The sequence below is a fragment of the Vipera berus genome (genome assembly GCF_964194415.1).
Source record: "Vipera berus genome assembly, chromosome: 1".
Taxonomy (NCBI): Eukaryota; Metazoa; Chordata; class Lepidosauria; order Squamata; family Viperidae; genus Vipera; species Vipera berus.
The window spans coordinates 5253434-5395530 of record NC_138202.1 but is presented as its reverse complement, the minus strand read 5'-3'; the positions used below and the strand labels follow the sequence as shown (position 1 = coordinate 5395530).

Here is a 142097-nt window from a genome sequence, read left to right as displayed (position 1 = left end):
GCATCATAGTTCAAAGGCCTCCATTCTTTGGCGCTCAGCCTTTCTTATGGTCCAACTTTCACAGCCATACATTGCAACTGGGAAGACCATAGCCTTGTTTAGAAACTAAATATTCTGTCCCTCTATTTTTCTTGGTTATTACAATCCAGTAACTTCCTACAAATGCCACCGTCATAATCTATGCCAAACCCCACTCCAACCCTGTGGATTCCCCCTGCACAAAATCTATTTATTTATTTAGTCAATTTCACAAGAAGCTCATCTCCAGGCAGTTAAAATACTTAGCAAAAGAACTTTTGGGTCTCAATTGCAGTTATAAGTAGAAGGCTACCTGTATATCTTGCTTCCAACTATTATTATTATTATATTATTATTATATTTGCGCGCGCGCGCGCACACACACACACACAGAGACGGAGAGAGAGAGAGAGAGAGATGTAGATAGATACCGTGTTTCCCCATAAGTAAGGCCTAAACCAACAACAAGCCATAGCTTGATTTTTAGAGGTGGGCCTGATATAAACCCTACCTCAAAAATCAGGCCTAGTTTTGGGGTTAGGCACGGACCTAAAAATCAAGCTAGGGCGGAAGTGAGGTGTGTGGAGCTGCCCCACCCACCCCGCCCCTGCTTCCCTTGCAGCCAGGCCTCTCCTCACCGGCCCATTTCTTCTTCTGAGGTCTCTTCTGCAGCCAGGCCTACATTTCTCAGTCACGGGCCTTTCCGGGAGGCCTCTGCAGCTGAGACCCGAGCTATGGATTGAATCCATAGCTCGGTACTCAGCTGCAGAAGCCTTCCGGAAAGGCCTGACTGCAAAATCCAGGCCCAAGTGCAGCTGCAGAACTTCAGTCCCAGAAGAAGTGGACCGACTGGGTAGGGTTGTCGGTGCCGGAGGTGCGGTAAGGCCTACCCTGAAAATAAGACTTGGTGCCTCTTTTGGAGGCAAAAAAAAGACCCAGTCTTATTTTGGGGAAAATACAGTAGATAAAAATACAGTAATATATAGAGGGGGGGCACAATGACTCAGCGGTGGAAGATGCTGAGCTTGTCAGCTGGAGACCGTAACCCTAACCTGACAGCCCAGGTTTGAGCCCAAGCTCTGTGCAAAGGGATGAGCTCCCATTCCTTGCTCCAGCTCCTGCCTCCGACCTAGCAGTTCAAAAGTATGCAAATGCGAGTAGATCAATAGGTACCACTTCAGTGGGAAGGTAACAGCGTTCCATGTGCCTTTGACGTATAGTCATGCTGGCCACATGACCACGGAAATTCTCTTCGGACAACACTGGATCCCTCGGACCTTTTTTTTAAAAAATACATATATATGCGTATAAATAAATGTTTAAAAAACAGGAGCATGACGATTCTGGAGCTCGTTACAGGTAGTTCTCGACTTACGAACACAACTGAGACCAAAATTTCCCTTGCTGAGTCAGACAGTTGTGAAGTGAGCCTGGCCCCATTTTACAACCTCTCTCGGCCACCAGTCTTAAGTGAATCGCCACGTTGTTAAGTGAGTCACACGGCTGTTCAGCCAATCTGGCTCTCCCACAGACTTGGCATGTCGGACGGTCGCAAAAGGGGGAATCACGTGACCCCCCCCCCCCGGGATGCTGCAACCGTCATCAATACAGACCAGTGGCCGAGCATGTGAATTTTCGTCACAGGGATGCTGGAGCGGTCGCAAGTGTGGAAAAACGGTCGCAGGTCAATTTTTCAGTGCCGCTGTAACTTTGAACAGTCACTAAAGGAACGATTGTAAATCGAGGACTACCTGTATATATTAAAAGTAGGGACACAACAACTCGGGGGCTCGTTCTACACATGGACAGAAGTCACGCGTTACTTTCCAAAGAAAAGAGGGCTAAAATTCAATCTAGAGCTTATACAGCAGGAGTCTTCAAACTTGGTCCTATTATGACTTGTGGACTTCAACTCCCAGAATCCCTGAGCCAGGCACGCCAGCTGAGGAATTCTGGAAGTTGAAGTCCACAAGCAAGGGTCTTCAAACTTGGCCCTTTTATGACTTGTGGACTTCAACTCCCAGAATTCCTCAGCCAGGCATGCTAGCTGAGGAATTCTGGGAGTTGAAGTTCACAAGCAGGGGTCTTCAAACTTGGCCTTTATGACTTGTGGACTTCAGCTCCCAGAATTCCTCAGCCAGGCACGCTAGCTGAGGAATTCTGGGAGTTGAAGTCCACAAGTCATAAAAGGGCCATACAGCCTACAGGAAGAATTGTCGCCTCATCCCCGTGTGGGAGAATGAACTCCGATGGATTTATCAAAGGTGTGGGAAATAATTTAGTGGAGAAGGAACTGTGAGCTCAAAAGTCTAGCGCCTATCCCGAAGAGAGGCCACCAACTTAGACAAGCGTGATACTCTGGATTTGCAGGAGATTAAACCAGATTAAGCCACTCCCCAATCTGGCTACTTTCCTGAATGCTTCCAGGGTTTTGGCATGAATGAAATTTAATTTTTGTTTCGATGCTAAGAACACTCCATACTTTTGGGATTTCCCGATGCACATCTGCTTCTCCCGCCGCGCAACCTTGCATTTGTCTTCACATAAGCCCATTTTAAGCTTCTAAGGAAAACCTCACCCCTTCTTTTGCCACCTCAGCTCTGCGAGGCTCCGACATTTAGCCACCTGCCTCCTTTCCCAAGACTAACCTACTTGGGAATCGTCTCAAAAGTTAACGTCTTCATATCATCTTTGGTGGACATGCCCTAAAGCCAAAAGATTTTGGTCAAGAATACATATATGGCTAGAGAAAATGATTAAAAAAACATAATAGAATTACTAAACGGAGGAAGAGTTAATAAAAAAAAAATCCAGATTGTGCAGAAATGGACAGACTGACATGGAAAATGAAAGAGAAAGAAGATTCAGAATACTTTTAGAACGTGGGATATTTTTTTTTATCAATGGTTAGAAAAAACGAGGTAGAGAGAAAGGAACTTAATATGTATTAGTAAGTTAAATATTGGAACCCAGATAATATGCTGCTGATAAAATATTAAGGACTTGTGATTATAAAAAATTAACACCCAGACCCACAGAGGGTGGAGCTGTAGCGACTGAATGGAACTGAGCATTTACTGGCTGGATGCCCTTCCTGTTGCCTACACAGAGTTTGCAGCAAATATTTTCCCTTTGTTTCCCTGTTAGAGAAACATTTTTTTAAATTCCATTTATATCCCGCCCTTCTCCGAAGACTCAGGGCGGCTTACAAGCTTAGCAGTTTGTCGCTGCCTAGGATCGAACCCTCGACCTCTCAAGTGTGAGGCAAGTAGTGTGAGGCCAGTGCACCGCTTGGTGGGCTGCAACCAATACAGTGTCTAAATCAGGCATGTCCAACCCACAACCGCACGAGGCCCCGGACAGCTAGTAACGCGGCCCCTCAGGATAGTAAAAAAATATGACAAAAATAAAGGAAGTTTGTTAATTACATCCATTAACTGTATTCTATATTTTATATGCGGCCCAAGACAATTCCACTTCACTCATTGTGCCCCAGGCAAGCCAAAAGGTTGGAAGACCCTATGGTTGTTATTTTTATCCCACCTTGATAATTATTTTTAGAAATAAGCCAAGTTGGCAAGCGTAGCTGATACTCCATCCCATTTTCCCCATAACATCAACCCTGTCAGGTGGGTTGAGCTGAGAATGACTGGCCCAAAGTTACCCAGCCAGCTTTCATGCCTAAGGTGAGACTAGAACTCACCGTCTCCTGGTGATTGGCCCAAAGTCCCCCACCTGCCTTTCATGCTTAAGGCAGGACTAGAACTCACTCTCACCTGGTGATTGGCCCAAAGTTACCCAGCCAACTTTCATGCCTAAGGCGGGACTAGAACTCACCCTCACCTGGTGATTGGCTCAAAGTTACCCAGCCAGCTTTCATGCCTAAGGCGGGACTAGAACTCACCCTCACCTGGTGATTGGCTCAAAGTTACCCAGCCAGCTTTCATGCCTAAGGCGGGACTAGAACTCACCCTCTCCTACTGATTGGCTCAAAGTTACCCAGCCCGCTTTCATGCCTAAGGCGGGACTAGAACTCACCGTCTCCTACTGATTGGCTCAAAGTTACCCAGCCAGCTTTCATGCCTAAGGCGGGACTAGAACTCACCGTCTCCTGGCGATTGGCAATTAGTAACCCTACTGGCTTTCATGCCTAAAGCAGGACTAGAATACTCTGTCTCCTGGTTTAGTTCAAAGTCACCCAGACAGCATTCATGCCTAAAGTAAGACTAGAATTCACAGTCTCCTGGTGACTGGCGAAAAGTCACCCAGCTGGCTTTCATGCCTAAGATGGGACTAGAACTCTCCGTCCTTTGGTGCTTGGCCCAGTGTCACCCCAGCCAACTTTCATGTCTAAAGTGAGACTAGAACTCTCCGTCTCCTGGTCAAAGTCACCCCAGCCCTTTTCATGTCTAAAGTGGGACTAGAACTCTCCGTCTCCTGGTTTTGATGCCTTGACGACCAGACCAAACTGGCTCTCCAAGGCTTTAACTCTTGAGCTCCGGATTAGCTGTGCAAAGAACCAAAAGGCCCATTAGGTACTGCGGAAAGAATTCAGAGACAACCACTCCGAGGAATTTAAAACAAGAAAGCGGAAGGTTGCACTCAGGTTAGTGGGTCAAAAGTCCTCCCCAGGATGGACGCGTGTTTGGAAAATCCTGCTTGCAGTTTGTGTAAAGGAAGAGAAAGCAGCAAACAAACAGACTTTGGCCTCGCCACGTGGACATGCCGGACGAGAGGCAGCAGAGTTTACTCCAGCCCAAGAATGCCGATTTAAGGGACAAAGGCACCATCCTTCCGCCTGCCTTATTTCAGACGGCCATCAAACAAGCCGGATTTGGACTGCGAAACTGCAATCCAAGAAGAGGAAGGAGAGAGGGGCCCCCTCCCCACAACTCCTGGAGAAAGTTTCCCCCCCCCAAAAAAAGGAAAGAATTCCTGTGTGCCGAGAAAGGGAGAGCGCGCACGGTCTCGCACCCAGGCCTCTGGTTTAATTTGGAAACGCTGTCTGAAGCTTTGGCCCTGCCGTCGACGGTTGCTCCCTTGGATGATTTGGGAATGTTATTTCGCGAGGGGGTGGGCTCCTAGGCTCTGAAAAGGATTAGGACAGTTGAAAGAGAAAGATTTTTCGAAAGAAAAGAAAAAAAAGAATGAGGAGGAGGGAGAAAGGGAGAGAAGAGAGAGAGAATGAGAGAGAGGGAAAGAGAACGGGAGTGAGAATGAAAGAGAGGAAAGAGAGAGAGAGAGAGAGAGAGAGAGAGAGAGAGAGAGGAGAGAGAGAGAGAGAATGTGAGAAAGAGAGGAAGAAAGAGAGAGATATTGAAAATGAGAGAAGGAGAATGACGGACAGACAGACAAAAATGAGGGAGCGCGAGGGAGAAAGAAAAAGAAAGAATGAATGAAAGAAAGAAAGAAAGAATGAAAGAAAGAAAGAATGGAGGGAGAATGAGAGAAAGAAAATGAGAATGAAAAGAGGAGGAAGAGAATGAAAGAGAAAAAGAAAGAGAAAGAGTGAGAGAGGGAGAATAAGAGAATGAAAGAGAGAGAGAACGAAATAATGAGAGAAAGGGAGAATGAGGGAAAAGGAGAGAAAGAGAAAAAGAGGAGACAGAGAATGAAAGAGAGCGAGCTTTCATGAAACAACCAATGAGTAAGTGTTTAAAGTAAATTTACAATATTAAATATAACCGATCTGACAACTGCTGTGAAGAATATTGGAAGCCATCTCTTTTAGATCATTCTCTCTCTCTCTTTTTTTTGTCCTTTGTTCACTTTTCTTTCCTATCAGCTTTGCCTGCAATTTCTATCTTTTTTCGTTCCCCCCCCCCCCGTTTCTAATTCAGGGGGAAAAACAGAGAAAGCAAAAGATAGAAATAACACTTGGTTTGTCTTAGTGCTCTTAAAACTCCAAATAAAAATTACATGCAACAAGAAAATAAAAACCACTGTACCGTTTTAGAAAAACCTGCACAATATTTATTTATTTATTTTAATTCCATTTATATCCCGCCCTTCTCTGAAGACTCAGGGCGGCTTACAAGCTTAGCAGTAGCCTTCATTCTATGTATATGCCTGCTTATTAGGGTTTTCACACACACACACCCAAGCGGCATTATTACAAAGTCAGCTTAATTGCCCCCAACAATCTGGGTCCTCATTTTACCTACCTCGGAAGGACGGAAGGCTGAGTCAACCTTGAGCCTGGCGGGACTCGAACCTGCACTAATGGTAAGCCCATTTTTATTTATTAAACCTATTCAATGATTGATTGCTGGGGTCTTCTCACAGTTCTCATACACACACACACACACACACACACACACACAGAGAGAGAGAGAGAGAGAGAGAGAGAGAGAGAGAGAGAGAGAGAGAGAGAGAGAGAGAGAGAGAGAGAGAGAGAGAGAGAGAGAATAACCCCTAGAGCAGGGGTCTTCAAACTTGGCCCTTTTATGACTTGTGGACTTCAACTCCCAGAATTCCTCAGCCCGGCACGCTGGCTGAGGAATTCTGGGAGTTGAAGTCCACAAGTCATAAAAGGGCCACGTTTGAAGACCCCTGCCCTAGAGCCACAATAAAAATTGATAAGAAAAGCAGTTAAGCAGATAACGAAATCCCTGTACTAAGCGGCGTGGTGTTTCTTAAAACAGGTTCAAAAGCCAGAGACAGGATACAACCCAGCAGGGAGCAGATTTTTCAGAAAACCAGGAGCAACGCTAATCATGAGGAATTAATCCGGCGGCCACATTGGGGAGCCCCTTCAGACAACTTCAAGGAAAAGGAGAGTTTAAGGAAAGATAGAGAGAGGGGGGGGGAAATCTCTAAAGTCATGCAGATTTAAATTGGGCTGGACTTCCAAGTTATCCTTCGGGATTTGTCCTTCAGCTGGTGCCAAGCATGTAGTTCCAGTAGAAAAGAGCCCGTTTGGTTAAGGCACCAGGCTACACACTGGGAGATTGTGAGTTCTAGTACCACTACGAAAGCCAGCTGGGTGACCGTGGGCCAATCACCAGGAGATGGTGAGTTCTAGTCCCGCCTTAGGCATGAAAGCCAGCTGGATGACCTTGGGCCAATCACCAGGAACCTGGGAATTCTAGTTCTGCTTTAGGCCTAAAAGTTGGCTGAGAGATCTTGGCCCAATCACCAGGAGACGGTGAGTTCTAGTCCCGCCTTAGGCATGAAAGCCAGCTGGATGACCTTGGGCCAATCACCAGGAACCTGGGAATTCTAGTTCTGCTTTAGGCCTAAAAGTTGGCTGAGAGATCTTGGGCCAATCACCAGGAGACGGTGAGTTCTAGTCCGGCCTTAGGCATGAAAGCCAGCTGGATGACCTTGGGCCAATCACCAAGAGACTGGGAATTCTAGTTCTGCTTTAGGCCTAAAAGTTGGCTGAGAGATCTTGGGCCAATCACCAGCAGACGGTGAGTTTTAGTCCCGCCTTAGGCATGAAAGCCAGCTGGATGACCTTGGGCCAATCGCCAGGAGACTGGGAATTCTAGTCCCGCTTTAGGCATAAAAAGCCGGTTGGGTGACTTGGGGCCAATCACCAGGAGACGGTGAGTTCTAGTCCCTCCTTAGGCATGAAAACTTGCTGAGCGACGTTGGGTCAGTCCCTTTCTCTCAACCCAACCCACAGGGTTGTTGTATTTGGGGAAAATAGGCAGTAGGGAAGCGTGTCGGCTAAGTTGGCCGCCTAACGTTATTTGTAAAAAGGCCTCACACACACACAAACACACACAAAATAAAAATCAACGTGTAAGATGCCCCTCCTTTTTGAACTTTTCCAGAGCCCAGCTTAACTGCTGAACTCGGTGCCAACCAAGGTCTGGGCACAAGAACGCAATTACTACACTGGAGGAATCAACTATGGAGGTCACCGCGCTGCGAACAGAGGCACAGATCAACACCCGTCTGGCACCCGACAGCGTGTTGTCGTCTCCGGTGGAAACCTTCGCCCGCTGCTGAATAATTGAAGACTTATTGATTTGGACATGAAACGGAGCCACCTCACCGAAGGTGTTTCCCCACAAATGCAGGAGGAAATGAATTCAGAAGAGACAAGACAGGAACAGGGGGGGAAAAAAAAAGGCCGGGGCAGACTGGCTTCAGTTCAGCCCCGAGCAGCTTATATACAGCAGATCCTCAGCTTACGACCAGTTGGGAACAGAATTCCCGCGGCTAAGCCAGGCAGCGTCCAAGCGAGCCCAGCCCGATTTGACGACCGTTTTTGCCACACGTATTCAGCGAATCGCTGCCGACGTTAAGCGAGCGACATGGCCGTTAAGGGAATCTGGCTCCCCACCCCACCCCTTTGCCCCCTTTGACTCTGCTCGTCGGAAGCCGACCGAGAAGGCCGCAAGCGAGAATCATGCCACCCTGGGATGCTGCAACCGTCTTAAACACGGGCCAGTTGCCAAGGGCCTGAATTTTGATCGCCTGATCCTGGGGATGCTGCAAGGGTGGTTAAGTGTGAGAATCGGTTGCGAGTCCCTTTCTTCACTGCCGTTGTAGCTTTGAATGGTCGTTAGACAAATGGTTGTAAGATGAGGACTACCTGGAGGAGGAGGAGGAGGAGGTGGAGGAGGAAGGGGACTGTGGGGTCCTGGGTGCTCTGTGAGCTTGTTTTCTTGCAGACGTTTCATGACCCAACTAGGGAACATCATCGTTGCTAGCAGGGAGTGGGGTTTGTGGAGAGGAGGAGGAGGAGGAGGAGGAGGAGGAGGAGGAGGAGGAGACGACGATGACAATTCTCTGGAACACTTTTCAGCACCTCCTACTTGGGGGTGCAAATATATGCAAGCAATTGTGTAAAGAACCGAGAAACACCTTCATTTTGCCTTTTGGCGGTGATATTCCTAGAAATTAGGAATAACGACTCATATTATACACTGCATGCACTTTGGCACAGTCCAGTCTCTTGCAGAGTAAGATTTGTCCTGTTGTCCTCCCCTATCCGTCACTTTGGCATAATTTGGACACAGGATGGAGGCAGGAGAGAGAGTAAAACGAAAGGTTTGGGGAAACAGCACTCAAAAATCCCGAGATGGCCTTAGAAAATGCTGCCATTGTGGCTACAGGGGAGGTGGGTTTACAAAATACTGCAGTTCAGTATATCAGACTTGTAGCAGTGAGCCCCGAGTTCAAATCCAACTTAGCTGCAGAGAATCTCAACCTACCGTTGGTAGTCTGCAAAACAGGAGACACGATCCAACATTTTATTCTGCCTTCGCAAAGATTTGGCATTATTTATGCCAGTGTCCTAATGATTCATTTTTTAGAGTGTTGTTATACCGTATAGTCAATAATTCAGCAAGTTTATGATGGGTAAACTTCCAAGTCCCAGAATCCCCCAGCCAGCATCTGTGGACTTCAACTCCCAGAATTCCCCAGACACTAACTATGGACCTCAACTCCCAGAATCCCCCAGCCAACATTTGCGGACTTCAACTGCCAGAATTCTCCTCTCAGCATCTGTGGACTTCAACTCCCAGAATTCTGAGAATTGAAGTCCACCCATCTTAAAAGTTGCCGAAGTTGAGCAACACTTTGAGGAAGTTGAGATATTTGCAGAAATGAACTTGCAAAGATGGCTAAAACTGTTTACTTGCCGAAAAGGGCTTCTGAGGAGAACGGCAGAAAGAAAAGAGTTTACAAGTTGAGTGTCTGGAACGAGGACTACACACCCCACGATGCTCGTCCATAAGCCCCACGTCTGGAGGGACGGCTCACCTACTGCCTAATTTTTCTCTGGAAAGCGGTGTTCTGTACCAGCCTGCTACCGGCCCTGCAGAAAAGGCAGGGACAACCCCTTTACAAACGGCAAGAGGCTGGAATTACGCCTGCCAAATTTATAGCTACAAAAACAAACAAGACACGAACCAAGAAACAGGAGCTTTAAGAAACACGAACTATCCAAGTGGTTGCCTTCAGCAAACCAGCCCTCCCCACACATTCCCCTTATATAGAGTTCAGGGCGTGGCTTCTCTCTGCCTCCTTCCGAGAAGCCCCATTGCCTTCCTCTGTTTACTCCTAATTGACTGCCTCCTGCGTCGGGCGTCCTTGAACAGGGCCAGCTGTGGGTCATCTTCATCCACGCTGTCAGGCTCACACAGCTGGGTCTCCGTGGTGACCAAGTGGGAGGGGCCTGGCTGAGGGCTCTCATCAGCAAGTTCTTCAACCCCCTCAGCAAGGTCTTCAACACCCCCCTCCTCCTCCTCCTCCTCCTCTGAGTCGTCCGACCCAACTGCCGAACCCACAGGCTGACCCTGAATCACAACAAGCGGAAGTTCATGGCTCTGGCAATGGCCAGGCGGGATTCTCCTATTTGCAGGCGGCACACGTGTCTATGTGCAGGACACCAACAAGAGGAGGGGCGGGAATATTTCTAGATATTGATGGAAATGAATGTATTTTGCTTCTAAATAGCCCTCTCTCCCTTTCCCTCTCCCCCCTCACCTTCATTCCCTCCCTCTCCTCCCCTCTCTCCTCTCCCTTACTCCTCTCCTCCTCTCTCCTCCTCTTCCCCTCTTCCTCTTCTTCTCCCTCACCTTCTTTCCCTCCCCCCCTCTCCTTCTCCCCTTTCCCTCTCCCCCCTCCCCCTCATTCCCTCTCTCCTCTCCCTCTCTCCTACTCCTCTCCTCTCTCTCCTTCTTTCCCTCTTCCTCCTCCTCTCCCTCTCCTTCTCCCTCTCACCTTCTTTCCCTCTCCCTCTTTCCCCCCCTCTCTACTCCTCTCTCTCCTTCTCCCCCCTCCCCTTCTTTCCCTCTCCCTCTCCCCCTTCATCTCTCCCCCTTCACCGCCCTGAGTCCTTCGGGAGAAGGGCGGTATACAAATTAAATTATTAAATTAAAAATCTCTCCCCACTCCCTCTCCTTTTCCCCTCTCCTTCTTTACCCCGCTCTCCTCCTCTCCTCTCTCCCCCTCCCCTTCTCCCCTTTCCCTCTCCCCCTCCCCTTCATTCCCTCTCTCCTCTCCCTCTCTCCTACTCCTCTCCTCTCTCTCCCCTTCTTTCCCTCTTCCTCCTCCTCTCCTCCCTCTCACCTTCTTTCCCTCTCCCTCTCTCCCTCTCCCCTCTCTCTCCTTCTCCCCCCTCCCCTTCTTTCCCTCTCCCTCTCCCCACTCCCTCTCCTTTTCCCCTCCCCTTCTTTACCCCGCTCTCCTCCTCTCCCCTCTCCCCCTCCCCTTCTCCCCTTTCCCTCCCCCCTCCCCTTCATTCCCTCTCTCCTCTCCCTCTCTCCTACTCCTCTCCTCTCTCTCCCCTTCTTTCCCTCTTCCTCCTCCTCTCCTCCCTCTCACCTTCTTTCCCTCCCTCTCCCCCTCTCCCCTCTCTCCTTCTCCCCCCCTCCCTTCTTTCCCTCTCCCTCTCCCCACTCCCTCTCCTTTTCCCCTCTCCTTCTTTACCCCGCTCTCCTCCTCTCCTCTCTCCCCCTTCTCTCTCTCTCCCCCCCCCGCCCCTCCCAATTTTCAATGTAGAAATAATTATAGCACTCTTCCTCGCAGGGCTGACAAAAGGATTACTGAGGTGTCTTGCCGGGAAGCCTCAAAGACTTCGCAGCACGTGATTAAAAACAAGCTTGCATTTCACGGGCCCTTTCAGACAAAATGGTAGGCTTGGCATCTTTGGGAGACCAGAATCAGCAAATGGTGCTTTAAGCGTGCTCAGGAACGGCAGGGTGCGAAGAGGAGGAGGAGGAGGAGGAGGAAGGGAAGGCGTCCATTGAGGGCCCATTTGCAACTGAGCGTGTAGCGGGCGCACTCACAAAATGGCTGCCACGGGAGACTTACCTATTCAAAAAATAGCCTCGCCGTCTCAAAATGTTTATTGGTTAGAAAGTGAATTACACACCTTCCTTGGCATTTTTTCCTACCCATCCAGAAGGAACTTCCCACAGCCCGAATTTATTGCTACAAATAAACGGCATAAAGACAGATGCGGGACATCACCCCAACTTCCGATTATGGCCTCCATAATTCTTCCCCAAAATAACGAAGGGCTACATTTAGGATCCAGATGAGAGTAGACTTTTGGTCTACTGTTAAGGCACCAGGCTAGAAAGCGGGGGACCACGAGTTCAAGTTCCGCTTTAAGCAGGAAAGCCAGCTGGGTGACTTTGGGGCCAAACTCAAGGAGAGGGTGAGTTCTAGTCCCGTCTTAAGCACGAGAGAGGACTGGGTGACTGTGCCAATCACCAGGAGAGAGTGAATTCTAGTTCCATCTTAGGTATCAGTTGGGTGACTTTGGGCCAATCACCAGGAGATGGTGAGTTCTAGTCTCGCCTTAGGCATGAAAGGCGGCTGGGTGAGTTTGGGCCAATCACCAGGAGAGGGCGAGTTCTAGTCCTGCTTTAGGCATGAAAGCTGGCTGGGTGACTTTGGGCCAATCACCAGGGGACGGTGAGTTCTAGTCCCGCCTTAGGCATGAAAATCAGCTGGGTGACTTTGGGCCAATCACCAGGAGACAGTGAGTTCTAGTCCTGCCTTAGGCATGAAAGCCAGCTGGGTGACTTTGGGCCAATCACCAGGAGACGGTGAGTTCTAGTCCCGCCTTAGTCATGAAAGCCAGCTGGATGACTATGGGCCAATCACCAGGAGACAGTAAGTTCTAGTCCTGCCTTAGTCATGAAAGCTGGCCGGGTGACTTTGGGCCAAACTCCAGGAGATGGTGAGTTCTAGTCCCGTCTTAGTCATGAAAGCTGGCCGGGTGACTCACCAGGGGATGGCGAGTTCTAGTCCTGCCTTAGGCATGAAAGCCAGCTAGGTGACTATGGGCCAATTGCCAGGAGACGAAGAGTTCTAGGGAAATGTTAGGAATGCAAACCAGCTGGGTAACTTTGAGTCAATCCTTCTCTCTCAGCCAACCCTGCCCCAAAGTTCGTGGTAGTTGTGGTGAAAATAACAGGAAGAAAGAGTATTGAGACTTTTCAGACCCAACTAAATTAGGGATGTTTGCCTTCTTGAGTCATTTGTCAAAATAATAAAGTTGGGATATAAACAAATAAATTCATCCCAACAGAACTTTGGCACGTTGCTAATACCGCCCCAATTCTTAGAAAACTTGTCTCAGTGGAGCCATTTAGAGTTCACCGCTTAGGCTTGGAAACACCATTTCACAAAAGTGCTTGTGAGTTTCCCCCACCCACCCACCTCACTTTTGCTCGATCCAATGCCTGGAGAGGGTCCCAAATAATAATTCAGCTGCTTTGCAAAAGGAACCATGCCTAGCTCGCTCTCTCCTGCCCAAACAACCCCTTGTAAAGCTTTACACAGCACGGTGGAAAAATTTGAATTCTCACTGCCAGGTAAACTGTTTGTGTCACAAATTGCCAGCATTCCCCAACAGGAAACAGGTGTATTTACAAACCTGTTTGAAAGCTGGACTGATGTAACTCAGGATATTTGGGGGAAGGAGTGGGGTTCAAGACACTTTTCACCAAGCCTAACTTTCACCACATCCCCTCTTGGGATGCTACACAAAGACCACTGCGTGCACGCACACACACACACACCCAGAGAGGAAAAAAAAAAGCTTCCCAAATTGTTCCTCCCTGTTCCTGCAGACCAAACTACCGTAACATCTTTTTGCAAAACAAGAGCTTTGGATCCTGGCGGCCCATCCCGAGACCAGATTTTCTCTCTTCCACCCCCCACCTCCCCCAATCCCATCCCAGCAAACCACGGTTTGGAAAAGTCACCGCACAGGAGGGCAGACTAGAGTTTGGGGAATTTTTCAGGAAGAAAGAGCCGAACATCTGGAAGCAAAAAAAAAAAAAAACAAAACAAAACTCAGCCGCCTCATCTGGAAATCTGCAATTTGGGTTTTGCTCACCTGGCTGGCTTTGTAGAACTGCTTCTTCAACCCTGCCACAGACATGACGACGAGGAAGAGGATGGTCCTCGGGTGTTTGCCGAATCCGGGGTCTGCCGAGGAAGCTGGACCCCACTTTGGGGCAAGACGATGGTGGGCTGGTGGTGGGGGGCACAGCAGCTTTGGGATCAGAGGGGGGCAGAAAAAGGGGGGCGGGAGGATCCCAGCTCTGGCACGAAGGGGTCAGCAGCCAGGCAGGGGTGGGTGGGTGGGTGTCAGGCAGATCCTGGCCACCCAGCAGAGATGCTCTAGCCTTGGGGAGTCTATAGGGTGGCTCCCCCAAAAGAGGCTGGGGGTCTGGATCAGAGCAGCCCAGAAGCACCCCACAGAGCAGAGCAGCCCCTTCCCCAGTCAATCAAGGACCCCAGCTCTCTCCCAGCTCAAGGGCAAAACAGCCCCCCCCAAAAAACACACACACACACACACACCCAATTTAACAGCCAAAAACCAGCGTCCAATTCATGGAGAAGCTTCGAGTGGGGGCTCTGCCAAAGGCGGAGGAGAGAGACTGCCTGCCTGCGAGGGCTGCTTTAAAGAAGCCGAGAAAGGCAGCCACTGCCCCCCCCACCCCCAAATCAAACTGGCTGGCGGTTTTGCAACGGCTCAAGAGACTAGTCCTCAACGAGGCCAAAGGGAGAGCAGAGTCGTCCGGCGGGCGGAGGAGCCGGCTTCAAAGTGATGTTTTGAGCAGGGAGGGTGGGAGCTGTCCCTTTCTCCCTTTCCCCGGGTAGGGCAGCCGAAGAGAGGGAACGAGAAAGAGAAGCAGAAGGAGGAGAGCAGACGGGGCGGAGGGAGGAGGGAGGGAGGGCGGAGGGACACACAAAGTAGCCCCCGGAGTAGACGGACCAACGGGCAGGGGAAAAAAGGGAAGGAGGGAGACGAACGACGCCCTTCGGCTCCCGCGGAGCTCCGAGCTCAGCCCCGCTCGCCCTCCGCGCCCCTCGGGACGTTACACGGCCCGATTGCCCATTTCCGTCCCCTCTCTGCGCCTGCGCAAAGGCGCTCTTCTTTTCCCTCGGCGGAGGGATTCCATTTAAAAAGGCCAGAGAGGGAGGAGGGGGGGGAGTAAAAAAAAAAAGAGGATCCGGTTCCACGCTTTCCACCATAGATAAATAAAAGGTAGAGCGTTCGCGTATATATATATATATATATATATATGTATATATTCCCGTCCTTTCGCGAGAGGCAGAGAGAGCGTCAAGGAAAGCGCCAGAGCGCCCCCTCGCGCTTTTAACCCGCGACGCACACGTGGGGCGGTACTGTTGTATTTGCAGTCCGCCCAGCCACGTGTTTCGGTACAGAATAAACAGAATAACCCAGTTGGAAGGGACCTCAGAGGTCGTCTAGTCCAACCCCCTGCTCAAGCAGGAAACCCCTATGCTATGCCCTCAAAGGCCTCGACTTACAATAGTTCATTTAGTGAACGTTCAAAGTTACAACGGCAGTGGGGGGGGGAAAGTAACTTACGACCATTTTTCACACTTACCACCTTTTTAGTGGGCCTACGATCATGTGATCAAAATTCAGATGCTTGGCAACTAGTTCATATTTATTTATTTATTTATTTATTTATTTATTTATTTATTTATTTATTTATTTATTTGGATTTATATACCACCCCTCTCCCGAAGGACTCGGGGCAGTGTACAGGGCAATTAAAACACTATATAAAAAGGTAAAGGTTCCCCCACACATGCGTGCTAGTCGTTTCTGACTCTAGAGGCCGGTGCTCATCTCCGTTTCAAAGCCGAAGAGCCAGCGCTTGTCCGAGGACGTCTCCGTGGTCATGTGGCTGGCATGACTAGATGCCAAAGGCGCACGGAACGCTGTTACCTTCCCACCGGAGTGGTCCCTATTTTTCTACTTGCATTTTTTTTACGTGCTTTCGAACTGCTAGGTGGGCAGAAGCTGGGACGAGTAACAGGCGCTCACTCTGCTACGCGGCACTCGGGATTCGACCCGCCAAACTGCCGACCTTCCGATCGAAAAGCTCAGAGTCCTAACCCACTGAGCCACCGCGTCCCTTCTAAACACTATATACAAACACATATATACAACACACTATATACATATATATAAACACTATATACAATACATAATATACAAAAATTAAAATAAATTAAACCAAGTAGCCCTAAACAATAAAACACGTTCTAAAATGTAAAATTTAAAATATAAAATCCCAGTCCCTCAGTCCAGGCCGGCAAGTTCAAATAGCCAAGTCTTCAGGTCGCGGCGGAAAGAGCGAAGGTCGGGAGCCATCCGGAGCTCAACAGGGAGCTGATTCCAAAGGGCAGGCGCGCCCACAGAGAATGCTCTCCCCCTGGGGGCTGCCTGTCGACATTCCCTGACCGACGGCACCCTGAGGAGGCCCTCTCTGTGGGAGCGCACAGGACGATGGGAAGTTAACGCCGGCAAAAGGTACTCCCGTAAATAACCCAGACCCATGCTCGTTGCTGTGTCCTGAGGTCACGCGATTCCCCATTGGCGACCTTTTGGCAAGCAAGCAAAATCCAATGGGAAAGCCAGATTCACTTAACAGCCGCGTTACTAACTTAACAACGGCAGTGATTCACTTAACAACTGCGGCAAGAAAGGTCGTAAAATGGGACAAAGCTCGCTTAACTGTATCGCTTAGCCATGGAAATACTGGGTTCGACTGTAACCATAAATCAAGGACTACTGTATGTGACACTTAAGAGAACGTGTTTATGAGATATTTGTATGTGTGCGTGGGTGTGCGTGCACCTTCAAGTCAGTGCTGAGTTCTGGGGACTGCCTAGAGTCCCAGGGGTGTCAAACTCGCAACGTCATGTGACGTATCGCGACTTTTTTCCCCATTGCCAGCAATGGGATGGGCACAGTTTTACTAAGATGCATCCAGCCCTCTGGCCGGCAGTTTGTCACCCCTGGCCTAGCCCAAGGCTAGGCAGCCTTGGCTCTTTTATGGCTCGTGGACTTCAATTCCCAGAATTCCTCAGCCAGCCACGCTGAGGGGACAGGGAGAGGTTTCCAAGCTGAGCCATGCCAGCTTAGGAATTCTGGGAGTTGAAGTCCACGAGTCCTAAAAGAGCCAAGGTTGCCTACCCCTGGTCTAGGTTGGCAGAAGAAGCCTTCATTCTGCCATGGATAGACAGTGGCTGATGATGATGACGAAAAGTAATCTTATCTTTACTATGTCAATGTCGGCACGACTTCTACAAAGCGGCAGTCAACTTAAGAAGCCGATTTTGACAGGAAAAGACAGCGATTTTATGGGTGATTTATCTTAGATTTTTATTTGACTTTCACCAAATCCAGGCCATAAAAGACCGCCCTCAGCTCATGACATCACCTGCCTCCTTCGGGGTTGCCCAGCCACATTAATTTAAAAAATTGCAAATACATAAACTAAACCCATTAGTGAGTACCTTATTATCATAAGGTGTACATGTGTTAAAGCAAGGAGCATTGGACAAAAATCCACACTTGGTTAGAAAAAATGTTAGAGAAACACATAGATCAGGAGTTAGCAACCTCGGCTCTGTTATGACTCATGGACTTCAACTCCCAGAATTCCTGAGCCAGCTGGCTCAGGAATTCTGGGAGTTGAAGTCCAGGTATAATGCCAGAAAAACCTGTTAAGCAAAGTACAATATTTGATTCTACCTGTGATAACAGCGGCAAGAATTATATTTGCACAATATTGGAAGAATGAAGAAATACCACCAGAAGAAGAAATAATCAAAAAATTATTAGACTGTGCGGAAATGGACAGACTTACTTTAAAGTTGAAAGAAAAAGAAGAAACAGAATATTTTCAACCTTGGGACCTGTTTTATCAATGGTGAGAGAAAAGATTTAGGGGGTTAGGGATTTAATTTGTATTAGTGAATAAGATACTCAGACAACGCGTTTTTGTTGAATAGTTATTATTGAACTCTGTTTAAAAAAAATAATAAAAAACCTTTTTTAAAAAAAAATTAAACCCCTTAGTGAGACTTATTTCTCCCTAGAGTCCACTTACCCTGACTCCCTCCATAGAGCCTTTAAAACAGGGGTCTTCAAACTCGGCCCTTTTATGACTCATGGACTTCAACTCCCAGAATTCCTCAGCCAGCATGCCTGGCTGAGGAATTCTGGGAGTTGAAGTCCATGAGTCATAAAAGGGCCAAGTTTGAAGACCCCTGCTTTAAAACCTGGTTTATTCACACCCTGGTTTAGAATAAGTGGCTAGACTCCTTGGGTTTTGTTTTTTTAAATAGCAGCCCGAGTTTCCATGAATGGACTTCAACTCCCAGAATTCCTCAGCCACATGGCTGGCTGAGGAATTCTGGGACCTGAAGTCCACAGCTCTTAAAGTTTGAAGAAAAATTTCTCCGCTTCTCCAATAGGCACATAAAGGATCCACGTGCAGACCATTCATTTCATCGGGAAATGAACCGCGGAGATTCCACTTTCCGCCTTCACTTTAGAAACTTTGCATTCCGGCCAATCAGGAGCACTCGTCTCTGCGCTGGCCAATAGGAAGGCAGCGGATTGGACCAATCAGCACCGCCACTGGTTTGCCCTTTCAAGTTTCAGGCTGCGGATATTGTTATTGGTACGTTGTTTGTAGTTACGTTAAAGGGGAGTTAAAGCACATTATGAATTTGGTTAATTGTATATTATGCATAATTTTTATTTAGCATATGATTATTGTAACTATAATCCTGTATTTAGCTCTGGGAAGTGGGTGGGTTTGGGGTGGGAGGGATTTGGGGATATATTGTAAAATTTTGTTTTTGTAAAACTCTTTAATAAAAAAAAAATTGGTGACTAGGATAGCCCACCTCCTGGTTTAAATTTTGTTTGGCACTGTTTCCCTTGGGACTTCTTTCAATGAAACAATGGCCGAAAAACGTTGCTAAAGCTAAGATAAAAATAAATAGGTCTTATTCTTTTTTAAAAAAAAGTTTCAGGCTGCGGACTGAGCCATAGAGGTAAAGTTAAAAAAAAAAAAAGAAGGAAGGATGGACAGTCTTTGGCGCCGGAGTTAAAGCGGCAGATTGATAAAATGGGGCAAACCTCACCTAACGACCGTCTTGCTTAGCAACGTCAATTTGGGGCTCAGTGGTGGTTGTAGGTCAAGGATTACGTGTACAGGATCAGAAAGGGAGAGAAAATTCCACAATGCCTACGTTTTCTCTCATAAGGTAACCTTTATTGTTATTTATAAGATAAAATAATCTCTATTGTCATTTTTTTTTAACCGGGGATTGTTTACTTGGGGGCTGCCCCAAAGAAGAGGCAGTCAAGCTATTCTCCAAAGCACCCGAAGGCAGGAGAAGAAGCAACGGATGGAAACTTAACTTAAGAGAGAAGCAACCTAGAACTAAGGAGGAACTTCCTGATTGTTAGAACATTTTTTTTTATTGAAAAGTTTTACAATACATTTTATCTTTAACAATCCCTCCCCCCTCCCTCTTCCTTGCCCTCCCTAACCCTCTCCCCCTTCCCCCCTCCCCGACTTCCCAGAGCTAAATACAAGCTATAAAAGCAAAAAACAATCATAAACAACCATATGCTAACAACAATGAACTATTAAGTCTATCGCACTCTAGCTCATATGAAATGACTACAAGCAATACTAATATCACATTTAAAAAAAAGAAAAAAAAACTTATTCAAATGCTAAGTGAAACTTTTTAGTCCCATGTTTGTTCTGGATATAATCAATCCACTTTTTCCACTCCATAATGTAACGTTCTTGCGAATGATCTTTCAAGTAAGCCGAAATCTTTGCCATTTCGGCCAGGTCAGAAACTTTTAGAGTCCATTCTTCTATAGTCGGGAGTTCCTCCTTCTTCCAATATTGACCTATTAAAAGTCTTGCTGCTGTAATTAAATTCAACATCAACTTGGTGTCCACAACAGTAGTATCTGTAATTATGCCCAATAAGAACAATTGCGGACAAAACTTTATCTGATTAAGCAGTGGAACAACCTGCCTCCAGAAGTTGTGAATGCTCCAACACTGGAAGTTTTTAAGAAGAGACTGGACAGCCACTTGTCTGAAATGGTATAGGGTTTCCTGCCTGAGCAGGGGGTTGGACTAGATGACCTCCAAGGTCCCTTCCAACTTTATTATTATTAGTACTGTGGGCACACTGGCACACATTAAAAATGAAATTGTTACCTGCTCTCAAAAATGTGCTCATACATAACACACATGTTAACAGGCTATATACAACATGTGTATATATCTACACCCTTATATATAAATACATATAAATATTAATCACTGTCCATCTTGAATAGACAGCAGAAAGAGGAAGCTTGTCACTTCACAAAGTAATACTATGAGAACTATCAAAAGGGAGAAACTTTCCAAAGAGTCTCAAAAGATGTTGAGTGCAGAGAAGAGGAACAAAAATGATTAAGGGAACACATAAACATATAAAGCACAGTTGCTGGAATTGGGCATGTCTAGTTTAATGAAGGACAAGGGGGGACATGATAACAATGCTCCAATATTTGAGGGGATGCCCCAAAGAAGAGGGAGTCAAGCTATTCTCCAAAGCACCTCAAGGCAGGACAAGAAGCAACGGATGGAAATTAGTCAAGGAGAGAAGCAACCCAGAACTAAGGAGAAATTTCTTCACAGAACAATTAACCAGTGGAACAACCTGCCTCCAGAACAGAATAGAGCTGGAAGGGACCTTGGAGGTCTTCTAGTCCAGCCCCTCCCTTAAGCAGGAGAACCTATACCATCTCCAAAAAGTGACTGTCTAGCCTCTTCTTGGAAGTTGTGAATGCTCCAGCATTAAGAAGAGATTGGACAACTATTTGTCTGAAATGATATAGGGCCTCTTGCTTAAGCAGGGGGTTGTGCTAGAAGACCTTAAAGGTCTGTTCCAACTCTGTTAGTCTGTTAAATGAAACGTGCCTCCAACTTTCATGGATAACAACAACAACAACGATAATAATAATAAAGTTGGAAGGGATCTTGGAGGTCATCTAGTCCAACCCCCTGCTCAGGCAGGAAACCCTATACCATTTCAGACAAATGGCTGGCCAGTCTCTTCTTAAAATCTTCCAGTGTTGGATCATTCACCGCTTCTGGAGGCAGGTCGTTCCACTGGTTAATTGGAGAAAAATTTCTCCTTAGTTTTAGGTTGCTTCTCTCCTTGGTTAGTTTCCATCCGTTGCTTCTTGTCCTGCCTTCAGGCGCTTTGGAGAATAGCTTGACTCCCTCTTCTTTGGGGCAGCCCCTGAGATATTGGAAGACTGCTATCCTGTCACCCCTTCTCAGGTAGGAAACCCTATACCAGGGGTAGGCAACCTCGGCTCTTTTATGACTTATGGACTTCAACTCCCAGAATTCCTGAGTCAGCATAGCTAACTCAAGAATTCTGGGAGTTGAAGTCCATGAGTCATAAAAGAGCCGAGGTTGCCTACCCCTGCCCTATACCATTCAGGCAAATGGCTGTCCAGTCTCTTCTTAAAAACTTCCAGTGTTGGAGCATTCACCACTTCTGGAGGCTGGTAGTTCCACTGGTTAATTGTTCTAACTGTCAGGAAGTTTCTCCTTAGTTCTAGGTTGCTTCTCTCCTTGACTAGTTTCCATCCATAATAATAATAATAATAATAATAATAATAATAATGATGATGAAGAAGAAGAAGAAGAAGAAGAAGAAGAAGAAGAAGAAGAAGAAGAAGAAGAAGAAGAAGAAGTTGGAAGGGACCTTGGAGGTCATCTAGTCCAACCCATTGCTCAGGCAGGAAACCCTATACCATTACAGGCAAATGGCTGTCCAGTCTCTTCTTAAAGACTTCCAGTGTTGGAGCATTCACCACCTCTGGAGGCAGGTCGTTCCACTGGTTAATTGTCTCCCCTCCCCCCCCCCACTTTCCCAAGTCTTGGGATGCAGCCCCTTTTTCTGGAAATTTGGAAAGATCAAAGCCACCCAGCAGCGGGCGGGCGCCCGGCTGCAGACGAGAGAAAGCGCTCTCTTTGATCCCCCCTCCCTCCCTCCTTCATTCCCCTCTCCAGACCCCGAAGTAGACACGCGTCGCTTTTTTTTTCTCTCTCTCTCAGGGGTCTTCCAACTTGGCCCTTTGATGACTTGTGGACTTCAACTCCCAGAATTCCTCAGCCAGGCACGCTGGCTGAGGAACTCTGGGAGTTGAAGTCCACAAGTCATCAAAGCGCCAAGTTTGAAGACCCCCTGCTCTACAGCCTCCCGGGAGAGGCGGAGCCAGGCGGAGCGTTCGGGCCTGGTTCTCGCGAGACCTCTGAGCCGCCGCTTCCCGCTCCCTCCGCGCGCCTCCCTCCCTCGCGCCCAGCCGGCAGGGTCACGTGGGCGCGGCGTCCCGCCCTATCAGGGCGCCGGAGCGCGAAGGTCGGCCGAACTCCCGCCAAATACGAGCGAGCCGACGGGCGGTTGGGCGCAGGGCGAGCCGGACGGGGCCGGCCGCGGCGAGGCTTCGCTGTCCCCGGGGATGTGACGGGAAGCGTCGGCTTCCCGCCGCCCGGCCGCTCTTCTCCTCGGGCAGGTGAGGGGCTAGAGCGAGCCGCGGGAGGGGGGGCGGGGGGGAAGGAAGAAAAAGGAAAGGAGGGGGGGGGTCTCTCAGCGGGTACTGAGGGGAAACGGAGGCAGGGAGGGGAGAGTTCTGTGAGGGGAAACTGAGGCAGGGAGGGCAGGGGTCCGAGGGGGAAACTGAGGCAGGGAGGGGAGGGGCCTGTGAGGGGAAACAGGAAGGGAGAAGAGGGGTCTCTAAAGGGAAACTGAGGCAGGGAGGGCAGGAGTCTGAAGGGGAAACTGAGGCAGGGAGGGGAGGGGTCTGTGAGGGGAAACAGGAAGGGAGAAGAGGGGTCTCTAAAGGGAAACTGAGGCAGGGAGGGCAGGAGTCTGAAGGGGAAACTGAGGCAGGGAGGGGAGGGGTCTGTGAGGGGAAACAGGCAGGGAGGGGAGGGGTCTCTAAAGGGAAACAGGCAAGGAGGGCAGGGGTCTCGGGGAAACTGAGGCAGGGAGGGGAGGGGCCTGTGAGGGGAAACAGGAAGGGAGAAGAGGGGTCTCTAAAGGGAAACTGAGGCAGGGAGGGCAGGAGTCTGAAGGGGAAACTGAGGCAGGGAGGGGAGGGGTCTGTGAGGGGAAACAGGCAGGGAGGGGAGGGGTCTCTAAAGGGAAACAGGCAAGGAGGGCAGGGGTCTCGGGGAAACTGAGGCAGGGAGGGGAGGGGTCTGTGAGGGGAAACTGAGGCAGGAAGGGCAGGGGTCTGAGGGGGAAACAGGCAGGGAGAAGAGGGGTCTCTAAAGGGAACTGAGGCAGGAGGGAGGGGATTCTGGGGGAAACTGAGGCAGGGTGGAGAGGGGTCTCTGGGGGAAACAGGCAGGGAGGGGAGGGGTCTGTGAGTGGAAACTGAGGCAGGGAGGGGAGGGGTCTGTGAGGGGAAACAGGCAGGGAGGGGAGGGGTCTCTAAACAGGCAAGGAGGGCAGGGGTCTTGGGGAAACTGAGGCAGGGAGGAGAGGGGTCTCTGGGGGAAACAGGGAGGGGAGGGGTCTGTGAGTGGAAACTGAGGCAGGAAGGGCAGGGGTCTGAGGGGGAAACAGGCAGGGAGAAGAGGGGTCTCTAAAGGGAACTGAGGCAGGAGGGAGGGGTTTCTGGGGGAAACTGAGGCAGGGAGGGGAGGGGTCTCTGAGGCAACTGAGACAGGAGGGAGGGGGTCTCTAAAGGGAAACTGAGGCAGGAGGGAGGGGTCTCTGAGGTGGTAGGGAGAGGGGGGGTTCTGTAAGGCAGGAGGGAGGCAGGGAGGGAAGGGCTCTTGAAGCAAAACTGAGGCAAGCAGGAGGGTCTCTGAGGGGAAACTGAGGCAGGGAGGAGGAGTTGCTGAGGGGAAATGAAGCACGGTGGGCAGGGACCTCTGAAGGGAAACAAGAAGTAGTAGGGGTCTCTGAGGGGAAACTGAGGCAGGCAGGGGCCGCAAAGAGGGCAGAAGGGCCTTGGATCGGAGGCCTCATCAGCTTTGGGGGGGGAGGGCTTCACCTGAAGGCTCGAGACTGGGGTTCGAGGCATTGTGTGAACCCTGGGCAGGGCTTAAATCCTGGGACAGGTTAAAAGTATTGGGGGAAACCCCTCTTGCACATCAGGGGAGAAGTCACAGAGCTGGGGGCACTGAGCAAAGGAAGCGAGGATTGGCCCAGGGAGGAGAATAGTAGCCAAATTGGATGCTGGGGGGCGGGGTGGGGGTTTCACATTGAAATGCTGCACCCCGGGGGTTCCTTCAACGCTTTCAATCATGGCTTGCAAATTTAAACTAAATCCAACCAAGGTACAGTACTTGATAGGTGAATCAGAAACAGAAACTGTTAATGTGTTTGTGTGTGTGTGTGTGTGTGTAGTGTGTAGTTTAATGATAAGGGGGACTTGGCATGGGGTGGCTAGAACTGAGTGATCACAAGAAGGAATGGGTGAAGGCCGACGGCCGTTGTTAATCTGAGGTGAACAATATTACATTTGTTCTGAATATCTACAGAAATTTCATTATTATCTGCCTTTGCTAGGCAACTATGGAGTGTCGAAATAAAACTGGAGTTCCAGCCCGGAAGCTAATCCAAGGTAACTTGTTTTTCTCTGCAAATATGTAATCTGCTTTTTCAACCTTTTATGTTTTTCTTATTACTTGGATTTGTAATGCTGTTTGTATTCAATTCTGTGTTTCCTACCTTTATCCTTTCACAGACTTGCAGAAACTAGAATGCAAAGGCCCAAAGGGAAGGGCGGTTCTTTTATGCTATTAACTTTGTTGAATGGTGTGGCGGATATTAATTCATCTTGGGTTTGTTGAACTGCGGTCCTGAACAGTGCTGATCTAGTCAGCGACTTGAGAATAGTCCCCATTAGTGCATCTGCAGCCAGGAGCCTGGGTCTCCTTTAAAACTGCAGTTTTGAAGAGCATATAGGAGTTGTGGTCAGGGGGGCATTTGCCCAGGTTCGCCTGGTGCGCCAGTTGTGCCCCTATCTGGACCGAGATGCTCTACGTACGGTCACTCATGCGCTCGTTATAGATTACTGCAATGCTCTCTACATGGGGCTGCCCTTGAAGACCACCCGGAGGCTCCAGCTGGTGCAGAATGTGGCCGCGCGGGTAGTGATGGGAGCATCCCGATACTCCCATATTACACCCCTCCTGCGTGAGCTGCATTGGTTACCGGTTGCCCTCCGGATGAGATTTAAGGTGCTGGTACTTACCTTTAAAGCCCTACATGGCTTAGGCCCGGGATATTTGCAGGACCGTCTGCTGCCAGGAACGACTTCCCATCGCCCGGTGCGCTCACACAGGGAGGGCCTCCTCAGGGTGCCGTCGGCTAGACAATGTCGGCTGGCGACCCCCAGAGGGAGGGCCTTCTCTGTGGGAGCGCCAGCCCTATGGGACCAACTCCCCCTTGAGCTCTGGATGGCCCCGGATTTCCGGTCCTTTCGTCGCGGCCTTAAAACATTTCTTTTCCATCAGGCTGACCTGGACTGACAATAGAGTTTTTTTTAAAAAAAAGTTTTTAATATTTTATCACTGGGGCTTGTTAGTTTAATCTTTTTGTTAACATTTGTATTGTGTTTTATTGTTGTTAGCCGCCCTGAGTCCTTCGGGAGATAGGGCGACATATAAGTCCCAATAATAAATAAATAAATACTGGTAGTCCTCAGCTTACAATCAAAATTGAGCCCAAAAATTTCTGTTGCTAAGTGAGACCGTTAAGTGAATTTTGCCCCATTTTATGACCTTTCTTGCCACAGTTATTAAGTGAACCATTGCAGTTGTTAAGTGACTCTGGCTTCCTCATTGACTTTTCTTGTCAGAAGGTTGCAAAAGGAGATCACGTGGCCCCGGGACACTGCGACTGCCATAAATACATGCCAGTTTCCAAGTGTGTAAATTTTGATCGTGTGACTATGTTGATGCTGCAACGGTTCCAAGTCTGAAAAATGGCCATAAATTAGTGCCGCTAGAACTTTGGTCACTAAACAAATGGTTGTAAGTCAAGGACTATGTAGTTGCTTGAGCTGTGGGATGGGTGATGATAGCTCACTGTAAGAATCTAAGGACTCATATTAACAGGTCAAACATTACATTATGTCATAATTTATGTAAGTATGTGGAATAACTAGAGTAGGTTGGGTTCATTCCTGTCACTAAGCAGTATTAAATCATGGTTTAATAATGCCTGTGTCCTAGTTCATATAACAGTCAAAAGGAAGCAATTATATGGCTTAATGTTATGCCTGAATTCAGCTATATTAGTTGCCTCAGGTACTGGAGAAAATGTGGATACAGAACTACCAAACTCATGGCTGGTATTGATACTTTTATGTTTTTGAATTTGTCAAAATTCCCATTTGGAGCTAAATTAACAGCATTCTCTGTGTCTTATAGTAATAAATTTAATTGTCAATTATGTTTGGATACATTTGCATGGCTATTAATAGATTCCTGGGTGGCTTACAAAGCCAAAGGCCAAAATACAATTTAAACATTCAATACTATTACCTTCTAAATGAAGACAGAATCAAACAGTTGTTCCAGAATGAGAAACTACAGTAAATAGAATCTAGGCTTGGTTTAAATTTAAATTATGTTCTAAAAGGCTCCGGTGATTTGAAAGATACACGTGCTCTCAGAAAGCACTTCTTTTGTCTCCAATTTTCCATGTTTCAAACCAAAAGCCTTTCTCATCCAGTGTTTTCCCCCCGCATTGTTCGGGCAGATGCTGTGGGAAGCCCAGTGTGATACTCTCCCACTTGTGTTCCCTAGTTAACTCCTACTAAGAAGCTTTAATGATAATGTGCATCTGTCATCCTTTAACATTCTTCAACCTCTTTGTTTTTCCTGAATTCGTCTCATTCCCCCTTCAGAGTTATCCAGTTGCCATTGCTCCATTTGATAGAAGTGAATTCCATGGTTTAATTATACCTCATTTTTTTTAAAGTACCTGTTCAGACTCTTTAATTACTTCGAATGACTCTAGTTTCTAATATTTTAAGAGAAAAAAGGTTGCCCACATTTGAACCGTGGGCCCCTTAGCCTTACACTATAAAAATTTGTCAGACATTTTCCTCATATTCAAATTTAGTTATCCGTAGTCTGTGGTCCAGGGTCCACTGATGGGCTGTGAGAATACATCCATAAATATCGGTTGCCAGGCTGACAAAGAATCTGGGGACTGTACTCTTAACAGCTACTGCAAGCTTCTCTATCGTTAGTGAATAAATCTATCTCCCTGATGGATTGCAGGTAGAAAGAAATCAGAAACTTTTGTCAGGCCCCACAAACCAAGAACAAGACATGGGGTTATATGTGTATATATATATATATATATATATATATATATATATATATATATATATATATATATATATATATATATATATATATATATATGTTATAAGGTAAATGACCTTCGCTCATTCCGCCGGGACCTGAAGACTTGGCTCTTTGAGCTTTCTGGCCTGGACTGAGAGTATTAATTGGGGTTTTAATTGGATTTTAATTGGGGTTTTATATTTATTCAAGGTTTAAATGTAATCATTTTAACTGTTCTTATTTTTTGTAATTGTTGTATTGTTATTTTAAAAACCTTGTGAACTGCCCTGAGTCCTACGGGAGAAGGGCGGTATATAAGTCTAATAAAGATAAAGATAAAGATCTGTGAACTGTTAGGGAGGGTCCGTCTTTGCCCCCTTCCTAACAGACTTTCCAAGCTTTGCTGCCCTCTGGAAAGCCACCCTTCCCTCTGTGACTCCAGGCCACATTTCACTACGTATACACACTGCCACAGTATACATGAAACTAGATTGTTTTAAATGGGAGACGGTTCTGTGGCTAGAATTCTTGCCATCCCGTCTTTTCTCAATAAAACTTGCTAATGAGAAACCCTGTTTAGAATTCTGCTTGGAAGAAGCTTGACAATTTAAGTAGCCCCGGATATGGGTGTCAAGCAACTAAAATATTATTTGTCTAGGTGGGAACACAAAAGATCTCCAGGGATTTGGCCACAATGTCAATTTATGGTCTTGAAAAATAAAATGTTTAATTTGAAACTTTGCGTGAAGCTTGGATGTCAGTTGAGAACGACGTATGTGTAATATCTGCAGGCTTTCTGTTGCCGATTTTTAGCTTGTGTGATAATCCTCCAAAGCAGGGGTAGGCAACCTTGGCTCTTTTTATGATTCGTGGACTTCAACTCCCAGAATTCCTGAGCCAGCCATGTTGCCTACCCCTGCTCTAAAGCTTTTGATGACATTGGCGATAGTCCGTCTAAAGAAAAAGGTTCTGAATCTGTCTTAACACCATTTAGTTGCCTTATTTTGATAGTAGTCTCTTTATCGAACATTTGTACAAGAGTGATAAATGTTGACAGATTCCATTCATGATCCCCAGTGTGGCATTTTCCTTTTTAAGGAGCTTGTAGCTTTTAGTGAGCATTTTTTTCCCCACTACAAGATTCCTTTCTTGGTCAGATGTCAAGGGACTGTCCTGTGCCAGAAAGGTATATATTTTGAAGTAAGAATTATTAACCTCATTACTTTTTTATTCAGTCGTTTTGTATAACTCAAGGTGGCAAATACAGCAATAGCACTTAGACTTACATCCCGCTTCACAGTACTTTACAGAGTCAACGTATTGGCCCCAGCAATCTGGGTCCTCATTTTACTGACCTTGGGAGGATGGGAGGCTGAGTCAACCTTGAGCCCGTGAGGATCGAACTACTGGCAGTGAGCAGAGTTAGCCTGCAATGCTGCTTTCTAACCACTGCATCACCACAGCTCATGAACATACCTAATACCTTATTTCCCCGAGAACAACCACTCTTTGAGGTGAGTTGGGCTGAGAGAGAGAGAGAGAGACTGGCTCAAAATCAGCTTTCATGCCCAAGGAATCAAGTTCTCTAACCCATATAGGAAATAGTGTGATGCTGGTTGTTTAATTTTCCATTTTTATAAAGGTGATGGACCTTACACACAAGTAACTTGAGGTAGGAAATAAAAATAATTGCAAACCACCCCATGGACTGAGCGGATAAAATAACGGATGCTGCTGCTGATCGCAGTTCTTTTAAAATGATTTGCATGTTGGTTTGTTTTAAACCGGTTTTATCGGATCGTTGCTTTTATCTGTTGTGAGCTGCTTAGACGTGATGGGCAGCCATACAAATTACATAACGATAATATTCATTTTATTGATCATTATTCCAGCTCGACTGCCCTTCAAGCGCTTGAATCCCATACCAAAGGAGAAACACGACACAAACCCCGAAGTGAAGAAAGCCAGGAGCGTGCAGCACGTCCTCCATCAAAACACATCCCACCCTGCCTCACCGCATCTGTTATCGGACAATGTGGAAAACAGTTGCGAGGAAGCGTCGGAGTCACACGTTCCACAACTGGTCAATGGCAAGGGTCCTCTGGATAACTTTGTGCAGAAAAGCAAAAAGAAGGATGCAAGTCAGTCTCCGCTCTTAATAGACTTGACAGACGACCCACCTGACAGACCGAATGAGAACACGGGCGCCATCCATTCCAACATCAGAGTAGCATCTTTGGGGGAAACCCCGAAGGAGGAAGAAGGCCAGGCCGGTTCCCCAAATTCCTCTTGTGACACCCAGCTAGATCCTTGTTTAGAAACTTGCTTAGATGTAACAGATAAGGAACTTCCAAGTGCGGGGTCAGCCGGGATTGAAACCAACATTCCCAAGGAGGATAAACCTCAGAATGTCATATTTGAACGGAAAATGCCGGTCGTGGTTCTGGAGGACATCTTGGCCACGAGATCTCCTCAAGCTGCAGCTTTGGAACGGAGCGCACCTTCCGAAAACGAAACCATGGAGTCTTGTCCCGAAGAGGACACGCCTTGTACAAATTCCTCCTCGAGTTCTCTCTCTCTCACCAGCTCTCCCGAGTCTCCGGTTACCAAGGAGCACGACGTTACTCCAATAGCTGCTTCAACACCGCTTTGGAAGGTTGGTATCCGCTTCAGGAAAGCCACACCATGGTAAATATAACGGAGTCCTTTTAGTGACCGCTCAGAGTTACAACAGCAGTGAAAAAAGGGATCTATGATGGTTTTTCACACCAGCATTGCAGCATCAGTCACGGGATCAAATTTTAGAGGCTTGGCCACAGGCTCACATTTGTGATGGTTGCAGCGTCCTGGGGTCATGTGATCCCCTTTTGTGACATATATATATATATATATATATATATATATATATATATATATATATATATATATATATATATATATATATATATATATATATATATATATATATATATATATATATATATATGGATCTTTGGTTATTTGGGTTTTTCCCCGCGTAGAACTAAAGGTGTAGGGGCGACGTTTCGACGGAATCCCATCCGTCATCAGATCAGGTTGGTGGCTTCTGCTTCCTTCTTCTGGGAGAAGCATGTGGCTGTTTGTTCCTCTTTTTTAAACTGCCAGAGGGGGTGTGTTCTGTGGGTGGAGGTGTGCTCTGATTGGGTGGGGGATTAAGTGTGTTCTGATTGGGTGGGAGTGTGTTTTGAATGGTGGGTGTGTTCTGATTGGGTGGGGGTGTGTTTTGAGTGGATGGGCTGGTCTCAGCTGCCAGCCTTAGACCTGAGCTGGTGAGTTGTGTGTGTGTGTGTGTGTGTATGTATTTAGATTACTCTTACCAGTCATAATTTTCCCAAAGTTAATTGCCTTTAAATATCCAAACTTTTCATTCACTTACACCATCCCAATATTTTTACATTTCATATAAAAAATACTATACTACTTGTGTTCTGTACCAGCCTGCTACCAGCCCTGCAACAAAAGCAGGGACGACCCCTTTACAAACGGCAAGAGGCTGGAATAACGTCTGCCACATTTATTACTACAAAAACAAACAAGACACGAACCAAGATACAGGAGCTTTGAAACACTATCCGAGCGGTTGCTTTCAGCAAACCAGCCCTCCCCACACATTCCCTTTATAAAGAGTTCAGGGCGTGGCTTCTCTCTCCCTCCTTCCGAGAAGCCCCAATGCCTTCCTCTGTTTACTCCTAATTGACTGCCTCCTGCGTCGGGCGTCCTTGAACAGGGCCAGCTGTGGGTCATCTTCATCCACACTGTCAGGCTCATACAGCTGGGTCTCCATGGTGACCAAGTGGGAGGGGCCTGCCTGAGGGCAATCATCAGCAAGATCTTCAAACCCCTCAGCAAGGTCTTCAACACCCCCCTCCTCCTCTGAGTCGCCCGACCCAACTGTCGAACCCACAGGCTGACCCTGAATCACGACAACTTGTATATTTTATCCCACTCACTGTAGGGCTCTTTTATGTCCATAATTTATCTATTCTTTAAACCATATTCAAACCGGTGTTTAATCATATAGTACTCCATCTGGTAAGTCGCATTAAATCTCTTGAATCTAACTCTAATTCTCTTCTTTTGCCAAGTAGCTTTCTGAGTCAGTGTGTTCAGCTTGCCAGGGGATTCTTCCTATATTTTTGTAAATGATGTTGGGAATTGGAAAGACAAGTTAAGTAGGATGTCCGTTTTTTGTCTCCCAATCTCTAATGATTCTCCTGGCTGCTCTACAATCCATTTTGTTAGATCTGCTTTCTTATAATAATAAGTTGGAAGGGACCTTGGAGGTCATCTAGTCCAACCCCCTGCTCAGGCAGGAAACCCTATACCATTTCAGACAAACTGGCTGTCCAGTCTCTTCTTAAAAACTTCCAGTGTTGGAGCATTCAACACTTCTGGAGGCAAGGAGTTCCACTGGTTAATTGTTCTAACTATCAGGAAGTTTCTCCTTAGTTCTAGGTTGCTTCTCTCCTTGACTATCTTCAAGTTTGTTTGGAAGCCCTGTAAAATAAAATTATCTTTTCCATTTCCATTGTTGTAGCAAAATAAAATTATCTTTTCCATTTCCATTGTTGTAGCAAAATCTTGTAAGTTTTCTTTCTCTTCTGAAAAAAACTCTTGCATGGAGAGAAGCCTGCTAAGATACTATGGGATATGATGATGCTTTTTTTTTAACTTGGAAATTGATTTTGGCTTCTTGCTAAGTGTGATAAGATCTTTTATGAAAGGGTTTCAACAGTTCTACAAGAAAGCACCCTTTTAAAAACTGGAAAACATTTTCTGGATATTTCTGTGGGAAAAATAACACAGAATGGAAATGTTTTCACAGTTAACACATAGGATTAGAAAACGTATCAAATCTGAGCCCTTCCGTAGAATAATAATTTATTAAATTTATATGCTGCCTGACTCCCAGCAACGAAAACGGCTCTGAGCTGGCCTCGACCTGTTGCAAGGATTGGATTTGATCTGGAGAATGAGCATGGATTTTATGGCGCAAGAAGGAATACGGTTTGAGTGACATCTTGAAAATCTGCAGTGGAGGCAGTGCACTGTATTAAGAAAGTGTTTGCGTGGGCACTCGCCTTCCAGTCAGCGTTGACTCTGCCTGGATAAGTCTCTGCCCTTTTTTTTTCCCCCAAAATTTCAGAAGTGGTTGCCGTTGCTTCCTTCCTAGGGCTGAAAGTGACTGATCCAAGGCCACCCGCCTGGATTCCTGCCCAGGACAGGACTAGAACTCATGATCTCCTAGTTTCTAGCCTGTTGTTTTAACTACTAAACTAAATCAACTGTCGATATGGCATTAGTGTTCATAAAAGAAAAATTAACACAGCAAGTGTGCCCCGTTGAGCACAAAGCCTCAAAAACTTCCGTTTCCGCACGGTTACTAGTGGGACAATATTGGAAGAAGGATAGTTTGCCTACTATAGAAGAATGGGTACTTAAGGTATCGAATCTTGCAGAAATGTCTAAGATTTCTGCTTTTTTGAAGGATCACTCGCAAGAAAGATATATTTCAGTTTGGAGGAGATGGATAGATTATATTCAGAATAAGTATGGGACTAAAAAGTTCCATTTAGCTTATGAGTAGATTTTAGATTGTTATTAATTTTAGTATTAGTATTGATTATATTTTTGTTTAAGTTATTATTATGTTTTTAATAATTTGAATGTATGTTAAAGGGGAGTTTTATTTTTTATTTATTTATTTATTTTTATTTTAATCCCATTTATATCCCGCCCTTCTCCGAAGACTCAGGGCGGCTTACAATTTAAGCACAAACCAATGTGCTTAGCAATAGTTAAAGCACATAGTTAAAGCACATTATGAATTTGATTAATTTTATAATGGATTATCTTAGTTAGAATATGATTATTATATCTATAACCCTGTATTCAGCTCTGGGAAGTGGGGGGGAAGGGGGGTGGTTTTGGGGATATGTATTGTAAAAATTTTTTTTTTGTAAAACTCTTTAATAAAAAAAAAACTTCCGTTTCCCTGGAGTAAACCACAGGAAGTTTCCATAGAACTAGCTGTTCCACAGAACAGATAGGCATGATAGGGAAGGAAACAGCCCCAAGTGAACAGGTTGTGGTGTGGAATTTCCTTTTAATCCCAGAGATTATGGCAATTAAATACTATTTATAGATAACTTTCTAGGGGAATGATGCGACTCGGTACTTTTTTTAAAAAAAAAATATTTCAGGAAACAATTCGGAAATTCCTTTGTAGGAATGTCTGAGCTACCAGCCAAAAATTACTAGGTGAGGAATAAGAGGATTGTGTGCTACAATACAGCCTGATAGGTTTGGGTTTTAGGGTTTGTTTTTCTCTAGAAAGTTCTATAGCAGGGGTGTCAAACTGCCCGCCCGCGGGCCAGATGCATCATAGAAAAACTGCGCCCACCCCGTTGCCAGCAATGGAAAAAAAAAAGTCAACGATACGTCGCGACACGTCATGTGACGTTGCAAGTTTGACACCCCTGGTCTATAGAGAACGTAGTGCTAAGTCAACAGATGTACACTCTTCGTTTACAACCACAATTCAGCCCCCAAATCCTGTTGCTAAGCAAGGCAGTTGTTAGTGAGTTGTGCCTCATTTTAAAACAAAGATGATCAGTGGGCTGGAGGGTAAAACATACAAGGAACGGTTGCTGGAATTGGGCATGTCTAGTCTAATGAAGAGAAGGACGAGGGGGGACATGATAGCAGTGTTCTAATATCTCAGGGGCTGCCCCAAAGAAGAGGCAGTCAAGCTATTCTCTAAAGCGCCTGAAGGCAGGACAAGAAGTAATGGATGGAAACTAGTCAAGGAGAGAAGCAACCTAGAACTAAGCAGAAATTTCCTGACAGTGAGGACAATTAACCAATGGAACAACCTGCCTCCAGAAGCGGTGAATGCTCCAATACTGGAGGTTTTTAAGAAGAGACTGGACAGCCATTTGTCTGAAATGGTGTAGGGTTTCCTGCCTGAGCAGGGGGTTGGACTAGATGACCTCCAAGGTCATTTCCAACTACTACTACTACTACTACTATTATTATTATTATTATTATTATTATTATTATTATTATTATTATTATTATTATTATTATTATTATTTTATCTTTTTTGCGACAGTTAAGTGAATCATGCACTCATTAAGCAAGTCGCTTCCCCCATTGACTTTGCTTGTTGGAAGCCAGCTGGAACGTTACAAATGGTGATCACGTGACCCCGAACAGGGCAGCCGTCATAAATACGTGCCAGTTGCCAAGCATCCGAATTCTAATCATGACCATGGAGATGCTGCCACACTGGAAAAATACGAAAAACGGTCCTGTCCTTTTTTTTCACCGCTGTTATGATTTGAATGGTCGCTAAATGAATGGTTGCAAGTCAAGGGCTATGGGCATCAGAAAAGCCCAAACTCCAGTTGCTAAATGTCTTCCTGTACAATGTGAAATGAAATTTACACAAAAGGCATCTACTGCTAACTAGTAGACACCTGTGGCTATGTTCTGCTACGCTAAAACCATACTTTTTGCTCCTTAAAACCTTCCCCTTTATAGCAGAAACACTCAAAAGGCTTGAAAATTACATTCCTAACTCCATAAGCAGACAGGCAGCTGGATCCACTGAATATGAGCCAAGGGTTAGAGATGCTGTCATAGTGTATTGCACAAATTGGTATGTTGCATTTCAACTTCTCCAAAGTGGTCCTGTATTGCAGTGTGTGTGTGTGTGTGTGTGTGTGTGTGTGTGTGTGTGTGTATTAAAAAACTGCTCTGTTTTGTTTTGTCTCTGAATTGCCTGCGTAATGTGGCATATTGCCTGTTGTGTACGTGTGTGGGTTTTGTTTCAAGATACCTATTATATTATGAAGCTCTCCAGCTCATACTTAAAGCGTCCTGTATTGGTTTCTGGGAAATAGTTTACTCGCAGGCCTTTGGGATTTGTTTGTTGCTGTTCCTTCGTTTGAAACAAAGACCTGAACTGTTCTGTTGGCCAAAACGTAGTTAACTGGCAAGTCTTGTTTTCTTGATTTCAAATAAGAATGGGAAAGTCTTGGAGGGAGAAGCCGTGGTGCCAGGACAGTTTGCACTTGTGCCAATCCTAAGTTGGTTTACTGCCTTTTTTGTTCTTGTTCTTCAACAACTCATGGGTCCAGGGCTGGAATTAACAAGCTTCATGGAAAGAATTGGGGAAGATTCTTACCAGGGTATAAATTCAGATCAAGTTGTGTTGGGTTAGTTCTTTGCTGCAATCCGAAATATAGCTTTTCTCCTGGCCCCGTTTAAAGTTAAAAGGTTTAAAGTTAAACGGGTATGTTTTCTCATTCCATACAACTAGAATTGGGAGGTGGGGCTATTTTTTTCATTTGAAAGATTTTTATTTTATTTTTATTTTAATTCCATTTATATCCCGCCCTTCTCCGAAGACTCAGGGCGGCTTACAAGCTTAGCAGTAGCCTTCATTCTATGTATATGCCTGCTTATTAGGGCTTTCACACACACACCCCAAGCGGCATTATTACAAAGTCAGCTTAATTGCCCCCAACAATCTGGGTCCTCAAGCATTGCAGAACATAATCTCTATTCATCACCCTCCAAAACATTTCGATTTCAAACCCAATTCAGATAAGTGTGTTTAGTTTGCCTATTTGCCGTGATGATAAAACGGAACTTGTATCTTATTTATATAGATTTTTGCGTTCACTTTACAGCATGGTGACTCGGCTGATGGTTGTTATAAAAATGGTTGTAAGTTGTGAGTCCGGTCACTTGGTGCCTCGACTTACGACCCCAATGACTTAAAACCAAAATTCGAGGCTCCGTTGTGGTCATAAGTAGGTGCTAAGTAAGAATTGTGGGAGATGTAGTGCCAGCCCAACTCTGATCGCTTTTAGGTTTTCTTATCCACGTTGTAGGGCTGGAATTCATTGCAGACTTAATCATAATCATAATAGTGAAGTTGGAAGGGACCTTGGAGGTCATCTAGTCCAACCCCCTGCTCAGGCAGGAAAGCTTACACCATTTCAGACAAATGGGTGTCCAGTCTCTTCTTAAGAACTTCCAGTGTTGGAGCATTCACAGCTTCTGGAAGCAGGTTGTTCCGCTGTTTAATTGTCCTCACTGTCAGGAAGTTTCTCCTTAGTTCTAGGTTGCTTCTGTCCTCGATGAGTTTCCATCCGTTGCTCTTGTCCTGCCTTTTGACACTTCATGTGTCAGAGTTGCTTTTCTAATATATCTTACCTAAAATTCAGCTTTTTTTGTATTATGATTTCTGAAAATAGCTAGAAAACAATGACTCTAACCTCAGCTGACTCTGTGCTTCCCCTGTTTCCTTAAAGAACAGATGAGGAAATCAGATCCCTTGCATTACGCCGTAATCTATCTGTCCGTCTTTTAACATGCCAAAAGTGACTCTTTGGTCTAACTCAGGGATGGCGAACCTTTTAGAGACCGAGTGCCAAGACTGCAACCCAAACCCACTTATGTCTCGTTGGGTGCCAGGTGGGCGTGGCCTATTGGGCGGGTGTGGCTGCAATGGTAACGGCAGACTGGATGGGACTAAAAAGTTCAGTCAATCAGTTCCAACTTTGCAAGATGAAAAGTTGAAATTGACTGATTGAACTTTTTTTTTTTTTGCACACGGCAGCGGAGGCCTAAAGCGAAAAAGTTCTATAAAACCCAGCTGAAGGCCTAGGACTGGGGCGTGCCCACAGAGGGGGCACCTCTGCGTGCTACCTGTGGCACGCGTACCATAGGTTCGCCACCACGGGTCTAACTCATGCTAAGCCAGAATTCCCTTAACTAAAGTTTGTTGAATTATGCTGTAAGTTACGGCTTGCAGAAAGGCAGGTGTCAAGCAATAACATTCTATGTAATTATGATTTGTGCTCTGTATAAATCCTAGTCTCGGTTTTGATTGCTTAAAGAAGTGCTGGTGGCATAACTTGCTCCATCCTTGCTATTTCAGGCTTCTCCAAAAGTGCATCGAAGTTCGGAGGAGAAGGAGAAACTCAAGCTACAAAGGGTGAGATGACTCCGCTGACTAACTGAATTCGCTTGATGACAACTGAAAGTGTTCAGGCCTTAGAAAGCGATGTGGAAGGCAGCATTAAGTGGTTTTAATGACAATCTCTTTTTGATCATCACTGAAGCAGCCTGAGGGGGGGGGGTGCTTTGTTTTTTGTTTTTTTGTAAAGCTTTCACGAAAGCCCACTAAAATTTGAGCTACTTTAATGATCAGTCACCATCCTGAAGAAGAATGATCTCTGGTTGCTAAGAGATGATGACACATAACCAGTTACTTTGGCACTCTGGCTGTCCAAGCCCAGAAGCCCGAGAAATATCTGCTTTAATCAGTAACAGACATTTTCTATTTATTTGAGGTCTGAAGTGCTTGTCCCACCCCATTTTTCAGGCACGCACCTCCCTAATTGTAAATATTGTCCACCGCAACAGCTCGGCAGAGCTACCTGCAGGCAGAAAAAGCCCTAGTTTCTTATCTATGCCAACATCTCCAGCCAGGCCAGAAAAGATCTAAATTCCGTGGAAGACGATCTTAAATCAGATGGAATGTGGCCTGACTTAAAAGGCCTTTTCCATCATCTCATATCTTCCAGGTATTCATGGATAAAATACTTGGCAATATCCAGAGATATTGGGACATCACCTGTTTTAGTCTGTTTGGGGGGTTGGCTGTTCTAGTGTTTGGATGCTGTAACTACCAATCAAAGCAAGACACCTGCTAAACCAGGGGTAGGCAAGCTTGGCTCTTGGATGACTGGTGGACTTCAACTCCCAGAATTCCTGAGCCAGCCACGCTGAGGGGAAACGGAGAGGTCTCCATGCTGGCTCAGGAATTCTGGGAGTTGAAGTCCACGAGTCATAAAGGAGCCAAGGTTGCCTACCCCTGGCCTAAGCTGCTTTATGACTCGTGGACTTCAACTCCCAGAATTCCTGAGCCAGCCACGCCGAGGGGAAAGGGAGAGGTTTCCAAGCTGAGCCATGCCTGGCTGAGGAATTCTGGGAGATGAAGTCCAGGAGTCATCAAAGAGCCAAGCTTGCCTACCCCTGTCCTAATCTGACTGCTTTGTGTAAAGAAAAGACCGTTGTTTCTATTTGAAACCATTGATGGGCCTCTTGCTAGAAATGGAAAGAAATGAAGATTTAATTTTGGGATTTGATGGCCTGCACTGTTTATGATTATAGAGACACTGCATTGTTGGTTTTAGAGTAAGAGGTCAATGTATTTTACATCCGTCTCTGTACCGAAGAAAGTGTGTATGTGTGTGGGGGGGTATTTATTTCCTTTTCCTTTTTTCTTCTTTTGCACTCCTGGTTTTGCGTGCTTTTTAACCTCTGTTTTGCTTTTTGGTATCTTATCTCTTGCCAAAACTTGAGGATACTACAGAAACAATTATTTGGGGAGTGAGGGTGGGGTTGGAAGGACAAGCTGGAATGAACTTCAGAGTGAAAACTTCCTCCTATGAGAGTGATGGGGTTAAGAATATCTTTAGTGTTACACCAGGAATCAAAATCTGTAACCCCTTTTAAGTTACTTAATTATTTCTTTGTTTCAATGTTAACAAAGTGGCAAGTGTTGGTCTGAGTCTTCCCTACCTTCCAGCTACAGTAGCCATGTTACTTCCCACAGCTGTAAAAACAGGGAGAATTTTTCAAAAAATAGCAAACCAGGAAAAGATTTGAGGGTGGCAACTATGCCAATGCTTCTTTCAAGATCCCCCAGTGTCAATAGAATTTCATTTGAAATTTGAAGGGCAGGTACTTTTAAAAAGAGGACAGAAGGAATAGGTGAGTTTGTGTGAGTTTAAACCTTTCCATTGAGTTACGGTATAGGCCAGGGGTAGGCAACCTTGGCTCTTTTATGACTCATGGACTTCAACTCCCAGAATTCCTGAGCCAGCATGGCTCAGCTTGAAAACCTCTCCCTTTCTTAAGCCAATCCAGCTTCCTCCGTCGTCTTGGCGTATTGGAAGGCGGCTGGGAAGGCCGCAAATGGTGATCACGTGATCCCCGGGATCTTGCAGTTGTTACAAACGGATCCCGGTTGCCAAGTACCCAGGTTTGGATGATGTAACCGTGGCTGTCAGTCCGAGGACTGGCGATAAGTCACATTTTTCAGTGCAGTCGCAACACTGAACGGTCGCTACACAGATGGTTGTAAATTGAGGACTACCTGTGACCCGTCAACACATATTGCACTGCTTGACCGCGGGGAACGTGACAGTGTCAAGAATTCCTCCTAAAGACACTTCTGGGGTTTCTCTCTCTCTTTTTTTTTAAAGGACCAAGAACGCGCCGAAAAACTTCAGAAACTGCAAGCTGAACAGGAGGAGAAGAGACAGCTGAAAAAGGAAGCCAAGGCTGCCAAAGAACGTGCCCGCGAGGAGGCGAAGAGGAAGAAAGAAGAAGAGAAGGAGCTGAAGGATAAAGAAAGGAGAGAGAAAAAGGAGAAAGACGAAAAGGAGAAAGCTGAAAAACAACGGGCGAAAGAGGAAAAACGGAAAGAGAGACAGGAAGCTCTGGAGTAAGTAAATGATCACGTGGGATGGCCAATCAACACAGCTTTCCCTTGCTCTGATATGCTCTGGGGGTTTCGCTAGCTGGACTTGGCTGCTCTTTTCTCTTGATGGGATCGTATTCTACTGATTGGCTGCTTTGCTTTAATGCTGCTCAGAGTACCATTGACGAGGATCCTTCCTTCCTTCCTTCCTTCCCTCCCTCCCTCCCTCCCTTCTTCCTTCCTTCCTTCCTTCCTTCCCTCCCTCCCTCCCTCCCTTCCTTCCCTCCCTCCCTCCCTTCCTTCCTTCCCTCCCTCCCTCCTTCCCTCCTTCCTTCCCTCCCTCCCTCCCTCCCTCCTTCCCTTCCTTCCTTCCTTCCCTCCCTCCCTCCCTCCCTCCCTTCTTCCTTCCTTCCCTCCCTCCTTCCTCCCCCCTCCCTCCCTCCCTCCCTTCCTTCCTTCCTTCCCTCCTTCCCTCCCTTCCTTCCTTCCTTCTTTCCTTCCTTCCTTCCTTCCCTCCCTCCCTCCCTTCTTCCTTCCTTCTTTCCTTCCTTCCTTCCTTCCTTCCTTCCTTCCCTCCCTCCCTCCCTTCTTCCTTCCTTCCCTCCCTCCTTCCTTCCTTCCCTCCCTCCCTCCCTCCCTCCCTTCCTTCCCTCCCTCCCTCCTTCCCTCCCTCCCTTCCTTCCTTCCTTCCCTCCCTCCCTCCTTCCCTCCCTCCCTCCCTCCCTTCCTTCCTTCCTTCCCTCCCTCCCTCCCTCCCTTCTTCCTTCCCTCCCTCCCTCCTTCCTTCCCTCCCTCCCTCCCTCCCTCCTTCCCTCCCTCCCTCCCTCCCTCCCTCCCTCCCTCCCTCCCTTCCTTCCTTCCTTCCTTCCTTCCTTCCTTCCTTCCTTCCTTCCCCAAGGTGTGAGGTCTGATCTGTGCTCCACTGCCATTTGCTATCCAGTCGTGATGGATATTTCCAAGGCTGCCTTTCGGATCTCTTGATCGTACGATGGATTTGAATTAGAAATTCAGATGGAAGCTTTTCGCACAAAAAGTGCCTTTTAAACAAAGGATCTGCGAAATGTTCCTGGACTGGAACACCCTTACCCCGTGTTTTGGGGTGTGGAGGAGACTAACTGAGTCATGTTTGAATGCTCCCGATGCTGGGGCGTGTTTTTTTTTTTGTCGTTTTTGTTTTTTGTAAACCCCGGATTATATTTTCCTAAACCTGGGCTTTATTTTGAAGGGCAAAATTAGAAGAGAAAAGAAAAAAAGAAGAAGAAAAACGCTTAAAAGAGGAAGAGAAGGTAAAAATAGCAGCACTTTTTTGTTGTTGTTCTGTTTCAGCTAGAACGCAGAGCTCGAACAGACGTGTTTCTGACCTCACACAATGTTTGCCTTCTCTGTGTTAGAGGAGGCTTTGTTTGCAATGATGTTCTTCATCTCATGGATTGTAACCTATAATCTTGTCAATTTTCTGATTCTAGCGTCTCAAAGCAGAAAAGGCTGAAATCACCCGGTTCTTTCAAAAACCAAAAACCCAACCTGCTCCAAAAGTAAGTCTTCTAATTATTTTTGTATACCATTGAGGTGTTTAAAACTATTAGTGTTTTTCCTGGCTGGTTGTTGTTAGCTGCGAAGTCGTGTCCGACCCATCGCAACCCCACGGACAACGTTCCTCCAGGCCTTCCTGTCCTCTACCATCTTCTGGAGTCCATTGAGGCTCACGCCTCCTGCTTCAGTGACTCCATCCAGCCACCTCATTCTCTGTCGTCCCCTTCTTCTCTTGCCCTCAACCTTTCCCAGCATTAGGCTCTTCTCCAGTGAGTCCTTCCTTCTCATTAGGTGGCCAAAGTATTTGAGTTTTAGCTTCAGGATCTGGCCTTCTAAGGAGCAGTCGGGGTTGATCTCCTCTAGGACTGACCGGTTTGATCGCCTTGCAGCCCAAGGGACTCGCAGGAGTCTTCTCCAGCACCAGAGTTCAAAGGCCTCCATTCTTTGGCGCTCAGCCTTTCTTACGGTCCAGCTTTCACTGCCACACATTGCAACTGGGAAGACCACAGCCTTGACTATACGCACTTTTGTTGACAGGGTGATGTCTCTGCTTTTTAGTGTGCTGTCTAGATTTGCCATGGCTTTCCTCCCCAGGAGCAAGCGTCTTTTAATTTCTTGGCTGCAGTCCCCATCCTGGCTAACACCATAAAATACCTGAACTAGAAGGTCCCCACACTCCGAATGTTGTATAATAGCCTATTAGCATCTATACTTAATTTAATTATATAACAATCTATAATTCATTTAATTATATAACAATATTTAATTAATTTAATTAATATAATAAATAATTTAATTAAACACATTTTCTTAAAAAAAGTCCTCGACCTAGGACCATAATTGAGCCCAAAATTTCCATTGCTAAACAAGACAGTTGTTAAGTGAGTTTTGCCCCATTTTATGATCTTTCTTGCCACAGTTATTATAATGAATCACTGCAGTTGTTAAATTAGTAACATGGTGGTTAAGTGAATCTGGCTTCCCCACTGACTTTGCTCGTCAGAAGGTTGCAAAATGTGGTCAGATGACCCTGGGACATTGCGACCATCATAAATAGGAACCAGCTGACAAACACCTCCATCCATAAACACGGGGATGTGGCAACGGCCGTAAGGGTGAAAAATGGTCATGCGTCAGTTTTTTCAATGTGTTTGTCAAGGTTCCGATCGATGAGACCAAATGAATCAGAACTCCGAGGCAGGAAAGTTCCTCAAAGAACATGTTTATTGGGTACTTAATATCGGCACGAACAAAAGTGAAACCAGATCTAAACATCCCCCCCCCCCAAAGAATCAAAGTAAATACAATGTAACAATTCCCACCCCTTGACTCATGCTGTCCAATAGCACAATTTGGGGGGCTTTCTGACTAAGTAATCCTCTTTCTCCCCTCCGGTATGGGAATGATCTTTTGTTCCCACAAGATTTGCTCAATGTTGTATACAAAATACAAATACAAAATACATAAATGGCTGCAGCCAGGTTCGTTTTAGAGTTGACAAGCGTTATAACTTTGAACGGTCACTAAACAAATGGTTGCAAGTCGAGGACTACCTGTAAGCATCATGTAACTATCGTCCACAACTACTCCCTTCGCAGACACCAGGGGAGGTAGTTTGTCTCATTCAGACGAGATACTACGAAACCTCCCATTACGCTGACAGAGTCCATGTTGCCTGCTACCACCACAAACCACAAGCCCTAACTCCTCTGGCTCTAGGTCACACTCTCACTGGGTTTCTCCTCTCTCTGGGCCCATTACCTGTCGGAACATGCACAGTCTTATTGTGCGAGATAACCCAGGAGTAAACACAGTAAACAGTGGTCTATAGTAAATGGTGATTTGTCTTACACTATCTACAATATCATACACCAGGAACAGTATACATACACGTGCTAATACAGCAGGATCCAACAGACCACAGTTACAGCAGGAAATGGAAGAGAGAGAACACAGCAGCAGAGCCTTCCCTTTTGTAAAAAGGCTCTTAAAGGGATGCAGACCCTGCTGGGTCATTCCCATTATTACCTCTTAAATTACATAAGCTGGTTAGCTGTTAAATCAGTATGAACATTTCGTTACCAGGCTAGGTAACATCTTTAGCGGAGTTTGGAGGGTGTCAGTGTCGGTGTTGTTCCGTTTACAAGGGCTTCAGGTGTGGGTGTGTAGCATATATTTTTTGGAAGTGTGTGGTTTTTCTGGGCTTCAAAGATGAAACTTCCATCCCAGGTTACGAACAGCGTGATAAAGTTGGCCTCTTGTTTTCAGACTCTTGCGGGCTGGTGTGGAAAGTTTGCTCCCTTTGAGATCAAGGAGAACATGGTCCTCGCTCCGCTTTGCCGGGTGCCCTTCGATCAGGACCTCTCCGACCGAATAGACCGGTCCGTGCAAGAGCAGAGCTGTGACACTTCTTTCTTGGAAGAACTGAAGAGTCGGGATCCTAGGAAATCGGAGCCCACCCTTGTCTGCAGCCCCGATGCTGACGGGATTAACAGGTGAGTTAACCTTCCTGGAATGGAGGTCTGTCCTGGAACAGACGTGGCTTTAGCGAAACACTTTGGATAAAAATAACGGTTCAGGAACAAAAGGGCAATAGCCATAGCACTTAGACTTACCGTATATATACCACTTGACAGTGCTTTACAGCCCTCTCTAAGCAGAGTCAGCCTCTTCCCCCCCCAAACAATCTGGGTCCTCATTTTACCGACCTCAGAAGGATGGAAGGCTGAGTCAACCTTGAGCCGGTCATCATCAAACTGCTGGCAGTGGGCAGAGTCAGCCTTCAATGCTGCATTCTAGCCACTGCGTCTCTGTGGGCCACCAGATAAGCACTCCTGGGATTTAAGGAGGGTGAGGTCTCCATCACTTCCTCCTCAAAGGGACTCCATGCCAGCCACTCTCTTAACTCCACTCCCCGACTTCAGTTGCTGATTCCACCACAGGCCGTGATGCTTAGGGTGGAAAGGCAAGCCAGGAGACCTGCCGCCTTCTTCCATTGGAGCATCACGGCTTCTCTAACCTGGCACAAATGAATAGCAATAGCACTTAGACTTATATACCGCTTCACAGTGCTTTACAGCCCTCTCTAAGCAGAGTCAGCCTCTTCCCCCCCCCCCAAACAATCTGGGTCCTCATTTTACCGACCCCAGAAGGATGGAAGGCTGAGTCAACCTTGAGCCGGTCAGGATCGAACTGCTGGCAATCAGCAGAGTAGCCTGCAATACTGCACTCTAACCACTGTGCCACCACGGCTGCTGTTCCTATAGGGCAGGGGTAGGCAACCTCGGCTCTTTTATGACTCATGGAATTCTGGGAGTTGAAGGCCATGAGTCATAAAAGAGCCAAGGTTGCCTACCCCTGCTATAGGGATTTATAACCCAGAGTAGGAATAAATGGGCAACTTTCTGAATCAACACAGTGGGGGAAAGGTGCCTTCTCAAGGCTCTATCTTGGCCCTGTTCGTAATTTATCTTGACTTAAATGTGGGCTACTTGAAAGTGAGGTTGATTTGTGAAAAACCAGATGTGTTTGTAAAAAAAAGCTCCAGATTGGTCCAGTGGCTTACAAGGGTGGTTTAAGTAATAAGCGTACACACAGAGAGGGACGCCCTATTTTTGTGTGTTTTTATATACACGTTAAAAGGGACGTGGTGGCTCAGTGGGTTAGGACGCTGAGCTTGTCGATCAGAAGGTCGGCAGTTTGGCGGGTCGAATCCCGAGTGCCGCGTAACAGAGTAAGCACCTGTTACTCGTCCCAGCTTCTGCCAACCTAGCAGTTCGAAAGCACGTAAAAATGCAAGTAGAAAAATAGGGACCACTTCGGTGGGAAGGTAACAGCGTTCCGTGCGCCTTTGGCATCCAGTCATGCCATCCACATGACCACGGAGACGTCCTCGGACAAGCGCCGGCTCTTCGGCTTTGAAACAGAGATGAGCACCGGCCCCTAGAGTCGGAAACGACTAGCACACATGTGCGGGGGAACCTTTACCTTTACTTTATATACACGGTGACATATCTGTCTGTAATTAATAAGGCAAGAAAACCTGGGGTCACAATGGACAGCTGTTGGGATTGGCAACAGGAAGACCTATTCCTAAAGCTCCTATCAGTCCCTGATAGTGACTGGGTGACTAACCAATTATCAAGGTAGTCCTCAACTTGCAACCATCCGTTTAGTGACCAAAGTTACAACAGCACTGAAAGAAGTGACTTACGGCCCTTTTCCAAACTCACCATCGTGGCGGCATCCCCACGGTCACGTGATCAGAATTCAGACTCTCGACCGCTGGCTCATATTTACAACAGGTTTCCGTGTCCTGGGGTCACGTGATTCCCCTTTGGCGACTTTCTGACAAGCAAACTGAATAGGGAAGCCAGATTCACTGAACAACCTTCTTAGTAAATGAACAACTGCAGCGATTCACTTAACAGCTGTGGCGAGAAAAAAAGCGCAAAATGGGCCGAAACCCGCACAAAAACTGTCTTATCAACAGAAATTTTGGGCTCAATTGTCATAAGTCAAGCACTGTCTGTGTTTAGAACAAGTTACCTCATAGCTAAAAGAAAATGTGAGTTTCAGTTCCTGAATGAAAGGTTGGGATGTAAATAAGCCTTGTTCGTGTCCCTGGCTGGGCTCACACTGAGACCTGATGCCGATTGTTCTGTTCCAGCCTATGACTGGACCTGTTTGTGTGTCAGGGACAACCCCTTTTTCCTTTTTACAGTCAATGGGTTGGAAAAACCCAACCCAAATTTATTTACAGTTCAAACAAAAAAGCAACAGAATATTTCCTTCCATGAATGAATCAAAATATCAAACAAGAGTCAACAAACAAGAGTTAAACAGAAGTATCAAGAACAGACCAGGATTCCCTTAGAACGTCTCCGAACGGTTGCCTTCAGTAACCAGCCCCGCCCACACCATCCCCTTTTATTCTTAGTCCCAAGGCGTGGCTTCTCACTGCCTTCTCCTCCTCTCACTGAGTTGCCTCATTGATTTGCTCTGCTCTGCTGGATTGTTTTCTGCTTCTAGCGTCTCTGAACAGAGTCAGCTGTGACTCCTCTGAGTCCGACACCACCACCTGACACAGCTGAGCCTCGTGAGGAACACAACTGGAGGGGCAACTGCGAGTCCTGCAGTGCATCAGAGCCTCCCTCCCACACCAAAGGCTCTCCAACCCCCCCCCCTCCTCCTCAGATTCATTGGACTCAGCTGCTGGGAGCACAGGCTGACACTGAATCACAACACCGATCTGATATATAGAATGAGGGTGTTATAGGCTCCTTCAGCGATCCCCTCAAATCAAACTCCCCAAATTCATACCCACTGAGGCTTCCTGAGTCACGTGTGTGGTGATGGGGGGGTCACCCAACACCAGTGGAATTGCACTCACCTGAAGTTGAGGCGCATTGCATACATATCGCCCTGGTGCGAGGACCCATGTTTCCCTTGCTCAGCTTGTCTATAAGCTCCAGCTTGTCTTGGCTACAGGTGAACTGCTGTGTACCGTCAGAGGAAAAACTCATTAAACCACAAGCGCATGGCTTCTGGGAGTCTAACATTAGCTAAATCAGTTCCTTGTTCTTTCTTCTGACTGTATCTTTCCAGATTACCATCATAACATGTGTCGTTGTGAAACCTACATCATAGACTAGAATAGAACAGAGCTGGAAGGGACCTTGGAGGTCTTCTAGTCCAGCCCCCTGCTCAGGCAGGAAACCCTATACCACTTCAGACAAATGGTTGTCCAGTCTCTTCTTAAAAACTTCCAGTGTTGGAGCATTCACCACTTCTGGTGGCAAGGAGTTCCACTGTTTAATTGTTCTGACTCTCACCCTACACCATCTCAGACAGGTGATTGTCTAGTCTCTTAAAGATCTCCAGTGATGGGGCCCCCACAATTTCTGGTGGCAAGCTGTTCCACTTGTCAATTGAAGTTTCTCCTTAATTCCAGATTGCTTCTCTCCTTGATTAGCTTCTATCCGTCGTTTCTCGTCCTGCCCTCTGGCGCTTTGGAGAATAATTTGACCCCCTCTTCCTTGGGGCAGCCCCTCAGATACTGGAACACGGCTATCATGTCTCCCCTATTTCTTCTTTTCTTTAGACATGCCAGTTCCTTAATTCCCTTAACGTTCAAGTTTCATATTTTAAATACATAAAGAAATACGCAAGTTCGCAAAAGCACACTGTTGTGCAAAAGGCCACAGCTTTTGGTCACCTATATTTCTACAGTAGCCATAAGGCCTGAACTTGATCAACACAATTATTGGTGGAGCAGTGGGCTAAGGCCTCCTTAAGTAACACCAGCTGCCTGCAATTAGTGCAGGTTCGCATCCCACCAGGCTCAAGGTTGACTCAGCCTTCCATCCTTCCCAGGTAGGTAAAATGAGGACCCAGATTGTTGGGGGCAATAAGCTGACTTTGTAATAATGCCGCTTGGGGTGTGTGTGAAAGCCCTAATAAGCAGGCATATACATAGAATGAAGGCTACTGCTAAGCTTGTAAGCCGCCCTGAGTCTTCGGAGAAGGGCGGGATATAAATGGAATTAAAAATAAAAAATAAATAAATTCTCCAAGGGGGGGCTTCAGCAGATATAAACGGATATTAATAAAAATTGTCTTTCTCGACAGTGCTCGCAACTTCCCTGCTGTAAGATGGTGTGCTTTGTGATGCACATTAATCCTTAAGTCATCCTGCCCAGATGTTTTCACTGCAGGGGGCCTGACATTTCTGTGCGTCCAGTACAGAAAGCTTTAGTTCTCTTCCCCTCTGACTGGTCCCCCTCCGCTTCCCCATTTCTCTTTGATCTGGAGTGCTTTATTTATTTATTTATTTTTATTTTTATTTTTATCCCATTTATATCCCGCCCTTCTCCGAAGACTCAGGGCGGCTTACAATTTAAGCACAAATCAATGTGCTTAGCAATAGCCTTCATTCTATGTATATGCCTGCTTTATTAGGGCTTTCGCCCCCCCCCCCAGCGGCATTATTACAAAGTCAGCTTAATTGCCCCCAACAATCTGGGTCCTCATTTTACCTACCTCGGAAGGATGGAAGGCTGAGTCAACCTTGAGCCTGGTGGGACGCGAACCTGCACTAATTGCAGGCAGCTGGTGTTACTTAAGGAGGCATTAGCCCACTGCTCCACCAAGGCTTTGCAGGACACAGTTTTCCTTAACTTCCGCTCTCTTTTTTTTTTTAATCTGTGACCTCCGCCATTTCAATTTTAATCGAAGCCTCTCTACAGAAATGGACAAAAGTCATTCTCTTGTTAGTCAAGCATTATTATCACATTGTGTTTCCCTGAAAAAATATAAGACCGGGCCTTATATTAATTTTTGCTCCAAAAATACACATTAGGGCTTATTTTCCATTAGGGCTTATATTTGGGGAAATACGGTCCTAAATGCGTCCGTCTGGCTGGCGATCTTAACTGGGGCTTATTTTGGGGGCGGGGTTAATATTACGAGCGTCCTGGGGGAAAAAAATCACGCTGGGGTTTATTTTCCGGCTGGGTCTTATTTTCAGGGAAATACGGTAGTGCTAATTATGAGCTTCGTTTTAATGGAGCGCATGGGCGACTTTCAGCTCCATCCAAGACTGAGCAGGCTGTTTTTTCGGTTCAACAGCGATGTCGTCATTGTGGGCAGCAGCCAGGCAGAAGATGTGCCTGAAAGGAAGAAATTTGGAAGAATGAAACTACTGCAGTTCTGTGAGAATCATCGGCCTGCCTACTGGGGCACGTGGAACAGGAGGTCTTTCTCAATAAGACCTAGAAACCCTTGGGCCAAAGATACGGTAAGCTCAGAACATTGTTGTTGTTAGCTGCGAAGTCGTGTCCGACCCATCGTGACCCCATGGACCACGTTCCTCCAGGCCTTCCTGTCCTCTACCATCTGCTGGAGTCCATTTAAGCTCACGCCTACTGCTTCGGTGACTCCATCCAGCCACCTCCTTCTCTGTCGTCCCCTTCTTCTCTTGCCCTCCACCTTTCCCAGTGTTAGGCTCTTCTCCAGTGAGTCCTTCCTTCTCATTAGGTGGCCAAAGGATTTGAGGTTCAGCTTCAGGATCTGGCCTTCTAAGGAGCAGTCAGGGTGGATCTCCTCTAGGACTGACCGGTTTGATCGCCTTGCAGTCCAAGGAACTCACAGGAGTCTTCTCCAGCACCAGAGCTCAAAGGCCTCCATTCTTTGGCACTCAGCCTTTCTTATGGTCCAACTTTCACTGCCATACATTGCAACTGGGAAGACCATAGCCTTGACTAGACGCACTTTTGTTGGCAGGGTGACATCTCTGGTTTTTAGTGTGCTGTCTAGGTTTGCTATGGCTTTCCTCCCCAGGAGCAAGCGTCTTTTAATTTCTTGGCTACAGTCCCCATCTGTGGTGATCTCAGAACATTACATCCCCTTATTTCAGGGGTCTTCAAACTTGGCCCTTTTATGACTGGTGGACTTCAACTCCCAGAATTCCTCAGCCAGCATGGCTCAGCTTGGAAACCTCTCCCTTTCCCCTCAGCATGGCTGGCTCAGGAATTCTGGGAGTTGAAGTCCACGAGTCACAAAAGAGCCAAGCTTGCCTACCCCTGCTGTACATTCTTCAAACAGGTTAAAAGGACGCTGGGGCCAAGGGGGTATCAATGGAAGGAGGGTAAATCTTATGTGGAAAGCGTCCCGTGCTGGCTGGGGAATTCTGGGAGTTGAAGTGCACAAGTCTTAAAGTTGCTAAGTTTGGAGAACCCTGGTCTGGAGATCTTGTCCTAAGCCGCAGATTGAATGACAATAAACAGAGTCAGAAGGGACTTGGGAGGCCTTCTAGTCCACCCCCCCAGCCCCACCCCTGCTCAAGGTAGGAAACCCTATACCAGGGGTCAGCAACCTGAAACAGTGCAAGAGCCAGTCGGAACCGGTTCCCTCACAAATAGATCTTGAGAAAGATCTATTGGCAGAAGATATAAAGCTCCACTAAACAAACTACCAAGGATTTTTTTTAATTTTAACCCCATTTATATCCCGCCCTTCTCCGAAGACTCAGGGTGGCTTACAAACTAAGCACAAATCAAATGTGCTTAGCAATAGCCTTCATTCTATGTATATGCCTGCTTATTAGGGCTTCCCCCCCCCCCAAGCGGCATTTTACAAAGTCAGCTTATTTCCCCCAACAATCTGGGTCCTCATTTTACCTACCTGGGAAGGATGGAAGGCTGAGTCAAGATGCGAACCTGCACTAATTTCAGGCAGCTGGGGTTACTTAAGGAGGCATTAGCCCACTGCTCCACCAAGGCTCCTCAATGTGGGCATGCGCATACATGCGCGCATGCGCAGAACAGGGTTTGACTGAGGAGTGGAGCCAAGGTGAGATATGCACCTACCCTGAATATTTGAATTGATTGGTTGAACTTTTTTAGTCCCGCTTTTTTGACTGCACATGGCAGAAGACCGGGAGCCGCAGGAGACGGCTGAAAGAGCCGCATGAGGCTCCGGAGCCGCGGGTTGCAGACCTGTGCCCTATACCATTTCATTCAAACAGTTCTCCAGTGTCTTCTTAAAAGCCTCCAATAATGGAGCCACCACAACTTCTGGAGGCAAGTCGTTCCACTGGTTAATTGTCCTCACTGTCAGGAAATTCCTCCTTAGTTCCAGGTTGATTCTCTCCTTGATTAGTTTCCATCTGTTGCTTCTTCTCCTGCCTTCAGGGGCTTTGGAGAATAGGTGGACCCCCCAGATATTGGGATTCACTGGCTTCTAGGATCCTTTTCAGCTCTTCCGTGTTTCTACCTTTTCAGTCAATGTCTCTCTCCCCACCCACTTTGTCCAGCCCTTGGAGGGCTCTTGCTGAGCTTCCACTGCCTTGCTTCTCCCCCTGCAGAAGCTCCTGGACTATGAAGTGGAGAGCGATGAAGAGTGGGAGGAGGAGGAGCCGGGCGAGTCCCTCTCTCACAGCGAAGGGGTGAGTCTAAGCCTTTCCTCTAACCCAGAAAAGCGCCTCCTTCAAAGAGGAGAAAACCGCCCTACGTTGTGACTGACACGGTGAAGAACACAGAAATGGGTCCTCCGCAGCTCCCCTGTCCTGATGCTCTGGAAGAGGGGGGGCAATTAGCCTCCCCAAGGGGCCGCGTGAGAAGGGGACTGTTGTGGGGGGTGTCAGGGAGACAGGCGGTTAGATAGATGGATGGATAGATAGACCTAGATGATGGATGGATAGATGGATGATAAAAGATAGATAGATAGATAGATAGATAGATAGATAGATAGATAGATGATAGATAGATAGATAGATAGATAGATAGATAGATAGATAGATAGATAGATAGATAGATAGATAGATAGATAGATAGATAATGGATGGATGGATGGATGGATGATAGATAGACCTAGATGATGGATGGATAGACAGATGATAAAAGGTAGGTAGGTAGATAGATAGATAGATAGATAGATAGATAGAGAGAGAGAGAGAGAGAGAGAGAGAGAGAGAGAGAGAGAGAGATAATGGGTGGATGGATGGATGGATGATAGATAGACCTAGATGATGGATGGATAGATGGATAGACGGATGATAAAAGATAGGTAGGTAGGTAGGTAGATAGATAGATAGATAGATAGATAGATAGATAGATAGATAGATAGATAGATAGATAATGGATGGATGGATGGATGGATGATAGATAGACCTAGATGATGGGTGGATAGACAGATGATAAAAGGTAGGTAGGTAGGTAGATATTTATTTATTTATTTTAATCCCATTTATATCCCGCCCTTCTCCGAAGACTCAGGGCGGCTACATTCTAAGCACAAATCAGATAGATAGATAGATAGATAGATAGATAGATAGATAGATAGATAGATTATAGATTTAGATTTTATTAGATTTATATACCGCCCTTTCCCGAAGGACTCAGGGCGGTTTACAGGGCATTTTAAAATCATATCAATATAAAATACAAAGTTAAAAGAGAATTAAAAGATTAAATTATCCCTGAAAATAAAACCCCAGTTAAAATTCTCAGCCTGGGTCAGAGAGCTCAAAGAGCCAAGCCTTCCTGTCCCAGCGGAATGAGCGTAGGTCAGGGGCATAGATAGATAGATAGATAGATAGATAGATAGATAGATAGATAGATAGATAGATAGATAGATAGATAGATAGATAATGGATGGATGGATCGGTGATAGATAGATAGACCTAGATGATGGATGGATAGATGATAGATAGACCTAGATGATGGATGGATAGATGGATAGACGGATGATAAAAGATAGATAGATAGATAGATAGATAGATAGATAGATAGATAGATAGATAGATAGATAGATAGAAAATAGGTAATAGATAGATGATAGATATGAGATAGATGATGGATGGATAGATGGATGAGATAGATAGATAGATTATGTAATAGATGATAGATATGAGATAGATGATACATAGATAGATGATAGATGGATAGATAATAGGTAATAGATGATAGATATGAGATAGATATAGATAGACAGACAGACAGACAGATAATAGGTAATAGATGATAGATAAGGGATGGATGGATGGATGGATGATAGATAGACCTAGATGATGGATAGATGGATGATAGATAGATAGATAGATAGATAGATAGATAGATAGATAGATAGATAGATAGATGATGGTTGGACAGATGATAGATATAGATAGATAGAGGATGGATGGATGGATGATAGATAGACCTAGATGATGGATGGCTAGATGGATAGACAGATGATAGATGGATGGATAGATAGATAGAGGAGAGATAGATGGATGGATGATAGATAGATAGATAATAGATATAGAGGAGAGATAGATGGATGGATGATAGATAGGTATGAGCAGTGTGGTGTCCTAGAGGTGAAGACACTCGCCTCCCGCTTGGAAGGTTGGGAGTTCAATCCTAGGTAGCAGCAGATAATCTTGTCCCTGGTTTCCTGTCCTTCAGGATGAGGAAGAAGATGCAGGAGAGGAGGAAGATGAGGACGACGGGTTTTTTGTCCCCCATGGATACCTTTCGGAGGACGAAGGTGTGATTGAAGTAAGTCCTGAAGAGAAGGGGGGGGGATTTTCCTAAGGCTAAGAGGCTGGGGAAACGAGCTATTGAGTAGATGTTGATCTACTGGTGACAATGTACTAGTCCTCAGGATTGACCCCTGTCAAAAAGCTGCAACCCAAAGTTAAGAGTTCCCTTATTTTGGAAGATACATTGGGCTTCCGTACTTTACTCAAGGAATAAAATTAAGATTTTAAAAAAAACCATAAGCTTTAGTGGATCACATGCGTCAGAAATGTGATAGGATTTTGCCCTGTGTGTGTGTGCGTGTGTGTGTGTGTGTGTGTGTGTTATACACAACCATTATTGTGGTGGGTGGGGCTGATATTACAGGTAGTCCTCGACTTAACAGTTCATTTAGTGACTGTTCAAAGTTACAATGGCACTGAAAAAAAAGTGAATGACCACTTTTCACACGGTCATTACAGCATCCCCAGGGTCACATAATCAAAATTCAGACGCTTGGCAACTAGCTCTGTGTTTATGACGGTCGCAGTAGTGTCCCGGGAGTCACGTGATCCCCTTTTGCGACCTTCTGACCAGGAAAGTCAATGGGGGGAGAGAAGCCAGTTTCACTTAACAACCGTGTGACTAACTTAACTGCACGTCATGGTTCCGACAGATGAAACCCTTCATCTGTCGGATGAACTTTGAGGCTTTGTTTTACCTTGAAGCATCTTTTATTAGAGTAGCATAATATCGGCACTTACATAATCGAAGCCAAAAACTGAATTCCCCTCCCCTGGGCACTTAGTATCAAAGCTTAATTCCCTCCTCCAGTTAATAATCATAAACCACGTTCCCCAATTAGCTTGAAGGGTGCGGTCTTCCTCTCCAGCTCTCCAGCCCGCCAATTCTTTTATCAGCTCTGGGCTCAGTAACCTTGATTCTCACGCCAGGTTTAGTGTTGTTATGTCTAGCTGGACTCTCATTCACACCCACCCCCGTCTCCCAGCGTCACCGAACTCGTAAAAGCGAAAGGGGAAAAAGATGGCTACATTTCCATCTGCTTTCAATGCAAAAACATCCGATCTTGGCAGCGTTGACCCTGCCCTGATTCACTTAGCCCAGGGGTAAGCAACCTTGGCTCTTTTATGACTCGTGGACTTCAACTCCCAGAATTCCTGAGCCAGCACAATTCTGGAAGTTGAAGTCCACGAGTCATAAAAGAACCAAGGTTGCCTATCCCTGATATAGCCACTCTGGCAAGGAAGGTCACAAAGTCCATTTGCCTTTGGAGAAGAAGGCAACTTTGGGACAGCGGTGACCTGGATGACCGGGAATTTCCATCAGCTGCTAGAGGAGGCTGGCCGAATCTTTAGAATGCCTTAGTTGTTGATTCGACCTTTCTGTTTCGTGAGTCTGGTGCGAGGCTCAGCCTCTTAAATCTCCCGCCATGGAGTCAACTCATCTCTCCTTCCCTCCCTTCCTCCCTCCCTCCCTCCTTATCCAGGAATGCGATCCCGAAAACCACAAAGCTCGCCAAAAGCTGAAAGCCAAGGAGTGGGACGAGCTGATCACCAAGGGGAAGAGGTTCCGCATCTTGCAGCCGGTGAAGATCGGTTGCGTTTGGGAAGGCAAGCAGGACAGCGCCGTCACAACTGCGGAACTGGGAGTCCTGCAGCAGTTTGCAGCTGCTTTCCTGGAGTCCGGCTTCGGCGAGGAAGACTTGATAGAGAAAAGCAGCAAAAAGAAAACGAAAGACCAGCAAAGTAAGCGGGCGGGCGGGTGGGTGGGTGGAGCAAAGAAGGGTGTTTCCTGCCCAGAACAAGTGGGGGGGTCCTTTATGGAAAGTGCAATGACAATTAATAATAATAATAAGAAGAAGAAGTTGGAAGGGACCTTGGAGGTCATCTAGTCCAACCCGCTGCTCAGGCAGGAAACCCTCTCTACTATTTCAGGACAAATGGCTGTCCGTTCTCTTCTTAAAGACATAAGACATTGTTCATTTGGGTTTCTTAACGTTTACTTACCATTTACTTCCTAACGTCAAAGAGAAGGTCTAGAGCAGCCATCAATTTCACAATACCAATACAGGCAGTCCTCGACTTACGCGCCCAAAATTTCTGTCCCTAAGCGAGACGGTTCTGAAGCGAATTCTGTCCCATTTTACGACAACTGTTAAGGGGATCGCTGCGGTTGTTCAGTTAGTAACCCGTTTGTTCAATGAATCCGGCTCTCCCCCCACCCACCCACCCACCACATTGACTTTGCTTGTTCGAAGGTTGCAACAGGGGGTCACGTGACCCCGGGACACACTGCGACCATCATAAATATGAACCAGTTGCCAAGTGCCATGGCTGGCCGAGGAATTCTGGGAGTTGAAGTCCATGAGTCATAAAAGAGCCAAGGTTGCCCACCCCTGCTATAGACCAACTCTACATACGGTGGAACTACTGGTTTGTACCTTTGGAGGAGGCGTCTTCAAACTTCGCCCTTTTATGACTTGTGGACCTCAACTCCCAGAATTCCTGAGCCAGCCGTGCTGAGGGGAAAGGGAGAGGTTTCCATGCTGAGCCATGCTGACTCAGGAATTCTGGGAGTTGAAGTCCACCAGTCATAAAAGAGCCAAGGTTGCCTACCCTTGCCTTAGTCCAGGGGTAGGCAACCTTGGCTCTTTTATGACTGGTGGACTTCAACTCCCAGAATTCCTCAGCCATGCACCCCTGCCCTAGGGGATGCTGCAATGGGCGTAAGTGTGAAAAACGATCACAAGTCACGTTGTAAATTTGAACGGTTACTAAAGCGAATGGCTGTTACGACAACAATTTTGACTGGAATTTCTTTCTGAAGGACGTCCATCTGGCGGGAATCTGAGGAAGGGAAGGACCTTCTCCGCGGTGGCTCCATTTCCTTTTGAGCCTCTTCCCCGGAGAGATTAGATTGGCCTCTTAATCTCTAACACACTCTCGCAGGGTCTTGAAAACCTGGTTTTGCCAGCGGGCCTGGAGAAGCCAGAGTGGGGTGGAGCCAGAGGAGTTATTTTGTTATTTGTATATTGGGTTTTTGTTTTTCTAAGCCACCCAGAGTCACTAAGAGTGAGTGGGTGGCCATATAAATTTAGATAGACAGACAGACAGACAGAGATGGATGGGTGGGTGGATGGGAGGGAGGGAGGGAGGGAGGAAGGTAGGTAGGTAGGTAGGTAGGTATAGGATTTCCTTCCTGAGCAGGGGGTTGGACTGGAATACCTCCAGGGTCCCTTCCAATTCTTTTATTCTGTTAATTTAGATAGAAAGATAGATAGATAGATAGATAGATAGATAGATAGATAGATAGATAGATAGATAGATAGATAGATAGATAGATAGATAGATAGATAGATATGGATGGATGGATGGATGGATAGGGAGAGAGAAAGATAGGGAGAGAGAGGGAGAGAGAAAAAGAAAGGGATAGATAGATAGATAGATAGATAGATAGATAGATAGATAGATAGATAGATAGATAGATATGGATGGATGGATAGGGAGAGAGAGAGGGAGAGAGAAAAAGGAGAGAAAGAGATAGATAGATAGATAGATAGATAGATAGATAGATAGATAGATAGATAGATAGATAGATAGATAGATAGATGATAGATAGATGAAGGTAGATAGATAAAGGTAGATAGGTAAAGGTAGGTAAATAAGCAGATAGATAATGGATGGGAAAGGGAAAGAAACGAAGGAAGGAAAGAATCTACACATGTAAAAGTGAGTGTGGTTGAGATGAAGCGCTTGGCGCTCTTCCTCGGCCGTTCCAGAATGCCTCTTTGAAAAACCCAAACTATACTGCTCAAAAAAAGAAAAGGGAACACAAGATGAGACATCCTACTATTAAATACAGTACATTGTGTTGTTTAAGTGTTCCCTTTATGTTTTTTGAGCAGTATATTTCCCGTAAAGGCCAGCGGTTCTTGTAGGGCTCAACGTCCGTGGCTCCAGCAAGCAGCCAGGGGCGCCCTTGGTGTGACTTAAGTTTCTGCTTTTCACCCCCACTGCAGTTCTGGCCCAGCTGCTTCCCCTACTTCACGGCAACGTGCACGGAAGCAAAGTCATCATTCAGGAGTTCCAGGAATGCTGCCGCTTGGGCTTGCTGTCAGACCCCAGCAATCCGGCTCCCTCCCTGGGCAGCGGAGAGGCCAGCCCCAAAGTCTCCCAAGGGCAGACTCCGACCTGCGAGAACGCCCTTCCTTCCAAAGCCAGGCTGAAGAGGATCATCTCCGAGAACTCCGTCTACGAGAAGAGGCCCGAGTACCGGATGTGTTGGTACGTCCACTCCGAGGTCCTGAAGAACTTTGGCCAGGAGCACCTGCCCGTGCCCTGTCAGTGGAACTACAATACCCAGGTTCCCTCCGGGGCCAAGGAAGAAGCGGGCAGTTTGCAAGGAGGGGCGGCAACCCAGCCCCCCCCAGTCTCCGCAAAACGGAAGTCAACACAAAGCATGTCGATAACCAAGTTCATGAGGAGACCTCCGGGGACCGAGCAGGTAAGGATGGCAACTCCCGCTTCGCCTCGGCAAGCTGGGCCACCCTCGTCCTTTGCTTCAGGGTTTTTTTGCCAATTGTGGAGATTCAGACTCTCAGACCCGAATTCACTTAGGGTACAGTCCTCAACTTATGGCAGACATGTCAAACACAAGGCCCGGGGGCCAGATCCGGCCCGCGAAGTGGTTTCATGCGGCCCGTGAAGCCATCCTGGAAAGAGTGAGGGAACGGCCCCCACAGCCTTGGCCCTGGCCCAGAGACCCTCCTTCTGCCAGAGACCCTCAAATCTGTCCCACTCCTGCCCAGGCCCCCATAGGCACCCTTGATGCCAACGATGTAGAACTGGCCACGCCCACCCAGTAGGCCATACACACTCTAGCCACACCCACCCAGTAGGCCACACCCACCCAGGCCATATCTACCCGGCCCCCTGAGGGCAACTGCAATGCTGATGCGGCCCTCAATGAAATTGAGTTTGACACCCCTGACTTATGGCCATAATTGAGCCTGATTATTAAGGTTGCAAAGCTAGTGATCATGTGACTGACCCAACTTTACAACCTGTCTACCTATATCTGTCTGTATCTGTCTGTCTGTCTGTCTATCTATCTATCTATCTATCTATCTATCTATCTATCTATCTATCTATCTATCTATCTTTTCATTTTATTGTGACAGTCATTAAACGAACCAAGTTCTCTTACAAGAAAACCCCATGAAGAGTTTTCTCCACGAGTCTTCCCTCTTGGCTCATGGTTTTACTTATTTTACCAATGGGCCTCATGACGTTAGTTACAGATAGTTCTCAAGTTACGACCATAATTGAGCCTGGTAATTAAGGTTGCAAAGCTAGTCATCATGTGACTGACCCAACTTTACAACCTGTCTGTCTATATCTATCTGTCTGTCTGTCTGTCTATATCTATCATCTATCTATCCATCCATCCATCCATCCATTTTATTTTTACAATCATTAAACGAACCCACTTCTCTTACAAGAAAACCCCATGAAGAGTTTTCTCCACGAGTCTTCCCTCTTGGCTCACGGTTTTACTTATTTTACCAATGGGGCTCGTGACATTAGTTACAGATAGTTCTCAAGTTACGACCCTAATTGAGCCCGGCAGTTACGGCTGTAAGTCATGACAGCCATCCTCGGAGCCAACCCAATTTTACAACCTACTTCGGGCACAAAAAACTCCAATCCGGCTGAGCTTCAGCCTAACCACTTGGCTTTAGCGAAGCGCACCTTGGCTAACCATGGATTCGAGAGTCTTTCTTTTCTAACTGGATCATTTGGGAGGGCTGACGCCAAAGTTTGACACGCCTGTTTTTTCTTCCAAGACCGAAATCGCAGAGATGGATGGATTTCAGGCAGACACAGAGGAAGACGATGACGACGAATGCATAATCATAGATGTACAGCCAAGCCAAGCCAAGCCGGCTGATTCAGGTACATCCTTGCTTGTTCAAAGGCCCGCAGCCCGAGGGGGGGAAATGAAGCTGGCTAAACGTCAGTGTCGCATGAAAATAAATCCACCAGACCCAACTAAGTTGAGAAAGATCTCTACCCAAACTAGTCAAGGCCCACTGCTGGTCCCAGAACGATAATTTGTATTAAGCCGTGTATTTTCACTTGTATTAAAAGAACCGTGGTGGCGCAGTGGTTAGAATGCGGTACTGCAGGCTGCTACTGCAGTTTGGCAGTTCGATCCTAACCAGCTCAAGGTTGACTCAGCCTTCCGTCCTTCCGAGGTCGGTAAAATGAGGACCCAGATTGTTGTTGGGACAACAAGCTGACTTTGTAAGACGCTTTGAGAGGGCTGTAAAGTGCTGTGAAGTGGTATATAAGTCCTAAGTGCTATTGCTATAAACCAGTGTCGGTTTGGGGTGGTGGTCAAAAGCACAGGGCTAGAAAACAGGAGGCTGCGAGTTCCGGTCCTGCCTTAGGGATGGAGCCAATTGGCTGTCCTTGGGCCAGTCCCTCTCTCTCAGCCCCCCAAAAGCAGGCAAGGGCAAAACCACTTCCCCGAATCTGGCCAAGAAGCCTGGAGGTGTAGTTAGTCCAGGTCAGGGGTCCAGGCCAGTCCCTGGGAATCCGGAGTCACGCAGTGCAACGAAGAAAATTGGAAATAAACAAGAAATAAAAGTTCAGTTCAGTTACAATTCAGTTCAGTTCAAATTACATTCAAAGCACGGATGGAATCTTTTTGTTCCGAGCTGCAACCGTCCCTCGTCTTTTCCGAAACGGCTTTCAATCTTCCAACAAACAGTGAGGTTTTTTAAAAAAACAAAAAAAGATGCAACTGCCTCACCAAAAGGCAGGAAATTCCTTCAAGGTGTAGCGGTTAAGGTGTTGGCCCACCAGGAAACAGGAGTTCTGGGTGATTCTGAGCCAATCACCAGGAGACAGTGAGTTCTAGTTCTGCTTTAGACATGAAAGCCAGCTAGGTGACTTTGGGCAAGTTTCAGTCCCGCCTTACTCATGAAGTACTAATGAAGTACTAATACCACTTTACAAGGCCTCGGTAAGGCCACACCTGGAATACTGCATCCAGTTTTGGTCCCCACGATGCAAAAAAGATGTTGAGACTCTAGAAAGAATGCGGAGAAGAGCAAGAAAGATGATCAAGGGACTGGAGGCTAAAACATATAAGGAACGGTTGCTGGAATTGGGGATGTCTTAGTTTAACGAAGAGAAGGACCAGGGGTGACAGGAGAGCAGTCTTCCAATATTTGAAGGGCTGCCCCAAAGAAGAGGGAGTCAAGCTATTCCCCAAAGTGCCTGAAGGCAGGACAAGAAGCAACGGATGGAAACTAACCAAGGAGAGAAGCAACCTGGAACTAAGGAGAAACTTCCTGACAGTGAAGACAATTAACCAGTGGAACCCCCTGCCTCCAGAAGTTGTAAATGCTCCATCACTGGAGGTTTTTAAGAAGAGACTGGACAGCCATTTGTCTGAAATGGGATAGGGTTTCCTGCCTGAGCAGGGGGTTGGACTAGATGACCTCCAAGGTCCCTTCCAACATCATTATTATTATTAAATGAAATTAAGCCGGGTGACTTTGGGCTCGCCACTCTTTTTTATTATTATTATTTTATTACATTTATATCCCGCCCTTCTCTGAAGACTCAGGGCGGCTTACAAACTTAGCAGTAGCCTTCATTCTATGTATATGCCTGCTTATTAGGGCTTTCGGCCCCCCCCAAGCGGCATTATTACAAAGTCAGCTTAATTGCCCCCAACAATCTGGGTCCTCATTTTACCTACCTGGGAAGGATGGAAGGCTGAGTCGACCTTGAGCCTGGTGGGATGCGAACCTGCACTAATTGCAGGCAGCTGGTGTTACTTGGCCCAACCCGCCTCGCAGAGTTGTTGTGAGGAACACCGAAGCCATTTTACACAGGTCTACCACCTTGAATCTACTTATAAAGAGGCTCTGTCTTGCCACACACCAAGGCTAGTAAAATAAAAACAGCGTCCTCTCTCGTGTTGACCTCCCACGTTCATCCTAGGGTTCCCATTTTCACAGCGGGGGCAAAGATGCTGGGCTTCCGCGTCACCCTGCCTGCCTTACAGAAATGGGAAGCCTTTTTTTTGTGTGTGTGAAATCCCAAAGGTGCCTTTTTTTTCCCCCCACGAGGCATCTGGACTTTGTTTTTCCTTTGAAGACGTTTCGCTTCTCCTCCAAGAAGCTTCTTCAGCTCGGACTGGATGGTGGGGAAATTGAAGGATTTATACTCCTTGCCGAGAGCTGGTCATTTGCCTTCTTCTAGAGCCGTGGTGGCGAACGCAATGGGGAGGCAGCCAAGTGGTATTTTTAGCCAAGGATTCAGCACCCACCCCCCGCTCTCCCCCCACTGCTGCCGCCCCAGGCTTATGGGCTTTGTTGGAGCCCAGCTGTCTGATACATTATTAATCCAACATTCTTCAACACTTCTTCGGGATGAATTATGGATGGGGTGGGGACTTCATCTGTCTGTTAACAATTAGCCTCCCTCGGCTGAAATCGCCCTTCAAGCGGAGAAGATGCAGCCTCCTTTAATAATGATAAGAAGTTGGAAGGGTCCTTAGAGGTCATCTAGTCCAACCCCCTGCTCAGGCAGGAAACCCTATAATACCCGTGGTGGCGAAGCTATGGCACGCGTGCCACAGGGGACACGCAGAGCCCTCTCAGTGGGCGCGCGCGCCGTCGGCCCAGTCCTAGCGCTTCAGCTGGGTTTTAGAAAACCTTTTCGCTTTAGGCCGCCGCCGCCGTGTGCAAAAAACAAAAAAAAGGTTCAATCAATCAATTTCAACTTCTCGCGGGGGAAAAAAAAAGATCTCGCAAAGTTGGAATTGATTGATTGAACTTTTTAATCCCACCCGGTCTGCCGTGACCACCGCAGCCACGCCCACCCAATGGGCCACACCCAGCCAATGGGCCACGCCCACCTGGCACCCGACGACAGATAAGTGGGTTTTGGGTTGCAGCTTGGGCACACGGTCTCGAAAAGGTCCGCCATCCCTGTTCTAGAGGGTCGTGGAGGCCACTTGGAGGCTTACCTGTGTCCTCGGGGTTCCCCGAGTGGTGCAAGTGGCTGTGGAGCCTCCTTGGAGCCGCCGAAAGGACCGTGTTGTAAACTGGAGATAAATGATGTCGTATCCCTCCCCCCTCTGTTGAGGGAGGGGCATTCAGCTTTGACACAGATGGCCTCTTTGAGCCCTCTTTCAAACCAGCGGTCCTCTCTGTCCAGAACTATGCCACACCCATTTGCACCGTTCAGGTGACCCCCCCCCCCCCCGAGGATATGGCTCAACCTCCCAAGTGGCCACAATGACTCTCTAAAACACGGGTGTCAAAGTCGACGTGTCGCGTGACGTGTCGCATCACAGCTTTTTTTTTTTTTTTTTTGCCTGGCCAGAGGTGGGGTGGGCGCAGCCCTCCGTATGATGCGAGCGGCCCGTGGGCCGGCAGTTTTGACACACCTCTGCTCTGACCTGCAAGGAGTATAAATCTTTCCATTCCCCCACCATCCAGTCCAGAGCTGGAGAAGCTTCCGGGATGAGAAGCGAAAAACGTCTTCGAAGGAAAACGAAGGAAGTCCAGTTGCCTCCTGGGGGGGGGGGGGGGGAAGCACCTTTGGGACAATGAAAGACCTGGAGGACTTGACAACCTCCGTAGACATTTTGAGTGAAATGTTGTGTCTTTGCAGCGCCTGAACGGAGGAGCCCCGAAGCAGAGCCAGCTGCTGCGGCCGCCAGCAACGTCCGTAACAATGCCTTTTGATATACACATCCCTATTTTCCCCCCCTTTTGTACGTATGTAGAATTCTTTTAGCTTATTGTAAAACCCTCGTGTATCCTTTTTTTTTTTTTTTTTGGACGAGATACTTGAACATACTGTGTTCCTTGTAAAGAGAAGACAGCACTTTGTTCTGCTTCAAACTGGTGGAAGCTTAAGACATATTGTTAGAGGGGGGGGAGGGTTTGTAGGTGAATAAAATATAGGGCGTATAATCTCTCTAATAAAAGCATTATTGAATTTTTGATGGGCTCTGTCGAAGATGCAGTGCTTTCCCCACCCCCACCCTAAATTGAAAAGGGTTTAATCTTATGGCTGCTCGTAGGAAAACGTCTGCTTCAAAAAGTCTCTGGGCTGCTCTCTGAGTTTGGCTGTTTGCTTGGAGACGTTTCAGGACCCAACTAGGTAACGTCATCAGTGCTAGAAGGGAGTCAGTGGGGTTTGTGGAGAGGAGGAGGAGGAAGAGGAGGAGGAGGAAGGGGACTGTGGGGTCCTTGGTGCTCTCTGAACTGGGAGGTTTCATTGCAGACATTTCACGACCCAACTAGGTAACAGCATCAGTGCTGGAAGGGAGTCAATGGGGTTTGTGGAGAGGAGGAGGAGGAGGACGATGACTGTGGGGTCCCTGGTACTCTCTGAGCTTAGTTGCTTTCTTAAGACATTTCATGACCCAACTAGGTAACTTCATCAGTGCTAGAAGGGGAGTCAGTGGGGTTTACTTTCTTGTTTATAAACAAGTGGCTGGTCCTGTCAGTGTTGGTGGGAGCGTTCTTGGTGGTACCTTGATTACGCTGCTGTATGTTGTTAAGTTTGTTGGTCTGAGTTGGTAGTGCGGGCCGCTGTATATAAACAAGAGAGCAAACCTTTCTAGCGCTGATGACGTTGCCCAGTTGGGTAATGAAAACGCCTGCAAGAAAACAAGCTCAGAGAGCACCAAGGACCCCACAGTCCTCCTCCTCTCCACAAACCCCTCTGCCTTCCAACCCTGATGATGTTACCTAGTTGGGTCATGAAACATCTGCAAGAAAACCACCCAGCTCAGAGAGCACCAAGCACCCCATAATTCTCCTCCTCTTTTTCCTCTGCCCTGCAAACCCCACATTCCCTTCTAGCACTGAGGTTACTTAATTTGGTAATGAAACGTCTGCAAGAACACCACCCAGCTCAGAGAGCGCCCAGGATCCCACCGTCCTCCTCCTTCCTTCCTTCTAGCACCGATGACGTTACCTAGTTGGGTAGTGAAACGTCTGCAAGGAAGCAACCGAGTTCAGAGAGCAGCGAGGACCCCACGGTTCAGCCCTGAGCTCCAAATACTCACTCAGCAGAGGTCTCTCTGCTCCAGGAGTTGCACCTCAGCCTTTTTCTGAATTCTAACTCGCCTCCCCAAGCAAACCACCTGTTTTTCTCCTTCCGGGTAGCCCCAAGGAAAAGTCTGCAAACTTCCCTGCTGTTCCCTCTTGTGTTCTCATTGCCCCCTCCAAAAGCCCCAATCCTGCTCCTTCTGGACTTTCCAACAAGCGTCCTCCGCCTCATCAGGCAGGGGGGAAAAAAAAGAAGAGAAGTGAGCTCAGAGATCTAACTCAGCCCCAGGCATTCTGGTTTACTTAAGCTTTGCTCAAGGAAGCTCTAAATCTGTGGTGGCGAACCGATGGCACGCGTGCCCCAGGTGCCACGCAGAGCCCATTCTGTGGGCACGTGCGCCATCGCCCCAGCCCTTCAGCTGGCTTTTATAAAACCTTTTCGCTTTAGGCCTCCGCCGCCGTGTGCAAAAAAATAAAAAGTTCAATCAATCAATTTCAACTTCTCGCGGGGAAAAAAAAAAGATCTTGCAAAGCTGGAATTGATTGATTGAACTTTTTAGTCCCACCCAGTCTGCCGCTACCAGCGCAGCCACGCCCGCCCAATTAGCCACACCCACCCAATGGCCACGCCCACCCAGCACCCAGCGATACGTAAGTGGGTTTTGGGTTGCAGTTTGGGCACTCGGTCTCTAAAAGGTTCGCCATCGCTGCTCTACTGCTAAGCTTGTAAGCCGCCCTGAGTCTTCGGAGAAGGGCGGGATAGAAATGGAATAAAATTAAAATAAATAAATGCTCCAGAGACCCTTTCGTTCATCCGGCCTTGTGCTTCTCAACCTTGGCCGTTTGAAGATACGTGGATTTCGGCTTCCGGAATTCCTCAAGCCAGCCCTGACAACGTCGGGCACGATTTAGCCTGCTCCAAGATCAAGAGTGATCTTTGCAAAGATGCTGCAAGAAAACAACCCAGCTCAAGAGAGTACCCAAGGACAACCCCCACCCAACCAGTTCTTTTCCTCCTCCCCTCCCCAACACTGATGGTGTTACCCAGCTGGGTCACGAAAGCGCCAAGGAACCCCTACAGTTCCAGCGCCGAGCTTCAAGTATTCCCTCGTATCAACGGGGAGACTTGATAAGAGACGAGTCACGGGGGAGCTCCAGCAGCTCAGCCTGTGGCTATTTTGTTTTCTTAAAATTATCAAAAGGAGCTGTTGGGGGTCTCAATGCCAGGAAAAGAAGCCCGGGGGGGGGGGTTGGGTGGAAGTCTTGGCTCACACGGGGACTAGCCGTTGCAGCCATTAAAATAATTAACCAACACCCCACCACCACCACCACCAAGCACACAGCCAATCAAACGTTTGAAACAGCTGCCTTTCTTTTAAACATCATCCAAACGGTATTAATTGTAGAGTTTTTATATACTCACGCTTTGGTATGAATGGGCTCGAAACAAGAAAAGACACACGACTTGAATCCAGAAGGGGGGGAAAAAAGTGGGTTTTTTTGGGGTGGGGTTGGGGGAAGAGAAGAAAAGGACAACATTTTTTGCAAGTGACTTTCCACAGGCTGCATTTCAACGGGTTAAGAGAGTCTGGTTTCCAACTTGAAAAGAGACTCCATGGAACAAAGGGATAAGAGGTAAAAATAATAATAATAATCCCCGTTTGATGCGCATCTTCGTGTATTGTTAAGAGTGGTGTTAATCTCCCCATTGAACTCCGATTGGCCGAAACGAGGCTCTATTTAATTAAAGAGTGCAGCCACCAACAAAACAGAAAATTGTTGACCCCCCCCACTGCTCAAATTGGGTGGGGTCTATGTGGCTCTACCTTTTAATTTCATCTACTTGTCCTGCCCCACCAACGAAAACCTAAACCAAGGTCTAAAGCAGCATTCCTTACTCCTCCTCGCTAGGAACGAACAAAGGAAGCAGGCAGGGAGTAGCAAGTCCACCAAAAATGGGGCAGAGAGAGACCCACAATAGCTCGTACTGCTTCGAGGCAATTGCTCCAACATCTGGAAGAACTCCCCGACATCAACAGCTGCACAGGATTTTTATAAGTGTGTGTGTGTGTGTGTATTTCTTGCTACAATTCCTGCCCCAAAACAAGCCTCCGTAAAAATACTGGGGGGAGGCGGGGGGGAAACGACGGGACTGGGTCCTTCAGAACTCTTTCCCACAACCTATAACTTAAAGAGCAGCCGACACGCAGGTCGGGCGACGGTAGAGTACGTACATTCCTTCTCCGTAAAGCTAACGGCTTATCTATGACCTAAAATAATAATTTTCTTTTAAAAAAAAAACACCAACGTGATTCAGGACCTCGTGCGGGCCTAGCCTCGCTCGTTGAACAAAGTGCTCGGTGCAAGCCACGATCGGCCGGCGTAAACCGGGGGGGGAGCGTTTTTAGCAAACCACTCTCCCGTTTGCCGGGCCTCGCCCTGGCGGCACGCCTCTTTTTCCCACCCCAAGCTAGGAAAAAAACCAGGAAAACGGAGATCTATGAAACTTCCAAAAAAAGAAAAGAAAAAATAGAAAGCTGCCACGCTGGGAAAATATCCTTTTTTGCCCTCCCAGGTTGGAGAGCTCCAGCTGCCAAGCCCGGGGAAGCCAAAAACCAGCTCTTCTCCTGGGCGAGCTGCCCCTCTCGCCAGGGAGCTAAAAGCCGGCTAGGAAAGTCACGTCTGTGGCTCTTAACGGGCGCAGAAGACCAGGCGCGGGGGAAGTCGAGAGGCTGGCTTCAGGAGAGGCGGGGACCACACAGGACGGAGCCGGATCCAACCCCATTGCGCCTTTTATTTTCAGGAGAGCATCTGCACCGTCAGCAGCAGGTCGGGTTTGAGCACGCTTCCCATGTGCTCGCCCCGGGAGGCTTTGATATCCGCCATGACCTCGGCGTCCCAGGCGAAGGTCAGCAGCGCGGAGGGCACCTGGAGGGAGGGAGGGAGGGGGGAAAAGAGAGAAGCTTAGCGGGGGCTTTTCGAGGAACCAGGGCAGGCGGAGGTTTTGGGGGCGCTATGGCAGGAAAAGTCGTAAAATGGAGCAAGACCCAAGAAATGGAAAACTTTGGCCTGAGTTGTTGAGTCGAGAACAACCGATAGCCCCTTCGGGGGAAAACGTCTTTAAACCAGGCCGATATTCAGAGAGGTTATCTGCCTTGGAAGTAGCCCGTGTAATTATTATAAAGATTATCACAGAACTTTTTAGGACGGAATACAAAATGGCCCTATAACATTTAGAACATCTAGAAAGAGTGCAGAGAAGAGCAACCAAGATGATCAGGGGACTGGAGGCTAAAACATATAAAGAACGGTTGCTGGAATTGGGGATGTCCAGTTTAATGAAGAGAAGGACTAGGGCGGACAGGATAGCAGCCTTCCAGTATCTCAGGGGCTGCCCCAAAGAAGAGGCAGTCAAGCTATTCTCCAAAGCACCCAAAGGCAGGACAAGAAGCAACGGACGGAAACTCACCAAGGAGAGAAGCAACCTGGAACTAAGGAGAAACTTCCTAAAAGTGAGAACAATTAACCAGTGGAACAACCTGCCTCCAGAAGTTATGGATACTCCAACGCTGGAAGTTTTTAAAGAAGAGACTGGACAACCCTTTGTCTGAAATGGTATGCAGGGTTTCCTGCCTATACCCTCCTCCTCCTCATTATTATTATTATTAATCATCATCATCATCATCATCTCTATACTGATAGTGGAGGGGGGGGGAGAAACTTGTACAGCTTAGAGGAGGCAAAATTGTGCTCAGAGAAACAAATAACTTTATTACACGGGTAGTCCTCGATTTACGACCACGACGGAGCCCAACCCAAAATTCCTGCTGCTGAGACATTTGTTAAGTGTATTTTACCGCCTTTTTCCGGCCTTTCTTGCCACCGATGTTAAGTGAATTGCTGCGGCTGTTAAGTTAGCCACACGGTTGTTAAGTGAATCTGGCTTCCCCCATCGATTTTGCTTGTCCAAAGTTTGGAAAAGGGGATCACGTGACCCCCAGGACGCTACGACTGTCATAATTATGAGCCAAGTGTCCAAATCATGATCACGTTGACTGCGGGGGGAGGATGCTGCAACGGTCCTAAGTGTGAAAAACAGTTATAAGCCGCTTTTTCCAGGGCTGCGGTACTGTCGAAAAGTCACTTAAAGGCACAGTTGTAAGTCGGGGAACCACCTGTAGCCAGTGGTGGGATTCAAATACCTGAACTACTGGTTCTATTATGTGATGCAGGCCTGGACCTCCGATGCCTAGAACAGACTTCCGGAAGTGGTATCCATGCACTTCCGGTGGGCCGTTCTAGGCCTGGGAGGCCACACTCCACTCCTCTGATGCCTAAAACAGACTTCCGGAAGTGGCATCCACGCACTTCTGGTGGGCCGTTTTAGGCCTGGGAGGCCTCCTCCAGGCCTCCGATGCCTAGAATGGACTTCCGGAAGTGGTATCCATGCACTTCTGGTGGGCCGTTCTAGGCATGGGAGGCCTCCGAAGCCTAGACTGGACTTCCAGAAGCCAGCAAGTTCTTCAAATTCAGATAAATTTAGCTACCGGTTCTCCCGAACTGGTGCAAACCGGCCTAATCCCACCACTGTCTGTAACGCAACTGCCCACCTTGACAGGGAGATGAGGCCTCCGTTGTTTTAATTCCCAAAACTCCAGGCCAAACCTGGAGAACAGTTCCACGCAGTATTAACCTCGTGAACTCTCAAGCTTCCTCCTTCCGTTGTGTACTCAAGATGGACAGCGATTAATATTTATATGTTGCATATATGTCATATATAAAAGGTAAAGGTTCCCCCGCACATGCGTGCTAGTCGTTTCCGACTCTAGGGGCCGGTGCTCATCTCCATTTCAAAGCCGAAGAGCCAGTGCTTGTCCGAGGACGTCTCCGTGGTCACGTGGCCGGCATGACTAGACGCCAAAGGCACACGGAACGCTGTTACCTTCCCACCGGAGTGGTCCCTGTTTTTTTACTTGCATTTTTACGTGCTTTCGAACTGCTAGGTTGGCAGAAGCTGGGACGAGTAACAGGCGCTCACTCTGCTACGTGGCACTCGGGATTCGACCCGCCAAACTGCCGACCTTCTGATCGACAAGCTCAGCGTCCTAACCCACTGAACCACCGCATCCCTTCATGTCGTATATAGCAGGTTTTACATGTGTGCGATGTACACTGGGAGAGCAAGCAACTAAATTTCCTTTTTAACGTGTGCCGTTGTACCCACCGTAAGAAATGGCAATAAAGGTTATCTGATCTATATCTATATTATTATCTAAGCAGAGGCCTCCACCCACCCCCCTCCAAGGAAACTGGACACTTACCAGCCCGCACTCGTTGAGGGCCAGGCTCTCGTCGGTTAGTTTGTGGCCCCCGGGGGCCAACAGCTCAAACGGCAGCCAGTCGTTCTGCAGAGTCTCCCGCACAAACTGGAACAGAGTGGAAACTGGCTCTCGGGCGTAAAACGTCCCTGCAGGAACAGAAAAAAAAAGACTTCTTAGCTTGGGTAGGGACTGTGTTCATTTAACGACCGCAACATTTGCTTAATGACATCCTGGGGGGGAAAAAACCTCGCAAAGTGAAGCACAGGCCCATGGCAAGTACAGATAGTCCCCAGCTCACAACGGTTCACTTAGCGACTGTTCGAACTTACAACAGCCTTGAAAAAAGTGACTTACGGCCGTTTTTCACACTTATGACCTTGGCGGCATTCACACACACACACACACACACACACACACACACACACACACACACACCATGGTCATGTGATTTACCTTCAGAGGGTGGAAAACTGAAAACTGATGGGGTCACGTGATTCCCCTTTTACGACCTTCTGACCATGGGGAAAACAGATTCACTTAACGACCGTCTCACTCATTTCACACCCGCAGTGATTCGCTTAACAGCCGGGGCAAGAAAAGCCGCAAAAGGGGGCAAAACTCACTTAACAAACGTCTCGCTTAGCAACATAAATTTCGGCCTCCATCGTGGTCGTAAGTCGAAGACTAACTGTAGCTTAACAATCGGCACGACTGAACAACCGTAATTCCGGACTCAATTCCGGTCGTTAAGTCGAGGACCACCTGTTAAGTAAGGACTAGACCGTAGAGACCAGCCGTGGTTCTTCAGGGTTTCACGTTGGACAAATGTGACAACTTTTATGACTTGTGGACTTCAACTCCCACAATTTCTGGGCGCTCCCGGGCTAGGTGCATCGAACACCCGACTCCAGCAAGCCTTCGCTCACTGGGGACCGACTGCAGGCAATCCTCGACTTATAACTGTTTATTTAGGGACTGGTCGAAGTTACAACTACACAGAAAAAAGTGATTTATGACAGGTTTCCACGCTTGCGACCGTTGCAGCGTCCCAGGGTCACACGATCAAAATTCAGATGCTTGGCGACTGGCTCCCTCCCATTTAGGACGGTCGCAATGACCCAGGTCACCTTTTGTGAACTTCTGACAAGCAAAGTCAATGGGGAAGCTGGTTTCACTTAACAACCGTGAAGAACTGTGATGACCCAGTGGTTAGAATGCAGTCTTGCAGGCTAACTCTGCATCCCCACAGCCTGGGGTTCGATCCTGACCGGCTCAAGGTTGACTCAGCTTTCCATCCTTCCGAGGTCGGTAAAATGAGCACCCGGATAGGCTGACTCCGTAAACAGCTTAGAAAGGGCTGTAAAGCACTGTAAAGCGCTATATAAATCTAAGTGCTACTGCTATCTATCTGTCTGTCTTCTGCCTATCTACCATATCTGGCTAAGACTGCCTGTCTGTCTGTCTATCTGTCTATCTTCTCTCTCTCTCTCCCCCCCCCTCTCTCTCTCTCTCTCTCTCTCTCTCTCTCTCTCTCTCTCTCTCTCTCTCTCTCTCTCTCTCTCTCTCTCCCTCCCTCCCTCCCTCCCTCCCTCCCTCCCTCCCTCCCTCCCTCTCTCTCTCTCTCTCTCTCGACAGCCCTGGTGGCCCAGTGGTTAGAACGCAGTCTTGCAGGCTTACTCTGCGTTCCCACTGCCAGCGGTTCGATCCTGAGGGGCTCAAGTTTGACTCAGCCTGTCATCCTTCTGAGGTCGGTAAAATGAGGACCCAGATTGTTGGGGGAGCAACAGGCTGACTCTGTAAACCGCTTAGGGAGGGCTGTAAAGCGCCGTGAAGCGGTATATAAGTCTCAGTCCTATTGCTATTGTTAATTGTGACAAAAAAGGTTGATAAAAGGGGACCAAGCTCACTTAAGAACTGCCTTGCTTAGCAGGGATGGATGGATCTATCTGTCTGTCTTTTTATTTTATTTTTTATTTTATTTTTAAATTCCATTTATATCCCGCCCTTCTCCGAAGACTCAGGGCGGCTTACAACCTTAGCAGTATCCTTCATTCTATGTATATGCCTGCTTATTAGGGCTTTCACACACACCCCAAGCGGCATTATTACAAAGTCAGCTTCATTGCCCCCAACAATCTGGGTCCTCATTTTACCTACCTGGGAAGGATGGAAGGCTGAGTCAACCTTGAGCCTGGTGGGACTCGAACCTGCACTAATGGCAGGCAGCTGGTGTTACTTAAGGAGGCATTAGCCCACTGCTCCACCAAGGCTCTTTTAAGTTCTGTCTGTCTGTCTGTCTGTCTGTCTGTCTGTCTGCCTGTCTGTCTATCTATCCATGCATCCATCCATCCATCTATTTATCTATCTATCCATCCATTCATCCATCCATCCATCCATCCATCTATCCTAAGACTGCCTATCTACCTGTCTGTCTATGTCTATATTCTCTCTCTCCCTCCCTCCCCCCCTCTCTCTCTCCCTCCCTCTCTCTCTCTCTCTCTCTCTGCCCAGTGGTTAGAGTGCAGTATTGCAGGCTGACTCTGCCCACTGCCAGCAGTTCGATCCTGACTGGCTCAAGGTTGACTCAGCCTTCCATCCTTCTGAAGTCGGTAAAAGGAGGACCCAGACTGTTGGGGGGCTCTGTAAACCGCTTAGAGTGGGCTGCAAAGCACTGTGAAGAGACTTGTAAGTCTAAGGGCTATTGCTGCTCTCTTCCTGCAGTGATTCGCTTGACGACGGCGGCAAGAAAGGTGGTAAGAATGGGGCAAAATTCACTTCACGGCTGTCCCGCTTAGCAACGGAGTTTTTGTTTTTGGCTCGCTGGTGCTCCTACGTCGAGGACGACCTCTTCCGCGCAGCCAACCACCAGGTCCCCCCCCCCGTCCCCACTTTACCTTGCAGGATGTACCCGTCAGGGAAGCGAACGCGCAGGAGGGTGTAGTTGTATCTGCGCAGCTCCCGTTGCTCCTCCTTCTCTCGCATGGCTTTCGTCCTCAGCATGGAGGCCTTCTCAACCGCTTCTGTCCTTCAGAGAGAAGAGAAGAGGGTCAAAAGGGGAAAGGGCAGATAGGTCCTCGACTTAACAACAATAATAAAAGTTGGAAGGGACCTTGGAGGTCATCTAGTCCAACCCCCTGCTCAGGCAGGAAAGGCCTATAGCATTTCGGACAAAGGGCTGCCCAGTCTCTTCTTAAAGACTTCCAGCGTTGGAGCATTCACCGCTTCTGGAGGCAGGTTGTTCCACTGGTTAATTGTTCTCACTGTTAGGAAGTTTCTCCTTAGTTCCAGGTTGATTCTCTCCTTGGTTAGTTTCCATCTATTTTGCTTCTTGTCTTGCCTTCAGGTGCTTTGGAGAACAGCTTGACTCCCTCTTCTTTGGGGTAGACCCCTCAAATATTGGAAGACTGCTATCCTGTCACCCCTCGTCCTTCTCTTCATTAAACTAAGACATCCCCAATTCCAGCAACCATTCCTTATATGTTTTAGCCGCCAGTCCCCTGATCATCTTGGTTGTTCTTCTCCACACTAGAAAGAGTGCAGAGAAGAGCAACAGAGAGGATTAGAGGACTGGAGGCTGAAACATATGAGTCTCAACCTCCTTTTTTACATTGTGGTGACCAAAACGTCCTTCATCCAAGTCTCCCCCACATCCTTCTCTGGTGCCCGGTGCCTCGTGACTTCCGAGAATGGCGAAGCAACACAATACGTAAACAGGGCAAAAAGAAGAGAAGGTTTGGCCTACAAAACTGCACATTTCTCCTGTAATTTCCTATTCTATGCTGACTGGAGCCCAACGTTCTCGGGACCTTTTTCTTACAAAGTGCCACATGGGTCCTCAAACATTATCTTAGCCCAGGGGTAGGCAACCTTGGCTCTTTTATGACTCACGGACTTCAACTCCCAGAATTCCTCAGCCAGCATGGGGGAAACTTTGGCCCTTTCATGACTGGTGGACTTCATCTCCCAGAATTCCTGAGCCAGCCACGCTGAGGGGAAAGGGAGAGGTTTCCAAGCTGAGACAGGCTGGTTCAGGAATTCTGGGAGTTGAAGTCCAAAAGTCATGAAGGGGCCATAGTTCCCCCATGCTGGCCGAGGAATTCTGGGAGTTGAAGTACACGAGTCACAAAAGAGCCAAGGTTGCCCACCCCTGCGTATAGACCAACTCTACATACGGTGGAACTACCGGTTTGTACCTTTAGAGGAGGGGTCTTCAAACTTCGCCCTTTTATGACTCGTGGACTTCAACTCCCAGAATTCCTCAGCCAGCCACGCTGAGGGGAAAGGGAGAGGTTTCCAAGCTGAGCCAGGCTGGCTCAGGAATTCTGGGAGTTGAAGTCCACCAGTCACAAAAGGGCCAAGGTTGCCTACCCCTGCCTTAGCCGCTTATAGATTCATCTGCAAGTTAAACCTCTCAAAAATACAGGCAGTCCTCGATTTACGACCACAACGGAATTCAGTGAATTTTGCCTCATTTTACAATCTTTCTTGCCGCAGTTGCTAAGTAAATGACTGCGGCTGACAAGTTAATAAGAACGTTTTTTTTTAAAAAACAAATCCGGCTTTCCCCCATTGACTTTGCTTGTCAGAAGGTCGCAAAAGAGGATCACGTGATTCCCCCCCCTTCTCCCGGGGGACGCTGCAACCGTCCTAAAATATGAACCGGTTGCCAAGCGTCTGAATATTTATTTATTTGGGGGGAGGGTTAATTTTCTCGGTTTCTCAACATATAAAATACAAAGACAAATGAAGAAAAGTCACAGGCAAACGTTTCCCAAGTTTGCCAAGCGTCTGAATTTTGATCATGTGACCACGACGGTCGCTAAGTGCGAAAAAACGGTCCTAAGCCGCTTTTTTCCCAGCCCTGTTGTTAACTTGGGAGCTGTCACTAAGTGAACTGTGATAAGTCGAGGACTACCTCTAGTAAATCACTCTTTCCAGTGCCGTGGTAACTCTGAATGGTTATTAAGTACAGGCTGCCCCAAAGAAGAGTGGGATCAACTTATTTCCCAAAGCAACAGAAGGACGAGAAACAACGGTTGGAAATTGGATCAAGGAGAGAAGCAACCTGGATTTAAGGAGAAACTTCCTGACGGTGAGGACCATCAACCGGTGGAACAGCTTGCCACCAGAAATGGTGGGCGCTCCATCGCTGGAGGTTTTTAAGAAGAGGCTAGACAATCCCCTGTCTAAGATGGCGCAGATTCTCCTGCTTATGTGGGGGGCTGGACTAGAAGACCTCCAAGGTCCCTTCCAGGCAGTCGCTCACCGCATCCTCTGCTCCCGCCTCAGCTCCTCCGCCGTGAGGTTGAAGAAGTCGTTGGGCAGCTCAAAGCGAGAGGCCTGTGGGGACGGTTTGAACAGTCGGAGTTGGCGGTCCAGCTGGGCCCTCACCGGCTCGCCGGTCACCAGTTTCTCCCTGTGCTCTTTCAGGTCCTCCAGCCTCTCCAAGGCTTCGTCCTTCAGCACGTAGAAGTCCTCCAGGGCCTCTTCTGCAAGAAAGGCGGATGTTGTTTTGGCCCGCTGCCTCACAAGTGGTCCCCGACTTACGACCGCAGCAGAGCCCCAAATTTCCACGGCTAAGGGAGACAGATGTCGCTAACTTTTTTTTTTAAAAAAAAACGTCTTTCTGATTTTCCAATTTTACCTTTAGGTATTTAAAAAGCAACCTGGCGAGTGGGTTAATCAACCCTTCGATAACAAAACCTTCCCCGACTTACGACCGCAGCAGAGCCCCAAATTTCCACGGCTAAGGGAGACAGATGTCGCTAACTTTTTTTTTTTAAAAAAACGTCTTTCTGATTTTCCAATTTTACCTTTAGGTATTTAAAAAGCAACCTGGCGAGTGGGTTAATCAACCCTTCGATAACAAAACCTTCCCCGACTTACGACCGCAGCGGAGCCCCAAATTTCCATGGCTAAGGGAGACAGCTGTTGCTAACTTTTTTTTTCTTAAAAACGTCTTACTGATTTTCCAATTTTACCTTTAGGTATTTAAAAAGCAACCTGGCGAGTGGGTTAATCAACAGTTCGATAACAAAACCTTTAGCGCAAATCTCAAATTGCAACATCAAACGTTTCTTCGCTTTTTCCCTTAAACCGTTTACCGTCTCGTATTCAAGCTAGTAGAATTCCTATTATATCAAGTCGATAAAAACATCATTACGTTTATCAATGAATTTTTAGCTAATGCGCGTTTTAATTGCATTCCATCTTCATAGCCCATCCATATCCTGTTATTAATTTTTTACCCAAGTTTTAGTTTCTCACCAATATTCCCATTTAACCTTTGATATTTATAATTATAACCACTGCGCCACCATAAAGGATAGACATAGATATTGTAGATAGAAGATAGATATATATGAAGATACAGTTACAAATAGCACTTAGATTTATAGACCGCTGCACAGTGCTTTACAGCCGTCTCTAAGTGATTTACAGAGTCAGCCTAACACCCCCAACAATCTGGGTCCTCATTTTACGGACCTTGGAAGGACGAAAGGCTGAGTCAAACTTCAGCCAGCCAGGATCAAACTACTGGCAGTGGGCAGAGTCAGCCTGCAATGCCGCATTTAACCGCTGGGCCACCACGGATGATGGAACAAGGCACAACAGCCCAAGTAACTTTATCGGGGTTAAGGAACACTAGTCCACATGAAGCCTTACCTTGTCCTGTGACATCCAGAGCCACTTTTTCGAACCCAACAGCCTGGAAAAACCTGTCTGCTCCTTCCAGGCAATGGATCCTTTCCTGAAGGGGGTGCGGGTGGGGAAACAAACAAACCTCAGAGAAGATTCATGAAGGCTAATTCTTCTTTGGGGCGAGCTTTATCCCAACTTCTACCAGGAAACTAAAGAGCTTGAGGGACTAGGATCCTCTTATTTGCTGTGGCATCTTTTTTGACCAACAGGCAGCAAAAACACAAAGCCATTAGGACAAGGGTAGGCAACCGTGGCCCTTTTATGACTGGTGGACTTCAACTCCCAGAATTCCTCAGCCAGCATGGCTCAGCTTGGAAACCTCTCCCTTTTCCCTCAGCGTGACTGGCTCAGGAATTCAGGGAATTGAAATCCACCAGTCATGAAAGGGCCAAAGTTTCCCCCATGCTGGCTGAGGAATTCTGGGAGTTGAAGTCCACCAGTCATAAAGCGGCCTAGGCCTAGGCCAGGGGTAGGCAACCTCGGCTCTTTCATGACTGGTGGACTTCAACTCCCAGAATTCCTGAGCCAGCATGGTTCAGCTTAGAAGCCTCTCCCTTTCCCCTCAGCGTGGCTGGCTCAGGAATTCTGGGAGTTGAAGTCCACAAGTCATAAAAGGGCCAAGTTTGAAGATCCCTGCTCCAAAGGTACAAACCAGTAGTTCCACCGGATGTAGAGTTGGTCTATAGCAGGGCTAGGTAACCTTGGCTCTTTGTATGACTCGTGGACTTCAACTCCCAGAATTCCTGAGCCACCACGGCTCAGCTTGGAAACCTCTCCCTTTCCCCTCAGCAAGGCTGGCTCAGGAATTCTGGGAGTTGAAGTCCACGAGCCAGCCAAGGTTGCCTACCCCTGGATTAGGAGAATGCACGACACCAAGGACAGATGGGGAAATACCTGGAGGGCAGACACCTTTGGTTCCAAGGCAAGAGCCCTCATCCTGAATGTCTTTAAAAAAAAATCTCTTAATACAGGTAGTCCTCGCTTTACGACCACAACAGAGCCCAAAATTTCTGCTGTTAAGCGAGACATTTCTTCAGTGAGTTTTGCCCCATTTTATGACCTTCTTTGCCAGAATTGTTAAGTGAATCATTGCAGTTAAGTGAGTCACACGGTTGTTAAGCAAATTTGGCTTCCCCCATCGACTTTGCTCCTATGAAGGTCGCAAAAGGGGGAATCACACAACGCCCGGGACACTGTGAGCGTCATAAATACGAGTCAGTTGCAAAGCTTCTGAATTTGGAGCACGGGGATGCTCTAAACGTCATAACTGTGAAAAAGGGGGTCACTTTTTCCCCCCGATCGTTAACTTTGAACGGCCACTGAATGAACTGTTGTAAGTAGAGGACTACCCGTACGTAAGCACATGTCCTGCAGATTTTTTTTTTAATAGAAAGAACTTTGATAGATGTTTCTAACTTCCTCCAGCCAAGCAGACAGTTTAAAGCTGTCTCTCAACCTTGGCGGCTTGAAGATGGACTTCAACTCCCAGAATTCCCTGGCCAGCAAAGCTGGCCTGGGAATTCTGGGAGTTGATGTCCACCCACCTTCAAGCCCCCACGGTTGAGAAACACTGCTCTAAAGAACCAGCATAGATTCTACCACTTCAAAATTTTGCACTATCTTTCTTAACGTGCTTAGATAAACGTTAAAAACATCAAGGTAAATAGAGTCCCTGCAGACTTTACTCCGCCACTCGCTGCCGACTCTAGGGGGCGGTGCGCATCTCTGTTTCAGGACCGTTGAGCTAGCGCCGCCCAAAGGCGTTTCCACGGTCACGTGACCAGCATGACGTCACGGAGCGCTGTTTGCCTCCCTACTGAAGTGGTACCCATTGATCTACTCGCATTTGCCTGCTTTCGAACTGCTAGGTTAGCTGGAGCTGAGGCGAGGACAGGAGCTCACCCCGTCCGGTGGTGCTCGGAACTCGAACACGGCCTGCTGGCTTTCCAGCCGACAAGCCCAGCGTCTTAAACACTGAGCCGCCACGCCGTCCCCCTTAGGTAAGGACCCGGGTCAAAATGGGAGAAAGGAAACACTGAAGCAATGGGCCTTTTACCCCTGCCTCTTTTCGTTGGCCATCGGCCAAACTGCAACACTCTTCCGCCACTGTCCCTCAAACAACCCTGGAAGTCTTGCCCCACATCAAGTCACAAAGGGTTGGCTTTGGGTCCTGGTCCTAAGGAGTTTGGGATCTGGTCCTCCAGCGAGTTTGGGATCTGCTCAATCCTTCCTCCGTTTTGCAAAGCAGCCCTCCGTCAACACGACCGGGGGGGGGGGGAGGAAGAAACACAGAACATCCAGAATTGACAGCCATCATTCTCCAGAGAGAACTGGCACCTGGATTCCTGGTGCCAAAGGTTCAGCTTACCTGGAAAACTTTGTTCTGCACCTTAATTTTTCGATATTTCTCCTCCTCCGGGTGGAGGTGGATATTATCAAGATACCTGGGAAGGAAAAGTAATAAAGTTGTGTGTACGCTGACATCGGCGCATACCTTGCTTTGAGCAGAGGGGCTTGGATTAGAACAGGGGTCCCCAACCTGTGGGCCGCGGCCCGGTAGTGGGCCGTGGCTTCCTGCCACTGGGCCGTGGGACAGGCTGGCCAGTGTGCGCACGTGTGCACACACACCCTTGTGCTAGTGCTGCAGCGCACAAAAACAGGACGCCGTGCCACAGAGTGCAAAAAATGGGCCGCTGCGGCACCTTGGGGCGCGAAAATGGGATCCCGCCGCGCCTCGGGGCGCAAAAACAGGATGCTGCTGTGCTTCAGCGTGCAAAAACAGGTGCCACGATGCTGCAGGGTGTGGAAACGGGGACGCTGTGCTGTGCAAGAACAGGGCAGGGCAGGGCAGGGCAGGGCTGGTATCATGTAAGCGCTAGCCCCGCCCCGTTTGGATCACGTGTGTGCTCGCAGCCCTGTGTGTGTGTGTGTGTGTGTGTGTGTGTGTGTGTCTGTGTCTGTGTAAAATGCTTCCCCCTCCCTTTACCTCCAGTCCACCAAGGTCCCTTCCTTAACCAGGATTGATTACATGGTATATTATGGAATCCTTGGTCAGTCCGTTTGACATTTATCAGAAAAGCAGAGCAGACTTGGGGTATCTTATAGAGCAGGGATCCCCAACCCCCCGGGCTGTGGACCTGCCACGGGCTGCAGCATGCCAGAAACCAGGCCACGCAAACAAGTGAAGCTGCATCTGTGTTTCCTGCAACCTTCCCTCATCACAAAAAACCCTTCTGCACAAGAGAGCATTTTTCCCCACTGCGGTCTTGACGCCCCATATAAATGGGCTGTCCTCTCACCCCATTCCGCAAACCCTGGAATCAAACCACAATTAAGAGCCAGAACGCGGAAGGAAGGAAGGAAGGAAGGAAGGAAGGAAGGAAGGAAGGAAGGAAGGAAGGAAGGAAGGAAGGGTGACAGGGAGGTTGGGAGGGAAAAAGGAAGGGAGGGAGGAGGAAGAGGGGAGAGAAGAAAGAATGAAGGCAGGAAGTCAAAAAGGAAGGAAGGAAGGAAGGAAGGAAGGAAGGAAGGAAGGAAGGAAGGAAGGAAGGAAGGAAGAGATTTCTGAAGGGAACAGACCCATAGCACCTACTTTGCGATCGTCTCCACGCCGAGTTTGACCTTCTCCCGGTCCCTGTTGAACGTGTGGATCTGCATGATGGAGGCGGCTACGGGATCTCTGGCAGCGTGCTGGAGGAAGAGGAAGAGGAAGAGCCGGTGAGACAAGCAACTGGCAGAGATTCCCCCACAATCCTCAGAAGAACAAGCTTTACCTCCAGGATGGCGTTTTTGATCTGCGTCTCTCTTCTGTCTTTTCGGACGGTGACGCCGGTCAACGGGCAAGTGAAGTAGACGCCCGAGACAGACAAGGTGGAAGGGTCTTCTTCTTCAACATCAGGTAAGGAATTCTAAGAAAAAAAGGAATTAACATTATAACGGTGAGGACAATTAACCAGTGGAACAGCTTGCCTCCAGAAGTTATGGGTACTCCATCACTGGAGGTTTTTAAGAAGAGACTGGACAGCCATTTGTCTGAAATGGGATAGGATCTCCTACTTCAGCAGGAGGGTTGGACTAGAAGACCTCCACGGTCCCTTCCAACTTGGTTATTCTGTTATTCTGCCTGTATGCAGCTTGCAAAACGGTCGTCAGGGCCTTCCAGCCTTAATAATATCTGCTGTCGTGGTTCTGACAGATGGAAACTCTTCCAAGAACTTCGAGGCCTTGTTTACCTTAAAGAATCTTTATTCGAGTAGCATGGCATCGGCACGTACAGGGTTGAAGCCGAAATCTGAATTCTCCTCCCCTGAGCACATCGTATCAAAGCACAATTCCCTCCTCTAATTCACAGCCATAAATCACGTTCTCCAATCAGTTTGAAATGCAGGCCTTCCCTCCAGTTCTCTGACAATGCCATTTCTTATCGTCTCTTATTTCAAACAAACAACCTTGAAAAAACACCCTGCTACGAGGCTGTTAGGTCTAACTAATTCCCATACACATTCTTCCTCCTTCACCCAGCATCGTCTAATTCTAACTCTAAAAGTCACACACAAGTGAAGGGGGAAATGGCTGCATCTTCGTATACTGTCAAAGCAAGAGCATCCGAAGTTAGCAGCGCTGACACCTGCTTCTGATTCTCGGCAGTTGTGCCCACTGCGAGTTGAGGCAGGGTTTAAGGGCTGCAAGCTGGCCAGCCTACCATTACCTGGAGCAACGGCAACAGCTCTCCGCTTCTAGAGCAGAGAAGGCCTAACCTTTCCTTGCGACCTGGAGGTCACTTCTTCCCGCGTGCAAAAGAGACGCGTCAATGCTGCTAACTTCGGATGTTTTTGCATTGACAACAGATGGGATATGCAGCCACTTTCTTCTTCTTTTTTGCTTTTAAGAGTTAGATGATGCTGGGAGGGGAGGGGGGAACGTGCACAAGACTCTAGCTCAGACATGTCAAACATAAGGCCCGGGGGCCGGATCCGGCACACGAAGTGGTTTCATGCAGCCCGCGAAGCCATCCTGGAAACAGTGAGGGAACGGCCCCCACTGCCTTGGACCTGGCCCAGAAACCCTCCTTCTGCCAGAGACCCTCAGATCTCTCCCAGGCCCCCATAGGCACCCTTGATGCGAATGATGTAGAGCTGGCCACGCCCACCCAGTAGACCATACACACTCTAGCCACGCCCACCCTGGCCATACCCACCCGGCCCCTTGAGGGCAACCGCCATGCTGATGCGGCCCTCAATGAAATTGAGTTTGACACCCCTGGTCTAGCTAGACGTAACAATATTGAACCTAGTGTGAGAACCAAGGTTATTGAAATAAGAGATGATAAGAATTGGCAGGCTAGAGAACTGGAGGGGAAGCCTGCAATTCAAGCTAATTGGGGAATGTGATTTATGACAGTTACCTGGAGGAGGGAATTGTGCTTTGATACTATGTGTTCAGGGGAGGGAACTCAGTTTTTGTGCCAATGCTATGCTAGTCAATTAAAGATTCTTTAAGGTAAACAATGCCTCAAAGTTCTTTGAAGAGCTCCATCTGTCGGAACCATGACAAGATGTTTCTTCCCACCGTAGCCCCCTAAAAACATGAAGACCTCCTACTCAACTAAGTAGGCCGTTCTATGGCAGTGTTGTGATTCCGTGCCAGCCAGTGGACCTGGCAGCTGAGTCCGGGGAATCAGAGGAGGAGGGGGGGGGGCTGGAGAGCTATCGGGAGTCGGAGGAAGGTTCTCACGAGCTCCAGGACTTACAATCTGAGGAAGAGCCTGGCCCCTCCACTCGTGCTCAGGCTGAGACCCAGCTGTGCTGGGAAGCCGAGTCAGACTCTGAGGACTCACAGCTGGAAGACGTCATAAGACGCTCGCAAACGCCGACAGGCAACAAGAGCAGGACAGAGGGAGGCAATGGGGCGGCTCCCAGGGAAGAGGAGAAGACATTGAGAAGCCACTTCTTGGGGCTGCATAATCAAAAGTGAAGTCGTGGGCGGTGCTTGGTGGCTGAAGGCAACCATTTGCAAAGGACTCACGTTTCATGGGATCATGTTCCGATTGCCTTGCCTGTGAACAATTCTCCGTATGAATCGTGTTTTGTTTGCCTTTGCTTTGGGGATAATTTTGCAGGTCTGTAAATACTACTAAAAGGGGTTTTGTTTTTCCTGCATTTCCAGCCTGCTTGTTGGAAGAGGGGTTTCTCCTTGGGAGTTAACAAGGACTCACGAAGGCTGGGACAGAGCAGGCAGGGCTCATTAAAACCAGGCATCTCTCAACCGTCATTTCAAATGCAGCCACTTCTCTCTCGTCTCCGTTACCTTCTGATCCACGGGGATCCCCTTATCGCTCGCCGCCGCTTCAGCCATAAGCTCCTTTTTCACTGCAGCACAAAAAAAGGGAAACGGGCCGATGAGGAACAGATTCAGAATGGAGGACGCAAAGGACGGGGAGTCCCCGAGTTATGACCACAATGGGGCCAACTGTCAGGGGAGTCGTGCCGGAATTTACAATATTTTTTTTAATGCAGTTGTTAAGCGAATCACAGCAGGGAATCCGGTGGCCGTTAAGGAAATCCGGCTTCCCCTGTCGACTTTGCCGGTCACAAGGCCATCACAGGGCTACACAATGCCGCAACTGCTGTAAATAGACGCGCCCAAATTCTGATCCCGTGATCGTGGGGATGGCACGATGAGGGTCGCAAGGGCGAGGACTGATTGCGGAATCCCCTTTTGAAGTGCCCCTGTAACTCTCAGCAAATTCCTCTATGTCGAGGACTGCCTATACTGGTAGTCCCCGAATTACGACTGCAACCAAGCCCCAAATTTGTTGCTAAGCAAAAACATTTGCGAAGTGCGTCTTGCACCATTTTACGAGTTTTTAACTTAAGATCGCTGCGGCGGTTAACTTAGTGACACGGTTCTTAAGTGAATCTGGCTTTCCCCCCCCCTTGAGTTTGCTTGTCAGAAGGTGACACACACACACACACACACACGGGATGGTGTGACCGTCAGAAATATGAGTCGTTTGCCAAGCATTTGAATTTTGATCACCTCACCGTGGGGGATGCTGCGACAGCCGTTAAGTGTGAAAAGCAGGTCGTAATCACTTTTTTTTCAGTTCTGTTCTAACTTTGAATGGTCACTAAATGAATTGGCTTAAGTCGAGGACTACCCATATTCAGGATTTCTATGTTGCTCAAATTAAATCCAAGCCAGGGGTGCCTATTTTAGTTTGATGCTGGTATCCTGCAACACAGCAAATGCAACAATCCCTCGTGCCAGACTCCTATCTTCCCAGGCTGGAAAGCCTAGTGATTGGATTCTTATGTTCTTCAATAGTCCCACTGAGGCCCCAAAGATGCTTTTTCCTAGAGGCAACTGGACTTTTCTTGTTTTTGTTTGAAGACGTTTCGCTTCTCATCCCAGAAGCTTCTTCAGCTCTTTTTTTTATTAAAGAGTTTTACAAAAACAAAGTTTTACAATATATCCCCAAATCCCCCCCACCCCAAACCCGCCCACTTCCCCCCCCACTTCCCAAAGCTAAATACAGGATTATAGTTACAATAATCATATTCTAAATAAAAATTATGCATAATATACAATTAACCAAATTCATAATGTGCTTTAACTCCCCTTTAACCTAACTACAAACAAAGTACCAATAACAATATCCCACTAAAATCTACTCATAAGCTAAATGGAACTTTTTAGTCCCATATTTGTTCTGAATATAATCTATCCATCTCCTCCAAACTGAAATATATCTTTCCTGTGAATGATCTTTCAAATAAGCAGAAATCTTAGACATTTCTGCAAGATTCGAAACTTTAAACACCCATTCTTCTACAGTGGGCAAACTATCCTTCTTCCAATATTGTCCCACCAGTAACCGTGCTGCCGTTATCATGTTCAACATCAAGTTAGTTTCTTTAACATCACAATCTACAACAATACCCAATAAAAACAATTACGGAGAAAACTTTATCTTTCTCTTAAAAATCTTTTGAATGTTCCACCAAATTTTGATCCAAAAAGCTTTTATATTTCTACAAGTCCACCACATGTGAAAATAGGTAGCTTCTAAACTACCACATCTCCACATACTCTGGTTTCTCTTCAGATCGTATAAATCTCGCCTTTTACCAGAAGCTTCTTCAGCTCTGACTGGATGGTGGGGAAGGGAAGGATTTATACTCCTTGCAGACAGCTGGTCGTTGGCATCCTTTTGGAGAGTCTGTTGAGGCCACTAGTAGGTTTATCTGTGTCCTCAGGGTCCCCTGAGTGGTGCAAATGGGCGTGGAGCCTTCTTGGAGCTGCTGAGGATACCGTCTATCTCGAGTCTACAACACGGTCCTTTCAGCAACTCCAAGAAGGCTCCACACCCATTTGCACCACTCAGGAATCCCTGAGGACACAGATAAACCTCCAAGTGGCCTCAACGACTGTCTAAAAGAATGCAAATGACCAGCTGGCTGCAAGGAGTATAAATTCTTCCCTTCCCCACCATCCAGTCAGAGCTGAAGAAGCTTCTGGGATGAGAAGCAAAAGGTCTTCAAAGAAAAACAAGAAAGTCCAGTTACCTCCTGGAAAAAAGCTCCTTTGGGACAACTAAGGACCTGGAAGACTGAGAATCTCCACGGACACTGCCAGCGTCAAAAATCCGCCAACATAAAATAATTAGCATAAAGCCCAGGGGCTGCCCCAAAGAAGAGGCAGTCAAGCTATTCTCCAAAGCTCCCGAAGGCAGGACAAGAAGCAACGGATGGAAACTAATCAAGGAGAGAAGCAACCTAGAACTAAGGAGAAACTTCCTGACAGTGAGAACAATTAACCAGTGGAACAACCTGCCTCCAGAAGCGGTGACTGCTCCAACACTGGAAGTTTTTAAGAAGAGACTGGACAGCCATTTGTCTGAAATGGTGTAGAGTTTCCTGCCTGAGCAGCGGGTTGGACTAGATGACCTCCAAGGTCCCTTCCAACTTTGTTTATTTATTTATTTTAATTCCATTTATATCCCGCCCTTCTCCGAAGACTCAGGGCGGCTTACAAGCTGTTGTTGTTATTATCATTATTGTTGTTGTTGCTTGTTGTTGTTGTTGTTATGCCTTATGGTTTCATTTCATCCCAGAACCACCCTTGACCGCAATCAATCTCCATCCAGGTAGTCCTCCATTTACGGCCAGAAATTACTATTTCAAAGAGGGACAGTTGTTAAGCAGGTTTCGCCTTCTTTTACAACTTTTCTTGCTACAGTGATCCCCCCCCCCACCAAAGTTGTTAAGTTAGTAACAGGGTTGTGACGTGAATCTGGCTTCCCCATTGATTTTGCTCGACGGAAGGTCGCAAAAGGGGATCACGTGAGACAGCAACCGTCATAAAAACGGGCTAGTGGCCAAAGCCTCCGAATTCTGAGCACGTGACCCTGGGGACGCTGCGAGGGTCATAAGTGTGAAAAACGGACCCAAGTCACTTTTCTCCAGTGCCGTTAACTTTGAACGGACGCTAAACGAAACGTATGTGCGTTTCCTGCAACCCTCCATCGCTACAGAGAAAATGGCCTATAAAACCATTTGTATTTCCTTGTGTTGTGTATGTGTATTTCCTGCACCCCTCTATCGCTACAGAGAAAATGGCTTAAAAAAAATGATTTATTCCGTCAACCCGGGATGAAGGCAGACCAAGCTTTTTGCCCACTGCTTCAGAAACAGGTTCTGGAAAGATTTCAAGGTGCTGCCATCCTGCAGCGGCTGAAATCCTTCTCCAGCTCCTCCGAACATTTTACCCTGATTCCGGATGGCGTCTTGGGACGAGAGAGGGCGAGGTTTGGGCTTCTGTTCCAGCCGAGCCAAGGCGGCGGCCGCAGCCATCTGAGCCTCGTTGGTGGGGCCTTGCCGACATTTGGGAGGATCCGGTTTGGGTTTTTCCTTGGTGGATTTTTCCCTGTTGGAGAACAAAGGGAGCGTAAAGGGAGTCAGGAAGATTTGAGGAGCACCCACAAAATGCTGGGAAGCTCTAACTCGGGGGTCTTCAAACTTGGCCCTTTGATGACTGGTGGACTTCAACTCCCAGAATTCCTCAGCCAGGAAGTTGAAGTCCACCAGTCATAAAAGGGCCAGGTTTGAAGACCCCTGCTCTAACTCTATGTATTAGTCTATTATTCTATTCCAGGGCTCTTAAGACTTGGCCCTTTTACGACTGGTGGACTTCAACTCCCAGAATTCCTCAGCCAGCGTGCCTGACTGAGGAATTCTGGGAGTTGAAGTCCACCAGTCATAAAAGGGCCAAGTTCAAAGACCCCTGTTCTATTCTACAGAGAGAAAGAGACAAACCTATTCATATAGAGGGGGTAGTCCCAGGCAATTCACAGGACACTTTCCAGGAGCAAATACAAATAAATGAACCGAAGTGGGGGAGTCACATTGGGGCCTGTGGCTCATTCTGACATACCCAGGCTGAGCAAACAAGCCAATGCAATGTGGGCCCTCTCCAAGCAGCTGTGTTCCCCCCCCCACTCCCATGTCACACCTCTCCCTACAGCATCATAAAGGGTCTACTTTTAAATTGTGCAGTCCAGTTTTTAAATTGCCAGCAGCCCAGCATGCCAGCTGGATTAAAGCCCAACAAAGCTCTGAAATTAAGACTTCTCCTTCATGAGAGACCATCACCGACATAGTTTGGACTCCTGTATCCCAAAGAGGAAGAGCAGATCTCTCTCTTTTTTTAAAAACAAGTGTATTAAAGTTTAGGAAGATCAAGATACAAAGTTTAATACAAAATAAGGAAAACGTAAAATAAGGGCAAGGAGAACATAATCCTTCTTTTTCCCCACACAATAAAAATCCTGTGAAGTGAGTTTAGGCTGAGAGCAAAACTGACACAGCGTCCATGGCTTTCATGCCTAAGGAAGGACTAGAACTCACCATCTCCTGGTGATTGGCCCAAACTCACCTGACAGGCTTTCATGTCTTAAGGCGGGACTAGAACTCACTGTCTCTGTCCCAAAGTTTTCTGTATATATATATATATATATATTTTTGTTTTTGAATACTGCATCCAGTTTTGGTTATAAAACACATTACAAAAAAGATGTTGAGACTTTGGAAAAAGTGCAGAGAAGAGCAACTAAGATGATTGAAGGCCTGGAGACAAAAACATATGAAGAACGGTTGCAGGACTTGAGTATGTCTAGTCTAGAGAAAAGAAGGACAATGGGGGACACGATGGCAGTCTTCCAGTATTTGAGGGGCTGCCACAAAGAAGAGAGGTGTCAACTTATTCTCCAAAGTGCCTGAAGGCAGGACAAGAAGCAACGGATGGAAACCGATCAAGGAGAGAAGCAACCTGGAATGAAGGAGGAATTTCCTTACAGGGAAAACAATTAACCAGCTTGGTTTGCCAAAAGAAGTTGCGGGTGCTGCATCACTGGAGAAGAGATTGGATAGCCGCTTGTCTGAAATGACAGGGCCACCCGCCTGGGCGAGGGTTGGACTAGATGACTTCCAAGGTCCCTTCCAACTCTATTCTGCCTAAGTCCGCCAAACCATTTTCCTTCCTAAGGTGGAAACAGGCACCTGCTGCCCACGATGAGTTCAAAAGTGAAAGCAGAGAAGCCCATTCAGAATTGCAAGATTTGTTACTGTAACCCCATAATAAAAACGACATGTAGTCCTCCACACTTATTTGCCCCACTCAGGTGACCCTGAGGACACAGATAAACCTCCCAGTGGTCTCAAGGACTCTCTAAAAAGGATGCAAATGACCAGCTGTCTGCAAGGAGTATAAATCCTTCCCTTCCCCACCATCCAGTCAGAGCTGAAGAAGCTTCCTGGATGAGAAGCGAAAGGAAGCTCCAAAGGAAAAACAAGAAAGTCCAGTGGCCTGAAAAAGCACCTTTGGGACTCTTCTTGAACTATTCTCCTTTCCCAAATTCTGTTTTCCCCTCCCTTCCCTGTTGCTTTGATGGCAGCATGCCACCTAGGCGGCAAGCTAAAGATGGTGGTTCTGACACATATACGTGTTTTATATATTTATACACACACACATAGACATATACGCACGCATGCCTATATTGACCTATGTTATCTATTAGCATTGGGGAGGGATGGAGATTGTATTTTAATATTTCAAACTTTTACTTCTAAGGTCCCTAGAGATTCTCCATCATCCAGGTCATGGTTGGACCAAAAGGCAATTGGACTTTTTTGGGATTTTCTTTTATTTATTTTAAAACATTTCGCTTCACATCCAAGAGGCTTCCTGGGTTGAGTTTAACTTCTAATATTAGCCAGATTAAAGTGTGAGTCATGGGGGGAAAAAGAATTAGGTCAGGAGCAGATCAGTGGCAGCTTCCCTTCCTCGGATCCGTTTCAAAAAAGGGGCCGCACAGCTGTCTGTCCAATCTGGGTTGCTTCACTGGGTGGTGGAGGGGTGGACTGGATGACCTCAAGGGGGTCCTCCCACCCTGCCCTATAAATCCCTCCCCTCCCTTAATCCTTTCTACTCAGTTTCCCCTCCACACCTGTGATTGGAGGGACCCCAACTCCCAGGGCTGGGTCTCTATAGAACAGGGGTCTTCAAACATGGCCCTTTTCTGACTTGTGGACTTCAACTCCCAGCATTCCTCAGCCAGAGTGCCTGGCTGAGGAATTCTGGGAGTTGAAGTCCACAAGTCAGAAAAGGGCCAAGTTTGAAGACCCGTGTTTTTACAGAACCCAACCCCCCTCCGAGGGCGCCAGGTTGGGGAACCGACCGGGACCTTGCCTCTCTTTAGAATGGGCGGGGCCGTTACCTAGGCGACTCGCTGAGTTTCTGGCCCGAGCCGGCCGTCTTGAACTTCAAATCCGCTTTGATTTCCTGGAAGAACTTCTTCATGGCCGCCTCCCGCCCGCGGCCTCCGAAGCCCAGCCGAAACGAGCACAACCGACCGGGCAAAAAGGCAAAAGGCAGGCGGGCAGGCAGGCGGAGAAGCAAAAAGCAGCTGCGAAAACAGGAAGCGGAAGCCCGAGAACAAAAACAAACAATCCAGCTTCCGGTCACGTGCCGACGCCGCCTCTGACGCCATCTTGACTCGGAGCGGCCACAAGGGGGATGGAAGGGAACCCCTCGCGGCGCGTGCAGCACGCTCTGCAAGGCGGAAGTCACCTCTGCCCTGAGTCGTCGACGGAGGGGCGGGGCCGGGGGGGGTTGTTGTCGACGGAGAGGATGCTGCGCTGATTGGATGGCCAAGAGGCGAATGCGCGGCCGATCGCAAGTCTAGGGTGGCGCTCTAGGCAAGCGGAGGTCTTTCTCTATGGCTTTCCCTCAAAAGCTCCTTAAAGAAGAGCAAATAAAACGCCGGGGGTGTTTTGTTTTTTTGTTTTTCCACTCGTTTCCTTTCTCGTTCTACTTTTATTTGGTAAAATGTCACTAACGAGTGTGGCTAAAACTTAAGGGATAATATTAAATAATGTTTGGTATTAGGACCGCCCCCCCGATCTGCGTTCGTTTCGCCGGGACCTGAAAACCTGGTTTTTCGATCTATCAGGCCGGGACTTGAAGGGGTTTTAGCTTTTTAAATGTTGTTTTTAATTGGGCTTAATTAATGTCATGTATTTTAATTCTATATTATTTTTATATTATATTTTATGCTGCCCTGTAAACCGCCCTGAGTCCTTCGGGAATAGGGCGGTATAGAAATATAATTAAATAAATAAATAAATTATGAATTTATGAATGCTTTGCTTCCTAGTTCCCTTCAAATACAACATTTGGAGCAGGGGAATTGTGACTGTATATCTTATCTCTATAATCCTAGTGGACAATCGCTTCAATATGAGCCAGCCGTGTGCTGCAGCTGCCAAAAAAGCCAACACAGTGCTAGGCTGCATTAACAGAGGGAGAGAATCAAGATCAAGTGAAGTACTAAATACCACTTTACAAGGCCTTGGTAAGGCCACACCTGGAATACTGCATCCAGTTTTGGTCACCACGATGTAAAAAAGATGTCGAGACTCTAGAAAGGGTACAGAGAAGAGCAACAAAGAGGATCAGGGGACGAGGATAAAACATAGAAGGAACGGTTGCTGGAATTGGGTATCTCTAGTTTAACAAAGAGAAGGATTAAGGGGTGACATGATAGCAGTGTTCCAGTATCTCAGGGGCTGCCCCAAAGAAGAGGGAGTCAAGCTGTTCTCCAAAGCGCCTGAAAGCAGGACAAGAAGCAACGGATGGAAACTAGTCAAGGAGAGAAGCAACCTAGAACTAAGGAGAAACTTCCTGACAGTTAGAACAATTCACCAGTGGAACTACCTGCCTCCAGAAGCAGTGAATGCTCCAACACTGGAAGTTTTTAAGAAGAGTCTGAAATGGTGTAGGGTTTCCTGCCTGAGCAGAGGGTTGGACTAGATGGCCTCCAAGGTCCCTTCCAACTTCTTCTTCTTCTTCTTCTTCTTCTTCTTCTTCTTCTTATTATTATTATTATTATTATTATTATTATTATTATCTATATCTATACATCTCTATATATGTGTATGCTTATATTTATGTATTTTATAACTAGATAGAGATGAATAGATTAGATAGAGATGGATGGATAGATAGATAGATATGATTTGATTGGGGTACAAAATAAATTTATTTTATATATTTCTTCCATGCTGCAAGTCTAATTAGTTTATTTCTTTGCAGTAGTCATCACATTACAAAAAAGATGTTGAGACTTAAGTGCAGAAAAGAACAACTAGGATGATTAAAGGCCTGGAGATAAAAAAACATGAGGAACAATTGCAGGAATTGGGTTTATCTAGTCCGCAGGAAAGAAGAACTGGGGTGACATGAGAGCAGTATTCCAGTACAGTATTTGAGGGGCTGCCCCAAAGAAAAGGGGGCTCAACCTGTTTTCCAAAGCAGCAAAAGAGAAGACATGAAACAATGGGTGGAAACTAATCAGTGAGAGAAGCAACCTTGAACTAAGGAGAAATTTCTTAACAGTGAGAACAATTAGCCATGGAACGGATGGACACCAGAAGTTGTAGCTGTTCCATCCCTGGAGGTTTTTAAGAAGAGATTGTGCAGCCCCTTGTCTGAAATAGTATCCTGCTTGAGCAGGGGGTTGGACTCGAAGACCTCCAAGGTCCCTTCCAGTTCTATTCTGATTGATTGAGGACTACTTGTATTAAAATTTGTAAACCGCCTGTTGTTAAAACTCTGGGCTGCATAGAATAAAACACACTCCCAAAAACACAATTCAAGTTTCAGTATATATAGTAGAATAAAATAAACTATGTATATATAAAAAAACAATAGAACCGAGCCGATCAAGATGGTTGTCAGAATCTAAAACAAGGCAAGCTGAAATGTACTACAAACATAATTTAAAAGCAGGAGAGAAATGAAAAGGTTGAAATGAAAATAGTATTATAGTGGGCACGTCATGGGGGAAGTAGATCTCCTAATACAGGGCTTTTCAACCAGTGGTACAGGTACCACCTGTGGTACATTGGCACCTAGCAGGTGGTACACGATCATCCTAGAAAAGTGGTAGCGTGGGAGGGGGATGAGCTGAACCGGTGGCAGCACTGCACAAGCCTGAGCGAGAGACGGCTGGAGCTGCAGGGCTGTCGGCTCAGCGGAAGCGCCAGGATCAGCGCCAGGATCCAGCTGGAGCTCGGCGCTGATCCTGGCGCTTCCGCTGAGCCCAGAAGAAGCGCCGATCAGCTGGAATGTTGCAGCATCTCTAGGGTCTTGTGATTTACATTCAGATGCTTGGCAACTGATTCATATTTATGACGGTCACAGTGTCCCAGGGTCATGTGAAGTGACCAAAACCTGCTGCAACCATTAGATGGGGGGAGGGAATAAAAACTAAACACCCACCCCCACCCCACCCCCACTGCCAATCCTCAACAGAAATGCTCACAACAATGAAAACCTTGGACAGGAGGAAGAGCGTCGCCGGGCGGGCAGGCAGGTGTTTTGCTCAGCTGTGGCTTGGGGGGGCACTTTTTTCAGTGCCATTGTAACTTCAAACAGTCACTAAGCGAGCTGTTGTAAGCCGAGGACTACCTGTACTTCATCACTTTTTTTCTGTTTTGGTTATCAAGTTTTTGACACCTTGCTAGGCAACTGGTGGTACTCGGATGTTGCCATATCCTAAAAGTGGTACAATGGGTGAAAAAGTTGAAAAGCCCTGTCCTAATAAAGGGGTCTGAAACCCCCGGTCCGTGGACCAGAACCGGGCCATGGCGTGCCAGCAACCGGTCTGTGCAAACAAGCAAAGCTCCATCCGCGGGATGCAGGCAGCACACAAAACCAGGCCCCCTCCAGTCTGCGGAAAAACCTCTCTCCACGGAACCGGTCCCTGGTGCCCAAAAGGTTGGGGACCTTTCTCCTAATATATCCTCATCAAACTCTCCTCACAATTGCCTCCATCAAGCACCAACAAGGCTACCAAACAACCTCTGCAGATGTATTTCAACACTTCCTTAACATATGGCTGAAAGATCAAAGTTACTAGTCTAGTGTCAGCATTAATTTTCTTAACTACAAGTCTAAAGCAATTTGCAACTGCCTTCTTCCAAAATATTTTTTTTCCAGGTCTTCCAGATAAAATTTCTGAGTAGTCTCCCATCCACTGAATAGGCCCAATATTTAGCATCGGGGAAGCTGGGGGGGGGGGGGGTAGGGGGGGAAGAGCACTCATTCTGTTCAAAGGTGGGAAGCTCAAGATCCTCCCTATGATTAAAAATACAGGTAGTCCTCGACTTACAACAGTTCGTTTAATGACCAAAGTTACAACAGCACTGAAAAAACGTGACATATAGTTTTTCACACTTAGCAGCATCCTCGTGGTCCCGTGATCAAAATTGGGACGCTTGGCAACTGGTTCTTATTTATGACGGTCACAGTGCGGGGGGGGGGGGAGGGAGGTCCTGTGATCCCCTTTTGCAACCTTCTGACAAGCAAAGTCAATAGGGAAGCCAGATTAGGTTCTACACTTAGGCAGGAAAAATCAAATGCATAGGTATAGTATAGGACGGTGGTACCTTGCTCAATAGTAGTAACTGTGAGAGGGATCTCGGAGTCTTAGTAGACAATCACTTCAATATGAGCCAGCCGTGTGCTGCAGCTGCCAAAAAAGCCAACACAGTGCTAGGCTGCATTGACAGAGGGAGAGAATCAAGATCAAGTGAAGTACTAATACCACTTTACAATGCTTTGGTAAGGCCACACCTGGAATACTGCATCCAGTTTTGGTCACCACGATGTAAAAAAGATGTTGAGACTCTAGAAAGGGTACAGAGAAGAGCAACAAAGATGATTAGGGGGCTGGAGGCTAAAACATATAGGGAACGGTTGCTGGAATTGGGTATGTGTAGTTTAACAAAGAGAAGGGTGAGGGGTGACATGATAGCAGTGTTCCAATATCTCAGGGGCTGCCACAAAGAAGAGGGGGTCAAGCTATTCTCCAAAGCACCTGAAAGCAGGACAAGAAGCAACGGATGGAAACTAGTCAAGGAGAGAAGCAACCTAGAACTAAGGAGAAACTTCCTGACAGTCAGAACAATTAACCAGTAGAACAACCTGCCTCCAAGGGTGGTGAATGCTCCAACACTGGAGGTTTTTGCCTGAAATGGTATAAGGTTTCCTGCCTGAGCAGGGGGTTGGACTAGATGACCTCCAAGGTACCTTCCAACTTTATTATTACTATTACTATTACTATTATTATTATTATTATTATTATTATTAATTATTATTATTATTATTCACTTAACAACCTTGTTACTAACTTAACGACTGCAGTGATTCACAACTGTGGCAAGGAAGGTCGTCAAATGGGGTCAAAACTCACTTATCAAGTGTCTCGCTTAGCAGCGGAAACTTTGGGCTCAATTGTGGTCGTAAGTTGAGGACTACCTGTACCTCCATTTTCTTTTTTATTTTCCCAATTGAGCTGCTGTTTTTCTTTAGCTTTAAAGAGGCACAAAGAGGAAGGAGGCTACGTGCCCAGATGCCAGCCTCCCAATGTGGCTTGTTCGGTGCCTGCCTCGCACAAGTTCTGAGCTTGGCTGTTTCAATTCACGTGCCAGGGAGACGGGCTCAGACCGCAAACAGCAGTTTATTTAATTAGGTCGATCCCATCCGGAGGGAAGAGGGAAGGAAGCCAGGAAACCGGTTGGGCAATGCCAATTATTTCCCGGGCTTTGTTTTTCTTCTCCTTTGCCACCTCCTGGGTAAGCAAAGGAAAATGTCCTTTTTGTAGCCGGGAGCAGGTTTGCAGTGGGTGTGGAGGCCACCAGGAAAAACCATTATCAATTCTGTACCCTTGGGGTCCGTGAGCAGCAAGGCAGCTCTTGCTACAGACATTGGCCCAGATCACTCATGGACCAGGATTACTGGGAGGCCCAGATCACTCATGGGCCAGGATTACTGGGAGGCCTAGATCACTCATGGGCCAGGATTACTGGGATTCTGGACTACATCTCCTGTAATCTCCTGCCCGATTCCACCTAAGCACTAGTTGAGGGGGGGTCCACTCTTCTTGAGGCTACCAGGTCTGGAAAGGCAAGGCCTACACACCCCACTTGGGGCAGAAAGGGTAGGCTTCTCTGACTGGCCTCCCTCACAGGGGCGTTGTGCCCCAGGGTCAGAGGGGGCCTGCTCTTCTGCCTGCATGGGGTGCACCCCTTCCTTACGACATGCCGTAAGGTTGGGGTCAACTTTTAACAGCCGCTCAGATAGTCCTCAACTTATGACCACAATTGAGCCCAGGATTTATGTTGCTAAGTGAGGCATTGAAGTGACTTTTGCCCCATTTTGGGACGTTCCTTGCCACAGTTCTTGAGCGAACCATTGCCGTTGTTAAGTGAATCTGGCTTTCCCCATCGACTTGGTCAGAAGGTTGCAAAATGGGACACACCCCCCGTCATAAATATGGTTGAGCATTCAAATGTAAATCACGTGACCCTGGGGGATGCTGCAAGGGTCCTAGGTGTGAAAAAAAAATGTCACTTATTTGCAGCCCTGTTGTAACTTCAAACAGACACTAAACCAGGGGTCTTCAAACTTGGCCCCTTTTATGACTTGTGGACTTCAACTCCCAGAATTCCTCAGCCAGGCACGCTGGCTGAGGAATTCTGGGAGTTGAAGTCCACAAGTCATAAAAGGGCCACGTTTGAAGACCCCCTGCACTAAACGAACTGTTGTATGTCAGGGACCGCTTGTGGATTTTACTGCCCCTGAAAACGCTGCTCGCAAAACCAGGGGCTTCCAAGCATGTACAGAGTTCCCCCCAAGACGCTCCGCCCCCTCCCTCCGTCTCGCCTTCAGCCCCGCCCTTTGCCCACCCTGTCGCTCTCCCCGCCCCCCGCCGCCGACGCCGCTCCTGCCCAATCCCGTCCTCTTTCGCCCCAACTGCTCCCGCCCCCCCTTCTTCCCTCCGCGGGCTCCGATTGGACGACGCTCAGGGAGCGCGAGCCGCGCGTGCCGACACGCCGCCAGCCAATCGGCCGCTCCGGCGGCGCCGAAGCGACACCGGCAAGGGCCAATCAGGCGCCGCCAAGCTCGCTTCCCGCCCTCCTTCTCCTTCAGGCCGGCGGCCACGCCCCTGCCCGGGTTGCCTGGCGAAGCCTGAGGCCTGCCCGGGGCCTGACTCGCCCGTCGCCGCGATGCCGCACGGCTTCAAGGCCGGAGACTTGGTGTTCGCCAAGATGAAGGGCTACCCGCACTGGCCGGCCCGGGTGAGTGAGAAAGCCGCGAGGGAAAAGGCGGACGGGCGGGCGAGAGGGCGGGCGGGGGTGGAATGGGAAGAAGAGCCGTCGCCTAGCAACCGCGCCCTCCCCCCCTCCCTCGTGGCGGGGGGGGGCGTCTCCCCTCTCCTCCCTCGGAGCGAGCCCTCCACGTGACTCCTTCGCGGGGTGGGGGGGGCGACCCCCTCTGCTCCATGGGGGGGGGGCTCTGATAAAAGTGGGAGGGGGGAGCTTTGGGGGCTCTGCGCCCCCCCCCACCGGGAGGGGAGGGGACGGGGGAGGGTCTCGCGCCCCCCCCCCCCCACTTCTTGCAAACCTGCAGGCTGTTCTGCAAACCCGGTGAATAGCCTGCTGCACGTTTCGTGCGGGGGTGCGGCGTGGGAAGGCGTGGGAATGCGTAACTCCCGCGTGCATTCTCGGTGGCTCGTGTGTGTGTGTGTGTGTTTGTGTTTTTTGTTTTTCCCGTGCGGGATGCAAAGAATTCCGCCCACCCCCGTGGACGTGCCTGCAGGTGCCGGATGCGGTTGCTGGGCGTGGGGAGGGGGCGCCTTGGGCTCGTGCCCTGTGGCGGTGTGCACGTTTGTGCAGTTTGTCGGGGGGGGGTTGCACGGATGCTTAAGTTATCTGGAGCCATTTACGCCGGTGTAGTAGGAGGTCTGGGTGTTAACCGCCCGTTTGGTGTAGCGGTTAGGATGCTGGCCTAGAAGCCAGGAGAGGGTGAGTTCTAGTTCTGCCTTAGGCAGGAAAGCCAATTAGATGACTTTGGGCCATTCATCAGGAGATGGTGAGTTCTAGTTCTCATGAAAGCCAACTGGGTGACTTTGGACCAATCACCAGGAGACGGTGAGTTCTAGTTCTGGCTTAGACACGAAAGGAAACTGGGTGACATTGGGCCAATCCCCAGGAGATGGTGAGTTCTAGTTCTGGCTTAGGCAGGAAAGCCAACTGGGTGACTTTGGGCCAGTCCCCGGGAGACAGTGAGTTCTAGTTCTGGCTTAGACACAAAAGGAAACTGGGTGACATTGGGCCAATCCCCAGGAGACAGTGAGTTCTAGTTCTGGCTTAGACATGAAAGGAAACTGGGTGACATTGGGCCAATCACCAGCAGATGGTGAGTTCTAGTTCCGGCTTAGGCACGAAAGGAAATTGGCTGTGCATATTTGTGCAGTTGATTATGTGGTTTCAATATATACTATATAAAGAGTTGGACCAAACACCAGGAGAAGGTGAGTTCTAGTTCCAGTTTAGGCATGAAAGCCAACTAGATGACTTTGGGCCATTCATCAGGAGATGGTGAGTTCTAGTTCTGCCTTAGGCATGAAAGCCAACTGGGTGACTTTGGACCAATCACCAGGAGACAGTGAGTTCTAGTTCTGCCTTAGACACGAAAGGAAACTGGCTGTGCATATTTGTGCAGTTTACAGGTGTTTTGCATATATACTATAGAAAGAGGTGGGTCAATCACCAGGAGATGGTGAATTCTAGTTCTGCCTTAAGCATGAAAGCCGATTTGGCTGACTTTGGGCCAATCACCTGGAAATGGTGAGTTCTAGTTCTACCTTAGGCACAAACGTCCCCTGGGGCAGATTTTGGTCAGTCGCTGGGAGATGGTGAATTCTAGTGCTTCCTTAGGCATCCAAAGCAGCTGGGTGACTTTGAGCCAGTCCCTCTGCCCAACCCACCTCACAGGGTCGTTATGGGGGGAAATAAAGAGGAAGGACTATTATGTACATTTGCCCTCTTGAGTTACTTATAAAGTCGTAATGGCAGGATAAATATCATATACGACAGGGGTGTCAAACTCAATTTCATTGAGGGCCGCATCAGCATTGCGGTTGCCCTTAGGGGGCCGGGTGGGTGTGGCCAGGGTGGGCGTGGCCTACTGGGTGGGTGTGGCTAGAGTGCGTATGGCTTACTGGATGTGCATGGCCAGCTCTACATCGTTCGCATCAAGGGTGCCTATGGGGGCCTGGGCAGGAGTGGGACAGAACTGGGGGTCTCTGGAGGAAGGAGGGTCTCTGGGCCAGGGCCAAGGCAGTGGGGGCAATTCCCTCACTGTTTCCAGGATGGCTTCGCGGGCTGCATAAAACCGGATCCGGCCCCCGGGCCTTGTGTTTGACATGTCTGATATACGTCGTACATTATGCTGTGTATTGGCACACACAAAATATATACAGCGTACGTATATACAGCGTTGACCTTCACGGTGTCAGTCAACAGCTCCCACTTGACTGTGGAAGAGTCGCTTGCTTCTGTGTCCATGAGTAGCATAGTCCGTGATCTTGTTATCAAAGAATTGTTGACTTTCTCTTGCATTACCCCATGATTTAATAATAATAATAATAAGTTGGAAGGGACCTTGGAGGTCATCTAGTCCAACCCCCGCTCAGGCAGGAAACCCTACACCAGGGGTCTTCAAACTCGGCCCTTTTATGACTCATGGACTTCAACTCCCAGAATTCCTCAGCCAGCGTACCTGGCTGAGGAATGCTGGAAGTTGAAATCCATGAGTCATAAAAGGGCCGAGTTTGAAGACCCCTGCCCTACACCATTTCAGACAAATGGCTGTCCAGTCTCTTCTTAAAGACTTCCAGTGTTGGAGCATTCACCGCTTCTGGAGGCAGGTTGTTCCACTGGTTAATTGTTCTCACCGTCAGGAAGTTTCTCCTTAGTTCTAGGTTGCTTCTCTCCTTGGTTAGTTTCCATCCGTTGCTTTAATCAAGAGGCGCTAGGCATGAGGGTTTGGGAGCACTTTAGGCCTCTTTGTCAGTCTTCTGGAAGTTATATCTGAATACAGAATACCAGAATTGGAAGGGACCTTGGAGGTCGTCTAGTCTAACCCTTGCTCAAGTAGGAGACACTCTACCATTCTGGATGAATGGCTGCCCCATCTCGTATCGGTTTAAAAGTGTGCCAAAGAACGACAACTGGCCAGAATAACTGTTCTTTTGCCTAAGAAAGCAGGAAGCTATAAAAGGATTTTTTTAATTTTTTTTTATCCACTGGGCTCCTCTGTCAGCCATCATTGGAACTGTTTCTTATGAAGATTTTCTGCTTGGGTTTTATTTACGATTGTCCCTGCCGTCACACTCCATGAGATTTTCACAGGTGTGAGTTTAAATGCACATACACACAGACACACGTTGTGTCTGCCCCTCTTCTCTTCCCAAAGTCTTAGGCCAAACAATCGATACAGTAATAAAAGCATCGCTAGCAAATGGTGCAATGAATTAGCACACCTGTCCCTGAAATAACTATAGTCTGAGTTTTAATAATAATAATCATGTTTAATGAATAAAAAAGAGAACCGAAGTGTACAGCTGATTGATATCGCTGTACCAGGAGATGCCAGAGTCAAAGAAAAAGAACTGGAAAAAATTACGAAATAACACAACCTGGCCATCAAAACTGCGCAATTATGGATTAAACACGTAACAGGGATACCCACTGTCATCGGAGCACTGGGAACTATGTCCCAAAACTTTGCAAAACGCATCAAGAAATTGCAGCTTCCTGCAATAACTCCAGCAAAGCTACAAAAAACTGCGCTACTCGGAACATCTTACATTTTAAGGAGATACCTGGTTGATACCTAGGACGCTGGCAGCATCCCGTTTCAACCATCAGCGCCAGTCAATTTGAGCGTTCAGTTGACTGAGTTTCATGTTTAATGAATAAAAGTTATGTAATAATCATTTTTCATGAATAAAAGTTAAATAATAATAATAATTTATTATTATATAAATGTTTTATATAATAATAATTTGAGTGTTCGGTTGACTGAGTTTCATGTTTAATGAATAAAAGTTATGTAATAATAATAATGTTGGAAGGGACCTTGGTGGTCATCTAGTCCAACCCCCTGCTCAGGCAGGAAAGCCTATCCCATTTCAGACAAATGCCTGTCCAGTCTCCTCTTAAAAACTTCCAGTGTTGGAGTATTCACCGCTTCTGGAGGCAGGTTGTTCCACTGGTTAATTGTTCTAGCTGTTTCTCAATTGATGCCAGAGGCTTCGAGCAAGGAATAGCTGGCTTTAGGGGAAAAAAAAATCTGTCTTCCTCTTGCATCCCCAGTTTTGTATAATATTGGCTCTGTAGGTTGGTTGTTATTTTTAAGTTTGGTTATTTTAAATTCCCGCTCCTTCTAGCACTGAGGATGTTACCTCGTTTGGTAATGAAACGTCTGCAAGAAAACCATGAAGCTCTGAGAGCATGAACAATTGCACAGTGTTTAAAGCTTTTTAAAAATTTGTTTAAAAAGTTGCATTGGGAACTGCCTGAGGTTAGTATTTAGAAGAACGAATAACAGTTGGAAGGGACCTTGGAGGTCTTCTAGTCCAACCCCTTGCTCAAGCAGGCCACCCAATGCCATTCCAAACAAACGGTTGTCCAATTTCTTAGAAACTTCCAGAGGCACCCAGAACTTCTGGAGGCAAGTCGTTCCACTGATTAATTGAGCGATTGATTGATAGCATTTTAAATTAAATCCATCTCACACACCTTGCAATCCCCCCAGATCTGTCCCTTGCACCCAGGACTGGTACTTTGGACGGCCCTGCTTGCTACCTCTCTGGATTGAATGAGTAGCCTTTAAACACGCATCTCATTACAATTACTTATCCGCTTAATTGTCAAGCCATCGGCTCCACACTTAATTAGTCTGCTAATCATCCTGTCAAATGCTCCATTGCAGGCTAAGTATCCATCACAGGGTTTACAGCACTTCCTTCCCTTGGTCTGAAGGAAATGAACCAGATCGCAGTAGTGAGAAAATAAGTAATTCTTGGAAATTTGGGCAGGTCTTGGGGTAATTAACTAGGCTGGTCTCAGGATTTCTGCTCCGGAATCTCTTTGAGGATCTTTTGTCAACTAGTTCTCCGGATTTTTCCTTTCCTCTTTTTTTTTTTTTTTTTGAAAAGTAGGGACAATAGGCCCCCCTTTTTTCCAGGAAGTTTCAAACGCTGGACCAGTCTTTCCTCAAAACTTGATGGTTTGAAGACGAGAGGACTTCAACTCCCAGAATTAAAGAATTGAAGTCCACCCATAACGATGATGGTGATGGTGATGGTGATGATGATAAAAGTTGGAAGGGACCTTGGAGGTCATCTAGTCCAACCCCCTGCTCTTCAACCCGCCAAGGTTGAGAAACACTGTGCTAGACAATCAGGTAGTCCTCGACCACGATCCAGCCTCATATTTATTTATTTATTTATTTATTTATTTTATTTATATACCGCCCCTCTCTGTTGTTAAGCGAGACATTTGTTAAGTCAGCCTTGCTCCCTTTTACAACTTTCTTTTTTTGTTTTCGCCACACTTGTGAAATGGGTTGCTGCCGTCGATAAGTTAGTGACCTCTGGTTGCTAAGCGAATCTGGGCCTTCCATCGTTGACTGGGTTGGTCAGAAGGTCACCAAAGGTGATCCCATGACCCCGGGACGCGGCAAAGGTCATAAATACGAACCAGTTGCCAAGAAACCCGGATGTCGATCGCACGATCCTGGGGATGCTAGAAAAGTCGTAACTATGAAAAACGACCGTGAGTCCCATTTCTCAGGGCCGCTGCAACTTGAACGGTCACTAAACAAACGGTTGTAAGTCGAGGATTACCCGTATTCTACGCCAGAGGTCACCAACCTTTGTCAGTTGGCGGACCAGAGGAAAAGGCAGGGGGGAAGGATTTTTCGTGCGTGCGCACGGGGCCGCAAGCACGCGCGTGCCAAAAACGGGGCGGGGCTACCGCCCACATGATACTCGCTAACCCTGCCCCGTCGTTGTGTGGAACAGCCCATTGTTTCTCCGTCCCGTGGCACGACGGCCGTTTTTGCACCTTGCAGCGTGGCGGTCCGTTTTTGCTCCTCGTGGCGCAGCGGCACCCAGTTTTGCACCCCCGCAGCGCGCCGTTGGCCCATTTTTGCACGGCACGGCAGCGTCCATTTTTGCTCCTTGCGGTGTGGCGGCGGCCTAGTTTTGCGCCCCGCAGCGAGGTGGTGCCCCATTTTCGTGCCCCGAGGCACATTGGCAGACCGTTTTTTGCGCCTGGCGGTGCGGCCTGATTTTGTGCGCTGCGGCGCTAGCACAAGTGAGGGTGGGTGTGCGCACACAGGCACGCACTGGCCAGACTGTCTCCTGCATCCCAGCGGCTAGTAGGCCGCGGCCCACTACCGGGCTGCAGCCCAACGGTTGGGAATCCCTGTTGCACACTGCAATGTCTAAAAAAGTCGTCCTTGATATTTTTAGCACTGCTAACAAAGCCTCTCTGCTCAATCTGACTTTTCCCTTCACGATATCAGCCTACTACAGTTTCCTTTTGGCATCGCTCTTTTTGCGAATGGACACTGAGCAGTTCTGATCTTGACTTAAGTTCTTGTAAAGGCGTATTTAATGTTTTCCAGCTTTCTCTCCCCCCCCCCCTCTTCACGGGACCTCCTTGCAGCGTGTACTTTGGGTAATCCTCTTTAGAAATTCCCACCCGTTCAGAGTGTCTATTTCTATCAGCTTTCCTTGCTGCGGATGTATTTTGGGGCGATTTTAAGGCTGTCCAAACAGACTCCGAGAACGGAAAATGTCGCTCAGAGCTGAAACGAGGGGCCCTTGGTGCTCTCTGCGCTTAGGCTGTCCTCTGGCAGACGTTTCGTTATCCCAAACTAGGTAACGTGATAATCGCAATAAGATATGCGGCCTTGATGATGTTACCTAGTTGGGTAATGAAACGTCTGTCGGAAAACCCACTCAGCTCGGAAAGGGCCGAGGACTCGCCCGATAGACTCAGAGCAGCGTGCCCTTATTGATTATTGCCGTGAATTTATTTTATTTTATTTTTTTTAAAAAAAATCACTTTTGTGGGGGTTTTTTTTTTGTCTTCCTGTAGTTCAGGATTTTGTTCAATTCTGACTTCCCTTGATTTTAAGGGGAGAACTCTAGCCTTACAATGTCGGGAGGGTTTTTCAACCACAGGCCCAATTGGTCAGTTCTGGCCGGCAGCCTTGAGTTGTTTCGGGACAGCTTTGTCGGATGGGTGAATCCAGGAGGGTGAAATCTCCCTTCAGTCAAAAGTTGATTCTGAGCACCTTCCAAAGCACAGCCCTGCAGGTTTTTGGCAGTGCCCCCGTCTTCAAATTTGAAACTTTTCCCAGCTTTTAAGACAGAAACTTTTGAGTCGGATTTTGGGAGCGTTTCTGTTATTAACAGAATAACAGTTGGAAGAGACCTTGGAGGTCTTCTAGTCCAACCCTGTAAATAATTTCAGACAAATGGCTGTCCAGTCTCTTCTTAAAAACTTCCGGTGTTGGAGCATTCACAACTTCTGGAGGCAGGTTGTTCCACTGGTTAATTGTTGTAACTGTCAGGAAATTTCTCCTTAGTTCTAGGTTGCTTCTCTCCTTGACTAGTTTCCATCCGTTGCTTCTTGTCCTGCCTTCGGGCGCTTTGGAGAATAGCTTGACTGCCTCTTCTTTGGGGCAGCCCTTCAAATATTGGAAGACTGTTATCATGTCCCCCCTCACCCTTCTCTTCATTAAACTAGAGATACCCAATTCCTGCAACCGTTCCTTATATGTTTTGGCCTCCAGTCCCCTGATCCTCTTTGTTGCTCTTCTCTGCACTCTTTCTAGAGTCTCAACAACTTTTTTACATCGTGGTGACCAAAACTGGATGCAGCATTCCAGGTGTGGCCTTACCAAGGCCTTGTAAAGTGGTATTAACACTTCACATGATCTTGATTCTCTCCCTCTGTTAATGCAGCCTAGCACTGTGTTGGCTTTTTTGGCAGCTGCAGCACACGGCTGGCTCCTATTTAAGTGATTGTCTACTAGGACTCCGAGATCCCTCTCGCAGTTGCTAATATTTAATTAATAATTTAATTTAATAATTTGATTTCTATACCGCCCTTCTCCCGAAGGACTCAGGGCAGTGAACAGGGCAATACACAATAAAAATATTATACAAAAATTAAAAAGCCATTAAACATTATGCCCTTAAAATTAATACATATTACAATTAAAACTATTTATAAAAACCCAACCCCATCCCGTCAGACCAGGCCAGCTTGTTCGAAAAAGAAAGTTTTGAGATCGCGCCGGAAGGAGCGAAGGTCGGGGGCCGTCCGGAGCTCAACCGGTAAGCTGTTCCAAAGGTCTGGCGCGCCCACAGAGAACGCTCTCCCCCTGGGGGTCACCAATCGGCATTCTTTGATCGGCGGCACCCTGAGGAGGCCCTCTCTGTGGGAGCGCACTGGACGGAGGGAAGTTGACGCCGGCCGCAGGTGTTGCCGTAGGTAATCCGGACCCATGCCATGAAGGGCTTTGTAAGTCATCACTAACACCTTGAACCTCACCCGGAGAGCAACCGGTAGCCAATGCAGCTCGGTACCCCCTATACCAGGGGTGTCAAACTCAATTTCATTGAGGACTGCATCAGCATTGCGGTTGCCCTCAGGGGGCTGGGTGGGCATGGCCAGGGTGGGCGTGGCCTACTGGGTGGGCGTGGCTAGAGTGCGTATGGCCTACTGGGTGGGCATGGCCAACTCTACATCGTTGGCATCAAGGGTGCCTATGAGGGCCTGGGCAGGAGTGGGACAGATCTGAGGGTCTCTGGCAGAAGGAGGGTCTCTGGGCCAGGGCCAGGGCAGTGGGGGCTGTTCCCTCACTGTTTCCAGGATGGCTTCGCGGGCCGCATGAAACCACTTTGCGGGCCGGATCCAGCCCGCGGGCCTTGTGTTTGACATGTCTGCCCTATACTATACCTGTGCCTTCTAGTGCTTAAGGGGCTACCACAGAGAAGAGGAAGGGATCTACGTCTTCTCCAAAGCACCTGAAGGCAGGACAAGAAGCAAAGGATGGAAACTAATCAAGGAGAGAAGCAACCTAGAACTAAAGATATATATATATATATATATATATATATATATATATATATATATATATATATATATATATATATATATATATATATATATATATATATATATATATATATATATATATATATATATATATATATATATATATATATATATATATATATATATATACGTGTGTGTGTATATATATATATATATATATATATATATATATATATATATATGTATATATATATATATATATATATATATATATATATATATATATATATATATATATATATATATATATATATATATAGTATTTTTTCACACTGAACAACTATTGTATCGTTCCTCCATGATCACATCATCAAAATTCGGACGCTTGGCCACTGACTCATATTTACGACGGTCGTAGCGTCCCGGGGTCATGTGATTCCCCCTTTGCCACCTGCTGACAAGCAAATTCAACGGGGGGAAGCCAGATTTCACTTTACAACCGTGCTACTAACTTGACAACAAGTGCAGCGATTCGTGTAACAACTGTGACCAACTCACTCAGTAGCTACTTTCCTTAGCGCTAAAGTGCACGTTCTGGTCCCGATTGCTGCTGTAAGTTGAGGACTAGAGAAGCCCTTTTACCTACGTCCAGCTAAGTGCCATTTTTGCAACTTTGCCTGCTGCCTTCTAAACTGTTCGGGGGCTTTCGTGCAGGGATGGTATCCCCTTGGTGCTGTTTTTCTTCCAAGAACGTCTTGGCGAATTGGAAAGGGTTGTCCTCTTCCCACCATTGGTAATGTCCTTGCATAAACTAAACAGTGGAACAGGAGCTATACCGTCCTTTGCATTCCTGTCCTGACAAAAATGTTCTTAATCTGTGCAGTCTGTTAAAAAAACATATTTTTGTATTAGTCATTCCAGTCTGGAGAATTATTATGTGCTATTCGTATCGGAACCGTTGTCAGACTTGACTCATCCCAAAGATTTATTTCTAAGGCCAAATTGTGCTCAGTTCTGGATACCCCATTTTAGCAGGAATATGTATGTGTGTGTATGTATGTAGTATGTATGTATGTAGTGCAACATTAAAGTGCAACATTAGGGGCAGCGCAATGGTGAATAGAATGAGAAGGATGTGTATATATAATGTATGTTTTTATTTGTGTTTTTTACTTGTGTGTAGTGTGCAATGTGGACAGCACTTAATTTCGTCATGTTACACAATGACAAAGATATTCTATATTCTGCTCTTATTCTACTATGTTCTAGTCTAGTCAAGTCTTCCATTCCTTATTCTATTCTATTTCTATTCCATTCCATTCTATCTTCCATTCCTTATTCTATTCTATTCTATTCTATTCTATTCTATTCTATTCTATTCTATTCTATTCTATTCTATTCTATTCTATTCTATTCTATTCTATTCTATTCTATTCTATTTATTCTATTCCATTCCATTTATTCCATATTATCCTATCCTATCCTATCCTATCCTATCCTTTCCTATGTATTTATCTTTTATGATTGTAAGCCCATTTTGAGATGGATGACCAATACATTTTATAAATATACAGGTAGTCCATGTGACACCCCCCCCAAGGATCCTGCAACTGTCTAAATATAAACCAATTGCCAAACATCTGATCTGATCTCATGATGACCAAAACTGGATGCAATATTCCAAGTATGGTCTTGCTTATGGGAAGCCAGCTGAGACAGTCACATCGCTTAGCAACACAGTTTCCGGTCCCAGTTATGGCCATTAAGCAAGGTCTACCTGCATACTGTCCGCTTCCCTTTTCAGCTCTTAGGCAGGTATAAAACCTGTATGACTCTCGTGTGACACCATTAGCCGTGATATTGGGCTGGTCCCTGCTTGAATGTGGCCGATCTTTCATTCAGCCTCCAATTTTTATTGATTGTTGTCTCCCTCTTTTTCCCCCCCAGATTGACGACATCGTTGATGGGGCTGTGAAGCCTCCCCCCAACAAATACCCCATATTCTTTTTCGGCACCCATGAGACGTAAGTGCCAACTTTGGGAGGTTCTGCGGGCGAGTCGGGGGCATAAGCAGTGTGGGATGACCATCCCTTTCTCTCCAAACCCTTCCGTTTCTTCTTTGCTCTGTCCGTATCCTGCAGGGCATTTTTGGGCCCCAAGGACCTCTTCCCTTATGAGAAGTACAAGGACAAATACGGGAAGCCCAACAAAAGGAAAGGTTTCAATGAAGGATTGTGGGAAATCCAGAACAACCCTCACGCCAGCTACAGCGCACCTCCAGTGAGTCTGACATCAGGTGGCCAGTTTTTGCAGCAGAAGAGGATCTTTGTAGCAAAGGGCTGAGCTGCTGGATATTCTGGCTGGGGAATTCTGGGAGCTGATATCCACTTCCTAGCCAGGGCATTCTGGGAATTGAAATCTAAACATCCCAGCTAGAGAATTCTGGAGGTTGAAGCCCACTTCCTAGCCAGGGAATAACGGGACTTGAAGTCCAAACATCCCAGCTAGAGAATCCCGGGAGTTGAAGGCCACTTCCTAGCTGGGGAATTCTGGGAGTTGAAGTCCACACATGCTGGTTGGGGAATTCTGGGAGTAGAAGTCCACACACTTTGAAGTTGCCAAGTTTGAAAAACATTGCACAAGACTTCCAGCTGCTGTCGTGAATCTGCTTCTCGTTTGCCGGGCTCTTGACTCTGCATTCCTCTATTAAATTTGAGTCATGTTCCGAGGCCTCCCGCTTTTTCAGTCACTGCTCTCCTTTTGTCCCTTTCCTCTCCTTCCCTACCCCAATAGCCATTGAGCTCCTCTGACAGCGAAGGTGGCGATGTCGACCCCGCCGGTGGAGGAGGGGGAGGAGGAAGCGACGTTCCCGGGGAGGAAGGCTCGACCCCAACCACGGGGGTCGGCGCAGCGGGGATGACCGTGGAGAAGGCGGAGAGCGACGATTCGGACAAAGGAAGCGACCACAGCAGCATGAAAAGGAAAACGTTAGCCATGAAAGTGAGCAATTTCCGGATGGTGCCGATTGGGAGCAACACCCTTGTTGGTTCTTGGCTTCTTTTTTTTTTTAACATCTTGACCCCAGGCCAAAACTGAATTGTGGTTGAGAACATGGAAGCTAGTAAGGTCTGGATGGGGGTGAACGAGAGCTTCATCCTGGCAACACAAAGAGCAGGTAGCCCTTAACTTACAACCATTCATTTTAACAACCATCTGAAATTACCCTGGCGCTGGAAAAAAAGCCTTTTGCCACAGGTCCTCGCACTTATGACCGTCGCAGTGTCCCCACAGTCATGTGATCAAAACCTGGCGTCCCTCATGTAGCCTCCTGAGGTCACACTTATCGCCCTTTGCAACTTTCCCAGCCAGCTTCGAACAAGCAAAGTCAAAGGGTGGGGGGGGGGGGGAAGAACCGGATTGGTTTAACAACGGTGTGATTCACTATAACAACCACAGCAAAAAAAGGTCATCAAATTGTAAGCAACACATTTAACGAGCAGTGATGGGTGTTCCGATCCCCATTGCGGTCGTAAGTTGAGGACTACCTGTTGCTCCATGTCTTTAAAACCTTCCGCGTTCAGGGAATTCCGTTTTGAATTCTGGAGGGAAGGGTCATACTTCCCCAAGGAAGTCGGGGTAGGGTCTGGACTTGTATTAGGGCAGGAATCTTCAAGCTTGGCCCTTTTATGACTTGTGGACTTCAACTCCCAGAATTCCTCAGCCAGCGTGCCTGGCTGAGGAATTCTGGGAGTTGAAGTCCACAAGCAGGGGTTTTCAACATTGGCCCTTTTATGACTTGTGGACTTCAACTCCCAGAATTCCTCAGCCAGCGTGTCTGGCTGAGGAATTCTGGGAGTTGAAGTCCACAAGCAGGGGTCTTCAACCTTGGCCCTTTTATGACTTGTGGACTTCAACTCCCAGAATTCCTCAGCCAGCGTGCCTGGCTGAGGAATTCTGGGAGTTGAAGTCCACAAGCAGGGGTCTTCAACCTTGGCCCTTTTATGACTTGTGGACTTCAACTCCCAGAATTCCTCAGCCAGGCAGGCTGGCTGAGGAATTCTGGGAATTGAAGTCCACAATGTCGTAAAAGGGCCAAGGTTGAAGACCTCTGTATTAGGACTTTGCTCATCTGCAACCTGGAACCAGGCATCTCGCTGGCCATCCCCCTCACACCCTGGTCATCTCTTGGATAGACTACTGTAAGGCACTCTACATGGGACAGTCCTTGAAGACCAGCTGGAAGCTTCAGCTGGTCGAGGAGGCCAGCCTTAGGCAGTGATGGGTGCCAGTGGGTTCACCCATTGTAATTCTCGCTGTTTATTTGCCTTCTGCGTCAAAACAAAAACTGCAAATTCAAACGAGCAGGATGAAAAAAAAAAGAAATTAAAATGTGACGGGGACGATAGGCACGTCAGCGCATTTACACCCCCCCCTCCTAGGAACATCTTAAATATGGGGGGGGGGGGGGCGAGGCCCGCAGAAGTTAAGTTAGATTTAAAACTCTGGAAGTCAATACCAGAGACAAGTGAATTTTTGACAATCCTGTTACAAAAATAGGATTTTTTTAATTATTATTTTTTTACAATCAAGTTTAAAGCTCCTTAATTCTGCTGCTTGGAGAACTGCTCAGCTTCCCGCTTTGCCTCTGGGTGCAATTTGAGATGCTGGTTTATCGCCTTGAATGCCCTTTAGGGCTCGGCCCCTGGGCATTGGGGGAGGGGGCGTTGTTCCTCCTTCCAGAGATCCAAAATGTGCTTTTTCAGGAGGCAACTAGACTTTCTTGTTTTTCCTTGAAGACGTTTCGCTTCTCCTCCAAGAAGCTTCTCCAGCTCTGACGGGATAGTGGAGAATGGAAGGATTTATACTCCTTGCAGACATCTGGTCATTTGCATCCTTTTAGAGAGTCGTTGAGGCCACTTGGAGGCTTATCTGTGTCCTCAGGGTCACCCGAGCGGTGCAAATGAGCGTGGAGCCGCCTTGGAGCTGCTGAATGTCTAAAACGGAATTTCTAAAAGGATGCAAACGGCCCGCTGTCGGCAAGGAGTATAAATCCTTCCATTTTTCCCACCATCCGGTCAGAGCCGAGGAAGCTTCTTGGACGAGAAGCGAAACGTCTTCAAAGAAAAACAAGAAAGTCCAGTTTCCTCCTAAAAAACCCCAAACAAAAGCCCCTTTGGGACAACCCCGACCTGGATGACTGAGAATCTCCATTGCCTTTTTTCCAGAGGGTTTTGCCCATCTGTTAAAATTTGGAGCAGGGGTCTTCAAAGTTGGCAACTTTAAGACTTGTGGACTTCAACTCCCAGAATTCCTGGCTGAGGAATTCTGGGAGTTGAAGTCCACAAGTCTTAAAGTTGACCAGTTTGAAGACTCCTGATTTGGAAAAGGGAGATTTCCTTGACCCACGGAAGCCTCAGATCATCTCTAGCCCCACAAGTAAGGCCTTCCCAGATGCTAAATGCCCTTTTCTGGAATACATTCCCCTGGAGATTTTGGCTGAGCCTCTGGGCTCCTGAGTTTTCCAAAACACGAACGTCTTTGCTTTGGAGTTTGCGGTGCCTTTTTGATCCTCCCGCAGTGGGAATATTTGTTTGGGACTGTCCCCAGCGGTACCTTGGGGGGAATTTTAATTATGTATCTGTGACGCGCTTTGTTTCAAGCCGATTCCTGCACGGAGTAAGTACATCAGGCAGAATCGATTGTGGTTGGACTGGCTCACACAGAGAGTCCTCAACTTTACGACCTTTCGTTCAGTGTCTGTTTAATGAACAAACTGACTGATGATCATTTTTCACACGTACGACCGTTGCTGCATCCTCACGGTCCTGTAATCAAAATTGGGACGCTTGGCAACTGGTGGCTCCTTACGATGCTGTACCCCGGGGTCCCGTAATCCCCTTTTGCGACCTTCTGACCAGCAAAGTCAATGGGTGAAGCCAGATTCACTTAACAACCGTGTTGCTAACTTAACAGCTGCAGCGATTCTCTTAGCAACTGTGGGAGGAAGGTCGTTAAATGGGGCAAAGTTCACATCTCTCTTGCTTAGCCATGGAAATGTTGGGCTGCGTTGTGGTCGTAAGCCGAGGATTACCAGTATGCCATATGTAATTAGCATTTCTGTCTTGGGCTCTGCTGGGACGAGAAGATCCACTTAGTACGGGCAGTCCTCAACTTACGACCCCAATTTAAAAAGTCTTCAAATGGCGATCCTATGACCCTTTTGCAAATTCACGCCAAGCACCCTAATTTTGATCTGTGGGGATGCTGCAAAAGTCATCGCCGGCGTGAGGGCCGATGATCAGTCACTTTGTCCATTGCATTTGTAACTTTGGACGGTCGCTAAACGAAGGATTGAAGTCGTTGACTACCTATAAGTCTTTTATCCTCACCACTTTCTACAGAGGGACGATCGAGAGCATCCTGTCATACAGCATCACAGTCTGGTTTGGAAGCATCCCTGCTTCAGACAGGAAGGCTGTGCAGAGAGTGGTGAGGACAGCAGAAAAGATGATTGGCAGTTTCCTCCTTCCCATCCAGGACGTGGCACAGAAGCGTTGCTTGAGTAGGGTCTGCAAGATTGGGACACTACACACCCTCTTCACAACCTTGTTCCCTTCTGGGAGTGGGGGGGCTCCGTGGTATCCAAAGCAGAACATCCAGATTCAGCTACAGTTTTGTTCCATGGTAGAGGACAGGAAGGCCTGGAGGAACATTGTCCATAGGGTCGCGATGGGTCGGACATGACTTCGCAACTAACAACAACAACAAAGTATTAACCTTGTGAACTCTCAAGCTTTCTCTTTCCACTATGTATTCAAGATGGACAGTGAACAATATTTATACGTTACTTATACATAAGGGTGTAGGCCTATACATATGTTGTATATATGGCATGTTTTAAACGTGTGTTATGTATGTGTACACTCTGAGGGCAGGAAGGCGGTGCAGAGAGTGGTGAGGACAGCAGAAAAGATCATTGGCAGTTCCTTCCCTTCCATCCATGACGTGGCACCTAAGCGTTGCTGGAGCAGGGTCCGCAAGATTGTCTGCGACGCTACACATCCCCTCCATGACATGTTTTTCTTTGTCACCTTCTGGGAGGCGGGGACTTTGTGCCCTCCGAAGCAGAACATCCAGATTCTGTAATAGCTTTGTACCATATACAGGTAGCCCTCGACCTAGGACCACACAATGGAGCCCAGAGTTTCTGCTGCTAAATGAAACGTTTGCCCCATTTGACGACCTTTTCCCGCCACAGTTATTAAGCGAGTCACTGCAGTTGTTAAACTCAGTAACACGGTTGTTCAGTGAATCCGGCTCCCCCAGTGACTTGGCTTGGCAGAAGGTTGCCAAAGGGGATCACGTGAGACACACACACACACACACACCACATGACGCACACACGCCCCCGGGACACTGTCACCGTCCTAAATATGAGTCAAGTATCCGAACGTAAAACGCGTGGAGCACGGGGATGCCGCAAAGGTCGAAAGTGTTGAAAATGGTCGTAAGTTGCTTTTTTTTCAGTGCCGTTGTAACTTTGAACAGCCATTAAGCGAACTGTTGTAAGGCAAGGACTCTGTGTGTGTGTGTGTATACACGTATGTATGTGTGCTTTTGAGAGCAAACATCAGAATTCCATTTTTTAACGTGTGCCAATGTGTTCACGGAAAAAAAGTGAAAGCATTAAAGCTTATCGTAATTAAAAGAAAGGAATAATTATTAGGCCATCTCTGATGCAGCATCCCGATTTTATTCCTTTTCTCCTCTCCTAGATGCCAGCAGCCAAACGGCCCAGGAAATCTTCAAGTGACCTCGAGCAGGCCAGCCCTTCTCCTTCGGAGGAGGAGAACTCGGAAAGCTCGTCTGAATCAGAAAAGTACAGTGACCAGGTCGGGTTTGTGCGGGTAGAGCTTTTGTTTTGTGATCTGTGGAGTTATTTTAGAGAAGGGGGACCACAGCACAAGTGGGAGCTGTTGGATTTTCCCACCCGCTAACCCCAAGCTTTGAGACACGTTTTTTCCCCTCTCTCTTATATAAAAGTCGTTCTACTCTAAGGAGAAACTTCCTGACAAGTGAGAACAATTAATCAGTGGAACGGCTTCCCTCCAGAACTTGTGGGGTGCTCCAACACTGGAGAAACTTTGGGGAGAAACCCCTGGAGTTGGTGTGGCAAGAGTTGCTTACATTCCAACGTGACTTAATTTTTTTTTTATTTTTACTTTGACCGATTACTCGGGTGAGTAACGAAACGTTTCCGATTAACAAACTTGGGTCCGGTTGCCAGGATTTAACCCTTTTTGAAACATCCATCGTTGGGAGGTTTTTTAAAGAAGAGAATGGACAACCATTTGTCAGAAATGGCATAGGGACTCCTGTTTGGACAGGGGGTTGGACTAAATGACCTCCAACGTCCCTTCCAGCCCTATTATTTTGACTGCGTTCAGTATGGATCCATGCTGGTAATTGTAATAATGGGAAGAAATTATTTAGTCGTTCAAAAACACTTAATAGGGGGTGAAAGAGTGTCTGCGAACCTTTTATATCAGCGGTGGGCAATTAATTTTGCAAGGGGGTCACCTGAAAAACTGGGGCTGTTGGGGAAGGCCGAACCAACAAGGCTGTGAAATTGTGTAGGCACGCATACCTGCACGTAACGCGTATTGAAAATTAGCAGTCTCCTTCAGAATAAGAACGATGCGGTTGTATGGCGTGCGTGACGTATACTTGTTTACATTTGATTTCTAATTTCTGATCGCCCTCATGCAGGCTGGACAGGGAGAGCCAAAGGGACGGATATGGGCCGGAGGGAGGAGGGCATAAAATGCCCAGGTCTGTTTTTAGGTGGATCCATACTTCCTGCAGGACAGTGATCTACAACACGGATTATCTTTTTAGCGGATCAAAGTTCTGTGGCTAAATGAGGCCAAACAGTAGATGGTGCCGTGTTCTTACGGAATGCATTAAGCCAGTATTGTATTTATTTGTTTGCTTGCTTGGGGTTTTTTTTTAAATTCCCCTTTGATTATTTTTCTAAATAACTCAAGGCAGCTATCATACCTAATACAGGTACCGTATTTCCCTGAAAATAAGACCTGGTTGGTTAGTTAGTTAGTTATTTGTGTGTGTGTGTGTGTGTGTATGTAATACACACACACACACACACACATACACACACACACATATACACACATACACACACATATACATATATGTATACATATGTATGTATACACATATATACGTATACACGTATATATGTATGTGTATATTTGTGTGTGTGTGTGTGTACGGCCTCCAAAAGAAGCATTACGTCATATTTGTGGGGGGGGGAGTCTTTTTCCCCCCACTGTCTCGCCTTGTGGCGCCAAGATCCCCATCCAGCAGGTGGCTGCTGGCGGCTCACTTCTGCAGCCCCTCACGCACATCGCCCCTCTGGGCCTCCATTTTGCCAGCAGAGGCCTTCACGAAAAGGCCTCTGCCGGCAAAATGGAGGCTGGGGGCGACACGTGTGGGCGGCTGCAGAAGAAGCGGGTCGGCGGCAGCCACGCGGCTTCCTGCTAGACGGGGTTGTTGGTGCCACCGCCGCGAGGCGAAGTAGGTGTCGGAATATGGGAGGCCTGGCTGCGGGGGCCTGAGGTAAGCGGACGCAGGGCCTGTGGGACAGCTTCACACACACACACACACACACACACACACACTCTGCCCTAGCTTGATTTTTTATGCATGTGCCTCGCCCCACTTTGTGCAACCAGGGGGTAGGACGGAGTGGGCCACATCTTAACTAGGGCTTATTTTAGGGAATAGGGCTTATGTTAGGCGCAATGCGTAAAAATGAAGCTAGGGCTTATTTTGGGGATAGGTCTTATTTTCGGGGGAACACGGTGGTTCTCGACTTACAACCCTTCATTTCGTGACTATTCAAAGTTACTACGGCCCTGGAAAAAAGTGACCTACACCTCACATGTACAAGTGACTCAGCATCCCCACAGTTACGTGATCAGAATTTGGGCAGCTGGCATGTATTTAACGACGGTTGCTGTGTCCGTGTGTGTTTGTGTGTGTGTGTGTGTGTGTATGTGTGTGTGTGATGTTATCACCTTTTACAACCATTCCAGCCAGCTTCCGACAAGCAGAATCAATCTTTTGGGGGGGGGGGAAACCAGATTGGCTTAAGGATCTCACAATTCCGCAATTGCTGCGAGCTGCTTAACAACCGTGACAAAATCGGGTCCAACAGGCTTAGCCCTTGCCTTGCTTAGCAACAGAAATCCTGGCCCCACTTTGCCGTCGTAAGTCACGGACTGCCTGCACGTTTGAAAGAGGGGACGCAGTCTCCTCTGCCCGTCCTTAATGTCTGGGAGGGGAAAAAAATATTTAGGAACCGAGGGGGCTTCCATGTCATATTCCGTGTCTCCCGACGTAGGACTTCACTCCAGAGAAGAAACCGCCAGCTAGGTCTTCGCGACGGGCACCCGCTGGAGGATGGAAGAAAAAGGTAAGAGGATTTTTTTTCTTCTTCAGATCTCTTCCTTAGAGAAGTTTTATCTATTATCTCTGGAGATCCGGGCTGGATTTAGAATCTGTGACTTTGTAACCCACATCAGAAACAAAACTCTGGGAGGAGTAACGCAAGCAGGGGTCGGAGTCAAGGGAGGTGATAAGGATGTGCAGAGAACCTCTTGAGCTAACGAGCTTGCACAGAAAAAGAGGATGCTGAGAGTAGTCAAGTTTATGCAGCAACTACACAGATACACTGAGGTGTGTAAAAAAGTTTTACTTGTGGAATAATACAATAGCACAGTCCAAGAAAAATTCAGTCCAGGTCATACACGAGTAAAGAGATGATAGCAAATAACAATAGTCCATGGATGATCCAATACAGAGTCTTCTTACCAGTCCCGTAAGTCAAAACACAGTTCTTCAGGTTTAGCAAACAGTAGCAAACCCACAAACCACAATAATCAGCAAGTAACAGCAAACGTAACAGAGAGAATAACAGAGAGAAAGAAGCTATGTCTCTAGCTCCCTCTTATGGCCGTTGGAAAAACAGCGTTGGCCAATCATCACACATTTAAAGTGATACAATACAGTATCTATTACAACAATACAATCATAGTTTATATATATTGCCAACCCAACCAGTTAGGCCATAGTCATCTACCTAACAGGAGGGATCAGCCTGGAATCCCTACGTAGTCACAAGCGAACTAAGTCCAATCTCCTTTTAATTCCATTGACCCATATCTAACTCTTGCTATGTCTTCCTGAAAGTCAGACCTGCCCTGGCCTGCTATAAGTCCTACCCCCAAAATAAGGCCTAGTTTTGCGGCGAGGCGCACGCCTAAAAATCAAGCTGGTGTGGAGGGGTGGAGCTGCCCCACCCACTTACCGTTGCATCCTGCCTCTCCTCGCCGGCCTGCTTCTTCTGCGGCGTCCCCCAGCCTGCATTTCGCAGTCGGGCCTTTCCGGAAGGCCGAGGGACGCCGCAGAAGCAGCGGGCCGGCTGAGCGGGACTGTCGTTGCCGGATGTGAGTGGAAAAGAACCTAACCACCACTCCCGACCCCGGAAATAAGACCTGGTGCCTCTTTTTGGGGAAACACAATAGCAGGTGCTAACGATGACCTGGGAAGATTCGCGTGGAAAGGTATTTTAGCAATAAATCAGTTTAATTGGACTTGTGGACCTGAACTTGGGCGCCTGGGGACACCCATCTTTCTGCTTAGCCTCCCACCCAATGTGTGGGTCTTGTGTTGGATGAAACCAAGGTTTTTTCAGGTTGCCAAGGGTGAGGAACATTGGCCTGGACAAGGTTCAGGTGTCTTTAGAATCCCCTAGGTCAGGGGTAGGCAACCTTGGCCCTTTTATTTTTTAATTTTAATTTTAATCCCATTTATATCCCGCCCTTCTCCGAAGACTCAGGGCGGCTTACAATCTAAGCACAAATCAATGTGCTTAGCAATAGCCTTCATTCTATGTATATGCCTGCTTATTAAGGCTTTCGCCCCCCCCGTCCAAGCGGCATTATTACAAAGTCAGCTTATTGCCCCCAACTTCAACTCCCAGAATTCCTGAGCCACCATGGCTCAGCTTGGAAACCTCTCCCTTTCCCCTCAGCATGGCTGGCTCAGGAATTCTGGGAGTTGAAGTCCGTGAATCATAGAGATGCCAAGGTTGGCCTAGCCCAGGGGTAGGCAACCTTGGCCCTTTTATGACGCGTGGACTTCAACTCCCAGAATTCCTGATCCAGCATGGCTCAGCTTGGAAACCTTTCCCTTTCCCCTCAGCATGGCTGGCTCAGGAATTCTGGGAGTTGAAGTCCACCAGTCATAAAAGGGCCAAGGTTGCCTACCCCTGACCTAGGTTTACCTCCAATAGCTTCAATTCTTCTTCAGGACATGGTTGGTTGCGCCTGGCGCAGGCTCTCCTCAACTTACACCAGATCTACCTATTTATTGCATTCTAACAATAAAGCAGTTTAATTAGACCTTGATGTGTCAAATTGATCTTTCGCATCTTAACTGAGACCTACGTTGTCTTTAGTATAGGCAGGGCTCAACTTACAACCACATAAGGGATCAGGGCATTTCTCGTTAAGCGGTGTGTTTGTTAAGGGCTGCAGCTGGTTGCCTTTTTTTTTTTTCGCCATGGTCGTTAAGCGAAACATCCCAGGGCTTGCAAATTCCCCTGCTGGCCTCCCCATTGACTTTGATTGGTCGGAAGGCAGCCGGCAAGGTCACAAGTGCGGAACTCAGGAATCTGCAGCCGTTGTAAACTCATGCCGGGTACCAAGTGCCCGAATCAGGATCACAAGACTGTGGGGCTACCGCGAGAGCCACAAGTAATACAGGCGGTCCTCAACTTACAACCGTTCATTTAGCGCCCTTTCAGAGTGACAACAGGACTGAAAAGAAGTGGCACACGGCCGCTTTTCACACTTACGACCGTCGCGGCACCGCCACAGTCACGTGTTCAAAATTCGGACGCTTGGCAAATCATCTTTGTGACGGTCGCAGCGTCCTGGGATCACGTGATCCCCTTTTGCGACCTTCCAATGGGGGAAACCAGATTCGCTTAACAAGCTTACGTAACAACCTCAGCGATCCACTTCACGGCTGTGGCCAGAAAGGCAAAATTCACTTAACCGCCGTCTCGCTTAGCAACAGAAACGTTGGGCTCCCTTGTGGTCGTAAGGCGAGGACTTCCTGTAAAGTTTGCAGATTCGGGGGCAACTCGCTTAGCGACCACCTAGCTTAGCAATGGAAATTCTGGTCCCAACTGTGGCCGTCGTAAGTCAAGGGCTGTCTGTACAGCAGTCAGTCAGTCAGAGTTCCAGTTCTGCCTCTCTGGATCTGGGAAAGGTAGGCTTGGTTTTCGCGGGAATGGTCACTGTGCGGGACGGAAGGAGCCCGACTCGCTGCCTCTGGCGTGCTAAGCGTGTTTTTTGTCTTGGCAGAAAATCGAGTCGGCCTCCGACTCGGAGAGCAAGGCAGACTCCGAGGAGGAGGAGGAGGAGGACAACGAGCGAGAGGGCAGCCGGGCCCCCACTCCCAAGTCCGACTCTGACTCCAACTCGGATGAATCCGTCAAGAAGCCCCCCCGCGGAAGGAAGGCAGGTAAGGATCCCGGATTGGCTGCCGGAGCTGGGCGGATTGTGAGTAGTTTTTCTCTTGGGCAATGGTGCCTCTCCATTCCTCCCTCTTTTCCTTCCTTCCTTCCTTCCCTCCCTCCCTTCCTTCCCTTTATTTTCCTTTCTTTTGTTCTATTCCTTCCTCCCTCCCTTTCCCCCTTCTTTCCTTTCATTCTTCCTTCCTTCCCTTCCTTCCATCCCTCCGTCCCTTCCTTCATTGTTTCCTTTCATTCTTTCTTTTCCTTCCTTCCCTTCCTCCCTTTCCCCCTACTTCCCTTTCATTCTTCTTTCCTTCCCTCATCCCTTTTTCCTTCCTTCCCTCCCTCCCTCCATTATTTCCTTTCATTCTTTCTTTTCCTTCTTTTCCGTCCTTCCCTCCCTCCCTCCCTCTATTTTCCTTTCTTTCATTCTGTTCCTTTCTTCCTTCCTCCCTTTCCCCCTACTTTCCTTTCATTCTTCCTTCCCTCATCCCTTCTTCCTTCCTCCGTTCCTTCTATCCCTCCGTCCCTTTATTATTTCATTTCTTTTCCATCCTTCCTTCCCCCCCTCCCTTCCCTTCCTTCCATCTGTCCCTTCATTATTTCCTTTCATTCTTTCTTTTCCTTCCTTCCTTCCTCCCTCCCTCCCTCCCTTCCTTCCCTCCCTCCCTTTATTTTCCTTTCATTCCCTTCCTTCCTTCCTCCCTTCCTCCCTTCTTTCCTTTCATTCTTCCTTCTCTCATCCTTTCTTCCCTCCATTCCTTCCTTCCTTATTTCTTTTCCTTCCTTCCCTTCCTCCCTTTCACCTTTCATTTCGTCCTTCCCTCCCTCCCTTTATTTTCCTTTCTTTCATTCTAGTTCCTCCTTCCCCCCTCCTTTCCTTTCATTCCTCTTTCCTTCCCTCATCCCTTTTTCCTTCCTTCCTCCCTCCCTCCCTTCCCTTCCTTCCCTTCCTTCCATCCTTCCGTACCTTCATTATTTCCTTTCATTCTTTCTTTTCCTTCCTCCCTTTCCCCTTTCCTTCCTCCCTCCCTCCCTCCCCCCCCCCGTCTCCATCTGAGACAAATCTTCTTCCACACCAGCCTTCTAGGGGGGGAGGGGGGCAGGGGGTAACCTGGAGTCAGGAAAGCTGCATTTCAAGATGCCTCTTTCCAAACCAACCCCCTCCCTCCCTCCCAGCTGCCGAGAAGCCTCCGCCCAAGCCCCGGGGCCGGAAGCCTAAACTCGAGAGACTTCCCAGCAGCTCCAGCAGCGACAGGTGAGAGTCGGAGGCCTGGCGTGTCCCCCCCTCCCTCCCTCCCTCCCTCCCCCCCCCTCGGGTCTGGCCAGGAGCCCCGTCAGGACAGCACCTTCCATTGTCCCGGCAGGGTTTTTTTGCGGGGGGGGGGGGTTTGCAAGCTAAGCTTCCAGGCCAGCAAACGGCCGACATTCTTTCCCCCCCCTTTCCCCCCCCGCGCCTTGGACTCTTCCTCCCGCCTTTTCTCTCCGGCCCCCTGCCAGCAGCGACAGCGACGTGGACCGGATTAGCGAGTGGAAACGGCGGGACGAGGAGCGCCGGCGCGAGCTGGAGGAGAAGCGGAAGCGCGAGCAGGAGCAGGAGCTGCGCCGGCTGCGGGAGCAGGAGCGGGAGGAGAAGGAGCGGAAGCGGGAGAAGGCCGAGAAGGAGGAGGCGGAGGGGGCGGAGAGCGAGAGCAGCGCCGACAGCGAGGCCCCCAGGAGGAGCAAGAAGGGGCAGCACAAGGCAGCAGCCCCCTCTTCCTCGGACTCTGAGGCAGAGAAAGAGGTGAGCTAGAGGGGCGGGGGGGCAGGGGGTCTGGACCACGGTTTCCAGGGTCCTTTTCTTAGCCAGAGCTTTGGTTCTGGAGTCGCCGCAGCCCAAAAAATGGTTCTGGCAGGTTGTTGCTGCACATGCTTGTATTTTGAGAGCCAGTTTGGTGTAGCCAGTGAGTTCTAGTCCCGCCATAGGCATGAAAGCCAGCTGGGTGACATTGGGCCAATCACCAGGAGACGCTGAGTTCTAGTCCCGCCTTAGGCATGAAAGCCAGCTGGGTGACATTGGGCCAATCACCAGGAGACGGTGAGTTCTAGTCCCGCCTTAGGCATGAAAGCCAGCTGGGTGACATTGGGCCAATCACCAGGAGACAGCGAGTTCTAGTCCCGCCTTAGGCATGAAAGCCAGCTGGGTGACATTGGTCCAATCACCAGGAGACACTGAGTTCTAGTCCCGCCTTAGGCATGAAAGCCAGCTGGGTGACATTGGTCCAATCACCAGGAGACGGTGAGTTCTAGTCCCGCCTTAGGCATGAAAGCCAGCTGGGTGACATTGGGCCAATCACCAGGAGACAGTGATTTCTAGTCCCGCCTTAAGCATGAAAGCCAGCTGCAGTTATTTATTTATTTATTTATTAATGGGACTTATATCCCGCCCTATCTCCCGAAGGACTCTGGGCGGCTAACAACAGTAACATACAGCAGTTATGTTATTAAGACGGTGGTTATGTGAATCTGCCTTCCCCACTGACTTTGCTTGTCAGAAGGTTGCAAAAGGGGATCACGTGACCACCCCCCCCCGAGACCCAGCAACTCTCATAAATACGAACCGATTGCCAAGCATCTGAATTTTGATTATGTGACCACGGGGATGCTGCAACAGTCGTGTGAAAAACGGTCATAAGTCACTTTTTTCAGTGCCGTTGTAACTTTGGTCATTAAACCGTTGCAAGTCGTTGACTACCTATGCTCGCCTTGCTTTTCGGCTGCCAAAATCACATCTCAGCGGTTTACTCCTTTACATCTTTGCAGCGCTTGCTTTCTTCTTCTAGAGAGACCCGGATCGAAATTTATCCGCTTGAATTAATTAAATTAAGTCAGTTCCTTCATTTGATCAGCTTCCGTTTTCTATTTCAAGCGCGCTGCTGAGAAAAGTCGGAATGCTGACGGGGTTATGGAGTTCGTGTGTTTTATTTACTTATTTACTTATTAAATTGATTTGATGTCTTATCTCGCTTCCAACTACTCTAGGAAACATAACAAAAACCAAAACGCTAAAATTGTCGAGTATAAAACGAAAGAGGAGAGAACAGAATTGCTACAGGTAGAGATTGGAGCCCGGCATGTCTGCAAAGAGTGTCAGGATTTCAGCCAGTGACAAATCTTGAATCAAATTCATTGTTCTCTGCTTGTAAAGGCTAGGGAAGTTTTCAACTGCCTGGGACCGATTCTTTTTCTTTTTCCCCCACAGGTAAAAAAAGTACCGAAAAAGCAGCCGTCCTCAGATCATTCGAAGAAATCAAGTCAAAAGGAGAAGCGAGGCCACGGAGACGAGAAGGCTCGGAACAAGTGAGGGTCCACACAGGGTTATTTAAGGTTGACACGGTTTCCCCCTTGAAATTCAGCTTAATTTTTTGCTGGCGAGGAAGCAAAGGAAGTTTGTAAGCCCACAGGCCAGTTTCTCTGCAGCATTTTTATCTAATTGCGTCGTGTGTTTTTACATTCCTTCCATCAATGTGTGCATTTAGCACAGAGTTCCCCAACAAAAAGAGACTGCCAACTGTCCAGTTGGTGAATCCAGGAAAAGGAACTCCTGGAACATTACTTTATCTAATATAAAACTTTACTGAATAGATCATTTCGGCACAGAAGAAGCAAAACCAGATCTGGGTTTCCTTCACAAAAGCAGGTGTAGTTAATTCCCCCTTTTCCCTCCGGGCCGCGAACAGTCCAAAATATCCATCAATCTGTTTTGTTGATTTTGCTCAGTGTGTCCTTGAGCTGACAGCAGTGTTGCATGGGGGCGGATGCTTGAATATCATTCCCCCCACTGCATTCCATCCACCCCTCTCCCTGTTATTGGCAAGCTGCAAGCAAAGGCAAAATATAGGTGAACGTGAGTTAGGGTTGGCACAGACCATGAAGTGGGGTGAAGGGGTGGGGTCTCTAACAATGCTCAAAGCTCTAAGCACATATGAGCGTTTATGAGCAGTATCCTGAATCACAGGAAGCAAGCTTCCTATAACCTCAGCTGTCCTTATCACACTCTGTGTGGACCTTCCATCCTGAATCACAGGAAGCGAGCTTCCTATAACCTCAGCTGTCCTTATCACTCTGTATAGACCTTCCATCCTGAATCACGGGAAGCAAGCTTCCTATAACCTTCTCAGCTCTCTACCACTCTCTGTGTGGACCTTCCATCCTGAATCACGGGAAGCGAGCTTCCTATAACCTCAGCTGTCCTTATCACTCTGTATGGACCTTCCATCCTGAATCACAGGAAGCGAGCTTCCTATAACCTCAGCTGTCCTTATCACTCTGTATGGACCTTCCATCCTGAATCACAGGAAGCGAGCTTCCTATAACCTTCTCAACTCTCTACCACTCTCTCTATGGACCTTCCATCCTGAATCACGGGAAGCGAGTTTCCTATAACCTTCACAGCTGTCCTTACCACTCTGTATGGACCTTCCATCCTGAATCACAGGAAGCAAATTTCTTATAATCTTCTCAGCTGTCCACACCACTCTGTGTGGACCTTCCATTCTGAATCACGGGAAGCGAGCTTCCTATAACCTTCTCAGCTATCCTTATCACTCTGTATGGACCTTCCATCCTCAATAATGGGAAGCGAGCTTCCTATTAGCTTCTCAGCTGTCCTTACCACTCTGTATAGTCCTTCCATCCTGAATCATGGGAAGCGAGCTTCCTATTAGCTTCTCAGCTGTCCTTACCACTCTGTATGGACCTTCCATCCTAAATCATGGGAAGCGAGCTTCTTATAATCTTCTCAGCTGTGTGGACCTTCCATCCTGAATCATGGGAAGCGAGCTTCTTATAATCTTCTCAGCTGTGTGGACCTTCCATCCTGAATCATGGGAAGCGAGCTTCTTATAATCTCAGCTGTGTGGACCTTCCATCCTGAATCACAGGAAGCGAGCTTTGTATAACCTTCTTAGCTGTCCTTACCACTCTGTATGGACCTTCCATCCTGAATCACGGGAAGCAAGCTTCCTATAACCTTCTCAGCTCTCTACCACTCTCTGTATGGACCTTCCATCCTGAATCACAGGAAGCGAGCTTCCTATAACCTCAGCTGTCCTTATCACTCTGTATAGACCTTCCATCCTGAATCACGGGAAGCAAGCTTCCTATAACCTTCTCAGCTCTCTACCACTCTCTGTGTGGACCTTCCATCCTGAATCACGGGAAGCGAGCTTCCTATAACCTCAGCTGTCCTTATCACTCTGTATGGACCTTCCATCCTGAATCACAGGAAGCGAGCTTCCTATAACCTCAGCTGTCCTTATCACTCTGTATGGATCTTCCATCCTGAATCACAGGAAGCGAGCTTCCTATAACCTTCTCAGCTATCCTTACCACGCTGTATGGACCTCCCATCCTGAATCACGGGAAGCGAGTTTATTATAATCTTCTCAGCTGTCCTCACCACTCTCTGTGTGGACCTTCCATCCTGAATCATGGGAAGCGAGCTTCTTATCTTCTTAGCTGTCCTCACCACTCTCTGTGTGGACCTTCCATCCTGAATCATGGGAAGCGAGCTTCTTATAATTTTCTCAGCTGTCCTCACCACTCTCTGTGTGGACCTTCCATCCTGAATCACGGGAAGCGAGCTTCCTATAACCTTCTCAGCTGTCCTTACCACTCTGTATGGACCTTCTATCTGAGGCTTTGCTACCACCAAGCCGGACAGTGATGCAGTTTGTTAAGACGCTCTCCATCGTTCCTCTATCTGAAGTGGCTGGAACAGAAGGAGAAAGAGGTGGTCTCCTCATCCGACACAAGAAATGCAGACGCTGCTTTGCACGCTTCACTAAAGATAACATATGAAGGGACCGTCAGATTGTTAGTTATCCGCACTCCCAGGTACTTAAATTGGGACCACTATTTCTGTGTTTTAGCAAGGGGGGGGGTTCTTAAGTGAGTCGTGCTCAATTTTATGACTTTTTTTTGCCGTGGTTGTTAAGCGAATCTCTGCAGTCGTTAGGCGAATCTGGCTTTTCCCCCCGTTGACTTTGCTTGTCAGAAGCCGGCTAGGAAGGTTGCAAATGGCAATCCCCTGAACGTGTGAACGTCATAAATCCATGCCGGTTTGCCAAGTAGCCAGATTTTGATTCCGTGACCACAGAGAGGCAGTGTCGGTTACAACTGCAAGGACTGCTTCTAAGTCCCTTTTTTTCCCGGGCCGTCGCAACATTAAACGTCCAGTGAACTAGCGGTTGCAACCTGAGGACTACTCATGCAATGTTGCTTGCAGCTTGTAAGGTTTTATTTCTTTTATTAAATTTAAATATTCTTGGGTTTCGAGGCCTTTCTGTCTTTCCAAATAGGTCCAGTGAACTGGCGTGAGTTCAGTCCCTCCTCATCTGTCTCTTTGACGCCCCGGGGAATTTGAGGCAGCTGATTGGCAGTTCTGCCCAGAGACCTCGGTTAGCCGTCCAATGGAAAGAAGAGAGGCATCTTTGGAACCCAGGGCTAAAGAGTCCGTCTGGGAGCCGGCCACTTTTCTTCAGCTGCAGAGGAGGCTCGGTCTGATCTGGGGTGCCAGTTCGTCCCCCTTCCTTCCTTTGACGCTTCCCTCCTGCCGTTTTCTCCCCCGTAGGTCTCTGAAAGCCGAACGAGGCAGGAAGAAGCCCGATCTGCTGTCAGAAAGAAAATTGGAGAAGAAAAAAGGTAAAAAAAAATGGCAGGGGGGGACCTTTGGGTGACCTTGAGTATCATTTACTTGCATGTTGGGGGGTCTTGGTTGACGGCAGCCTTAGTATCCACATGGCCTGGGTCCGGGCTATTTGAGGGAACACCTGCTGCCGGCATCAAACCCCCTTCGCCCAGTGCGGTCCCACAGGGAGGGTCTGCTCAGGGTGCCGCCGGTGAGAGATTGCCGGCGGGTGACACCCAGGGATAGGGCCTTCTCAGTGGGAGCGCCTGCCCTCTGGAACCAGCTGCCGGTGGAGCTGAGGACTGCCCCCGACCTCCGATCATTCCGCCGGGGCCTGAAGACCTGGCTCTTTGAGCTCTCGGGCCCAGGCTGAGGAGAAATTTTAATTGGGGTTTTAAGTATACAGGGTCAATTTAATATTTTTGAATTTGGTTTTTTTAACTTTTGTATGGTGGATTTTTTAATTTCCTGTAAACCGCCCTGAGTCCTCAGGGAATAGGGCGGTATATAAATGTAACTAAATAAATAAATAAATAAATGTTGACAGCGGTTGGGCTTTTAACAGAATAATGTCATGGTTCCGACAGATGAAACTCTTCAAAGAACGTGGAGGCATTGTTTTCCTTGAAAGAATCTTTATTTGAGTAACATAGCATCGGCATGAACATAGCTGAAGCCAAAATCTGCAGCTAACATCGGATGTTCTTGCTTTGACAAATAACAAGAGTGGGAAGGGACCTTGGAGGTCTTCTAGTCCAACCCCCTGCTCAAACAGGAAACCCCAGATAAGGGATCGTCCAGTCTCTTCTTAAAAACCTCCAGTGTTGGAGCATTCACAACTTCTGCAGGCAGGTAGTTCCGCTGGTTAATTTTTCTCGCTGTCAGGAAGTTTCCCCTTAATTCCAGGTTGCTTCTCTCCTTGGTTAGTTTCCATCCATTGCTTCTTGTCCTGACTTCTGGTGCTTGGGAAAATAGATTGACACCCCCCCCTCTTCTTTGTGGCAGCCCTCCCCCCTCAAATACTGGAATATTACTATTGTTTGTATTTTCAGTCTTTCCACACGTTGGGAAAAACTTGTGCTGTGGATTGTCGGCTGTCAACAGCACAGGAGCCCTCATTTGCCACAAAAAGGGAAATTTGAGAATTGCCTGCAATGCTTTCCAGCCAGTTTGGGCTCCAGTGGCTCTCAACTGGATCTTTCCATTTGAGGTCATCAAGTTTAACCCTTGTTCAGGGCGGGAATCCAATTGAAAGCTGCTCCCTCCAGCCTCTGACTGAACTCTCTCGACAAAGGGGAGATCGTAAGAGTCCTTCTACTGTTGAGCTTTGTTTGCTGAATGCCTGCCTACCTTGCAAGGGGGTGGTTCAAGGAGTCAAATCAGAAGAGCCAGGACCCCTTTGATTGGCTGGACCTAGAGCAGATATATGCCTAGCCAGGGGTCTTCAACCTTGGCCTTTTTATGAGTTGTGGACTTCAACTCCCAGAATTCCTCAGCCAGCAACGCTGGCTGAGGAATTCTGGGAGTTGAAGTCCACAACTCATAAAAGGGCTAAGCATGAAGCTCCCTGCTCTAATTAAATCAACTACAGGTGTATAACTATTGTACATTTTACTATTTTAGCTATTAAATTTAATATCCTAATACACACACACACACACACACACACACATGCACATATATAGATTTTTTACTAAGAACACTAAAATCTAATACAAACTAAAAAAGGGAGCGAAGGGACAAAATTTTTTTTTAAAAAAATTAAATTAAATTTTTTTTAAAAAATTAAAAAGTTCCAGAAAAAAGAAACAACAAAAAAAACTAGAAGAAAAAGAAACAAAGAGAAAGTAAATATATAAAGTGACTTCCAACCTTCATCATAAGTATAAATAAATGTATTAACTCTTCACCCCCTTCAAAGTTACAAACATTTTATCTCTTCTTCCCATATCATCTATATCTATAGAAAAATCCATCAAACATTTTACCTTTTCGGTCCTGGTGTTAGCCGAAAGTCCGTGAAAGGTAGCCAGAAGTAACAACGTATTTTAACATTGATCAGATAAACCAAATAGAAATAGTTATTTTTGACTGCAGGTTCTTACATCCTCATCTACTCCGGATTAAATTCCCCTTTTTTTTTCCTTCATGGTAGCGGGAGAGTTGATTTAGTATATATCGGGGGTCTTCAACCCTTGGCCCTTTTATGACTTGTGGACTTCAACTCCCAGAATTCCAAAGCTAGCATCCCTGGCTAAGGAATTCTGGGAGTTGAAGTCCACAAGCCATAAAAGGGCCAAGGTTGAAGACCCCTGGGCTAGCCAATAAATGCCCTTGCTGTGGGGATCCACGAGGCTAGTGGGGCAGACTTTTAAAAAAACCGTTCCTCCCACTGCAGAACCAACGGTGGAAGAGAAGCTTCAGAAATTGCACAGCGAGATCAAGTTTGCCCTCAAAGTGGACAATCCGGTAAGCTATTTGGAGCCAGTTTGGTCTAGTGGTTAAGTTACCAGGCTAGAAACCAGGAGTCGGTGAGTTCTAGTCTGGCCTTAAGCATGAAAGCTGCCTCGGTGACTTTGGGCCAATCCCCAGGAGTCAGTGAGTTCTAGTCCCGCCTTAGGCGTCAATGGCAGCTGTTGATTTGGCCCAAATCACCAGGTGGTGGAGAATTCTAATCCCACCTCAGGCACGAATGCCAGCTGATGATTTGGGCCAATCACCAGGAGATGGAGAATTCTAGTCCCGCCTTAGGCCTGAACGCCAGCTGATGATTTGGGCCAATCACCAGGAGATGGAGAATTCTAGTCCTGCCTTAGGCACGAATGCCAGCTGATGATTTGGGCCAATCACCAGGAGATGGAGAATTCTAGTCCCGCCTTAGGCACGAATGCCGGCTGGTGATTTGGGCCAATCACCAGAACATTTAAGAGTTCTAGTCTCACCTTAGGCTGGGTGATTTGGGGCAAATTACCAAGCGACCATGAGTTCTAGTCCCGCCTTGGGCATAAAAGCCAGCTAGGCAGTTCTGAGCCAATTACCAGGAGAAGGGAGTTCTAGTCCCACCTTTGGCTCGAAAGCCAACTGGGTGACTTTGGGCCATTGCAACCCACCTCTCACAGGTGGTGGTTATGGATGGGGCAAATAGGAAGGAGGAGTATTATATATATTTGCTGCCTTGCGTTATGAAGTCCAGAAAATTCTAATCAATCACAAAACACTCCACCCTGCTTTGCTTCCAGTGTCAGGGGTGGGAGAATCTGACTTCCTGAGTCAGCTTTCAGATGTATTCCCTATCTGAGTTGGCTAGCCAGTCAGCTCATTCACACAAGCTTCAAACCCCCTTCCTCCTATTAGAAATGAGTCCAGCAGATATTTGGGGATCCTCTTGTTCCTTTAAGTCAGGGTTTTTCAGTCATTAAGTCATTAAGGTGGGTGGGCTTTCACTCCCAGAATTCCCCAGCTAGGTTGCTTTAAGATGGGTGGGCTTCCACTCCCAGAATTCCCCAGCCAGAATGCTTTGCGTTGGGTGGGCTTCCACTCCCAGAATTCCCCAGCTAGGTTGCTTTAAGGTGGGTGGGCTTCCACTCCCAGAATTCCCCAGCCAGAATGCTTTGCGTTGGGTGGACTTCCACTCCCAGAATTCCCCAGCTAGGTTTGTTTAAGATGGGTGGACTTCCACTGCCAGAATTCCCCAGCCAGAATGCTTTGCGTTGGGTGGGCTTCCACTCCCAGAATTCCCCAGCTAGGTTTGTTTAAGATGGGTGGACTTCCACTGCCAGAATTCCCCAGCCAGAATGCTTTGCGTTGGGTGGGCTTCCACTCCCACAATTCCCCAGCTAGGTTGCTTTGCGTTGGGTGGACTTCAACTCCCAGAATTCTAGGAATTGAAGTCCATGCTTCTTCAAATGGCCAAGGTTAAGAAACATCCCCTTCGTTGTTGAAGGATACCTGAACATCCAGGTATATTTTTTCTGCTTCAAACCCCGCCCCCCACCTTTCCCCTCTTGATTGAAGGCCAGAGTTTTCCCAATCAAGCCTGAAGGATTGCTAGCATGGCACCGTTGCCTCGACTCCCCATGCCCCTCCCTCCCTTCTTGCCATCTGATTCGCTGCCAGACACGCTGCTTCCTGGGACTGTAAAACCAGGCCAGCTAATCTGGGCCCACCCGATCCTCTTCTTTCCCTTTAGGACATCAAGAGGTGTCTGAGCGCGTTAGAAGAGCTGGGAAGCTTGCAGGTCACTTCACACATCCTCCAGAAGCACACCAACGTCGTGGCTACCCTGAAAAAGGTACGTGGGGCCACGGATGGCGAGAGTGGCTGTTTCCTCCTGCCGCCCAGCTTGTGCGGTTAGTCCTCAACTTACGTCAGTTCTTTTAGCGACCGTTCAAATTGGGACAAAACTCACTTAACCGTCTCGCTTAGCAAGAGAAGTTTGGGGCACAGTTGTGGTCGTTATGCACAGGGAGTCCTCGACTTAACGACCACAACTGGGCCCAAAATTTCTCTGGCTAAGTGAAACATATATTTTTTTTTGGCCTCATTTTACGGCCTTTCTTGCCACAGTTGTTAAGTGAATCACTGCAGCTGTACAGTTAGCAGCATGGTGGTTTAGTGAATCCGGCTTCTCTCCCCTCCTCCACCCCCCCCAATTGACTTTGCTTGGCAGAAGGTCGCAAAAAGGGATCGCGTGACCCCCCCCCCCCGGGATACTGAAAACCATCGTAAATAGGAGTCAGTTGCCAAGTGTTTGAATTTTGATCACGTGATGCTACAAGGGGACAACCTTGACCTGGATGGTTGAGAATCTTCATAGATATTTATTGATTGAGCGACACTGGCTGGGTTTAGCCAACCACATCAGCTAAAATCGAGCTGACTGGGGTGTGAAGACTAAGAAACCATCATAATTACAGAATAAAATAGGGATAGGATAGACTAGACTAGACTAAGAATAGAATAGAATAATTAGGATAGGATAGGATAGAATAGAATAGAATAAGGATAGGATAGGATAGGATAAAGAATAGGATAAAGAATAGAATGGAATAAAGAATGGAATAAACAGAATAATAGAATGGAATGGAATGGAATAGAATTAGCATACAGAATAGAATAAGCATAGGATAAGGATAGGATAGAATACCGTATTTTTCGGACCATAAGACGCACCGGACCATAAGACGCACCCAGTTTTTAGAGCAGGAAAACAAGAAAAAAAATTCTTTCTCCTTCTCTCTTCCTCCCTCTCCCATTGTCCCTTCCTTCCTTCCTTCCAGTCACCATTAAATGGATTGGACTTCAGGCAATGCTGAGCGTTACTCGAAATACTTTACATGGGTTATTGTTTGAATTATCCTTCACTAATCCCGCAAGATGGGGTACCAGCAACTCTTTATTTTGCATCCCAGAGAAATTACGAGAGAGGATTGCAGCGGGGGTCTTGTAGAGACTCGGTTACATAGACAAAAACTATGGCTGGGCCGCTAACACGTTTATAAGCAAGCATGGCTTGTGGTTTGTCACCATTGCAGATGTAACCTGAGAATTTTCACTTTGTCTGGAATTAAAGAAACAAAACAAAACCATGGATCCTTTTTTAAAGTTCACTTACTCTTCCCAGCAGAGAAAAGAACATGAAACTTAGCTAACTAGATTAGGGACAGTTTGGGAACTTTTTACCAGTCAGGCCCAACTTACTGAGGCTCATTTGTTTTGCTTGTCACTTAAAACAAACTTGTGGCTCCTTGTGATGTGCAGACTTCCTTCTCTCTGAATTGCAGTTCCAGATTGTTTACCAGATGTTAAACGGGATCTCTTCTCAGAAATGCAGCTGGCCCTCTGTTTGCTTTCACTCATTTTCCCACTGAAAATCTGAGCCACTCACCTTGCTGGTCTTTGTGCAATAGGAAATGGTTCGTGTGTGAAACGGAGCGAGGGAGATTGCCAGAAATGCAAATCGGCCGATCTCGCGCTTCTGCAAACTCCCTTGCTCGGTTTCAGCTTCCCTTGCTAAAAGAGAAAGCAGGCTGAAACGAGGCAGATTGCAGCAGCGCGAGATCAGCCGATTCGCATTCCTGGCAATCTGCCTCTTTCGGTTTCAGCCTGCTTTCTCTTGTAGCAAAGGAAGCTGAAACCGAGCGAGGGAGAGTGCAGGAGCATGAGATCGGCGTTTCTCAGCACGTGCCGATTCGTGCTCCACTTGCGGAGGTTGGGGCTGGCCATACGGATCACCTTCGGACCATAAGACGCACCCTCGTTTCCCCCCCCCCACTTTTGGGGGAAAAAAGTGCGTCTTATGGTCCGACAAATACGGTAGAATAGAACAGAACAGAATATTGAGAATAGAATAGAATTACAGGATAGAATAGAATTACAGAATAGAATAGAATAGAATAGAATAGAATTACAGGATAGAATAGGAATAGAATAGAATAATGGAATGGAATGGATTAGAATAAGAATAGAATAGAATAGAATAGAATAGAATAGAAGAATGGAATGGAATGGAATGGAATAGAATAGAATAGAATAGAATAGAATAGAATAGAATAGAATAGAATAATGGAATGGAATAGAATAGAATAGAATAGATATTGGAATACAGAATAGAATAGGATAGAATAGAATAGAATAGAATAGAATAGAATAGAATAGAATAGAATAGAATAGAATAGAATAGAATAGAATAGAGCTGGAAGGGATCTTGGAGGTCATCTAGTCCAACCCTCTGCTCAGGCAGGAAACCCAATATACCCATTTCAGACAAACGGCTGTCCAGTCTCTTCTTAAAGACTTCCAGTGTTGGAGCACCCAAAGCTTCTGGAGGAATTTCGTTCCACTGGTTAATCGTTCTCACTGTCAGGAAATCTCTTCTTAGTTCCAGGAACCTGAAGGGTTCAGATAGCTGCCCTCGTGGGAGCCCTTTGGAGCTGCCCTTCCAGACCCTCCCAGGCTGAACCTTTCTTTCTTTTTTTCTTCTTCTTCATCTTCTTTCGGTCATCATCAGATTCGACGTTACAAAGCCAACAAGGATGTGATGGAAAAGGCAGCCGAAGTCTACACCTGCCTGAAATCCCGCGTCCTGGGCCCCAAAACTGGGGGCAACCAGAAGGTGCACAGGGCTGACGTGGAGAAGGAGGAGAAGGAGGAAGGGGGCAGAGACAAGGAGAAGTTGCCGGCCGGGGAAACGGAGAACGAGCGGAGCCAGGAGGAAAAAGATGCCGGTAAGGTCCTTCTCCAGGCGGGAGTCGAAATCCAAAGATTCCGGGAAACTTTGGCCGGTCAAATATCGATTCTGAAAGCTGCGGGATTCGCCCCTGTTCCTTAGAAAAGGAGACCCCGTTGAGCTGCTGGCTTCCCATCTCGGTGGGGGGGAGGGGTCCCAAGAGACCCCCATTACTGAGAAGCAGCCCAGGATTCCCAAGGGGAGAGAAATCCAGCCCTTTGCTCCTGGTGCGAGAAGGCCTGTTCCTCTTCCAGATCTCCCAGCGCCTGTGAATGGGGAGTCGGCCACCCAGAAAGAGGAAGGGGAAGCAGAGGACAAAGGCCGAGGGGAAGACTGGACTTCCGGAGAGGGCAAGAGGGGGACATCGCCTGAAGACGCCCACAACGAGTAAGTCGGTCTGGGGGGCGGGCATGGGAGGGAGGAGGGAGAGGGAGGGAGGGAGAGAGAGAGGGAAAAGGGAGGGTGGAGGAAGGAAGGAGGGAGAGGCAGGGAGGGAGGGAGGAGGGAGGGAGAGGGAAGAAGGGAGGGGAGGGAGGGAGGAAGTGGAGGGAGGAAGGGAAAAGGGAGGGTGGAGGAAGGAGGGAGGGAGGAAGGAAGGAAGGAAGGAGAGGCGGAGGGAGGGAAGAGGGTGGAGGGAGGGAGGAGGGAGGGAGAGAAAAGGGAGGGTGGAGGAAGGAGGGAGGGTAGAGGGGAGGAAGTAGAGGGAGGAAGGAAGAGAAAAGGGAGGGGGGAGGAAGGAAGGAAGGAGAGGCAGGGAGGGAGGGAAAAGGGTGGAGGGAGGGAGGAGGGAGGGAGAGAAAAGGGAGGGTGGAGGAAGGAGGGAGGGAGGAAAGGGAGGGAGGGAGAGGGAAAAGGGAGGGTAGAGGGGAGGAAGTAGAGGGAGGAAGGAAGAGAAAAGGGAGGGGGGAAGAAGGAACGAAGGAGAGGCAGGGAGGGAGGGAAAAGGGGGAGGGAGGGAGGAGGGAGGGAAAAGGGAGGGAGGAAGGAGGTGTGGAGGGAGGAAGGAAGGAGAGGGAGGGAAGAGGGAAGGGGAGGGAGGGGGGAAGGAAGAAAGAAGAAATAGAAGGGAGGGAGGGAGGAAGGAGATGGAGGAGGGGAAGAAAGAGGGAAGGTGGAGGAAGATAGGAAAGAGGAAGGAGGGACAGAGGGAAGGAGGAAAGAAAGGGAAAGAAGAAGAAGAGGGAGGAAGGCACGTCGGGAAAGAAGGAAAGGAAAGGAAAAGAAGGAAGGAGAAAGGGAGATGGGAGGGAAGGGATATCTCACAAACCGCCCTTCTCTTCCCCGGCCTCCGAGAAGACCCTTCCCGAATTTAGGAAGGCTGCCGCAGGTCCCCAGGTTTCCCGGCTCTTCCTCACGCCCTGATCTCTCTCTCTCTCTTTCTCTCTCTCTCCCACTTCTTCCTTCCCGCCCTCCTGGGACCCCAGCGGAACGCAGGACTATGCCGAGACGGAGCGGGCCGGGACGGAGCGAGGCAGGGCCCACCCAGAGTCGGACTCGGCGGACGAAGATGAGGAGAGTTGAGGGCGGCCGAAAGGGGCCCTCCCCCCACACCCACCCACGCCCGAGGAAGTGGCCCCGGATTGTTGGTGACGCCGGCAGCCTGCGCCCGGCGTTTTCTGCGATGCTTCTCCAGGCCCCCTGCGGTAGATGGCGTTCTAGGTCACGTCCTCCCCGAGAACTCTTCCCCCCTCCGCTCTCCTCTTCCCCCTTCGCTCCCTCCAGAATGATGAACTTCGGGGCGGGGGGGGAGGGCTGACCCACCCACCCACCCACCCCCGGTACATTTGTATTGCCCCTTCCCCCCCCCCCCACGTTCCTCGGCGCTTCCCTGTCCTCCCCTCTCCCGCCTCTCGCCTTTAATCTTGTGATTTCCACAGAACACGAAATGGAATATATAAAGGGTTGTTTTTTAATGAAAAAAAAGAGAGAGAAAAAAGAAAAGGCCGCCGGTCTTTGGTCTACCTCCTTTATTATTTTTTTTCTTTTCTTCGGCTCGGGGAACGAGAAGAGCAGGGGTCGGTGACCGGGGCTTTAAAACTTTGGAGATCCACCCACATCCTGACCCTCTGGGGGCCGGAGATTTTCAGGGGGGAGAAGCTGAAGGGGTTCCAGCTTGGAAGGGTTGAACTGCGGGGTCCTCGGCGCCCCCGGAGCTGGGTGGTTCTCTTGCGGACGTTTCGCCACCCGACTAGGGAACGTCATCGGTGCCAGAAGGGAATGTGGGGTTTGCGGAGTGCCAGGAGAGGAGGAAGACCGGGTTCCTTGGCGCTCTCTTGATTTGGGTTTTCTTCCAGACGTCTCATCTCCAAACTACATAACGTCATCAGTTCCAGAAGGGGGTGTGGGTTTTGTGGCTTGGAGGAGGACGACTGTGGGGCCCTTGGTGCACCGATGTTTCATTACTCAACTAGGCAACATCAACGGTGCTAAAGGGAGTGACGTTTGCGGTGAGAAAGAGAAGGGGAGAAGAAGAACCTTGGTGCTTTCTGAGGCTTGCTATTTTCTTGCAGACGTTTCGTGACCCAGCTACGTAACGTCATCAGTGCAAGTGTCATGGTTCCGATGAACGAGACAATTCCAACAAGTTGCAGGCATATTATTTATCTAAAAAGTCTTAGTAACGAAACGGAACGTCGGCACTCGTGGAGGGATGCCAGAATCTGAAATCTCCTCTCCCCCCCCCCACAAAGCCATCGTAACACACACACAATCCCCGCCCTACACGTCGTAAATCACATCCAATTACTTTTACATAGGAGGTCTCTCCTCCCATTCTGTACGCGGGCTTTTCTAATCTTCTCAAAATAGCCGTTAGAAAATTCCCTCCCTTCAAGATTCAAAGCGAAGCAGTTTAAACCAAAGGCTGTCTTCTTACATTGTCGGTGCAAAAACATGTCAATGTTTGCAGCATTAACAGCAAGAAAGGAAGGGGGGGTTGCAGAGAGGACGACTGTGGCGGCGCCTGGAATGGCTGCGGCTGCATTGGCTCTTGAAGGCGAATAGTTTTTAAGGGCTAGTATAGGCCACATGATCAGGAAGATTTTAATGTGTTTGAGCAACATGGTGGAACGAAGGTAATGTTCTGTACCAGCCTGCTACTGGCCCTGCAGCAAAAGCAGGGACAACCCCTTTACAAACGGCAAGAGGCTGGAATAAAGCCTGCCAAATTTATTAACATAAAACAGAGCAAGACAAGACACCAACCATGAAACAGAAGCTATGAAACAGGAACTATCCAAGCGGTTGCCTTCAGCAAACCAGCCCTCCCACGCATTCCCCTTTTATACAGTTCAGGGCGTGGCTTCTCTCTGCCTCCTTCCGAGGTGCCCCATTGCCTTCCTCTGTTTACTCCTGATTGACTGCCTCCTGCGTCGGGCGTCCTTGAACAGGGCCAGCTGTGGGTCATCTTCATCCACGCTGTCAGGCTCACACAGCTGGGTCTGCATTGTGACCAGGTGGGAGGGGCCCAGCTGAGGGCTCTGCGGAGCCTCAAGGCCATCATCAGCAAGCTCTTCAACACCCCTCTCCTCTGAGTCGTCGGACCCAACTGCCGAACCCACAGGCTGACCCTGAATCACAACAGGTAACATGCGACATACGACCAACAATCTTTGCTGGCATGGCGAGTTTCTAGTTGTTTTGGAACTGTTGGTGAGACCGTTAAAAGTCGTTGGCGCTGTTTGAATTTGTTCTACCAGCAGCAAGATCTGACTGCTGGCCCAGTGATGGATTCTACTGCAAATCAGGGCTGTTTCCAGAGGAGGAGAGGACCTGGAGCTTATGGGGCGAAGGAACTGGATGAGGCTGTCGGCAGGCCCAGAGGAAGAGAGAGAGGCTTTTGGAGGAGTTGGTGGCGGCGGCAGCAGCGTGCTCCAGGGGCGAAAAGAAGCAAGGCCTCTTAAAGGAAAAGGTGGAAGAGTCAGGATCAGAAAAAGGAAAGAAGGCGAGGTTGTCCGAATACAAGCTAACTTGAGGGCTAATCCACATGGAGCCCCATTTCCATCTGTCCTGTGTGCCATCGTTCACTCCCTAGAGACTAAAATGGACAATGTGAAAATTGAGCGGGCCACGATTCTACAAGGAGTATATATCGGAGGTGGTGACCCTTTGAGAGCGGTACGCAATGAAATTTCATTTTGATGTATGCCAATTGGTGTACATTCAAAGTGACAATAAAGTTATCATCATCATCATCTGCGCTTGGGTGTTTTCTCGCGGACGTTTCATTACCCAACTAGAGACTATCATCAGTGCTAGAAGGGAATGTGGGGGTTGTGGAGAGGAGGAGGAGGAAGAGGGGGAGAAGGAAGAATGAGAAGGGGAGGCGGAAGAGGGAATGGACTGTGGGGTCCTCTCTGAGCTTCATTGTTTTCTTGCAGACGTCTCATGACCCAACTAGGTAACGTCATCAGTGCTAACCAGACGTAGTGCTAATGACATAGAAAGTAACTGCATTTACAGGTCGTCCTTGACTTACAGCCATAAGGGAGCCTGCTTATCACAGTCATAAGTTGTGACAGTTGTTGTAAATCGGCCAGCCCGATTTTAGGACCTCTTATTGTGGTGGTTTTTAAGTGAACACGGCAGTCGTAAAACGAAGCACTTGTTGATTATGGTCCGGTTTTACCCCAAACCAGGGATTCAGTGCCAGTTTTGGGGTCACGTGACTGCAGGATACTGCAAATAGCGGTGAATGTGGGCCGGTTGCTGAACGCCCAACGTGTCATGTGGCCACGGGGGAATCGGCCTTCGCAACCAGGTTGTAAGTGCCCCCGCGGAGGTCCATTGTAACCTCAAAGGGTCGTTAGGCGTCCGGTTGTAAGTTGAGCACCAGTACACGCCCGTCCAAAGAGACAATGAAAAAGCTAAGAAGGAAACGGACCAGAATGCAGCCTTTCCAGCAGCTTGCACCCAGACAAACTTTCCAGCAGGAAACAATACTCCAAGGAACCACCGGGGAGGAAAAAAAAACACCCTCGTCAACGCTGGCAACCCCTTCTAACATTGATGTTGTCAGCTAGCTGGGTCATGAAATGTCTGCAAGGAAACCACCAAGAGAGAGCACCAAGGAGCCCAGAGTTGCAGCACTCCTCCTCCTCCTCTCCACAAACCCCACTGAGTTCTAGCACTGTTGATGTTACCTAGTTGGGTCATGAAATGTGTGCAAGCAAACAACCAAGCTCAGAGAGTACTAAGGACCCCTTACTGTTACTACTTTCTCTAAACTCCACTCTCCTCGCACTCGTGGTGTTACCTAACTGGATAACAAAATGTCTGCAAGAAAAAAAAACAGTTGTCTCTCCTATTCCTCCTCCTCCTCCCAACAACCCCCCCCCATCCCTTCTATCACTGAGAACACCAAGGATCCTACAGTCCTCCTCCTCCTCCTCCCTAAACTCCACTCCTCTTTAGCACTGATGATGTTCCCTAGCTGGATCATGAAATGTCTGCAAGCAAACAACCAAGCTCAGAGAGCACCAAGGACCCCATACTACTACTACTACTACTACTACTACTACTACTACTACTTTCTCTAAACTCAACTCTCCTCGCACTCGTGGTGTTACCTAACTGGATAACAAAATGCAAGAAAAAAAAACAGTTGTCACTCTCCTATTCCTCCTCCTCCTCCCAACAACCCCCCCATCCCTTCTATCACTGAGAACACCAAGGATCCTACAGTCCTCCTCCTCCTCCCTAAACTCCACTCCTCTTTAGCACTGATGATGTTCCCTAGCTGGGTCATGAAATGTCTGCAAGCAAACAACCAAGCTCAGAGAGCACCAAGGACCCCATACTACTACTACTACTACTACTACTACTACTACTACTACTACTACTTTCTCTAAACTCAACTCTCCTCGCACTCGTGATGTTACCTAACTGGATAACAAAATGCAAGAAAAAAAAACAGTTGTCACTCTCCTATTCCTCCTCCTCCTCCCAACAACCCCCCCATCCCTTTTATCACTGAGAACACCAAGGATCCTACAGTCCTCCTCCTCCTCCTCCCTAAACTCCACTCCTCTTTAGCACTGATGATGTTCCCTAGCTGGGTCATGAAATGTCTGCAAGCAAACAACCAAGCTCAGAGAGCACCAAGGACCCCATACTACTACTACTACTACTACTACTACTACTACTACTACTTTCTCTAAACTCAACTCTCCTCGCACTTGTGGTGTTACCTAATTGGATAACAAAATGTCTGCAAGAAAAAAAAAACCACAGCTGTCGCCTTCCTTTTCGTTCACCACTCCTCCTCCATCTTCTCCTTGTCTCCTCCTCCTCCTCCTCCTCCTCTCTCTAAGCTCCACTCCTGCTTAGCACTGATGGCGTTACCTAGTCCGCAAGTAATGTCCGCAAAAAAAACAACAAGCTGGGAGAACACCAAAGACTCTTAGCAGCCAAAATGCTCTGTCGTGTCACTTCTTGACTGATTTGGGTCCAGTCTCTTGGGGGGCTTCTTCTGGACCCCAAAGTTGTGTCTGTTAGCAGGATTTTCCCCCCTCCCCCAATCTCCTCTATTTGTGGACGGGAGGATGTTTCGTCGACAGCTCCCGGCCACCCCTTTGCACCCCGTTGTCCCTGCAGATGTCCCAAACCTGCCATTCGTAAGGAGGCTGCTGGTCTGTTGCTAAAGGTTGGAAGTCAGAGATGAAGAGGTGGCAGGGAACACCTGCGCAGGTAACCTCCTCTGCAGGTATTCGGACTCTGGCCCAAGAACAGAATAGAACAAAATATAGAATAGAATATACAGTAGAATAGAATAAAAATAAAAATCGGAATAGAACAGAACAGAATACAATAGAACAGAATAGAATAGAACAGAACAGAGTAGAATAGAATAGAACAGAGTAGAATAGAATAGAATAGAACAGAGTAGAATAGAATAGAATAGAATAGAATAGAATAGAATAGAATAGAATAGAATTACAGAATAGAATAGCATAGAAATAAACAGAACAGAATAATAGAATAGAATAGAATAGAACAGAGTAGAATAGAATAGAATAGAATTACAGAATAGAATAGCATAGAAATAAACAGAACAGAAGAATAGAATAGAATAGAATAGAATAGAATAGAATTACAGAATAGAATAGAATAGAATAGAATAGAATAGAATAGAATAGAATAGAATAGAATAGAATAGAATAGGGAATAAATGGAATGGAATAGAATAGAATTTAGAATAGAATATAGAACGGGATAGAATAGAATAGGATTTCAGAATAGAATAGAATATTGAATTGAATTGAATTACAGGATAGAATAGAATAGGAAATGAATAGAATAGAGCAGAAATAGGAGAGAGAGTGGAATGGAATGGAATAGAATTACAGACTAGAATAGAATGGAATAAATGAAATGGAATAGGATAGAATATAGAATAGAACGGAATAGAATAGAATTATAGAATGGAATATAGAATTGAATTAGGATAGAATAGAATATAGAATAGAATAGGGAATAAATGGAATAGAACAGAATAGAATTTAGAATATAGAATAGAACGGAATAGAATTACAGAATAGAATAGAATATAGGATAGAATTGAATTACATTATAGAACAGAATAGAATATAGAATAGAATAGAATAATCTGCCTGGGGGCCTGGTTGGACCCACAAAAGGTCTCCTGTGGGGCAGAAGCTTTGGGGCCTTTTCCAACCTCCTGGAAAAACCTCCTCGGTGCCCAGAAGACGTGAAGAAGGTTGGGGATGGATATCTTCTCTGCAGCTTCCTTTCTCTCCTCCTCCTCCCCCCCCCCCGTCCCCGAGCAAGGAGGGGATGTCCCGGTCTGACTTCAGCTCCCCACCCCCAGACACTGATAAAGCAGACCATTGTGTCGTGTAGGGCAGGCAGTCCTCGACTTTACGACTCCCACTTCCATGGTGAACAGGGTCTTTTTGAGTATCCCGGCTCGTGATTTTACCACCTTTTCCCAGGCTGTCCGCGAATTGCACGTTTGTTGCGCGAAGCCAGCTTTGTTCACGAATCACACAGTTGTTAAGTGGATCCAGTTCCCCCCCCCCATCGGCTTATCTTAAGCCCCCCCCCCATTCCGGAAACGTTACAAGTGACAGTCGCATCACGCCGCAACTGGCAACGAACACGCACGCCGGGTGCCAAGGGCCTGGATTTTGCATCACAGGACTGCGAGAATGTTAAGTCTGAGGACTCTTTTTTTTTTCCTCTCCCCCACCGCCGTGGTAACTTCGAATGGTCGTAAGCCGAGGACTTATCCGTATTGGAAATTCAGGGGATAACGGTAAGGATCCCACAACGGTCCTTCTCTTGCTCTGGAACGTCAGCTTCCCGCAATGAAAAGAAGGACAGAAGAGAGGTTTTGTTGCTAAGGGAGACGACATGGGTTCAGTGAAAGGTGCCCCGTTTTACGACCGCTCCTGCCACGGTTGTTAAGGGAATCGCTGTAGCCGTTACATTAAGCGAGACGGCTGTCGAGTGAAACTGGCTTCCTCGTGGAAGGTCCCTTTTGTGACCTTCCGACTTGGGCTTGTCGGAAGGTCACAAAAGGGATCACGTGACCCCGGGACACTGCGACCGTCGTAAAGATGAGTCGGTTGCCCAGTGTCTGCATTTTGATTACATGACCCTGGGCAATGCTGCGACAGTTGTGTGAGAAAACAGTCATAAGTCACTTTTTGCAGTGCTGTGGTAACTGGTCACTAAACAATGTTGTGAGTATCTCAATCCGGGCCACTTCAAGATGGGTGGACTTCAACTCCCAGAATTCCCCAGCCAGCAGAGCTGGCTGGGGAATTCTGGGAATTGAAGTCCACCCATCTTAAAAGTGCCCCACGGTGAGAAAACCTTTTGAAGGGAAGAAATATTCCTTTATGCCTTCTTTAGCAAAAAGCACTCAGCTCTGGGAAGACATTGTCCAAACAGGGAAGAAATTATTTTGATTTCCGGACATCAAAGCGCCAGATGGTCCTCAGCTTACGACCAAAGTTAACAATGGCACTGAACAAAGTGGCTTCATGACCGCTTTTCACGCAAGCGTCGTGGCATCCTCACGGCCCCGTGGTCAAAATACTTGTCAACCGGCTCACATTTACAACAGTGGCCATGTTGTGTCACAGGACTCTCCTTTTGCAGCCTTCTGACAAGAAAAGTCCACGGGCAAGCCAGACTCACTTAACGACCGTGGGGCTAACTTCAACCGCTGCGGTGATTGGCGAGAAAGGTCATGTCTCACTTAGCAACAGAAATCTGAGGATCAATGGGGGTCGTGAGTCAAGGAGTGTTATGCAGAGGACACTAAGGGAACGAGAAGTGGGAAGACCCATATCAAAAAAATCTTAATATATCTCCCACCCAGAGCAGGACTAAAAGTCTGGAAACATTAGTTAATCTTCAACCTAAAACCATTCATTTAGTGACCATTCAAAATTCAAACTTACGTCCGTTGCAACATCCCCATGGTCACGGGTATTTATATGCATTTAGCATGGTTGCAGTGTCTGGGGTCATATGATCGCATTTGGAGACCTGACAAGCCAAGTCAATGGGGAAGCTAGATTAATTTAAAATAAGTAATATAATAATAAAGTTGGGAGGGACCTTGGAGGTCATCTAGTCCCACCCCCTGCTCAGG

The 142097-nt window shown here is 47.6% G+C and overlaps 3 protein-coding genes across 10 annotated transcripts; 2 read left to right on the top strand and 1 right to left on the bottom strand.

The window, feature by feature from the left end:
• The first annotated feature begins 22209 nt into the window (after positions 1 to 22209).
• CHAF1A (chromatin assembly factor 1 subunit A) lies at positions 22210 to 64927 on the top strand. Of its 5 annotated transcripts, XM_081320912.1 has the most exons (15): positions 22210 to 22393; positions 24403 to 24457; positions 29090 to 29853; positions 37192 to 37248; positions 39527 to 39768; positions 40970 to 41030; positions 41211 to 41279; positions 43546 to 43772; positions 48907 to 49075; positions 51143 to 51223; positions 53226 to 53318; positions 54787 to 55045; positions 57319 to 57803; positions 59146 to 59254; positions 62999 to 64927. In XM_081320912.1, the coding sequence occupies exons 2-15, from the start codon at positions 24409 to 24411 to the stop codon at positions 63070 to 63072; spliced, it is 2739 nt and encodes a 912-aa protein (XP_081177038.1). In that variant the 5' UTR covers positions 22210 to 22393; positions 24403 to 24408; the 3' UTR covers positions 63073 to 64927. The 5 variants fall into 5 exon arrangements, with proteins under 5 accessions (XP_081177038.1, XP_081177035.1, XP_081177036.1 ...); XM_081320909.1 differs by lacking the exons at positions 59146 to 59254; positions 62999 to 64927 and having other exon boundaries at positions 57319 to 58163; XM_081320910.1 differs by lacking the exons at positions 59146 to 59254; positions 62999 to 64927 and having other exon boundaries at positions 24375 to 24457; positions 57319 to 58163.
• A 1011-nt stretch (positions 64928 to 65938) lies between these two features.
• On the bottom strand, positions 65939 to 89385 carry UBXN6 (UBX domain protein 6). Of its 2 annotated transcripts, none has more exons than XM_081321229.1 (11): positions 89188 to 89385; positions 86182 to 86339; positions 82719 to 82780; positions 80186 to 80320; positions 80005 to 80102; positions 78781 to 78856; positions 76377 to 76461; positions 74977 to 75199; positions 72605 to 72735; positions 69711 to 69856; positions 65939 to 68471 (listed from the first exon to the last, which is right to left on the bottom strand). In XM_081321229.1, the coding sequence occupies exons 1-11, from the start codon at positions 89268 to 89270 to the stop codon at positions 68436 to 68438; spliced, it is 1233 nt and encodes a 410-aa protein (XP_081177355.1). In that variant the 5' UTR covers positions 89271 to 89385; the 3' UTR covers positions 65939 to 68435. The 2 variants fall into 2 exon arrangements, with proteins under 2 accessions (XP_081177355.1, XP_081177354.1); XM_081321228.1 differs by having other exon boundaries at positions 65939 to 67317.
• A 6592-nt stretch (positions 89386 to 95977) lies between these two features.
• On the top strand, positions 95978 to 134981 carry HDGFL2 (HDGF like 2). 3 transcript variants are annotated; one of them, XM_081321067.1, is made up of 16 exons: positions 95978 to 96115; positions 106913 to 106989; positions 107107 to 107245; positions 107759 to 107965; positions 112741 to 112857; positions 115392 to 115463; positions 118423 to 118582; positions 119754 to 119832; positions 120078 to 120357; positions 121816 to 121913; positions 125188 to 125258; positions 127643 to 127713; positions 129434 to 129535; positions 132254 to 132470; positions 132727 to 132859; positions 133897 to 134981. In XM_081321067.1, the coding sequence occupies exons 1-16, from the start codon at positions 96044 to 96046 to the stop codon at positions 133991 to 133993; spliced, it is 1992 nt and encodes a 663-aa protein (XP_081177193.1). In that variant the 5' UTR covers positions 95978 to 96043; the 3' UTR covers positions 133994 to 134981. The 3 variants fall into 3 exon arrangements, 2 of the variants coding, with proteins under 2 accessions (XP_081177193.1, XP_081177192.1); XM_081321066.1 differs by having other exon boundaries at positions 120075 to 120357; positions 133897 to 134979; XR_014025598.1 differs by lacking the exon at positions 133897 to 134981 and having other exon boundaries at positions 120075 to 120357; positions 125188 to 125257; positions 127641 to 127713.
• Positions 134982 to 142097: the final 7116 nt, after the last annotated feature.

Coding starts and splice junctions, on each gene's coding strand:
- CHAF1A (XM_081320908.1), top strand. CDS start 29,032: ATGGGCAGCCATACAAATTACATAACGATAATATTCATTTTATTGATC. Junction 37,249..39,526: donor AGAAACTCAAGCTACAAAGG/GTGAGATGACTC, acceptor TTTTTTTTAAAG/GACCAAGAACGCGCCGAAAA. Junction 51,224..53,225: donor CCCTCTCTCACAGCGAAGGG/GTGAGTCTAAGC, acceptor CCTGTCCTTCAG/GATGAGGAAGAAGATGCAGG.
- UBXN6 (XM_081321228.1), bottom strand. CDS start 89,270: ATGAAGAAGTTCTTCCAGGAAATCAAAGCGGATTTGAAGTTCAAGACG. Junction 86,340..89,187: donor AAACTCAGCGAGTCGCCTAG/GTAACGGCCCCG, acceptor GTTCTCCAACAG/GGAAAAATCCACCAAGGAAA. Junction 75,200..76,376: donor TCTGGATGTCACAGGACAAG/GTAAGGCTTCAT, acceptor CCTTTCTTGCAG/AAGAGGCCCTGGAGGACTTC.
- HDGFL2 (XM_081321066.1), top strand. CDS start 96,044: ATGCCGCACGGCTTCAAGGCCGGAGACTTGGTGTTCGCCAAGATGAAG. Junction 120,358..121,815: donor ACTCTGAGGCAGAGAAAGAG/GTGAGCTAGAGG, acceptor TTTCCCCCACAG/GTAAAAAAAGTACCGAAAAA. Junction 132,471..132,726: donor CCAGGAGGAAAAAGATGCCG/GTAAGGTCCTTC, acceptor TTCCTCTTCCAG/ATCTCCCAGCGCCTGTGAAT.